Here is a 144,179-nt window from a genome sequence, read left to right as displayed (position 1 = left end):
GTTGCAAAGACAATGCCTCTACAGGGGAATATTCAAAACTCCCTTACATGTCATGGCGCCTGGGCGCATATCTATGGGACCACTTGGATCAATCCCTACACAGCATACACATGTAAGTTCCGTACAGGTATTTCCAGGATGAAACAGTTTGCACTTTGCCTTGTTAAGGTTCCTGAGACGACATTACTCAGCAATGAGGCAAGGAGGGTGGGATTTGAGCTGCAAAAATCTCTTGTGTTTTTACACTTACTCTACATGCCATCCTGAGAGACACACAGGTTCCTTTTTTGAATTACGAAGCTATTACTTTTGAATTTCACGTAGTCAGATATCCCAGGGTTTCCATTTGGCATTTACTAACCCACTTACAGGGATTCTTTCTGGAACTAGCAGAATTCAGCCCTGGCAGAGACCTGATAAAGTACTAGGCCTGGGTGAGAGTGAGGAAGAGAATCTCATTGCCATCCAGTCTTCCAGGGAGGGGAGATAAAATAAGTCTTACTCCCCCCCACGCTGGCCATTTGGGGACCAACGATCAGCTACTAAAAAGTTATGCCGTTCTAAAAATAGAACATTAAAAAAAACTGAGGTAGCCGGCATTAGAAATGTTAGATAAATTTGAAATTAATTTCAGCAACATAAATATATTTAAAAATAGATTTCTAACAACCAGGTCCTATTATTCCTATTACTGCTCAACATTCATAAGCTCATGAATATGTTCAGATCAGTGTACATGCTATTAAGTACTATCAACTTGGCTTCAGCTCATAGCAGCCCTCTGTAGAGCAGAATAACCACTACCCTCTCCAGGACAGTCCTCACCATTGTTCTCTCCATGCTCTCATTCTTGCATCCACTAGGCCAATCGACCTCGCTGTCTTCTTCTTTTACACGGACCTTCTAGTTTACCAACCACGATGCTCGTCTCCAGCCACTAGATCTTCCTAACAACATGCCCGAGGTATACACAAGACCTGCTTCTAAGGAGAATCCTGACTGACCTGGTTCCAAGACAAATTTGCTCACTCTTCTGGTGGTCCATGGTGTCTTTGTCTATATAGCCTTCTCAAATGTCTAGTTGGAACATTCACGTTATCAAGGTTTCTCTCATATGGGAACCTTTATTTCTTAGATTATAATGTTTTCAGAATTAATTTTTTCTTCAGGAAATATTCACAAGTAATTTTTACCTAAGAGTTTTCTATTATGCACATATTTAGCTTTTAATAAATATATCACAGAATTACAGAAGTTTAGAAATGTGTAGAATTTCAAAAATCACCTTCTATATTACCCTCCCTGCTTGTAAGTAAGACAGCATTTCAATTGTTTGGGGAGAATTATCTGTCTATTTAAGTTTCTCATGAGCAATGCACCTGATTCACTAACATTAAACGATCACATCAGATGATATTGGTAGATTTTATATCTGCACTGAAGAAATATCTAAACGTTCTGCTGCATCTGCACTTTCTTGGATTGCAGGAAGGAGTTTGAACTTGGGGTGTGCGTGGGAGCGGTGATCTTCATCTCGCTTTTTATTTAATCTTTTAGCGGGAACTTCCACTTTTCCACCTTCCTAAGCTTTAAGGAAAGGAGAACTTTCTGTTTCTTAAAAATAAAAAACAATGAAACAAAAACAAAGCAAAATGAAAAGCCGGGGACCCTCCGTTTGTTTTCACAAAAGGGCAATCTTGCTTTCTCACAAATTTCACAATCTGTACATAATTTTTAAAAATTCATCATCAGTGCCCTGAGTTCTACCCTCGTCCTCGCTGAGTCCCCAGGGCACCCGGAGGAAGGCAAGAGCAGCGCGCGGCGCTGATTGCACAGCTTCCATGGACGTGACAAGTTTTGGCTCATGGCTGATCTGCTGTGACAGAAGCAATGTGTGACTCATCAGGGGCTGCTTATGAGTCAGCCAGTGATAAGAAAACTGACTATCTCTAAGCGACTCCTCAAGTCTGACACTCACACTCACACGCATCTAAGTGCAAGCATGAACAATCCGGAGGAGGAATTCTGTTTCATCTGCGACTTCAGATTACTAGTGATTCAATTAGAAATCGACATCTCACATTTCTAAGAGGTCAACTTGCTCATTCCTAGGATGTAAGGTGACTTCTGAGAAGCACTGCTTTCACAGCTAGAGGGAGAGGGGATGCCTCGGACGGAGTGATACAAGGGAAGCCAAAGGTTTCCTTCAGCAACATGGGCTCATGAGACCCAGAAATGTCCTGGGTGGGTGCACGGGTGAGTGGAAAGACCTTTAGAGACAGATAATCCTGACTTTAACTTTTTATTCTTCCATTTAAAAGCCGATCAGAGAGCGGAGATAACAGAGTTTGAGGCACTAAGGATGAGGATAACATCATATATCAGCAAGAAATGCCTTGGGCATACATGTGCACTCAGTTGGGAATGCGGCATAGCTTCAGAGGGCAGCAGAAATGAGGACATGAGATAGTACTACGGGAAAATCCATTGGTAATGAGAATAATGAATAGGGAAAGGACAGAGAAATCTTTCTGCCATCATTCAAACTCAGATATGTATTTATAGTCATGTATTCCTTAAAGTCTGGGATGTGTAGGCCTCTATGTGACTGGGATATGGTTTGAATATCGTGACAATCTAGCAGTGCTTTTCCTTATAGCGTCTCAAACAAATTTCATCCCTCATCATCATCATAATCAGCAGCAGCAGCATGCTGAAAAGAATTCCGTCTTTCTGGTTGGTCCTTAAACCATGTCTTTGGCAATTTCTCCATATCCAATGTTGGTCCCTCTTACATTTTCATTAGTTTTATAGCTTTCAGTGAAGTTGATAGTTTGGATGATTTTTTTCTTTGTTTTTGAGGACCTTTGTGATTGTGACATGCCTAAATTGCTAAAACTTACTGGTTTTTCCACCTTTGTGTTGTTTAATAAACTTTTGCTTGACTTCCAGATTGGTACATCTCCTTTGCTTCTTGTTGCTCCTGTTACTAGCACAGGCTTGGACTTTGGGAACCACGATGAATTTTGCGGTAAAATTTTCAAAATAAAGTTAAATGGAGTTTATTTTAATGCTACAACACTAAAGGAGAGTACAATACATGAGATTGGATGTTGCTGCAAAACTAAGCATACAATATTATATGGTAAACATTTTAAGATAGAAATTGTAGTACAGAACATACATTTGTCAGTAACTTAGACATTTATTATACATGGGCTGCGATCTGCATGGTTGGCAGTTCGAAACCACCAGCAACCCCATGGGAGAAAGACCGATCTTTCTACTCCTGTATATAGTTACAGTTTAAGAAACCCAAGGGGGATCATTGTGAGTCAGCATTGACTCGATGTTTGTTTGGCTTGTTGTTTGGCTATCCTGACATGCGTGTTATAGGAGCGTAATCACTTTGTATATGAGAAACATGTGAGCTCCATCTTGCAGGTAGAAGCTGCTGTAGCTGCTGCATCCTATTATGAGACGCCCTGGCGGCATGAGTTACACGTTGGGATGCAATCGGCAAGGTCTGCAGTTCAGAATCACCAGGCACTCCATAGAGAAAGGTGGTCTTTCTACTCTTGTTCAAGAGTTCAGCACGTATAGACACTTACAGGAGTCCTTCTAGCCGCCCCTACAGGGTGGCTATGAGTGGGCATCTTCTCGATGGCAATAATTTTGTTTGTATTCTCTTCAGGGGATTTCTCATTTTTTTGTAAACTTGTGGGACCACATGGCTGAACAGATATTTTACTGTGTGTGTGTGTGTGTGTGTGTGTGTCCCTATTATGTCCTAGGCAATGTGTCAGCCATTAGGAATAAAAAGATGAGCAAGTTAAGGTTTTAGATGACCTCTTTTTAAAAAGTCACAATCTATTCCATTTGACATACTCAGGAAGCTACAATGGATATTTACTCTTGCTCAGAAAACTATGCTCTATATAACTGAGCATGTAAGATTGGTTATACAGCTGCCCTCTAAATGTTCCTAGAGAAACTAAAGCAAAACAGCTCAAAACAAAGCGCTCTATTATGGCCTGTCTACAGGCCAGTGTCATCAGAGTTGCCAGAGGATGGTCAGAGAGAGTGAGGCCCTGTCTCTTGATCTAGTACCTTTCCTTGTGACTTTGGAATAGCAGTCTAAAAAAGGAGCCTGGTGGTGCAGCAGTTAAAGTGCTCACCTGGTCTGACTTCTTACTTGGAAAAATGTGGCAGTTGGCTTCTGTAAAGATTACAGCCTAGAAAGCCTGGTAGGGCAGTTCAACTCTGCCTATAGATTTATGGTGGGTCCGAATCAAGTCAATAGTAGGCGTAGAAGGCAGAAGTTAGGCAGCACTGTGAGTGCTAACGAAAAAGATCTCTCTCCTTATTCTGAATTGTCCTCTGCCCTGGAAAAAGGATCCTGCTGGATTGAGGGGGGACAGGATAGCTGAGCCCCTCTGTAGAATTAGAGTAGCTGGATGAAGACAGGGATCTTGACAAAATGCTGCCTGTGGCAATTAGTTTGAAATTGCTGCCTGTGGTTCCCAGGTGGTGATGGGACCGGCGCTGGCTATTAGGAACTGCTCACTGCTGCTCTCTCTTCAGCGGCACGCACACCTTCCTTAGGTTTGCCTGCGGCTGGCTATGTGCCTCGGTGAGGGAGAGAGAGGAGCCTCCTGAGCAGTGGCATGAAGGTATACTCTCCTCCCAGGGAGTAAGATTGAGACCTTTTAGAGTACTTCTGGGGACTAATTAGAATACAGAATTTACAGCATGAATATTTACATACTGAGAACAAGTCATATGGACAGACATCTAAGGAGGTGTTTTTTTTTTCCCAAATGAAAGGGAATGGAGAAACAAAAATTCTTAAAATGCCATCACAGATATTATCCATTATCATTAAATATAGATAGACAGTATAGAATGCAATTAATGCTATTTTTGATTCCTGGCAGAACTGAAAACGGTGATTTGTCTGATTGCAACAGGACATCAGTGACTGGGACGGAGCCTCCTGAGGGAGGTGAAAGGAAAAACAGAAACTTGCCAACCCAACAAATGGAACCTTTAGTTGCTGACGGTTAATGCTCTTTGTCAGATTCCAGTGGGAACTTGCTATCTCTTCGGGCAGAGAAGAAAACCCAGGGCTTGCAGCTAGGATGTTTAAAGATGTAAGTGGCTGTGAATTGTAAGAGGCTTCAGGATGGGGCGATCCTTGGAAGATAGCCATTAATATTGAATTTCACTTTAGCACAAATAAATTCAAAAAAGCAAGTGAAATTTTATTTTAAATGCGTTATGAAAATGTCAAAGCATATCAAATTTCAAGTTGGTGATATTTATAGTCTATATAACTAAGTCACGTAAGACTGCTTATGCAACGACCCTGTAGATGCTCCTAGGGAAAATGAAACCGGACCGACCCAAACCAAACGCTCTCGAAGGGCCTCGTGATTGGTGTCAGTCACCCAGACTTCATTCCAACTCGAATATGCCACTTCTTCCGGTCTCAGAGAATCTTCTGTCCAAAAGTTTTTAAAACTTGATTTGTATCCTTCTTGAGATTTTCGCTTACACATTGCCTCTACACAACTTGTTTTTAAGTTCTTAGCCATTGTGATTGGATGATGAGTGGGTTCTGACTCATAGTGAAGAGAGCAGCATTGCTCTGTAGGGTTTTCCAGGCTGCCATCGTTACAGCAGCCGATGACTAAGTCTTTCTCCCTGGAACCAGTGTGGGGGTTTATACTGACAACCTTTCCGTTAGCAGCCTAGTGCTTAACTACCGGATCACTAAGTTCCTGCTGCCTGCTATACCAGAGAGCAAAATCCATGTGACAAGCTGCTGCAGTGTCTGCTTTCCTTGGGACTCTGTTTCCAATGTCCAGTAGGGTGAGTTGTTAGATTACCGTGTACCCGTTGCACCAAGTTAACTGGATGCCTGGAGACATGACGCATGCGTGCCAGAGTGCAAACAGATCCCACCGAGTTTTCATATGCTCATTTTTCAGAAGTAGATAATTATATCTTTCTTCTAAGATGCCTTTGGGTGAATTTCAGTTTTCAAACTTTTGGTTAGTGAGATAGTTTATTGGGCCAGCCTGAGGTGCTTGCTGAGGGCAAAGGTAATACAGAATGGGTAGTAGAAGAAGGTAGGTCTGCCTATCAATTACAACCACGTGATCAATTGCAACAGCAAGGTTTGTAATTGTGCTTATTGCATATCTTTCCTTTGTTCAGATATGATATATAAGATACAATTGGACTCAGTGTGCTTTTATTTATATGTATGATAGATGATTGATGATAAGTATAAGTGTGATTTCATCAATGTCCGGAAATTATATAAGTATATATGGCTAAAGAATTGTGTACAGGTGCCAGCTTGGCAAGGGGTGGATTGAGGCAGTTAGTTCATTACGCCAGCCTGGCCGATAAACACATGTGGGATTAATTGAAGGGTGGAGAGATAAATGATCATCAGACCAGTGTGCAACTGCCTTGCTTGTTCTGTGCCTCAATTTGCAAGCTACACTACCTGTGGGACACCTAACCTGTGGACTGTGTCGTTGTAATTTGAGGCCCCTTTAAGACCTGCCTCACTAGAGAATTGGAAGGTACATCTCTGGAGTTTGCGACTGACTCTTGGTGACCTGGCTGATCGTTGGTGACCGGCCTTGCTGTTTGCTGCCTGTGCCGGGATAGCCTAGCTCTCTCTACAGAGGACTACCTGGCGACCCTCAAGACTTGAAGGCCTGCCAGTGTCTCATAACTCTCTCACGGGAATGAGTTGCACTGAGTCATTTGTACCGCTTTATAATTTAACTGTTCATTTCTTGTATTATATATCTATCTATCTGTATAAAATTTAACTATCCATTTCTTGTGTTATATATATAAAGATAGATATATAATTATCAGCAATCTGGTTTTGTCTCTCTAGAGAACCCTGTCTAACACAGTTAGTCTTGAAGCTTGGAGCCATCTGCATCGCCCACAGTTGTTCGTGTTCAGATGTTGGCTCATAGTGACACCATGTAACAGAGTAGAAACTGCCCCTTAGGGTATTTTGGGTTTGGGGTTTCTTGCGGGGTGCGGGGAGGGCTGTTATCTTCCAAGAGGAGATTACCCGGTCTGTCTCCCATGAAGTCACTGGTTAGCTTCCAACAGCCTGCCTGTGGTTAACAAGGGAGCATGTATCCATATGTATCCATGTTTCCTCTGGGGGAGTTAGTCATATAGATGTTTAATCCATAATGATAATAAAAAAACAATCAGCCATTTCTCTTTAAATTTGCAAGAATAAGATTATCTTATTTATCCTGTGCTATTTTACTAGGAACACCAAGAATGCGTGGTTTTTGTGGTAAAAGAAGCAGAAATGTGTTTAACTTACTGCTTAGGAAGCTAGAAGTCTGAATTCAGGGTATCAACTCTAGGTCAAGTCTGTAAGCCTCGGAGGCAGGCCGTTTGTGTCTTCTGAGCTTCTGTTTAGGTTTCCACACCGTGACTTATTAACTAAGCAGAAGTGCTTATAAGCACGTGCCACCGGTTTTTCCTGGTTCTCCTCCCAATCTGCTTCGGCTATCCTTTTAGGCTTCCTTATGTATAAAGGGGTTTGGCCCTTACACGGTGTTGTGAGTAATGTAAGGGGAGGGCTGGAAGGGGCAGCCTCACATACAGTCAAATGCCTTTGCATAGCTCCTAAAATACAGAGAAGCCACTTCCTTGTCTTCCAAGATCCATGTGATATAAGCAGGGATATTCCTCATTCTGTGTCCTCTTCTGAATCTACCTTCAACTTTCGTCAGCTTATGGTCGGTTGCTATCATTTTTGAATTATCCTCAGCGACATTTCACTTGTATGTGATATTAATGATACTGCTTGACTGTGACTTCCAGCTACCACCCAACCCCCGGACCACTTCTATGCTGTCGCCACTTGTTGGAGCAGCATTCCGAGGTCCGGATTGTCTCAGCTATCCAGCGCTGCTGTCCCCAAAATTCCAGTTACAAGTGCTTTCCGTTTGTTTGTTTTTTAATCATTTTATTGGGGGCTTGTACAACTCATCACAATTCATACGCTACCAGTAGCTTTAACAAGTAGAGTTTCCCAGGGCTGTAAGCTGGAAGTCTAGCTGGAGTCTTCTGACTTTAGGAGAAGACGTTCTTTCTGTGTCAGCTCTGAAGGGAAGTTCTTGTCTCTTTGGAGCTTCTGCTCCTGAATGATCATCATTTCTCTCCTCCATCTATGCTTGTCTGCTTGTTGTTTCACTCGACTTTATATTTCAGAGAGATGGACACAAAACAAACCCTACGCTAATCTCCCTAACAAAAGAAAACTGTTCTTTCCAAAGAGATTGCTATGCATTTTTTTCCCATGGGACACAATTGAACTCATAATGATTGATGACATAGGATTTGAAATGTCCTCTGTAGATATATTAAAAACAGTTACAAGTCTTTGTAAAATTATAGAGACCAAACATTCTCTGTGTGCATAGCAATTCGTATGATGCCAGTGTGCTTTTTGAAATGTTTAAACAAGCCACTGTCGGTGAAACCCTGGGGATGGTTTTATGACTTGATTGAGAAAACAAAAACACAATGCTACTTTGGAGCCATAGATTCTGTTATAACAATTTGCTTTAAATCCAGACGATAACTATGTTTACTTGCTCCCTCTGACAACTCATTTTAGTTCACTGGAACACTGAGAACATATGTAGAAAACAGCCAACTCCCCACTTTGACTCAGGTAGTCATGCCTGACATTACATGATCAGAATACAAGGAAGAAGAGACAGGATTCTGGGCCTCATCATGCCGACAGTCTGAATATTCATTGGGATTTTTCTTTTAACATCATCATCTTCCCAAGTGTAGCTACCTGAAACGTAAAATTCTTCATAAATAACTGTGATAATTTCTCAGGAAATGTACTGAAACATTTCCCGTCGATCTCTTAGATGATTGTTTTCTTTAATGTGTACCTCCCCCACAGCGTTCCAGAACTAAATGTTGTGTAACATTTTAATTTAAAAGTCAGCATTTTGTGGAAAAAATAGACTTTTAGAATAATGAAGTACTTATTAGCTCCTTTTCTAACAACTTGGAAAGGTAGCTAAGTGCAGTGTGATGCTCTGCTTAGGGGACAAGGGCGAGTCTTTATCTCCTTCTTTGACTAGGCCTCTCCACATTGGTGCGAAGCATCCAGATTTCAAACGACAGAGCCAAGTAAATACCAAACCATTTTATTTTTTATAGAAATCTTCCTTTGGTTTGCTTCAGGTTATTTGTTGTTATTCAGGATAGCCGCAGCAACATCTGCACCAAGGCCACAATGTCTATGACGACAGCTCAGAGACGTAGTCTCCAAGTTGTCTCGTCATTCTCACCCTCCTTTACTGCATTATTTCTTCCTTCTGAGCACAAATGCACTTCCCCTATGTTTTCTATCTGAACTTTCGGGTTGCTATTGTTAGTTTGATCCCTTACCGATAGATAAACATTTCTAATCAGTTAAACTAAACTATTGTTTGGTTGGAAGAAGACTTCAGGGGGCATTTTTGGTGTAGGGTTTAAAAGTTATCATGCCATATCAATAGTCTAGAAGGTCTGTATCCCATAATAATTTCTTAATAAATAATATTCTGCACTTTATATCTCAAGACTGTGAATTGAACCTTTCAGCGCCAAAGCATAGAGTGGATTCAGTATGTGTTTAATTTCCTGTTTTGTAATTAAAATATAACATACTTAATATGGCTTTTTAATGATCATTTACTCTAGCTTTCATAGTTCAGCATGGTCTTCAGGAATTTCGAGAGTTGAGACATTTTTATTCTTTCACAATATGTCCATTTTTCATCTGTTTATAATGTTGTGCGTGCTTTTCACGATTTTCTCTTATAAATTCTATTTTCAATATGTTACCAATATATCTTTACGGTACTTTGTTTTACTTCATATTTGCAATATCTTGTCTGTGGTGAGTTTTAGATACCAAATAGCCAAGCACATTTCCACCTAATGCTTAAAAAATACAGAAAATCATGAATGCATATTTCTTGATGACCCTATAACACTAAGCATGTCATCACCATTTTTCATGGCTTTTTAATGCATGGTTATAAGTTGAGCAAGAACAAATATCAAAGGAAAGGAAAATCAAATAACTTGATAGCTAGAATGATCCCCTCCTAAGAAACAGTAAAAGAATAAAAACAAAACATTCTGGAAATACGCCATTATTGCCTCAGGAAAGAATCAGAAGAACAGAGCTAACAGTAAAAGTAGCAAGCTAGCAGGACACCTCTAATTAATTACTTATGGAATTTAGAATAATGTTGCAACAAACTACATTATTCTGAGGAACTACTAAGACAGTAGTAGCTGTTTATTCACATTGTATTGTGAATCACACTGTATTCACAGAATCACATCATTACAGTATTTCACTGATGTTGGAAGTTTAGCGGATGCTGTATAATACATAAAATGTTAGAAAAATAAATACAAACTTCTATTGTAGGTTTGATGGAAGATCAGTAATACAGGTTTTAAAGGAATTAAAGTTATTGGAAGAAGTACTGGTCTCATATAACACTGAATTCTTGATCTGTCTCGCTGATAACAGTGCCATTAACGCTATAGCAAGGATATTTTTTTAAAAAAGGAAAGACAAGATAATACAAAACAGGCCCCACATTTGAAAGAGTTGGGATGATATAAAAGAAAACCTTGCCATTATCTACACACATGCCATTGTTTTTCTTTGCTTTAAATTTGAAACTTTTTTATACAATTTCTAAATTGCATTTAGTCACGTTTCTTCTTTTCTAATTTGGGTCGTTTCTCAGTCTTAACTTTTAATTTATATATTCTCTATGCCTTTGATGCATACTGGTATTTTATTTTGTGAAATGTATTTCAATATGAGTGCTTTTTGTGTTTCAACTTACATTTCTTCTTGTTGCGTTTTTCTGGGCATGTATCATAACAGAAAATTCTAATCTTCCGACAACACAAAACGTTATAGGTTCATAATGTATTTCTCTACCCGAGTTCTGGAATCAGCTCTACTGAATTTTCTTAAGAGTATGAAACTTAAAAACCCAAATCTAAGTCATAGTTATGCTCTGAGGGGAGAAAAATAGGAAATATTCATTTATTTCTATATCTGTCGAAAAAGCAAGATGATTTTTTTTATTTATACATTTCATTAAAACTACTGGCTTTATTTTAGCTTTCTTGATCTTCTTATTTCTAAATAAGTCTTTTGACAATAAGCTACCTGGATTTCATTTGCCATAGTATATTTCTTTATTGGTTCATTCCTACGGTATACATAAAAATTTTTTTAAATTGCACATCAATAGCACTATAAAATTAAATTTACTAATTAGAATACAGTATATGTGTCCTTGGGTCTTATAGCATGTAGCAATACTGTCTTTCACAAATACTTGAGGTTTCTTATCCTATTCTCAATAATCTTAATAAAATTTAATAGAAAATATACGGCATTTTAAGAGTGAAAAACATTGTGATTGATAACTATTTTTATATAAAAGCAAAGTAAATGCATTTTCTCATTTGAGGACTGTAGCGGGACCTGGTAATTTTATTTCTTTTTCTATTGTAGTTTGAATTTAAAATTTTTAAGCTACATATTGTCATTACAAGAAAATTTCCGAAAAAAACAAAAAGCAAAAATACAACCACTCATGAGTACTCATTATAAACTTGCAGTGGAGAGTATTATCCTGTCATCTTGATTTATGTATTTTAAAAGAGAGGTTTTAAAGATTGATTTGGAGAGATATTAAAAGCAACAATGCAAATATATATGCATTTATTTTTAACATGTGCCTTTTGAACTGTGAAAGTAGTAAATGATTATGATAGAAAAGTGTTACAGAAAAACATTATAGAGGCCTGTAAAAATAATTTATTATGCCATCAGGCAGAGATAAATCACGGTGGAAATTCCAATATATTTCTTTCATTTTTGTATATGGATATATGAATAGCTAAGGATTATATATGTGGGAAATTTCACAATATTTTTACTTTTGGTTGCATGATAAGCATTTTATCTGTCACTAAATATTCTTCAAATCACGTTTTTCAGCGATTGACTAGTATCTCACAAAATTCCAGATTTTTTATAGTAATTCTTATGTTGGGAATTTTGGCAGGTCCTGGTTTATAAAAGCTCTTAAAAATAGGACTACCTTGAATGCCTTGTCTCTGCTATGAAATTTTATAAGCGGCATACACTTATAAAAACTGAGAGTGAACTGAGAGACACTGCCATTAAAGTGCACCAAACACAACGAGAAAGATTTGGAGAATGGCATAAATGGAGGACTGTGGAAAGGGGACGTTTTCATCAGCTGCTGAACTAATATCCAGGAGTGTTGTTGTTGACTGATTCTATGCTCATTACTCATTACTGCAAAGTTTCTGCAAAAACTCCTCCTATGGCGATTATTTAACGTTTCCTATGTAACAAGCTGACTCCATGCCAGTGAGTTTGATATACCAAAGGACTTCTGATTTTAACAACCAAAGACAACGACCATCTTTATGTTTTGCAACTCTTTTGACTGGAGCTTACCTGGACTGGGGCAGGACGGCCTCAGTGTTAGCTATGGTGCCCTGGCTGGATCTTTGTCTTGTGGGGGCTCATCCTCCGGGAGGCTACAGGGCATGTGTCCACATTCTGTGAGGAGGATTCCCTGCCACGAGAGAAGGCATGTGAATGGCAAACACTGTTGAAAGGTTTGTCTTCATAGTATTTACTAATGTCCTATTGGTCAAAGCAAGTGACATGTCTAAGCTCAGATCTTAGGTGTGTAAAATAGACTCTGCTTCCATAAGGGAAATAGGGAAATCTTATGACAAGAATAAAAGGAATTGCTAAAATTAGTGAGCCAGACAGAGAAAGATAAGGGCTGTCTTTGGAAAGAGGATACAGTCTAGGATAGTGTAGGCAGTCGCATGGGTAGCAAATTAGGAAAAAAGATTATTGAAAGAAAGAGGGGGAAAAAAGAAGGAAGAAGAAATGATTTTTCTTCATCTTAAAAATATTCCTTTTCACATTAATTATCTATCTGCCTCAGCTTCTTCCCATTTTGTTGGATTTCTATTTCTTTCTTATTTACTAATATATACCTTAAAAATAGACTTTCTTTTTCAACTTGATGTTTCCAATGCGTATTTTCATTGAGGAATATTATGTTCCTCACCTTATTTGTTTATCACTAATTCTCTGACAGTTGACTTTAAACAATTAAAAGAAAAAAATTAAACTTTTAAATAATTTGAGTGACTATAAGGTAAAATTACCTTGCTTTATTTAGGTGTTGATGATATAATTATTTCACCTCAGAAAATGCTGATTATAAATTAATTGGAATGTTCACTTTTCCTTGTTAAATATGAGTTACTGTCTTTTCACAAAATGTCTGAGGTGAGTTTCAATTTAAATTTTAAAGAAGTGTTGATGCTTTCCCAAAATAAACAATCACTACTTTTTCAAGATGTGAATCTGATAGGGGAATCAGAGATTGAATTTTCATATTAATTTTTTACTCTCATTCAATATCTTTTAATATTTTGTGCAAAAACTAAAACTCTTCACAACTGGGCCAATGGACATCATGAAAAACTACGACTACATTAAAGTTGCCAAGAATTTTATTCTCCTGAATCAACAGTCACTTCCCATGGAGACATCAGTCAAAAATCAAGCAACTTGTTGCATTTGGCAAATGTAGATAAAAGCTTCTATAACAATCTTAAAAAGCAAAGTTATTCAGAATATATCAAAAGATATGGTGCCGGGGTCTTAAAGGCTTGAAGGTAAACAAGTGGCCATCTAGCTCAGTAGCAACAAAGCCCACATAGAAGAAGCACACCAGCCTGTGTAACCAGGAGGTGTCGAAGGGATCAGGTATCGGGCATCATCAGAACAAAATATCATATCATTGAAATATATCATTGTGAGTGAGGGAGAGTGTGGAGTGGAGACCCAAAGCCCATCTGTAGGCAATTGGACATCCCCTTATGGAAGGGTCTGGGGGAGGAGATGAGCCAGTCAGGGTGCAGTGTAGCCACGATGAAACATACAACTTTCCTCTAGTTCCTAAATGCTTCCTCCTTCCCTCCCCACACTCTCATGATCCCAATTCTACCTTACAAATCTGGCTAGACCAGAGGATGTACACTGACACAGATAGGAACTGGAAACACAGGGAATCCAGGGTGGATGACCCCTTCCGGACCAGTGGTGTGAGTGGCTATACCTGGAGGGTGGTAGTAGGGTGGGTTGGAAAGGGGGAACCGATTACAACTATCTACATATAACCTCCTCCTTGGGGGACGGACAACAGAAAAGTGGGTGAAGGGAGACATAGGACAGTGCAAGAAATGACAAAATAATAATTTATAAATTATAAAAGGTTCATTAGGGAGGGGTAGCATGGAGGGAGGGGAAAAATGAGAAACTGATGCCAGAGGCTTGGATGGAGAGCAAATGTTTTGAGAATGATGAGGCAATGAATGTACAAATGTGCCTTACACAGTTGGTGTATGTGTGGATTGTGATAAGATTTGTATGAGCCCCTAACAAAATGATAAAAAGGCAAAGTTATTATTTCAATGATGAAGGCATTTTTGAACCAAGCCATCATTTTTCCCAGTTATGTCATATGCATGTGAAAACTTCACAATGAAAAAGGAAGACCAGAGAGGAGTTGATATGTTAAATTTCTACTGTGACAAAGAATTGAATTACCATGGACTAACAAACCTGTCTTTGAGTAAGTATACCCAGAATGCTCTGAGAGGTGAAGATTGGAAGACTTTTTATTTACTTCAGACCTATCATCAGGAGAAACAAATTGCTGGAAAAGGATGGCATGCTTGATAAAGCAGAACCCACTAAAAAACAAAACAAGCATTGCCATCTGGAGTCTATCCCAACTCATGACGATCTTATAAGGTTTTGAGTTTGTCATCGCTACCAGCGCTCACAGCCACATTTTGTAGATGGGACATCCATCGCTCAGAGTTGACGTGAACACAAGAGATAACAATGAGAGCAACAACGAGAAGGAACTCGTGTGTGTGTGTGTGTGTGTGTGTGCGTGCGTGCGTGCGTGAATAGACAAGAGAGGAACAAAATTGTCCTTGCTCCTGCTACCCTACTGTTTCCAGCTATCTTCGGTATGTGTAAATGCAAAACGATTCTAGGTGGGCCAAATTCCTTTGTGTTTAATGTCATACTTGGCCCTCAATGCACATAGATATAACACAGATAAATCACACCATGCATTAATGGTACTTTGATGTAAGGAGTCCTTACAGATACAATAATATTTCAAATGGTTTCTTTCACGGACTCCGTGGACATGTTACTTTAGGACACTGTGCTTTATGGAGAGTTTTCATGAATAAGGGTCAGAGTACATTTTAAAAATGCTAGAAGAGTGATTGTCAAAGGATAAGTGGGAAGGAGACCCCGTGCTAGACTTGGAATGATTTTTCTTATAATAGATTATCTTTTTCCTGTTAGAAAAATAAATGTATGTATATGTATATGCTTGTGTATGCACCAACATACTTATATATAAGGTGCGAAAAGCAAATTAGTTGAAACTACTTTGAATGTTGTCCTTCTATTTGTAACATTTAAACTTGTCAGATAAGATGTTTATTATATTATTAGTTTCATAATGGAGGAGAAAACAAAAAATTACGGACTTTTCCTTTACTCACCTTTCTTTTTAGTATGTGCTAGAATCTCAGAAAAAGCTGTGTTTCAACAGATCTGAAGTTTAGAAGAAGGATTTTCAGAATAAAATTAAAAGTCTCATGTTCCCTGAAAAAGTTACCTACTATATTTCTAGAGAATAAAGTTGAAGAAATTATGGAAAATAGAACCTACTTGATCTTACATAAGAAAACCCAAAATGGCATTGGGCTCACGTTCTTGTTGTTAGGTGCCTTCTTATCGGTTTCAAAGGAGAGTGACCCTCTTTTCAAGAGAATGAAAACACTGGCTCCCCCTCCGCCATGCTCACAATTGTTCCGATGCCCGAGTCCACTACTGCTGCCACTGTGTCAACACACCCTGTCAAGGGTTTTCTCTTTTTCACTGCCCCGCCACTCGACCAATCACGATGTCCTTCTCCAGGGACTCATCTTCCTTGTCAATGTGTCCAAAGTCTGTCAGATTGAGTCTTGCCTCCTTGCCTCTAAGGTACGCTCTCACCTCCCTTCTGCCAAGGCAGGCTGGTTTACTGCTTAGGAGTCCAAGGTACTTTCAATATTTTTCTCCAGCAAGTAAATGCATCTATTCTTGTTCAGTCTTCCTTAATCAACATCCAGATTTCACAGGTCTCTGATGCAATGGAGAATATCATGACTTGAGTCAGGCACACCTTAGTCCTCAAAGTAACATCTCTGGTCTTCAATATTCTAAAGACGTCTGTGTAGCAGACATAGCTACTGCAAGTGATTTTTAATATTTTGAATGCTGCTTCCATGAGCATTGACGATTTCCTCCATGTATCACGATGTTACCTATTGGTCCACTTGTGAGGTTTTTGGTCTTCCTAACATTGACTTCTAATCCATACTGAAGACTGCAATCCTGTATCTTCATCAACCATTTTCAGCAAGCAAGGTTGTATATCCTAAGCCTTCCCCAATCCTAATGCCACACTCTTCTTCACATAATCCAGTTTTTAAAAATAATTTCTTAGGATATAGATTGAAAAATCATGGTGAAAAGATATAGTCCTGACAAATACCTTTCTTGATTTTTAAAACATGCAGTATTCCCTTATTCTGGTTGAATAACTGTCTCCTGGTCCATGCACAAATTTCAAATGAGCAGAATGAAGTGTTCTGGAATTCCCATTCTTCTCAAGGTTATCTACAGTTTATCATGGTCCACACTGTCAAATTCCTTTGCATAGTCAATGAAACACAAATACACACCTTTGTAGTATTCTCTGCTTTGAGTCAAGAGTCATCTAATATCAGTAGTGATATCCCTCTTCTATGTCCTCCTCTGAATCTGGCCCGAACTTCTGGCAGCTGTTAATTTATTTCTGCAACTGTTGGATGATCTTCAGCAAAATTGTACTTGGGTATGGCATCAAAGGTTTTGTTCTTTGGACTGAGCATTTTGTTGGGGTGCCTTTCTTTGGAATGGAAACAAGCTTGAATCTCTTCCAGTCAGTTGGTCAAGTAGCTCTCATTCTAATTTCCTGGTATAGAGGAGTGAGTGCTTCTAGTGCTTCGTCAGCTTTCTGGAAATTTTCAATGGGATTTCTTCAATTCCTGGAGCCTTGTTCAGTTTGAATTCATTCCTTCAGGATCATTGGTTCTTGCTTGTAAAGCAGGTTGTTAATGTGTCTTCCTTCCATCTTGATGCTTCTTTATTCATATAATCAAGCTTCTGTGATGATTTGCTCAGCATACTGATTGAATAAATATGGCAAGAGGATGCAACCCTGATGTGCATTTTTTTTCTGATTTTAAGCCAGGCTTATGCCTATCCTCTGTTCACAAAGCTGGCTCGTGTTCCATGAACATGTTCTGCATGAGCACGGTTTAGTGTTTTGAGATTCCCTTTCTTCTCCCAGCTATCAGTAGATTGTTATGGGCCACAAAGCTGAAAATTTTAGCATAATCATTAAAACTCAAGTGAACATCTTTCTGGTATTCTCTGCTTTCAGTCAAAATCTATTTGACATCAGCAATGAGATCCCGTGTGACCCTTCTCAATTTTTCCTGAACCTCTGACAGTTCCCATCAATCCAGTGATACAATCATGCCAAAGGATGTTCTTCAGAAAAATGTTACTTGTATGTGATATTAATGATATTTTCTATAATTTTAGTGTTCTGCTTAGTTGCCTTTCTTTAGAATGAGTACTAATGTACATTTCTTCCAATCACTTGGCCAAGTAGCTGTTTTCCAAATTTCCTGGCTTAGATGAATGAGTACTTCCAGAGCTTCAACGGCTTGTTGAAAGATTGTCATTGGTATTCCATCAATTACTGGAACCTTGACTCTGGCTAATTCTTTCAGTGCAACTTGAATTTCTTCCTTCAGTACCATTTGTCCTTGTTCATCTGCTACCTCTTGAAGTGATGGAATGTTGACTAGTTCTTTTGGATTCATGTTTCTGTATATTCTTTACATCTTCTTTTGATGTTTCCTGCATCACAGAGTCCTTTCTGTTTAACATGTGCTGAGAGTGTTCTTTCTTTTTGGTTTTCCAACTCTAGGCCTTTGCAAATTTTCTTATATATTGTTCACTTTGTCTTCTCAAGCTGCCCTTTGAAATTTTCTGTCAAGCTCTTTGACTACATCATTTCTTCCATGTGCCTTAGCTACTCTACTATTAAGAGCAAGTTTCAAAGTTTTTTCCAAGGTGCATACTGACCTTCTCTTTCTTTCATGTCCTTTAATAACCCTTTGCTTAATTCATATATGATGTCCTTGATTTCATCCCATAGCTCATCCGTCAGGTCATTTGTGTTCAATACATCAAATCTCTTCTTGACATGTTCTCAAATTTGAAGTGGGTAGAGTCAAGGTCATATTTTGACTCTTGTGGGTTTGTTTCAATTCTGTTCAGCTACAACCTGACCTTCCCTATGAGAAAAATTATGGAAAATTTTCTATGATGACTAGATTTTTATATAAATCTTTGAACTAATGTTGTTCTTACAACACATTTTTAAAAGAAATTTAAAAGCAAAATATGAAACCTTTAAAAATGTTATACTATTAAATTGTTTAGCAGATAGAATGCTCAAACTTGCACCAGAAGAAGAGAGTAATCATCTTGTGGCACCTAACAAACACCAAGGATAAGCTTTAGATGTGCCACTGGGTAGATGCAGCATGGCATCTCATATGAAAATCAATACTATGAACCAATGTAGTAATTTCTTTCTATTTTTTTACATCTCTCTGTGTATGTTTAGCTACTTTATGCTACAGCAGCTTTATTCTGACATTAAAATTATTGATGAGCTTTTAAAAACTTTGATGAGTATTATCTTGAGATGTATGGAGTTTGATTAATTATGAAGTGACACCTACAACCTCTAGATTTTAGGTAAATTTTAATGTTGATTTTGAAATGTGATTCTCTTTTGCAGTTTTAATAAATACAGTAAGGTTTAAGGTTTAAATTTTTATGGCTTTTCAAAATAATTTGTTTTAGAAGGATAAGTGTAAAACTTTGTGGAGTTTAAAGATATCCCAAATACCCAACTTTTGCAAAAATTCTGTGTCACTTAGGACATCGACATAGAGGACATGTTGATGACTTCTGTGCGTGGTAGGCAGGTCTGGTCTAGTCTTGGCAGTTCTGCTGCTTGTCTCAATTAGGCCTATTAAAGGAACAGATCAAAACAGGAAGTTAGTTCTTGTTTTCGCATAGTTATCAAAAATTACAGCTCTTTTGCAGACCACGCCCCTCGGGAAATTAAGAGTGTTGACTTGAGTCAAGAATGAAGAGATAGCTCACCTTAATCCTGTCTCATTAACATTGCAGAGTTTACTCCCAAATGGGACTATAACCACAAGAATAAAGGCTAGGATTACAATACATCACAAAGTGATGGTCTATGTTTGGAAGATTAGTAAGTATACAGAAGGTTTAGTTATTTCCATTGGTATCTTTGTCTTTCAACACACACTGCAAGTTCCTCTGTCTTTTCTTTAATATACCATATTTACTTGAGTATAAACAAACCCGAATATCAGCCGAGGCACCTAATTTTACCACAAAAAGTGCATTAAAAATGTGTTGAAAAACTCGGCTTTTACACAAGTATATATGGTATGCTCATTACACTGTGGTATGTAGAATACTGGATTCAAAAAGACGTCCAACCTCTAATCTCTAGAACCTATTCCTTTACATGGCCAAGGGGAATTAAGATTGCATATGGGATTAATATTGATAATAATCTGATTTTACTATAGGAATATTACCCTGGATTATCTAGGTAGGCTCAAAAGTGAAAGTGGAAAGCAGAAGGCCAATCACAGTGATGGAATGTGATAAACATTCAACACACTTCTGCTGAATTTGACATTTAGGAATGTAGTAATTCACCAAGGAATGTGGGTAGCCTATAGAAGCTGGACCAGGCAAGGACACAGATTCTCCCTCAAACATGTGCAAAGGAACTTGGCTCAACTGTCCCCTTCATATTACCACAGACCCATGTCAGACTTTTGATGTACATAAGTATTAGATAATAACTATGTGTTGTTTTAAGTGAATAAGTTTATGGTAATTTGTTACAGCAATACTAGTGCTCTAATAATTACTCAAAAGGTATTTTTTTCTGATAAGGTAATGGTCTAGAACAGCGGTTCCCTCTTTAGGGGTCGGTTGAATGACCCTTTCACAGGGTAGCAAAATTACAGTTATGAAGTAGCAATGAAAATAATGTTATGGTTAGGGCATGACCACAACATGAGGAACTGTATTAAAGGGTCACGATATTAGGAAGGTTGAGGACCACTGGTCTAGAACCTAAGAACCTGAGAGGAATAGGTACTGGAACTTGGAATTGGGGGAAAATATGTGGAATAAAAATAAAATATTTGTTCTTCCTTTAGCTTCGTATTGTTTTCCAAATTTCTGAGTAAATTTTAGTAACATGTTTGATATAGAGTGACTTTTCTTAGGAGTTTGATAGACATGAAATCCAGTAATTGGTAGAAATGTCAGCTCATCATATAGGAGGATTCTGAAAAGCAGTCATTGAAGGCTGGAATGATAGGTGTAATGTTAAGTGATAAATGGGATTGAAAAGAAAGTATGGTATAAATGATCATCGCCTAAAAAATACTTGTAAGTTAATGAGGGAGGTAAAGTGAATTACCTTCATTGTGTTGTTTTGCCATTGAACGGGTTCTGCATGATTACAACCTCTTGTGTCACAGAACGTAACTGGTCTGCAGGGTTTTCTGGACTCTTATCCTAATGGAAGCAGCTTGCTCAGTCTTTTCTTCTATGATTCACTGTGTGGGTTCAAACTGACAAAGTTTAGGTTAGCAGTCAAGTGTAAATGATTTCTACCACTAAGGACATTACTATTATCATGCTATCACATTGTATTATATCATTTTCTGAACCTACACCATAGATCAGGTATCATGCAGATGATAGAATAATTATTTAATTTCCTTTGAAATTTATGAGATAATTGCTCCTATGATCATTCTCCTAGAGATGAGGAAAGTTGAGATATGGAGATACTGAGTCAGCTGCCATAGTCATGAAATGGGAAAGCTCATGTGTGAACTCGCAAGAGCATATTCTATTCACTGTTTTCATCTGAAAACATGCACAAATACGGATGCAAAGGGAAAATATAAATAATTAAGGTTTCATATAAACCCACTACCTTCAAGTTGTATTCCGCTTTGGAGGTATGTATAGACTCTGGTTTCTCATGCAGAGTGGCTTGTGGCTTTGAACCATCAACCGTAAACTGTTAGCCATCCAAAAATGACCAGAGAGTTCCACCAAGATTCCTAGAGTTTCATATAGGAATGTTTTTATATGGTTGCTTAGGTTATTGGATCACTTAAAAATAAGTTATTTTCTAATCTAATTGTGCACTTAGACAAACTCAAATATCAAAACACCGTGATCACCAATTTTCCCCTGTATTTCATTCTACTCTACAGGAGGGTGGGGAATAGCCAGCGGCAGTATGAGGCCATGAAATCACCAATACCAGCCACTATCACTCGCCTCACAGCACGGGAGCAGTCCCAGAAATCACATTGTTGTGCTAGGTGCCATAAAGCTGGCTCTGACCCAAGGCGAACCTAATCACAACAGAATGAAACACTACACTGCCTTGAGCCATCCTCATAATTGGACCCGAGTCCATTGATGTAGCCACTGAGTCTGTCCATCACATGGATGGCTCTCCTCTTTTCCATTACCCTTTCACCTTACCAAACATGGTGTTCTTCTCCAGGGACAGGTCTCTCCTGACAAAATATCCAAAGTATGTAAAAAGAAGTCTTGCCATAATTGTCTGCAAGGAGCACTCAGGCTTTAGTTCTTCCAAGCAGAGTGTTTTATTCTGCTAGCAGTCCATGAAACCTCAAACACTTTTCTCCAACACCACAATTCAAATGCACCAGCTCTCCTTCGGACTTCCTTATTCATTGCCCAACTTTCCCATGCATATGATGCAATGAAGAATGCCATGTCTTAGACCAGGCACACTTTAGTCCTCAAAGTAACATCCTTGTTCTATAATACTCTGAAGAGGTCTTTTGCAGCAGGTTTAACCAGTACAGTATGTCTTTTGATATCTTTAGTGCAGCTTCAAAGAGCATTGATTATAGATCCAATTAACACAAAATCCTTGACAACTTCAACCTTTTCTGAATTTATCATGATGTTACCTGTTGGTCCAGTTGTGAGTTTTGCCTTCCCTTTATTGACTTGTCATCCATACTGAGGCTACCATCCTTGATCTTCATCAGCACCTGTTTCAAACCCTACTCACTTTCAGCAAGCACTGTTGTGTCATCTGCCTACCACAGGTTGTTAATAAGACTTGCTCCAATCCTGATGCCACACTCTTCGGTGTGATCCAGGTTCTCTAATGATTTGCTCAGCACACAGACTGAACAAATACGGTGAGGGGATATAACCCTGACCCATACCTCTTCTGATTTAAAACCATGCAATATTCCCCTTTTCTGTTTGCACAACTGCTTCTTGACTTATGTATAAGTTCTAATGGAGCACAATGAAGCGTTCTGGAATTCCCATTCTTCTCAAGGTTATCCACAATTTATTATGGTCCATATAGTCTATTGTCTTTGCATAGTCCATGAAACACAAGTAAACACCTTTGTGGTATTCTCGGCTTGGAGCCAAGATCAATCTGAAATCACCAATGATATCCCTTGTTCCATGATGTCTTCTGAATCTGGCTTGAAATTCTGACAGTTTCCTGTCAATGTACTACTAGAGTCATTGTTGGATAATCTTCAGCAAAATTTTACTTGTGTTCAATATCAATGATATAGCTTGAGCATTTCATTGGGTCACTTTTCTTTGAAATGATCACAAATATAGATCTTTTCCAGTCAATTGGCAAAGCAACTGTCTTCCAAATTTTGTGACATAAATGAGTGAGTGCTTCCTGGCTCCTTCTTCTTGATGAAAAATTTCAATTGGAATGACATCAATTCCTGGAGCCTTGGCTTTGGCCAATGCATCAGTGCAGTATGAACTTCTTCCTTTACCACCATTGGTTCTTGCTCACATACTTCCTCCTGAAACTGTGAGCTGTTGACTAGTGCTTTTTAGTACCTTGACTCTGTGTATCTTTTCCATTTTGTCTTGATCCTTTCTGATCTAGTCCATATTTTGCCCGTAGACTCTTAACAAAATTCAACTGGAGGCTTGATGTTTTTTCTTGGTTGTTTCAAGAAAAGTCTGTAGGCAATCATACTAGTGATGAGGTAATTAAATGTTTCACCAAACATAGTAGTATAATCAATTTTTAAATCATTTTATTGGGGGCTCTTACAGTTCTTATCACAATCCATATATCCACCCATTGTGTCAAGCACATTTGTATATATGTTGCCATCATCATTTTCAAAACATTTTCTTTCTCCTTGAGCCCTTGGTATCAGCTCATTTCTCCCCCTTTCCCACCCTCACTCCCTTATGAACCTGGATAACTTATCTTTTTTTCCTTCAAGTTTTAACCAACTGCTGTCTCCCTTTACCCACATCTGTTTCCCCCTGGAGAGGAGTTATATGTAGAACATTGTAATCAGTTCCCCCCTTTTACCCGGACCTTCCCCTCCTGGTATCACTACTCTCATTAATGGTCCCGAGAGGTTTATCTGTCCTGGATTCCTGGTGTTTCCAGCTCTCATCTGTACCAGTGTACATGCTCTGGTCTAGTCGGATTTGTAAGGTAGAATTGGGGTCATGATAGTGGGGAGGAAGCATTAAAGAACTAGAGGAAAGTTCTATGTTTCATCAGTGCTACACTGCACCCTGGTTGGCTCATTATTTCCTTGTGACTCTTCTGTGAAGGGATGTCCAATTGTCTACAGATGGGTCTTTGAGTTTCCATTCCATGCTCCTCCTCATTCTCATTGATATGATTTTTTGTTATGGGTCTTTGATGCCTCATACCTGATCACATTGACACCTCATGAGCTCAAAGGCTGTGTGCTTCTGCCATATGGGATTTGTTGCTTCTCAGCTAGATGACCACTTGTTTATCTTCAAGCCCTTAAGACCCCGGACACTGTATCTTTCTTCACCACATCTGCTTATGCACCCATTTTGTCTTCAGCACTTGTGTCAGGAAAGTGGGTATCACAGAATGCTGGGTTATTAGAACAAAGTGTTCTTGCATTGAGGGAGTACTTGAGGACAGTCTCAACGCCCATCTGCTACCTTAATACTTATATAAATAAGTACATAGATCTATTTCTTTATATATACATATATTTTTTCCTCTATTCCCTTTGACTCTCCTCTTGGCCCACTATCATGTTTGGCCTTCATTCCAGTTTTGGCTACATTGCCCTTGATTAAACCCCACCAGACATCCTATGCCCTGTTTGTCATTGATTTTAGATAGGTTGTTGTTTCCTTGTCCTTGGGTTTGTTGGCACTACACTTCTTTCCCTCATCTACCCCTTGCCCTCTCCTCCCAAGTATTGGTCTCATTGTTTTGTCCTCCGGATTGTTTATTCTGCTTATCTTATCTAGATAGACATGCAGAGATAATAATAAGCCCTAAAACAAGACAAAGCAAAACAAAACAATAACAACAAAAAAAAAACCCCAAATGTATAAATAGCTCCAGGTCTGTTTGTTGACCTTTAAAAGTATTTTCCAGTCAAATCTGCTGGGGTGCCACACCCTGCCCCCAAAGTCTATTATTGTTATTCCTAGGGGACATCATTTCTTTGCTCCCCTTCGAGTTTGAGCCAGATCCGGCACAATTCCAGCACTATGTCCAGAGTTGTCTCCCATAGCACTATGACTCGATGAGGTACTTTGTGTCTGTGTCTCATGGTGGGATTGGCCCTATGGTCCTCTCTGTGCATTGGGTGTTCTGAGCAGTATTGTCCTCTGGGCTTGGTGGGCCAGGATGTGTTCCCCACTCTCTCCTTCCCTCTTCATTTGTTCCTGTGTGCTCTGCTCAGATATACCCTTCTCCCTGAGTTATAGCTTCAGAGCTCTCTTCTGAAGTATATTCTTTGTGGGGTGTGTAGGGGTGGAGTGGGGGGCGTGTCCACATAGTTGGAATTGGGCGCATCAGGTTGAAGTTGGTTCCCTCTCTCCCTCTCCTATGAAGATATAAATAATAACCCTCCCCTTGAGTGGGTTAGTGCCTTGTTCCCCCTATCTCCATGTCTTTTAAAAAATTTCTTTTTGGTTGGCTGCCATATGTATCCCTGCCATAGTACCTGGAACTCAACCCAGAAATGTATGTATATATGTTATGTATATAATGTATGTGTAGACATAGCTTTCCCCTGTGCCCATTTTACATTTTTAAGCTGACCTCAGTGGGCTCATGTTGACTTGTCCTTTTGTGCTTGCCTTACTTTGCTCAGCATGATTTCCTCCAGTTCTTCCATGTGGTGATGTGCTTCATGCACTCATCACTGCTTTTTAGGGATGGGTAATACTCCATTGTATGTATGTAACACAGTTTTTAATCCATTCGACCATTGATGGAAAATTGGGTTGTTTGTAACTCTTTGCGATTGTTAACTGTGCCGCGATGAACATTGGAGCACAGATGTCTGGTCGTGGTTTGTTTCTTGCTTCTTCTGGGTATATGCCCAGTAGGAGGATTGCTGGGTTGTATGATAGCTCAATTTCCATCTGTTTTAGATACTGTCAAATTGATTTTGACAATGGCTGTACATACACACAGGTCCACCAGTAGTGGACAAGAGTTCTATCTCACCACAGCCCCTACAACACTTGTTACTTTCTGATTTTTTTGAATTGGGTTATCTTTGAGGATGTTAGGGAGTATCTTATAGTTTTTTTAAATTTGCATTTCTCTTATGGCTAATGATCGGGTACATATTCTCGTATATTTATTGGCCATTTGTATTTCGGCCTTTGCAAAACTTCTGTTCATGTTCTTTGCCCACCTCCTCTGTGGGCAATTAGTTTTTCTCTTATTGTAAGCTAGGAGAGTGTTGTAGATTTTAGAATAAGGTTTTTGTGTGATTGCTAAAGATGTTTTCTCATTCTGTGGGATCTCTTATTACTCTCTTGGTGAATTTTTTTGATGTAAACAAGTGTTTTATCTTCAGTATATCCCACTTGTAAATTTGTGCCTCCTCTGTATTTTTGTCCTTCCCTATTTCTGATAGCCCATGTATTCCATGGGGTATTCCAATGTATTCCATGGAGTACATGGAGTGAGGTAGTTAAGGATCTTGTTTAATTTTTCTGCAGGTAGATATCCATTTTTCCCCCAACACCATTTGTTGAAGAGGGCATCCACTTCCCAATTGATATTTTGGGGCCCTTATCAAAGATCAGTTGTTTTTATACTGATGATTTTATTTCTGGGTTTTGGTTCTTTTCCATTTGTCTGAATATGTCATCCGTGTCTGTTCCCCATTTTCAGTGGGATTGTTTCATCTTTTTTCCATTGACTACCATAGTGTCTGTTGTTTTTTCATAGATATATTATATTGAGGAATTTTTCTTCCATTTCTATATTCTTGAGTATCTTAAACAGGAATTGGTGTTGGTTGAATTTTTTTCCACATCTATTGATATTATTTTGTGGTTCTTATAATTTTTCATGTCACTATGGTAAATAATACCAATGATCTTTCTTATGTTGAACCACCCTGCATCCCTGCTATGAATCCCACTTGATCATGGTGAATTATTTGTTTTATATACTTTGTTTTCCATTGGCTAATATTTTGTTAAAGAATTTACGATTGATGTTCAATAGGGACATTGGTCTGTAGTTCTCAATTCTTGTAGGATTCGTGCCGACTTCAGGTATCAGAGTTATATTGGCTTCAGAGAAATCGTTCAGGAGTTTGCCATCTTTTCCTTTGTTCTTGATGAGTTTGTGTAGGATTGGTGTTAGTTCTACCCTGAATGCTTAATACAATTCTCCTGTGAAACCATCTGGACTAGGGGATCTTTTTGTTGGTAATCCCTTGATAACCTTGTCTATTGCTAGGGTCTTTTGAGATTTTTTTACATCCATCTGGGATAGTATGGGACAAATATTTGTCCATGTCTTCCAAGTAGTTGAATTCATTGGAGTACAGGTAATTCCTACTACTGTATACTTATTCTTTTGATTTCATTAGGGTTCATTGTAATATCCCCTGTTTCATCCCTCATCCTTGCTATTTAACTTTGTCCCTTCCTTTCTTTGAGTAGGTTTGACAGTAATCTGTTTATCCTGTTAATCCTTTTAGCTGCATTTATTTTCCCCCATAGTTTTCTTGTTTACCCGCTCATGAATCTCAGCTCTGATTTTTATTGTTTCTTTTATTTTGCTATGAGTAGAATTGCCTTCTTGACTCTGCTGTAATTGCTGTAAGTTTTGTGTCAGCATATCAATCATAAATCTCTCTTCCTTTTTCATGTCTTCATGTATTGCTACCAAACTTCCTCTGATAACTACTTTTGCTGTATCCCAATGGTTTTGGTATGTTGTATTCTTATTCCACTTGGTTTCTAGCAACTTCTAATTTCATCTCTGATCTCAACCAATGCCCATTCCTTTTGCAATAGAGCTATTCATCCTCCAATTGTTTCCCCTTGTTTTCTTAATCATTTTTTAGTTGATTTCCAGCCTTATGTCATAGTGGTCAAAGAGAGAAGTGTGTATGATCTCTATGTGCTTGAATTTACACAGATTTGACTTGTGTCCCAGCATGTTGTCTATCTTGGAATATATGCCATGTGAGCTTGAAAACACTATAATTTTTTATTTATATTTGTGTGCAGAGCTCTGAAGTTATCTACCAGGTCAGGTCATCTAATCAAGTCATCTAATCTGTAGCCTCCTTGTTAAGCTTCTTTCCCTGTGATATAGCTTTCTCAGAGAGTGGTGTATTAAAGTCACCTACTACAATTGTTGAGCCTGTAATTTCTTTTTTCATCTTTTGGAGCATTTAATTCACAAATTTCACAGGTCTCTCTCTCTCATGCATGTATGTATTTATTATGCTCACTGGCTCTTGGTCTACTGTCTCTGGGGCATTATATAGTGCCCCTCCTTATCTCTTGTTATGGCTTGCACCTTGAGATCAATTTTGTCTGAATAGGATTGAACCCCTTCTTTTTTTTGAATTGCCATTTGCTTTTTATATTTTTCTGCAGCCTTTGATTCTTAACCTGTCTTTATGTGCAATCTTGAGATGTGTTTCCTGTAGGCAGCGACTGATAGGTTGTGTTTTCTAAGCCAGTCTGCCGGCCTCTGCCTTTTAATGCTTGAGTTCAGTCCATTAATATTCAGGGTTATTACATTCATCTGTGGACTTTGTAATATCATCTTGCACATTTTGTCTTGGATGTTTTCCTTCCTCCCTTTCTTTTCTGTGTGTTGTGCATGTGTGTGAGTGTGTGTGGTTCGTTTTTGCATTCTTTTCACCATTAAGCCAATGTTATTTTGGGGGCTGTTTTCTCTTTGTTGCCCTCTGTGTAGAGTTGTTCTATGTGATGGTCTCTTATTTGTGCTGGTCAGTGGTGTTCTTCTGCCCATACTGGATCTGCAAGGATCTTTTGTAGGGCTGGGTTTCTTTTAACATATTCTTTGAATTTTTCCTTGTCTGGGAAAACTCCTACTTCTCCATCTAGCTTGATAGATAATTTGGCTGGATAGAGTATTCTTGGTTTGTGTTACTTTCCTTCAATTTTTGGAGTATGTTACTACACTCTCTCATCTTTCGTGTCCGCTGATACGTCTGAGTATATTTTTATTTGGGTACATTTGTAGGTGACTGCTTTTTTCCCCTCTAGCTTCTCTTATGATTTTCTCCTTTTCCTCAAAGTTGGATAAAGTAACTATTATATGCCTTGGTGATTTCTGGGGAATTAGTCTAGCTAGTATTCTTTTGGCCCCCCAAATCATTGCCTGGTTTTCATTCATTAAGCTTGGTAAGTTTTCTTCTAAGAATTCCCTCACTATATTTGACGTTGACTTCTTCGTTGTGTCTTTTTCAGGTAGTTCAATTATTCTAATGTTGTTCCTCTTCATAGCACCAGTCACGGCTATTAGATTTTCTTTAGCTTTTCTGATTATTTGACTGCATTTCTTGTTTGTTGAAGTCTGCCCGTTTATCCTCTAGCTCACGTGTGTGATTCTCTGTTTTCTCAAGTCTGTTGGGCACGTTTGTGGACTTGCTACTAGCTTTTGTTATCTCATTCCTTAGGTCTTGTGTTTCCTTTTGGTGTGTGGCTTCTATCTCATCTATCATTTCATCCTTTTTCTGTATTGTTTCCTTTATATCCTGCATGACTCCAAGCATCATTCTGAAGATTTCTTTCTGTGGCATATCAATGTTTGTTTCTTCTATGTGCATTATTAGATTCAGAATTTCTTCCAACATTGCAATTTGTTTCTCCTGTTTTTCCTTAAGGTTGTTATGGCTGGTTGCTGTTTACATGTTGTTTTGCAGAAGCAGAGCACCATTTTCCAGCGTCAAAGAGCATTAGACTCTCTTTGGGATACTCACAGGAATGCTTCTTCTCACTTCCTGCAACTAACTGTACTGTGGGTGTAGGTGGTGGTGGTGGTGGTTGGGCTATCTCTTTTTCCCTCTGTCCTTTCATTCTTTCCTTAGCCAAACAGTACTCTGTTATTTGGCCAGCAAGTTGGATGGTCCTGTCAGAGGATGCTGATCAGGTGGTGGTGAGTCCATGAGGATGGCACTGTACTGGATCATCTCACAGGAAGCCATGATAATGTGACCTATGGTTTCTTGGAGCACCCCAGAGGGTGTGCGGGTGTGCCTGCAGAGGGTGAGTGGGTATGCCTACGTTAATGTAGAGCACCGTGGATGGTGGGCGGAATTGCCCTAGTCGGCAAGTTCACCACGGAGGTCAGGTGGAAGTTCCCGCAACTGCGTGGAGTGCTGGAGCGGGCTGGTGTAGCTTCCTTAGGCCATATGAAGCACTGTGGCAGGCGGGAGGAAGTACCCTCCGCTGCTTAGAGGGCCTTGGAAGGTAAGCACGAGGTCCCCCAGCTGTTAGAAATTTAGGTCCCCTAGCTGTTTGTGGTGTGTTTGAAGGCAGGTGGGATTTCCTCAGATACATGTAAAGCCACAGAGGGCGGTTGGGAGCTCCCCCAACTGGGTGGGTGGAGTTTCCCTAGGTGGAGGGGGACGGCCTGGTGGCCATAGTTAGTGTGTGTAAGGAAATAGAGGGGAGAAAGAAACCTAGAGGGGTTGTGGGGGAAGAAAATAGCCCACTGAGACTGTGATGGGAAAGAAAGAACAGAGAGAAACAAATGTAAAGAGAAAGCGGAATCCTGATTGCCTGACAATGGGGCTGAAGGGGTTTAAAACCGGCCCAAAGGCAGCAGGAAGCTGTGGTTGTGTTGAAGCAAAGCCCTTCAGCTGGCCAAAGCAGCCTGGAACAGGCAGAGACTGGCGGGGCTAAAACTCAGCACCAGCAGTCCTTCACCGTGGTAAGCCAAAGGCTCACAGCTTTTCAAAACCACGTGGATCTGTGTTCACCTATCTTTATACTGCTCTTCTTGTGACCTGGGAGAGTGGGGTTTCCCTCTCAGTGGCTCTCCTGCAGGGATTTCTGCAGAGTCCCTCTGGTGTATGTTACTCAGTAGCCATCTTGCCGGCACTCGGCAATCTGCATGATGTTATAAACATCCAAGTGTCTGTTGGTGGAAAAAAAGTATCCTCATCCCCACTCTAGAGAGCAGGTTTTAAAGGTCTGGTGGTTTTATCACTTAAAAAACAGTTTTTTCAAGAAAATTAAGAAAACCCAAGTGTTTACTTTTCTTTGTTAATCTTCTATGGTTAAACAGTATCTGTTATTAAGGACTCTAATACATATGGTTCTCTGGTTAATGTCTATATTTTTAAGTAGGCCACTTTGTAAAAATTTGGCGCTTAGAAAAGTACATTAACTTTTTAAGGCCTCCGTTTAATGCTTTGCTGGAGTCTCTCATTGGTCTGCTATGCATCCTGGAGTACTTTGCTGGCAAAGTGAAGTATGTCATCTGTTAATACTGCAGAGACTATGCTGACTTCTGTGGAAGTAAAATGGCTTATTAAAGAAGAAAAGCAAAAAGAACAACACTGAAAAGAATTTTCAAATGATGTTTAGTGTTACGAAATTCTTAAAAATTCAGTAAAACTTCATTAACTTGATATTGGTGTATTAAATTCAGTTCTAATTTGAAGAGTAATTCCCAAGTCACCTTAATCATATTATCTGCACAAAGACAGAACTTTGCTATTTGGTCCCAGAGCCTCTAGAATCATCTACTACCAACAGGCTCTTTTTAAAACTTTAAAAATGGTCAGTAATTATGCACAAGTTGTAAGGCACCAACACAAGCAGAAAGTAATAGGACTGAAGCACTGATTATTTTTTTTATCATTTTCTTTCTGTCCCTAAAAACAAAACAAAAAGCCCTCTTATTAAATCATAATGTGTCAATACCAAGTAGTTTACCTGCAATGAAAAATCTCATTACATGTATATTTGGTTTATTTAAAAATCAAATAATGTTAAATTTATATATCCTTAATTCAGAGATGTTTCTCCTTGTTCTTTGGTATTTTAAATCATGGGACTTTATATGGATTGCCTTTATTTTTTCTAGGGTAGAAACACTTCTAATATGTTTGTATGGCTGGAAAGCAAAAGGAGGTTTAATTTCGCAAAACCAAATGCTTCACCTTTTTCATAAACCAGAATCTGCCTCCTGACAGGCTTAGTTTGACAGCCATTGAGTGAGCCTAGGAACGCAGAGACTCAAACTGCAGTCTTCTCTATGTTCACCTTTTTCCTAATGAATGCTCCAAGTCTGACTTTATTTGGCAATGCTCTGCATTATTTGCTATGCCCTGGTCTTACTGTCTAGTAAGCATTGTTCAAACCCACCAGAACTCCATGGTAGAAAGACAAGGCTATCTACTTCTGTAAAGATTTACATCTTTGGAAACCCTATTGTGGTAGTTACATAATCTGGTGTCATTTTGAGGATTAAGAGTGTGGGGTTGGAGTCTAGCCTTTTAGTTAGGATATAGCCAATCAGGCTTCTTTGTGGTCATGGCTTCTCCTGAGGATTCTGGGGACTCCTGTTTTTCTTCCTTCATGGTGGGAGACTCTCTGCTCACTCCCTTGGAGACCCTACTGATAAGGCTCACTCCCTGTGAGACATTTATGAGAAGTCACATGAAGCTACCCTGATTGAAGGCAGAGCCTCGAAGCTGAGGGAAGTATGTGGAGACCCTGTCAATGCTGAGATACTTACAGTGCCACTGAACTCACAAAACTTCCCACCACTAGCATATGATCTTCCTTCATTTGGCACCATTGCATGTATTTTAGGAGTCTGAGGAGGATTTTATAGATTGGTATTGGACATATGATCTAATATTGGACTTATGGACTTGATCTGGACTGGACTGGGATGTTTTCTCAATACTCAATTTCTCTTGTATATAAAGCTCTGTCTTATATACATCTGAGTGTCTATGGATATGTTTCTCTGATCTACCCGGACTAACAAACCTATATAGTAAATCCCATTCAGCATCAACTCAATGTCAGTGAGTTTATTGCTGCAAATCAAATTCATGTCCTTACTGTCCAATGCCAGGGAACACCGTCTGATGATTCTAGCTTCCTATCCTTGAACTTTGGTAATGCTCATTTTAAAAAGTTATATTTGAATTCTTGGGGTTCAATCAAGGATCCTTCTGAGCTAGCCTCAAACCTACTTCTCTAGAATTACTTCTGTTACTTGGAGTGTGCCTATATGATCCAAGAAAACGGAGCAATAAGTCAGATTTTGCTTTTCTTTGGCTTATAGTATTAATTCAATGTAATGACCTTTCCTTCATAGGTTCACATGGATTAACCTCTAATATGTCTAGTATATATAATTAATAAGGGTGTTCAATGCTTGTGTCTTCCCTTGCTCTGTGAGAGACATGGGATTCCTAACCAATGCCCTTCATATGCAGCTGTCATATGCACCACTTGACTGTCAATGGAGGTTATGTCTTGCTATTCTGCTGACCATATTTTAGAACTACAAGACTTTGAGGGAGTAGGAAAAAGTTCTTGTGATCTACTCCAAACATCAGCCAGTGAAAACATGATGAATCATAATAGTTTTACCTCTTTGTGTGTGGAATTGTCATGAGTCAGGGCACAACTCTACTGCAGCTAACAACAACGATGTAAGCAGTAACTTCTGAGCTGCAGTACAAACCTGATGGTGAGGATATTGCTCTCAGTGACTGTGGGATAATGCATCTAGATGTATTTTATTCTCACATATAAATTCTATTACCCCTCATACCCCTGTCAATTAATGAAAGAACTGGAATTTCTTAGGCTTAACGACCATGAGTTAAGAAATAAAATACCAATATTCTGAAAAATCTATCTGGCTAATAAAATTTTGAGGTATGAGATAGAGTGGGTTAAACTCATGGACTCTGGAGCCAGAGTGCCAGGCTTCAAACTTTAACTTAGTAGCTATAATCTTGAAAGTATTATTAAAGCTCTCTAAACCACAATCTCTTTATTTGCCCTAGGCTGCGTTCTCTAGAGAACAAAACTAGGGAAGCTTATAGATCTCTACACGTAGGGAAATTTGTATCCAGGAAATGGCTCACACAGTAGTGGAAACAGGAAATCCCAGTTAGGCAGGTTCACGTCCTTAGGTCGGATATTTGGCTTCTCTTGACTCGCTCATGGAGTTTGGATTCTGTCATGAACCCAAGGTTTGCAGACAAACAACAGGGTGTTTGTTGGCTGCAATGCAGAGGCGACTGAACACAAGGTCAGCGGATCAGAGGACAGACCTCTGGTGATACTCAGAATGAGCAGGCAATATGGCAGGCTGTTGGCTGAAGGCTAAGGAACTGGAAGTCTAGGAGCCAGATTCAGGATCCAAACACAGCCTGAAGCAAGCTTTTCCATAGCAACCATTTATATCGATAGCAAAGCCATGGAAAAATTACTTTCAATTTATTACATCAAGGCTGTGATCTGAGTAAGGATGTTGTGTTCCACCCTAATTCTCTTATAGCTAACTAGCTGCTCATAGAAAATCCTGTTATAAGGAGCTCACAACATTACATTAGGTCACTTCATGGGGGTTAGTTCGGTCTTAGCTGTAAAGATTAAATCTTTGTAAACCCTACTGTGGTAGTTACATAATCTGGTATCATTTTGAGGATTAAAAATGTAGGGATAGAGTCTAGCCTGTTAATAAAATCATAGCCAATGAGGCCTCTGTGTAGGCTTGGCCTTCTCCTGAGAATTCTGGGAAATCCGATTTTTCCTCCCTGGAGGCAGGAGGAACTCTATCTCACTACTCTTACTCTCTGGGAGACTTTGGAGCTGACAAGCCACATGGAACTACCCTAGTGCCTTGAACCAGACAAGACACATGGATGCAACCAGACCTCTGAAACCGGAGAAGCCAAAGAGAGACCCCTGCCAGTGCTGTGATGCTTACAACGCCACTGGACCCGAAGATTTTCTACCCCCTGGCTTGTGGTCATCCTGCATTTGGCTTCATTGCATGTGTTTCGTGAGTCTGAAGAGGACTTTATAAATTGGTATCCGATGTATGGCCTAATATCAGACTATGGCCTTGGACTGTACTGGGTTGGGATGTTTTCTTAATGTATAGTTACCCTTTATATAAAACCCCTTTATGCACATATGAGATTCTAAGGATTTGTTTCTCTAGTCTACCCGAACTAACACAAACCTTACAATAGCTTAATGAGATAGATAACCTTATACTTTTAAGTTTTACAGATGAAGGAGTTGAAGTATAGAAAGATTAAGTAATATGCATACAAGGGGGTACCCCTAAAAACAGGATTCCCCCCCCAAACCTATGTATTTAAATTTATTTTTTAACAAAATAACCTTATCACATTAAAGGTACTCTCCATTATGCTTGATACATTGGTCAAATCTGCAATCCCATTCTTGGAAACATTTTTTCAAACTCATATGTTTGGTTGGCTGACAGCACCTCCTATGTTTTTTTATTCACCTCTTTTATATCATCAAATTGCTGTCCGTTCATGTTCCTCTACATTCATGGAAGCAAAAAGAAGTCGCACTGAGCAAGCTCAGGTAAATAATGTGTGCGTGGCAAAGAGGCATGGGGCTTTTTGCCCAAAACTGAAGCAGTGATATGACTGCGTGAGCAGCTGCATTGTCGTGGTGGCAAAATCAGTCCCCCATCTGCCACAAATCAGGCGTTTTTTGTCACACACTATTATGCTATCTTTTCAGAACCTCTAAATAGAAAGCTTGATGAACAATCTGACTGGTGGAATGAACTCCAAATGCACTATGAGGTGACATTTTCTACCCTTTGGGAAGTTGACAGATTCCCAAAATGAGGTACAACATTTCACCTCTTTTTGAAACGAGAAAACCACTCGTACACTTGAGTTTTTCTCATAGCGCTGTCCTTGTCAGCTGTGTTCAACATCACAACAGTTTCTGTGGCATTTTTCCTGAGCAGGAAACATTTCACAGCGGCTCATTGTTCTCCCAAATCAGCCATCACACAGAAAAGCAAGGTTAAAGCAAAACTGCTTTTACGAAAAAATTCACTGTGACCAGAAAAAAAAAACTCCCAAGGTGACACCACTAACTCTGAGTGAGCAGCTTGATGCTCTCCCAGAGGGAAACATGTATACTAGGAAAGCCCCGATCTTCACAGTAGCACAATTCTGTTTTTTGGGGTGCCCTTGTGATGTCATACAATCAGAAAGTAGAGGACCTAGAATTCATATTTGATCATCTGACTCCAGGCAACTGATTTTTCCCATGACTTTGACAGCTAAGTTGTGGATGCTATTGTTAGGTGCCATCTCATCAGTTCGGACCCTTAGCAACTAAATGAACAACAGATGATCTTTGCTCTTCAATACTCTAAGGAAGTGCAGCAGATTTACCTAATGCGACGCGTCTTTTGATCGCTTGACTGCTGCTTCCATGAACGTTGGTTGTGGATCCGAGAAAGACAAAATCCTTGATAACTTCAACCTTTTCCTTTTAACATGATGCAGGTTTGGTTGGGAGGAATTTGGCCTGCTTTATATTGCTTCATAACCCACACTGAAGGCTGCAGTGCATGAGCATCCTCATCAAGTTCTCACTTGGCACTTTCAGCAAGCTAGGCTGTGTCGTCACCATACCTCAGGTTGTTAATTAGCCTTCCTCCAGTCTGATGTCACCTTCCTCTTCAGGGAACTCAGCTTGCACGATTGTTTGTTCAGCACGCAGTTTGAACAAGTATGGTGAAATGATACAATCCTGACACATTACTTGATTTTAAGTCATGAAGTATTCCTTTGCTCTGTTTGTACAACTGCCCCACTGATCCATGTACAAATTCCACATAAGCACAATGAAGTGTTCTGGAATACCATTCTTTTCAAATGTATTCATTGTTTTTAGGATCCGCAAAGCCAGAATGCCTTCGCATAATCAAGAAAATACAAGTAAATTTCTTTCTGGTATTCTCTGCTTTGAGTCAATATCCATCAGTCATCAGTCATGATAACCCTTATTGCATTTCCTCTGATAAATCTGACCTGAACTTTTGGCTGCTCCCTGTCAATGTACTGCTGAAAACACTCTTGAAGGATCTGCAGCAAAATTTTAATTGCACCTGATATCAGTGATATTGTTTTTTATTTTAAGAATTCTGTTGAACCACCTTTCTTTGGAATGAGTACAAATATGGATCTTCTCCAGTCAATTGGCCAAGTGGCTATTTTCCAAATGTCCTGAAATAGACTGGTGTGTTGCATATGATTCTCTAGAGAAACAATACCAGGACACTTATTTTCTATCATCTATCTATCTATCTATCTATCTATCTATCTATCTATCTATCTATCTATCTATCTATCTATCTATACAGCATGAAGGAATATAACAGCTAATTAGTTTACACAGCAGTACAGAGACCTCAGTTCAACTCACTTCCATGGAACAGTTAAAATACTGAAAGTCCTTCAACTCATGAGGGCAGCTGGGTCCAACGTCAAGGAAGCAGACAGCTGAGTCTTCCCTAAGGCAATGCAGGCAGCCAAACAATAGTCAGCAGCTTAGTTGTTTATTGAAGCAGGCCCGGATGGGATATCAAACTCAAGCAATGTAAGACAACAGGATCCTCCAGCCTCAGGCTCAAGTGATGTATGCACCAGTAACATGGCGAAGCAAGTCTCAAAGGAACCTCAAGTTCTAGTGACAAGATCCATGGGTTGGCTGTCCCACAGGTACTTTAGCTCACAAGTTGTAGCAGAGAACCAACTAAAGCAGCTGCACGCTGGTCCAATCACCAGAGAGCAAGAGAGGAGGAGCAGGTTGATGAACCATTTATCTCTTTGCCTTCTAATCAAACTGTCTTATTAATCCCACATGTTCCTATTGGCCAGGTTGGTCCAGTAAACCTACCTATCACAACTAGTGAGTGTTTCCAGGGTTTAACATCTCAATGGGTATTCTGCTTATTTAAACATCTCAATGGATAGTCAATAAATTCCTGGTTTCAGTGCAGCCTGAACTTCTCTCTTCAACCACAATTGGTACTCTCTCACACACCACTGTCTATCATGTTGGAATATCAACTCTTTTTGGTTCACTGACCCGGTAAAATTTTTCTTTCTTTCTTTGATATGTCTTGCATCATTCAATATTTTTCCCATAGAATCTTTCAATATTGCAACCTTAGGCTTGAGTTTGTTTCTTGATTTCTTTCAGTTTCAGATATATTAAGCATGTTCTCCCCTTTTGGTTTTCTAGTCCTTGGTCTTTGCACATATCATTATAGTATGTGTCTTCTCAATCTTCCCTTTGAACTTTTTTATTCACCCTTTTCACTTTATCCTTTCGTCCATGTGCCTTAGCTACTCTATGATTAGGAGTAAGTTCCAGTCTATTCTGACATCCACTTTGATCTTTTCTTTCATTTTTGTCTTTTAATGACCATTTATATTCTTGAATGGTGTTCTTTATGTTTTTCTACAACCTATGAGGTCTTCTGTTATTTCTGTTCAGTATGTCAAATCTGCTCTTGGGATGTTCTTGAAATTCATGTGGGATATACTCAAGGTTGTATATCGTCTCTGGGGGACTTGTTTGAATTTCCCTCAGCTTTATCCTGAACTTACCTATGAGCAAGCGATGGTTTCTGCTACAGGTTTTATCTGCTAATGTTCCGTTGCTCTCTCCTCAGATATAACTCATTTTATTTCTGTCTATTCCCTCGGGAGAAGGCCACGTGCATAGTTGCCTTTTGTGTTGTCGAAAAAGGTATTCACTGTGAACAAGTTGTTGGTCTGGCACAATGCTCTCATGTGATCCGCAGCTTCAGTTCTATCACCAAGTCCATATTTTCCAAGTATTATTCCTTCCTCTTTGTTTCAAATGTTGGCGTTCCAATTGCCAGTAATTTTCAATGCATCATGATTACATGTTTGATCATTTGTGAATTCTTCAATTTCTTCACTAGCTTTTGTGATCAGTGCATCCGTTTGAATAGTAGTTGTATTGATTGAACTTCCTTGAAAGTGAAGAGATATAATCCAATCGCAGACAGCATTGTACTTCATTATTGATTTGGCAATATCCTGTTGACTATGAATGTCACACAATTCCTCTTGATTGCGTTAATCTCTGAATAGTAAATCCTATGATTTTTCTGATACTAAATAGCCAGACTAATGTCTAGGACATCAATCTTTATGTGTTCCATTTCAGTTTTGACCACTTCAATTTTCCTAGACTCATGCATCACACATTCAAAGTTCCAATTATTAGCAGATTTTTGCCTATATTTCTTCTTATGTAGAGTCATGCCCCCTCAGCAATTAAAGATCCTAAAGACTCCACTCCCACACGTGACCTGACTCATGTCACTATTGTTGACTCCACTCTGATAACTCAGCTCCTCTTCAGTTATGTACTGAGCATCCCTGGCCTCCATGGTCCTATCCTGCAGCACTAGCGCTGACAATGTTCTACTTCCTTTAAGCTCTGAGCATCTGAGAATGTTTCAAAGTTTATAGAAGGTTTTCAGATGTTCCTTTCTTCCAAGTGGGGAGCTCAGTCTTTCTTCCTTGCGTGTTTTCAGTCTGGAAGTTCCACTAAACCCTATTTATTTTAGGTCACCCTGTCGGTATTTGAAACACCAGCGGCTTCGTTTCCAGCATCACAGCAACACACAAGCCACCACAGTATGGCAAACTGACAGACAAGTGGTAAGTAATTAAGTTGAACTCCTATTAATAGCTAATATAGATTGTGACCTCTGTAGTTTGTGATCTTAGAAGTTTATCTCTGGAATGTTGCATTATAAGAAAAACATGCTTCAGGCAGAAAAGAATCTTTATTCATATTTGTTTCAATGAATGAGCATTCAGTGAATTTGTTAACACTAAGTATTATGAAATCTCATTGTTTTTATTTTCTGAAATTTCCAAATCTTGGGAATCTCTCCTCCTCCTTTGATCCTATTTTAGCACCCTCATTCCTCGCTACCTGTCCCTACTGTTCTGTTTCTTTGATCTTTTCTACTTTTCTTAGAGAGTGGAGGCCTGGGCAGAGACATTATTTCTTAGCTTGATGCTTTTTCTCTTGAGAATTTGTCTCCTTTGAGTCTTTTTCTTCCATCCAGCTACCTTCAAAACTATCAAATGGGAGAAGGAAGGCTGATGTGGACTATTACCCATTCATAGCCTCCATTTTGCCATTTTAAAATTATTAAAAAATGTTTTCAGTTTTGCCATTGTAACCTTACTGAATGTTTACTCTGAACCAAGTAGTATGAGAAGGGGTTTAGATCCATTATGTTATTTTCTCTTTCATCTTAGTGTTCAATTCATCTAAAATTACTATGTTATAAACAGATGAGAAAGCTGATGTTTAAAGAGATAATATTACTTTCTAATGGCACAGAACTTGTTAAAGGTACAGTTGGGGCTCACACTTCAGAGCTTGAGATCTTCATCCCTGTGAACTGATTTTGATTATTAATAAATTTCTATCATCACTGTATGGAACATTCCTGAGCAATTTGCCCCTCTTAGATATGGAGAGAAATCTATACAAATTTATTTTAAAGGTTGTTATTATGATTTGTGTAAATGATTTTTCAGATACGAAACAGTATAGAAATAATAAAAATGAACATATTTAAATTGTAAAATGACTATATTGTTAAGCAATTCCTACCCATGAATAAAATGTTTTTCTTAGAATCCCTGGGCTGGATGCAGGTGCTGAGCATAAACGGGACTGAGGAAAAGAATGCCATGTTCCAAGTGTAAGTCGGAAAGCCAAATATTGCACTCATGCTGTCTCTGGGAAAAGTACATACTGTTATATTCCGGCACATCCGAATTTTCCAGGGATGTGCTTGGCGTCTTGGAGTAAAGCCAGTGTGATTTCCGTGCCATCAAAATCTTGCTTCTTTATAGGTCTTTTATTGCTGGGCTTACGTAAGTCAGAGCTTCCTGGCCCAGAATTGTGAGACTTTCTATTTTCCCCACTACATTTACCGCTTTTGGAATCTAATAGATAGGGCCATCATTTATTTGTTCCTTAATAGCTATCGGCCTGACTATAAAAAAGGGTATGAAAGACAGAACAAATAAAGGAAAATTGATCATATCCATCCAGATCATCCATGATTTATTTTACTTGTATTCATTTATATTAAAGTCCAATTCCCAAATTTTAGTTCATTCTTTTTGCCTGGATAAGGAAACAGTTACTACTTTTTTATGGTCATATTTGGGCAGTAAAAAGATACAAAGGCCCATATGTGATCTTCTCTGGATACCCTATTTCCATGAGGCAGAAGTCAAACATGCCTCCATTCTTTACCTAATTTGTCAACAACCATTCCTTCCATGACACTCTACATCTATACTGTGTTTGATAACTTGTTGCTATGGCCACACAGAATGCATAGACAATATCCACAATTAAGCAGTATATTAAGGAAGTCAGTAGGTCACAACAAGACAAGATCAGAACACAGGATGCAGTCTTTTGTCCATAGTAACATCTCTCCTCTGTCAGAAACCAAGTCTCTCTCTAGTCCTCAGCCTCTCAGCCATGTGGTCCCATGACCTCTGGCTCCATGTGGGTGGAAGCCCACCAATTGCTCTGCCACACAGTTTTATAATCTCTTCCCTGCCCCTTCATTCTGTCTCACAGCCTCCAGTGCCTCTTGTCTCAGCCTCCACAGAGTTCTAGAATATTCTGCACTCATTGCTCTTCTTTCAATGGTACTGGGATTCTCTCTCTGCTTCTGCTTTGGATGGATCATACTTATAGCCAAGGCTGGCAATTAAAACTGTCTAATTCCCTTTATTAATAGTATACCTGTACTATTTGCAAAATCTCATTTAATTATTTGGTGGAAGTGATGCACATATGGTTATAAGAAATACATGAAGAAATTTCCCTCCAGCACAAACTCGAATTGTATATCTAAACTTAAAAATCATAATATTATGAATGCCAATGTCAATACACTTGACTGATCCTTAATGTAATTTGAACCTTTAAATGTGTCAACTTGATTTTTGAGGGACCAAGCTCTGGAGAAGGACATCCTCTCTAGGGCCCTCACAGACAAGTTGCACTGGGACACCTGTCTGCCAAGATGACATGTGAGAAGCATTACCAATCAAACAGGAAGCTTGCCTACAGGTTAGTGTACAGTTTTTCTTTTATTGGGACCACTTAAATGGGATATAGTACTCTTGTGATTGGCCACAGCTATGGAAACTCTATGATTCCGTATCTCAAGCATGGGAAAGACGGCATTCACCTTAAGTTTTACTGGTAGCATAAGCTATCTAGTCAAACTATATGTGGCCAAGGCCTTTGCGTGCGCACACACACATCAAGCACACATGAAAACATTTTCAGGCAGAATATTCCAAAGACTCAGAGATTCTTTCCCAAAACCAGGCCAAAGACCATTCCTGAAGATGCCTCTTTTTGCAGTATACAAGGTTTCAGCATCCAAAGCAATCCGAATTAACCCTATCCTGTACAAATTTATAGCTACAGAAATAATGAATCAGTGAGCAATTTTAGTACAATTATATTTAAAGATATTTCTTAAAATATAGGACTTATGTCCATGAGAGCTCTACCTGTACAAAGAACTAGTGTGTTGCTGTTAGGTGTCATTGAGTCAATTCTGATTCATAGATACCCTATGTACAACAGAATGAAACTCCTCCTGGTGCTGCTTCATTCTCACAATTTTGATTATGTTTGAGCCAGTTGTCGCAGCCACTGTGTTAGTCCATCTAATTGAGGGTTTTCTCTTCTTACTGCCCTTTTACTCTACCGAGCATGATGTCCTCTTCCAGGGATTGGTCTCTTCTGATAACATGTCTAATGTATTTGAGAATGTCTTGCCACCCTTACTTCTAAGGAGCATTCTGGCTGTATTTCTTCCAAGGCAGATTTGTTTGTTCTTTGGGCAGACCATGGTACTTCCAGTGTTCTTCAGATCCATAATTTAAATGCGTCAACTGAAGACCTTTGATTAATGGAGAATGTAGACATTGATCCTGAGTTCTAGGAAGAAACTCACGTAAGTCAGTATGCTGTAATAAAAATAGGAGACTATTAAAGGTACTTAAAAATTTGTGGTTTTCAACTTATGGGAATACCTGTTTCCTTGGAGGGAACAAAGCAATAAATAGAGTCCCAATAATTTCAATGAGGAATGCAGTCTTTTTATTAATAGGAAGTACTGATTTTTAAGTCCAACTGCCAGTAGTTTAGACAGGTTTCTCATCCAGCTACCATTAGCTAATGTACGGGTATGGGAAAAGATGACCCTTTGTTTGATTTATTTCTAGGTCTTTCAGACTTCAGTTTTGGAGCAGGCAAGTATCCCGTGGAGACAATGGACCCAATGGCTCATATTGGAGTCAGCCTCTCATGAGAAACATATATTTCAGGCTAGATGTCACCATTTGCTAGTAGCTCACGCTGGTACTAATTAGCTCCAATGTAAAAGTAATTGTAGGCATGTTTAATTTTATGAATACTTTGGAGGTTCTATTCTCCCAAGAAAATGACTTGTTCTGTGAAAACTCAATGATGATAGACCTAACACCCACCGTTATAAGTCCCGAGAGCTATATTTGTAGGTACTTCTAAAATAGCTAAATTGCTGAAGTTATTTGAAGAAACAGTAGACCTTGAAAAGACACATATACACTATGACTGGTTTTAATTAAATCATAGCTGGAAAAGGAAATGTGTTATGGAGTTTTGACAAAGAGCAGAGTAGTTGAATTCTTGGATAGTACTATTCCACTTTCTTATAGGAAATAATGGTAGGTATGGAACTGCCACAATTGCTGCATTTCCCTGGGTGAAACTTCCATACGAAAAGACTAAGACTTGAACCTCAGAAACCCTACATTCAATGCTTGAGGTTCAAGAGCAAGATTGTTAAGTTTTAGTTTCTGCTAAGGAAATAAAGATATATAATTAGAATGTACGCATAGCATTCCTTTAGGACTCTATTTTCTAACAGACCAATTTAATAGTTGCCCCATATTTCTTATTAGCTCTCTTTATTTTAGCAGTTGTTTTTCTTATCAAACTTGACAATTTTTTGATAGATGACTGACAAGTTGATTGACAGTTTGGCATTGCTAGATAAACTAATTCATTTTTGGCATGAATTCAATGTCCAGTGGCTCAGAGGGCCACAGAGTGAATATGTCATAAATTTGTTATTGTTTCCAAGAAATACAGGTAGTTGTTTCAGTTATAATAATGCCATTAGGAAGAACTGGTGGGAAGATGTGGTAAATGGTAACGGAGGTGCCGTAGCTGGCCTCCTCTGGCTTCCCTGTTGCCACGACGCAGGGGTCAGTCATGCCTCCATGCGTTACCAGTCTGACAGACACCGTTCCTTCCACACCACTCTGGACCTATGCTGGGTTCGACAATTCATTGCAATGGCGACACGGAACTCATAAGATGCTACTCGCTATTAAGGGGTTTATTAGGAAATTCAACAGGTCACTACAAGTCAGGAGCAGTAGACAGTCATTTTCTCCTCAGGCAGCAACTGATTCTTGCAGCTTCTCAGTCCCTCCCAAGACTCTCAGCCCCTTGCTTTTTTGACCTTTACCTCCACGGGCCAGGAAGCCAGTCCACCTGTCACTCTGTTCCACAGTCCCAGGCCTGATAGGATAACATACCCCATAATCTCTGTGCTGCCCCTCTGAGTCTCTATACCACAGTCTCTGATGTATTTGGTCTCAGTGGCCTCTGCCACGTCAGATAGAAATAGAGATGTGTGCTTTTCTGAGTTCATTGGAGTTTCTCTCTGGTATTGCTTCAAAGATGGCTCATTCTTTTACCCAATGAAGTGGTAATGTAAACTGTAAATCCTGTTACATACACCCTATTTGCATAGGCCCACCCAATTATTTGTGGCACTTATGGATGCTTGAGTGGAAGAGTTATATGTAGAAATTTCACTTCACTATTGAAGGGTCTTGTGATAACCGTTCTTGACTTTTATTTAAACATATTTTCTAAGACTAGTGTCAAGGCAAACACTTGCCCCTTAAACTGGTGCCACAGAAGTAATTTTCAGGGGAAAGGATCCTCCCAAATCAGATTTTTGAACAATCTTGACTTTCAAAAGTTAACAGACAAAGATCTGTAAACACAAAGTTCTTTTTAAAATATGAATGTTGCACACAAGCTAACTTGCATTCTTTAAAAAACCGCCTTCTCATTGGAGAAGGTAGATTGATAAAATGTCATCACTTTATGATTTCATTTATTAAAGTGTAAGTCAATCACATGACATAAGAATTTGCTAAAGCATTGTTGTTGTTGTTGTAAGATGCCATTGAGTTGGCTCCGACTCATAGTGGTCCTGTGCACAACCGAACTAAACACTGCATGGTCCTGCCCCATCCCCACAATTGTTCCTATGCGGGAACCCATTGATGCAAAGACTGTGTCAGTCCACCTCGCTGAGGGCCTTCCTCTTTTTCACTGCCCCCCACTTTACCCAACACGATGTCCTCTTCTACGAACTGGTTTCTCCTGACAATAGCTCCAAAGCATATACGATGAATTTTGGTAATTCTTGCTTCTAAGAAGCACCCTGGCCTTACTTCTTCAGTTACAGATGGGTTTATCCTTTTAGCAGCTGTGTTAGCTTGGGTAGACTAGAGAAACAAATCCATGGACAGACATATATGTATAAGAAAGAGATTTATATATAAGAGCAATTGAACATTGAGAAAATATCCCAGCCCAGGCCAGATCAAGTCCATAAGTCCGATATCAGCCCATATGTCTGACACCAATCTATAAAGTCCTCTTCAGACTTACAAAACACATGCAATAACACCAAATGTAGAAGATCACAGGTCAGTGGGTAGAAAGTCTTTGGATCCAGTGCCATTGGAAACATCTCAGCGCTGGCAGGGGTCTCTGCATCAGGCTGGGTCTTGTCAGCAGAGAGTCTCCAAGGAGGAAATAACTGAAATTCCCAGAATTCTTAGGGGAAGGCTACACCCACACAGAAGCCTCATTGGCTCTGACTTGATTGACAGGCTAGACTCCACCCCTACATGCTTAATCCTTAAATTGACAATTATATAACTGCCACAGCGATCCATATTTAATTTTCAATGCTCTAGTACCACAATTCAAATGTATCAACTCTTCTACAATCTTTATTCAGCGTTCAGCTTTCCCATGTGTAGGATGCAATGGAAAATTACCATGACTTGGGTCAGGTGCACCTTAGTTCTCAAAGTAACATCCTTGCTCTTCAATACTTAAAGAGGTCTTGTGCAGCAGATTTCACTCAGGTGGTGCATCTTTCGATGTGCTGGCTGCTGCTTCCAGGTGCATTGATTGTGGTTCCAAGTAGGACACCATTCCTGACGTCAACCTTTGTTCCATTTCTCATGATGTCACCGGTTGGGCTAGTTGTGAGGATTTTTGTCTTCCTTACATTGACCTGTAATCCATACTGAAGGCTCCAACCTCGATTTGGCTAATGTTTTCCGTGCAACTTGAAATTCTCTCTTCAGCACCATTGGCTCTTCTCAGATGCTCCCTGCTGAAATCGTGGCATGTCCACAAGTTCATTTTGGCACAGTGACTCTGCGTATTCTTTCCATCTACTCTCGATGCTTCCTGTATCATTCAATATTTTGCTCTATATATTTTGACTTTTTTATAATCATTCCCTTGGGATAAATACATTTTAAAGAAAAAAGGCCAGATAGTATATTTGGCATGCATTCTATCAAAATGTTACTTCCCCATAATTTTAATGCACATGGGTATGATGTCTTCATCTCAAATCACCCAGAAAGAATGAGCAAAAAAAAAAAAGGAAACTGAACTATTCTTAAAGAATTTTAATATATTTTATGTGTGCATGTGAGTGTCAGGGAGAGGCCCTGGTTCTGTTATACTTCTCCAGAGCAGATTGAAGAGTATTCTGTTGAAAATAATTAACTGAATAATGGGTTTAATGATACATATTAAAATCTTGAAATACACATGATTTGCCTCTGCTACCTACCTTAGCTTCACACATAGATTGCCAATTAAAGATAACAACAGTACACTTGTTATTATTTTTGTCATTTGAAATACAAATTATGTATGCTGTTGGTAGAAGTAATAAAAGCAGAATGAGCCTATAAATAAAGCATATTACAATGGAATAGTATTGATAGGGGAAGATGCAGTCAGATGCTAAACTTCTGAATAAAATGCCTTTTTAGTTGCAGAAACTTTGTTAGATATCCAGAGAACTGGGACAGGCTGATTCGAATTATATCTTAAATATAGACTTGTGTTTAATTTATATGTATTTAGAATGCAAAAGAATAAGTATAACAAGAGAGCACAAGGAGGGACCAGCGATATGCCAATTAGTTTCTTGTAGCTTTTACCACAAAATATGTGTGATTCTATTCAGCTCCGCTTTAGGTGAGTTAACTATAGATGGAGTTACTATTATTATTAATTCTAGAGCTGCTCAGTTAGCTCGGTATATTATGTTATACTTCAAAATATAAGAGAAGACAAATGAACCATTGAGAATTTATTCTCTTTCAACTTTGGGGAGATCCAAAATAGAATACACCTGCAGGGGAATGCAACTGAATTTCATTAAGTAATCACCTGCCAATATTTGAATTTTGAGAGCATGATATTAAATGTCTTGTTAATTTAACTATGCTCAAAACACCAAGTTCTGAAGTTCTGTAGAAATAACCCTAAAATAACCATGAAATAATTCAAACCTAGCATCAGAGACACATTGAAATATATAAGAAAAACAGCACGTGAATCCATGTAGCCTGTTTATATGCTCCAGAGATTTAGATAAAGAAAAACAAACATAACCTTTTCAGCTGTTTCTTACAAGGGGAAAAGAAATGAAACATTTGATTATAATTATTTTAATGAGCTGTGATTCAAAATGATGAAGTTGTAATGATTTGGGTAAAAAATATTCTGTTAATGAGCTTTTATTTCTATCAAAATTTACAAGATAGAAAACTCTCTAAGGATAAAGTTTAGTGACAAAGCAATGTTTACTTTCTGAAAATTAAAATCTCTACTATTTATTTACCTTTCCCCCACAAACATACTTATTAATTATTGGTATTATCATAGAAAATGTATCTTTTAAAATTATACAAACAAACTATACAATAGCACTGGAATATTTTTATATAGCCTGTTTTTGTAAATGAACTTTAGCGAGAGATAAAATTTTTTGCTTGATTTTTGGGTATCCCTTAGAGTCTTTACAATTTGCATCCGACGTTGTAATTACAGGGCTAGCACCACCACATACATTTAACATAGGGTACTGGGAATGGATTCCAGTTCTGGATGTCCACCATCACTTTCTTGCTAATCAATTTTCTAAAATGAACATCATCTCAAAAAGAAGTTAGATAGAAGGTGCATAGATGTCCACCAATAATGACAAGTTTTTAACCACAAAATAAAATAAAGTATTCATATTCAATCATCTTATTACAATTTTCAAGAGTAAAGCTGGCCTACTTAATTTATCTTCATCTTAGAATTCTAAGCAATAGTCAATGAGAATCAGCGAAGAAGTATATAAATGTGAAACATTAATAAGAAGGATTCTGTTTAGGTGATATCAGGGCATAGGACGATTGGTAAGAACTGCCCTTGAGCGTCATTAATTTGCTTAGGTATCACACCAAGTGCAGACTCCAAAGAGAAGTTCATTGTTATCAGTGGAGAAGTGTAGTTTTAATTTGAACTTCTACTTAGTGGAATTTAACCTCCGAGTTTCAGTTAGCTAATGGTAATGTTTATTTCTCTCTTTCTGCCTCAATACTTCTTCGTTTAGTTTCTTTTTCTCTTCTAAGTTGCGCTGATTTGAGACTGGCAAGCACAGTGGTTAAGCATTTGGCTGCTAACTGAGAGGTCGGCGGTTCAAACCCACCAGCTGCTCCGCAGAATGCTGAAACAATCTGCTTCTATAAAGACTACAGACCGAGGAACGCTGCGAGGCCGTCGTCCTCTTCCCCCTAGGCTTCCAATGAAATGACTCGATGGCGCACAACTCCGGGCCTGACCTGAGGGGCCTTCCGTAGACACCGAGGGAGACTTCTTCCAAAGTTACTACCGTATGTGGTGAAAACGCTAGCAAACATGGGGGAATTTGCATTGTTTGAAAACTTGTTTGTATAGGCACTTTGGTCCATATCCTCCCAATTCTGAAAGGGACTGATTTATAAAGAACAAAATGATTTGGAATAATGGTAGTGATAGCAATAATAATAAATTCCCTGCCTCTGAGTCAGTGCCTACTCCCGGTGACCCATCAAACAGGGCAGAACTGCCCCGTGAGTTAACGAGCGGACAAGCCTGGCTTCCCCTCCGAGAGCTGGTGCTTTCAGCCGCTCAATGCACACCCACCGGGCACCGCCAGGTCCCTGCAGTCGCAGCAGTTCATGAGGGCGTGTTCTTGGTGCTCTGTCTTGTCTGAGCATTTTGCAAACATTGTCTAATTTAATCCTCCCAAGAATTTTATGAAGTAAGTATTGTTTTAATTCTCATTTTACTCCTGCACTGTGACACGGAATAATTAACTTGCTTAATGTACACAGTCCATTCTAAATAGCAGTGTATTAGAAGGGAAACACTAATTTGGGTGTTATAAAAAATGGTGTTCATTCTATAATACCATTTTTTGGGTAGTGGAAAATATATGAAAAAAGTTACATTTCCAGGATGTGTTTTAAAAATATTGATTAGAACCCATGAGCCTGTAGCTCTGCTGTGTCCCTGCCACTGGTGGGTGCCATCTGGTCGCTTCTGACATGTAGTCCTGGCTGACGCAGAGCGCAGCGCTGTCAGGGGAAGTACCGCCCATAGCCGTCGCCACCGCGTCACTCCATCGTGTGGAGGGGCTTCCTCTGACCCCCTACTTGATTGACCAAGTGCAATGTTCTTCTCGAGGGATTGGGCCCGATTGACAACATGACCGAACTGCACCAGGTAATGTCTCTCCATCCATGTTTCTAAGAATGAATTTAAGTTTATCTGTATTGTTACTTTGTAAGACATAGGATTTAAAAATATAGAAAGGTGTTGGTAAAATGGTTAAATTCAAATAAAAATATGTCAACAGAAGTTTACTCTTTTGGTTAGCACGTTAAAACAAGTTTAAAATCATCATTGTTTTTATATTTATTCACTGCCCTTTAACTCCATCTGTGGTGCTAGATTTCAGTGTAACCTTGGTGACAAGGCATGTCTGCAGATTTACAGTAAGGGCTCTTGAGACTCGGTACCTATGTCCAATTTCAATTTAACTAAGACCCTTGGGATTTGGACACCAGGAGAAAAGACATTTGCTTTAATTCAAGTGAAAGTAAAATTGTACTTGAGAACTCATAAATGTGTATAGTACGACTTTCTGAAGTTTTAAGTAGAGAAGGGATATTTTCAGAGAAAGCATATTACTGTATTTATCTTTTGTTAAAAGAAAGCAAACTTATTTTAAATTTGGACATTTTATTTAGGTAATTATTTTCAATGTCCTTTTTATTTACACGTAGGTCTTCAGAAGGAAAATGGAACTGTCTTAATTAGAACATTATAGGTTAATTCAGCTAACTGGGTTACTTCCCAGGTAAGCATATTGTTTGATCATAATATCTTTGTCAATGATATTGAAACTGAAATGTATCCATTTCTTATTTTCCCCCGAGGATTTGTGGTTCAGTAACAGAGCTTTTTGTGTGAGCCATACAGTCAAAGTTTTGAGCATTTTCTTCTGGTATTTAATAAACAATATACTTTAATTCTGATTAAAGGGGCTTGCTTTTGTTTTCCCCTGGCTTTTTCTGAGTTTTCATTGTGCGCTGAACCCATCAGAAACATAAATGGGAATTTGTTGGTCACATTTCAGAGATTAGGATAGTTCATGATTCAGAATTAGATTCTTCCTTCTTTTATTCATATATGTAAATACTCACAGAGTTTGATTTTTGGCTGTTTCATTCCCCTTTTTATATACTTTCCTTGGATCAACAATGGCTTGTGACTTGGACTTTCACTTCTTCATGGATGGCCCTCCCTATCACAGAACTTCTATTTATACATTGGTTAGGTTCCCAAACAAGGCTGTTTCAAAGTGGCACTTAAACTGAGTATCTGCTAACAGTCTCTGATGGCACCAGGCCGAGCTGATTGTATTTGTTTCACTCTCTGGCTCATAGCTTTGCTTGTGTCAGAAGAGAAACTTCTGGGTTATTTTACTCCAGATTCAGGTTTTGTTTTGTTTTTAATGTCAACTACTTTATCGCACTTAGTCCTTTGGTGGACTATTTTCATTATGCTGAATATTTAAAACATTCAGATATATTTCTCCACAAATAAGCTGTGACTTTCTTCTTTTCCATGACACCACCGAAGTGCTAAGACCTCAGAGTCTTACAACATCTGTATTTCTCCCATCACATTCATTTTCCATGTATGGCTTGTATAAAACACAATCCAAACCAAACTCACTGTAGTAGAGTAGGCGCCAACTCAGAGTGACCTCATAGGACATGGTAGAAGGATCCCTGTGTGTTCCCAACATCCTTGTAGAATTGAAAGCCCTTTCTTTCTCCCTTGGAGTGGCTAGTGGTTTCAAACTACTGATCTCAGGGTTTGCAGCCCAATGCATGCACACTACACCACCAGGGTGCCTTTAGTTAATAGAAATCCTATTTAATATTCTTCTAAATGCTCTCTGGGCCCTGTGCATTCTTCTCATTACTGGTATGAATAACCTAGGTCCCCAGACTATAGAAGAAAGGGTTCTGCTCTCAGTCTTCTGTAAATTCAGCCTCATTCACATAGTGCCTCCAAATTCATTTCCCCAGAGAGTGATTTTACATGGCCGTTCTCTGCTCTGAAGGCCACTTTGACCCACAGTTTATGGTATATAAATATATACTTGAATATGCCATCAACTTACTGAAATTATCTGGTTCTACACCAATCACTAAATGTTATTGTCTACCTCTCTAAAGTGAATCATTAATCCCATCAAATTAGGTGCTTTCTGCACAGGGCCAGCTATCTCCCCCTCACTCTGCTTTTCTTCATTCTGACATTGGCTCTGAATTGCCAGTGTTTCCCTGTTTCCTCAGATACATCTCAGTCATATTTCAAGATATAAGTTAAATCCCACTGCCACTTCAGATTCTTCTTTTATAACTTCTTACCACATTGGCCCTCCTCATTAAAATGTTATTTATTATAAAAATGCAATCTTAGAAACACAATGTTCAGAGCTTCAGATATGTTTTATCACCTCATGCAGCATCAGTTTCTGACCTTCAGCCACATCTACAACTTTTGCCCTGGGTAGCCTGTTAAAGTTTCAGGCAACTATGGTAATGTTGGCATATTTTTCCTACTATAACTTTTAAGATGCATTTTTATGTGTTTAATACCTTTGAATCATAATGTTAAAGCAACACTTCAATGACTGTTTAGCCTTCTCACCTGTAAATGTGTTTCACCATTCCATTATAATGATATATCTTTAAGATATTTATTTTTTACTATTATAAATTATGTTGAAGACAGTGTTTTTAGGCATAACTCTTTGTCCTCTTAGAGATTATTATTTTTTAAATATTAAATTCCTAGGAATGAAGTTACTGGGTCAAAGGATTGGTTCAAAGGTATAAACAATAGTATAGGTTAAAAAGTAATTTTATTAACTTGCTTCCAATGCAGGTCTCACTAATTTATAATATCAAGGTAAGAACCTGTAAGAAGACCTGTCTTTATTGAAACTAAACAGCTGGTTTTCTAATAAAATTTAAACTTTTATAAGCTGTAAAACTTTTAGTAAGTTTTAATCTCTCCAAGCCTCAGGTTTCTCTGCAGAATCTAGATATCGAGAGTACCCACCTCATATATAAATGTACAGAAAGTTATGGAGTTAATATACAGAAAATTATTAGCATATTTTCCAATGCAGCATTCATAGTCAACACATAGTAGTTATTAGGATTATAGTTGCCTAAGTGAGCCTTTCTATTTGTTTACTCTGGACTTCATACATTTGCTTGGTAGAAACAATCTCCCAAATGGTTTGCTTAAAGTTGAGGATTTTCATGGATTAAAAAATCATGAAATGCAAATGTTCTAATGGATTAAAACAGACCCAAACCAGATGCTTAGAGTGAAATCTGACTCATGGTGACATAATAGAGCTGTCCTCCATAGGGTTTCTGCATTAGCCTTAGTTGACTAGAGAAGCAAGCTCAAGGAAACATTCATATGTATGTAAGAAAGAGCTTTATATAAAGAGTAATTCCATATTAGGAAAAAATCCCAGCCCAGTCCAGACCAAGTCCATAAATCCCATATTAGCTTACATGTCCAGTACCTGTCATAAATGACTCTTCTGACTCATGCAACCCAAGCAATGATGCTGAAGGCAGGAAGGTCACAGACCAGTGGGAGAAAGTCTTGTGGATCCAGTGGCCGTGGAAACACCTCAGTGCTGACATGGGTCTCCACATGGGTCCTCCAGCTCCAGGCCTTGACACTATGGCCCCTGTCACAAATTCTCAACAACTCTGGGCCCCTTGGGCTAGGCCATGAACTTCAGACCAGTTAACCCACTCTCATCTTCTCCGCTAGTCCCTATGTATCAGGTCCACAGGTGTCAGTGGCCAGACTCAACCCAGACCTCTATTGCTGCTTTCTCCCACTTCCATTCAACAAATGTATCCAGGTGGTCACCTTGCAAGCATTTCAGCCTGAACACGGGTTCCCTTTAACATAGTGGTTCTCAACCTTCCTGATGCCACGATTCTTTCATACAGTGCCTCATGTTGTAGTAAACCCCAACCATGAAATTATTCTCATTGCTACTTCATGACTGTAATTTGGCTACTATTATGAATCAAAATGCAAATATCTGATATGAAGGGTGTATTTTCATTGAACATAATTAAAACAGTGATTAATCACAAAACAATATGTAATTATATGTTGTGAAATATTTATTTCTAATTATAAATAAATGAAATTTTTTCTTGAAGCATGGTGTAGCATGGGTAACAGTCTAAATATAACAACAGTAAACTACATTGCTGCATTTTGTGACATATAGGTAAAAAGCCAATGTCAGTGTGAAGGTTGAGATAGCTTCTTTCTCACCAGATCGGAAATTCTCTGGGTAGTCTTTGCAAGAGCACAACAAAGATCATTTTCCACAAGTCTACTTCTGGATTTCGACTTGATAACCAACAAGCTGGTAATCCTGTTTCACAAAGATATGTTGTTGGAAATGGAAGAAGAAGGCTCAACATGTCTCAGACAGAACAGGATATGACTACAAACACTTGAACCAGAATTTTGTAACTGGCATTGTAGAGAAATCAGTTCTTGCTGCATCGTTGTTAATAAGTTCAATGAGGCCCTCTTATGCTGTCTCAGGAACATCTTCAACTTTGACTGTGAATGGGCTTCTGGCAAGTGTAAATAGGGTCTCAGATTTGGAAAGTTCGATGAAATTTCATCTGCAAGCATGTGCATGTGTTCTTTCACAGAAAATATTATCGCAATCCGTTTGTCTGGTTCAATGTCATGTTCCTCAAAGAAAGCAGATAAAGTAGGCAACATGTAAATTCTATTTTCAACTTTTTTTTTTGGTCAAAGCTGATGTTTCATTTGGAATGATCAGATCTTTTCAGACAAACTGAGGCATGCTGCATTTGGTCCTTGCAGTGATAAATTTAACTCATTCCAGATGGCAAAGATGTCAACCAAATGCAGTTCACTTTTATTGCTGAAAAGTGCTTCAAACTGCAGTACGTTTTGAGTTCATCATGAAGCTCAAAAACACGTTTTAAACTTTTCCTCTCAACAACCATCTCACTTCAGTATGAAAGAGCAGAGCATTATTTGCGCATCCGACTCGTTGCACAGTTATGAAAACAGTTGACTGTTTAAAAGTGTTCACCTTTACAAAATTGACAGAACTTATGACACTTTTCATTACTTCTTGTAGCTCTTTTGGCCGTGTCTTCATTGTTAATATTTGCTGATGAATCATATAGTGAGTTCTGATGACTTTTAGTGACTCATTGAGTACCAAACGTTGAAATCCAGATCAACATCCTAGCATAGCTGGAGCACTATCTGTGGAAACACCACAGCCTTTTCCCAAGAGATCTTATGCTCTTTCAAAAGTGAACCAACTGTGTCAAATACATCACATGTACTAGTTGTTGTTTCAAGAGGTTTGCAAAAAAGAAACTCATCTATAAAATCACCATCATTAATGTATCTCATGTAAACCAGTAACTGTGAATAGTTTTCAATGTCTGTAGATTCATCAAGCTGGATGATAAAATTGGAAGTGTACCAGATTTAATTTCCTGGATTACCTGATTAAGATATCAGCAGACATGTCATCTATTTTTCTGCAGACAGTGTTGTTCGATAAGGAAATTGCAGTCAATTTTGTAACAAATTTGTCTCCAATCATAACTCGAACAATGTCTTTGGCCGTTGGCAACAGTAAATCCTCAGCAATGGTGTGAGGTTTCATAGCTCTGGCGATTCTGAGTGCCCCCAAACACGAAGCTTCAATGGCTGTTACATTTTGTTTGTGGTACTTGCCACCAGTGTCAAGTCTGCCTTTCTTGAGTCCATCAGCTTTGCTTTTAAAATAGGTGGTATCCTTGCTGGCAAAGCTCAGATGCTTGCTATCAAAATGGCATTTTAGTTTGTTCAGCTTCATAGATTTGGCTGATAGCTTCATAACAAATAACACATTGTGGCTTCTCGATTCCTGCTGTCATAATTGAGGTAAAACCATACTGTGAAAACTCCTCACTATATTTTCTTTTCTTAACATTCTACTCTACAAAGCCATTATTATGGGATGGTTTGCTAATGAAAATAATATATAGCAATAGCTTTAATGATACAAAATATGATACATGGCATATTTCAGTCAATACAGTTCATTAAAGTTTCCTATGATATACCGTTCTCTGTGTTGTTTTCTTTTTACATACCTGTTACTATCACAAGGGTGGAATATTCACATCAACCACAGCTGAATATAAAAAGACTGACTAGCATCCAGATTAAATTCCCATGATACAGATATTTTTTTTCTTATAGTAGTTGATGATTTTACAGTACATGATTTCACATTTACCCAGCAATTATAATTCATGAAGTGCCGTTTTGCCTCCAATACTGCTGCTTTCAACACAGTAGCTGCTTTTAACAGAGTAGCTGCTTTCAACATAACAGCTGCTCTCTACACAGTATCTTCTCTCTACACATATGTGACTGGTCTGCACAAGTACATTATGGCACCAACCCTGTCACATGCACCTGTATCTATACAGGGTGTATGTGATGGGGTTAGCGTGATGATGTCATCATGCTGGGTACTCATATGTGGGCATAGGTGCATGTGGGCAGATCCTCCAGGAGACGGATAGAGGAGTCCTAAGACCATTGGGTGTGTGTTTTCTGATTATCTTAGGCGACCCCTGTGATAGGGTTGTTTGACCCCCCAAGGGGTCACTACGCACAGGTTGAGAACCACTGCTTTAACAGTTCTGTCATAGAGAGGAGAATTTCTTCATGGTCCCAGATATTTTCCAGCCCCAAGCACAAACCACTAGTTCAAAATTTAAAAATTCAGAGAGTTCCCTTCCCCCCCGTCAATCTGTCAACAGCTGCCTAGGCATGTCTCTTCACTCTCTAATGTCCTGAGCACACAAGACACCAGGTGGGGCTTATCTTTCCAGAGCCTCCTTTGGAGGCATGTCCTAAATCCATTTAAAGATTCAAATTTTAATGGCTGAAGGCAAGGCTTTTAAACTCTCTATTTTCATACTTCCCAATAATCATTTATATCAATCATTATATCAAAAATAATAACCAGAAGAAATCAGTATAAACAAAGTAGAATCAGATGATAGACTCAATTCTTAAAGCTATCAAGTTCAATCCTTATTTCTTTTATCTTAATCCTTATCTAAAGTGTTCTATTGATGCAAAATATGGGTTTAGGCCTCTGACTGCATCAAGCCTGGGCCAGGCTTTCTGTCAGCCATTTTGATATATGTCAGCTATTTTGATATTCTGTCAGCCATTTTCATTAAGCGGCATGGTCTCTGAGAAATTCAAATGGCGATTTCTACCCCTGAGCTCGAAATATACATGAATCACTTAATTTTTGTCCTTTCAGACAGGATTAACCAAAGACACTTTCTAGGAATCCAAACTTTAAATTCTCACATTCTTTCCAGAAAACAACCCAGTATACTACATGGCCACACCTGACCTCTGGCTAGCTAAAGATGAAAACCTACCACGAGGCAGAGGTCGAACAAACATCTACGCTCCATCTTCATGGTTTGTTTCTGTAGCAGCCCACTCTTGGTACCATAATGCGTTAGTCTGAGTTGACTAGAGACACAAATCCAGGGAGACGCTTGTATGTGTAAAAGAAAGAGCATTATAGAAAGAGTAATTCTATATAAAGAAAACATCCCAACCTAGTCCAGATCAAGTCCACAAGTCCCATATTAGTCCATATGTCCGATACCAGTCCATAAATTCCTCTTCAGACTGACATAATACATGCAATGGTACCTAAAACAGGAAAATCACAGGATAGCTGGTAGAAAGTCTTATGGATCCAGTGGTAGTGGAAGTATCTCAGTACTGGTGTGAATCTCCATGTCGCTCCTCCAGCTTCAGGGCTCTGGCTCCATCAGTTTGGCTCCATGTAGCTTATCAACAGAAATGCATAACTGAGAGAGTGTGCCTAGCTTCCAGTGAGCTATTTGTCCCCTTCATACCTCCAAAAGAGGTCATCAAGCTGCGACCTGACAGAAAGGCTAGATTCTATCCCTTTGTAAATTGACAGATTATGAAATTGCCATAGGTTCTAATGACTTTTTAAATGACTTCCACTGAAGTGCTTCTGAGAGGACTCAAACCTCAACTTTTTAGTTAGTGTCATTTCCAGTATCCAGGGACTCTGAGAAGAAATAGACTCCTTTCAAGTACAGCAGGTTTAATTGCTATATCTATAGTGTTGCCTAATTTACGTTCCTTCTTTCCCTTGAGAAATCCCCAGCTCTAACGGCACCATCAGGCCTCCAGTTGTGAACTAGCTCTTTGCAGAAGGATACACCTGTCCTGTGGAACTTCTGGGAGAGAACTTATGCAGTGGACCTAGGTTTTGTGAATCCCAGGTCTTATGCAATTTTAGGAGTATGGTTATGGGAAAGTAGTACAAATTAACATTTATTAGCAACCTTGCCAGGGCCTTGGTGGATGGAGTTCATTTAAGTGAGAAGCCTTAAAATCACCTTTTTGGTAAATTAGCTCCTATTTTTCAGTTTGTCTCTCACACTGAGTAAGTTAATTTTACACTAAACTGTTCAATCAATATCCATTGATGTGAATAGTTGGAGAATTTTCACAGGCATGTCAATATTGTGTATAGATACAAGTGTTAACCACAGTTTACAGTGAGCCCCAAATAGCAGTGGTGCAGAAATAAAGATCTGTTAAGTATAAAGGAAAAAATCCATCTGGTTGTCTTCAGACACTTATTCAAGTTCCTTAATGTGGAAAGGACAAAGGGAAGATACCAAGCTCTCACAAAGCCTACCTGAGACTTCCGTCCTGCGAGCCTCACAACTTGAGGTAGTTGTCCACTAGGTGCTCTTTCTCTGTAAAGTGTTTCATAGTGGCCATTGAGAAACTGACTGTCCTAGATTTGGTAGAATTAAATCTGATCATTGAGTATAATTATGACTGTCCACCTTGGTGGCACCTTTAAGAGCTGGACTGCTGACAACATGGTCTGAGCTTCAAACCCCTCAGCCAATGAGAGGGGAAAGGTGATGCTTTCCTGCTCTCATAAAGAGTTCCATCCTAATGTCAGGGGCTCTTGTGGCACTCTCAGGTAAGTAGTGGTCTATTAATCACTCCTTTGGCAGACATTTACTTCACTGGAAAATGATGAGGCTCATCTTTTCCTATAAAGTTTTATACCCATTTCCAGGAAGGCTCAGCCAAAAGGACGGGGTGGGAACGTGGACATCGTTATAAAATCCAAAAACGTGAAGTCCAGTTTTAAATGTTCATCGCCAATGAATACGAACAACCACAAGAGTTAGGTGAGGTGAGTCTTTTGTACTGTTGTTGTTGTTTGGTGCCCTCAAGTCGATTTCCACTCAGAATGACACTAGGTGCAATAGAACCAAATACTACCTGATGCTCTTTTGATGTTTCAGACCATCGGTGCAGTCACTGTGTCAATCCATCTCATTGATGACCCTCTTTTTTTGCTGTGCCTCTAATGTATCAAGCATGATGTTCTTCAAGGGCTGGTGGCTCCTGACAACATGTCCACAGTACATGAAATCAAGTCCTTCCATCTTTGCCTCTAAGGAGAATTCTGGTTGCATATCTTTCAAGACAAACTTGTTCGTTCTTTTAGCAATGTTAGTTTCAATCTTCTTCAACAACACCATAGTTCAAATGCATTTATTCGTCTTCTGTCTTCTTTATTCAGTGTCCAAGTTTCACATGCATCTGAAGCAAATGAAAATACCATGGTTAGGTCAGGCACACTTTAGTCTTCCAAGTGACATCCTTGCTTTTGCTGTCCAATACTCCAAAGAGGTCTTGGGCAGCTTATTTACAAACGAGGCAATGCATCATTTGATCTCTTAGATGCTGCTTCCATGAGCACTGATTGTGGATCCAAGCAAGACAAAATCCTGGAAAATTTCAACCTTTTCTCTATTTATGATGATGTCACCTATTCGTCCAGTTGTGAGGATTTGGGTCTTCTTTACATTGAATTGTAATCTGTGCCGAAGGCTGTAATCTTTGATCTTCATCAGCAAGTGTTTCAGTTCCGCATCACTTTCAGCAAGTTCAGCTTGTGTATCATCTGCATTTCTCAGGTTGACACCAAGTCTTCCTCCACACCTGATACCACATTCCCCTTTGTATAAACAGCTTCTGTGATGATTTGTTCAGCATACAGATTGTAAGCATGGTGAGAAAACGTAACCCTGACACACGGCATTGCTGATTTAAACCATGCAGTATTCTCGTGTTCTACTTACACGACTGCCTTTTGATGCATTCCAGAGCACAAGGAAATGTGCTGGAATTCCATTCTGCCCAAAGTTATCCATGGTTTGTAAGGTTCACACAGTCGAATGCTTTTGCATAGCCAATTAAAACCAAGTATACATCTTTTCTTGTATTCTCTGCTTTCAGCTGAGATATTCATTTGATGTCAGCAATGACATACCTTGTTCCACATTCTCTTCTGAATCTGGCCGGAACCTCTGGAAGTTTCCTCTGTTCTGTTGCAATGTTGTTGGATGAACCTCATTAAAATTTTACTTGCATGTGGTAACAATGATATATTCTATAACTTGGATATTCTGTTGAGTCACCTTTCCTTGGAATAGGTACTAAAATTCCTTTTTTCCTTTAGTGCTTTCAGTTTTATATCTGTTGGGTGTTTTCTTCTTTTTCGGTTTTCTAACTCTAGATCTTTGCGCCTTTCATTGTGATATTTGGCTGTGTCTTTCGAACTGCCTTTTGAGATGTTCTGTTCAGCTCTTCCCTTTCATCACACTCCATTTGCCTTAGCTATTCTATAATTTACAACAAATTTCAGAGTTTCTTCTGACAGCCACTTTGAGCTTTTCTTTGGTTCCTCTCTGGTTAGTAACATTTGCTTTCTTCATGTATAGCTTTTTTTTTATGTCATCCCGCAGCTCACTGTGTTTTCTGTCATTAGTATTTAATGCATCAACTCTCTTGTTGAGATGTTCTTGACGTTTGGATGGGATATACTCAAAAGTCATATTTTGGCTTTCATGGACTCGTTTTCATTTTCTTAAGGTTCCTCCTGAGCTTAATTTTGAAGAGTTGATGCTCTGTTCCACAGTCAGCTCCTGGCTTTGTTTTACCTGCTAATATTGAGCTTCTCCATGTCTCTTCCCATAGATGTAATCAATTTGATTTCTGTCTATTTCATCTGGGGAAATCCATGTGTATGGTTGCCTTTCGTGTTGTTGAAAACTGGTGCTTGCTTTGAACAAGCTGTTGGCCTTGCGAGGTTCTATCAAGTGCTCTCCAGCTTTGCTTCTATCACCAACTCTGTATTTTTAAACTACTGTTCCTTCTTCTTTGTCTCCAACGTTTTCATTTTAATTGCCAATCATTATCAATGCATTTTAATTGCATGTTGGGTGAGTTTCCAACTGAAGATGTTAGTAGACTTCTTCCATTTCTTCAGTAGCTTTAGTAGCTGTTGCATCCCTTTGAATAATAATTGTATTCTTTGGGCTTCTCTGTGTATAGATAAATATTATCCTACTATGTAGAGAATTATACTTCAAGATAGATCATTAGATGACCTTTCTGAAGATGAATGGCATGCCATTCGTCTGGATTGTGTCAGTCCTGGCATAGAACACCATGTGATTTTAGGATTCAAAATGGCCTATGCCACTCCATTTCAGTTCATCACCCCCTAGATTATTGATCTTTATGTGTTCCATTTAATTTTTGACAACTTTACATTTCCTAGATTTATATTTCACACATTTCAAGTTCCAATGATTAATGGACATTTACAGTTGTTAACTCTCAGTTCAAATCTTGAAGATAACAAAGGCGCCATCCCCACAGGACCCCGTTCATCTGGGTCACCTCTGAGGACTCCACCCTGAGAATACAGCTCCTCCCCAGCTACACATTCTGCATCCTCCGATTAGATGAGCCCCACACAGGAACCATCTCCAACAATGTTATTTCCACTCTATGACTTCAGGAACTGATAATGTTTCAATGCTATTCAGAGGGGTTTTCGGTTGCAAATTTCTCTCAAATGGACAGCCTGTTCCTTCTCCATAGTCCCTCCAGACTAAGAACAGATTATGTACTGCTATATGCTAAATGACAATATTAAAACGATGAAAATGGAAGAGAGTTTCTTTCTGCTTTAGACTTCTGCTCTTGTCTAAACTTCAAAATGTACTTTCTTTGGAAACCAAGGTTTTGGTAAGCTGCTTCTAGGGTAACAGTAGCTTTACTTTCTGCCCTCCGATAATGTCCATCTCTTGTTTCCGCCTCAATAGAAAGAACTTTAGATTAGTGTACGTACCTACATCTTCCATAAATAAAGAAGCTCATTTTCATTTGAACACATTATTGACGCCTATTTAAGAGCTTGGCTTCATACTTCCTTTACAATAAAGCACAAAATGTTCCCTGCACGATAGTTCTACTTCAGAATGGATAGATTCTCACACACTTACATTCCGAAAGGTACAGGAGCCGATCTGCTCTGAGCGACAGGTTGCCATGGTTACATTCTTCTGTGACTCAGATGGGGATAGGGGCCAATTATCAAGTTTTGTTTGGTTGATTTTAAGTAGTTTGTTACCTGGATACTTAACAAATAAGAAAACTAGAAGAGGGAGGGGGAAGACTTGTTTTCTTCTTCCCTAGAAAGGAAATCACCATCGTGGAAAAATCCCACAAAACCAGAAACAAAACAAAATGCAATAAACCTCTCAAATCCCAAGCAACATGGTCAATTATTTAGTTCCGATAAAGAGTTTCTAAACTGTTGACATAAGAGGCTAGCACAATGCCTGTGAGCTGAGATAGCTTTCCCGTTGTGAATGGAATGTTTTCCTTAGCTCTGCTGAGCCGATAACCAGCATTCAACAATTTCCCTCCCCGTTCTCAAATTTGTCAGGTGCTTTTCATAACTCTGTGTTGTGTATTTTAATACTAACTCATTTTGTCATTTTTGCTTCTAAGCCTCCCATCTCCATCCTGTGGTGGAAGTGAGAGAGTTAATTAATGACATTCCAGAGGCAATTGCTGGAGCAACTCTTGGAAAACCCTTCTTAATTAACAAAATGATAAATCCTCTACTACGGCAGTGCCAGTGAAGCTCATCTGTGTCATTCAAATCCATGATTTTAAAGCATGCCTGAATGGTGTGTGTGTGTGTGTGTGTGTGTGTGTGTGTGTGTTGGGCACTTTAGTCTGGATCTTTTATCAAAGTTTCCACAGCAAGCAGGAGAAATTAATAGTGAAATGATAAAGAAGAACTGGACAAAATTAAAATGCTATTCTGTCATTGTAATAGTTCATATGGGCAATGACAGGAGAGCATTTTAATTTTGTCAAGTGTGTCTGCTACTCATTTATTCCATCTCCTGCTTGTTATCGAAGTTTCAGATTAAATGTAAAGATATGAGTGTATTGTCATAATAAATTTATAAGTGGGTATTTAAAGAGCAAAGATTTGAATGACACAAATGAACCTCAGTGTAGAGGGAAGTGGCGAGGATTTGCAGAAAGATGCCACAGAAGTCAGAAATGACTGCTGGAATCTCCTTAATTAAAAAACAAAAACAAACTTGAGCTGCATGAACCACCAAAGAAGGTAACTAATATGAAATTAGGCTTCCTTTACATTATTTATACCATTTTAAAATAATCTAATAAAAGCTTTAGAAAACCTGATTAAACTGTATTTTTCAAATGTAAGGCACATACTTAGACAATGGAAAACTAAGCTATTAAATTTAGGTGGAGAGAAGGGGGGTGGATTTCATACAAAGTTAAAGCAATACGCTGCTTGAAAAGCTGGGTTTCTTCATGCCTATAAGATGCAATTTATAATTTGAAATTATATATTGGTAAACGAACACAAATCCTTTTGCCATAACTATAGAGATAATAGCACTTTGCAAGAATCCCTTGTTCTACTCTCCACAAGGGGCTCATTTGTTGGGCTATCACACGAAGTTCATGTCTCCTGACGCACACTCATGCATTTTTCCGAACATTGGTATTCCTAACAGGAGGCAAAGGAATGCAAGGAGTCAGTCATCCGGTTCCTGTTACATGCTGTATGGTGAGGAGCCTGGCGCAGGACTGAGAGGGAGCAATGGAGAATTAGAACAAGGACATGGGGATACCTTACTTGACACGGTGCTGGGAAGACCTGACGTTTCTAATGAAACTCAAACAGCAGATAACCCTGACGGCAATCTGAAAAAGAAGAATCAGGTGGTCATGCCAGCAGATCTGAAAGGAGATGAGTGAGCTTTTCTGAAATGTCTGAAGCACTGTGCAAAAGCATGTCCTTCAATTGTGACCACCGCTTCTATTTTTTCCTCTTCTCACGCCTGCTGCCTCCTGGCTAATACAAGGATTCACTTTTGCTTATCTGCTTTAACACAGAGGAACCCTCGTGAGGAGGAAGTTATAAGGACAGTAGTAAAGAGGAGGGAAAGAAGCGATGCTTATAAAAATAGCAATAAAAGTTTCAGAATAAAAGCACCAGAAGGACCTTGTTTATGCTTTCTTACTTTTAAAAATAGTGGTATTTGCTTTGAGCTTAAAATCCAGGGAGAGGAAATGGGAAAGTTCTTTCCAGAACCTCGCATCTAGAGTTTTGTTTGCAGTTGAACATAAATAGCAAATTTTAGGAGCCCAGCCAGTTCAATACTTTCAAAATTACTTACAAGACTAATAAAGCTTATGGGTTTCATAGTCCAAAGCACTATATTGGGTGATGGAAGAGGTGAAGAATGTGAAAAATAACAAACACATCAATTTTTGTTACATAGATTGCATGTGCTAGAACGCCTATGAATTTTTTGAATAATCAAATTTGATTGCATCATAATGCTTGTGTTTTTGTTTTGTTTTGTAACTTGACCTTTGCTGGGTACAGTAATAGCCTGGGCGGTACAAATACTCACGTGCTCTTCTGTCAATATAAAGACTGACGGATCAAACCCACCCAGACACCAGGAAAGAAAAACCTGGGATCTGCTACTGAAAACTCACAATCTTGAAGACCTTTTTTGATGAAATTCTGCTCTGCACAATAGGAGATCTCTATTAATCAAAATCCATCTGAGGCAAGCGAGTTTGTTTGGAATTTTTCGGCTGCATACGGCAGCACTGTGAAATAGTGGTCGCAGTGTTGTCTCACAGCAGTGCAGTCAGGACTTGTCTCGCCTCAGAGGAAATACGCGAGAATCATGATCTATCCAAAACCGATCCCCACGAGGTGGAGGGCAGACACACCTCTACTGCTCAACCTTTTCACTATGTTGACAGCACACTCTCTCCCTAGCTGGGTTTGATAATACCTTGCAATGACCTCAACAAACTCGGACTATCCTTCCAGTGAAGTGGTTTATTGAAGCAGAAGCAGAGGACAACCTGGGCTTGGGTCCAGGAAGCAGGCAGGGAAAGTCTACAGGTTCCCTAGAAGGGAGAGCACATATCACGGACTCATCGTCATGGAAGGAAAGGCCCATTTCTTTGCTATGCCCCGGATCTCTCAGGAGCACCAGTCTCTTCTCAGCCCTTTCAGGACAGCCCTGCTCTGAAACCCCTATGGACAGACCTCTCTGGCTTTGGGCTCTTTGCTCTCAGCTCTGCCACTGGCATGTCACTGCCAGCTCTTCCCCCTTGAGGTTCAAAGTTACAGCCATTGAGCCATGTGACAGTTCTTTTTGGAGAAGCCCCATCTCCTTTCTCTCTTCTTTCTTCCTTCTCTCTGCTTCCTTTCTGGAAAACCTCCGTGGAGTTGCCTTCCGAGGTGCACAGCTCTGGATCAATTTTAAGACACGCTCCTCCCACGAGGGCCAGGACCTGACTAATTCTCTCGGTTGGTCACAGACAATTCATTTGCAAAGTAAGTTATCTTAACTTCATTTGTTTCGTTTGTAGTTATTTCGTTTGCAGAGTCTATGGGCCAATCGGTGTAATGTACATACCAATCACAGGGCAGACAGCAACCAGGACCAGATAGAAAGCCCACAACCATCACCTGTTTAAAACTGGCCCAGGACACGTCACAGGACCCGGGCACAAATGATAAGCACTTTTGGAAAGAAAAGAAGATAACTCCGAGCGGAGGGTGGAAAATCTCTGGAGGTGCTTCTTCACAGAATCAAGACCAAAGAGTCACAAAAAGAAGGGACTTACTTCATCATACATGCAAATTGAGGGAAACAATCACTTTAAAGTATAACAAGACTCCTACATAAATGATACATTAAAGTAGATTTCCAAAATATGGATTTTTGTAGGGTCACAATTTATAAATTGCAACTGAAATGTGCAGTGTAGTAAACTAATTTTTCTCATGAGTGGTGGGCCAGGAAGGGAGGTGGGTAGAAAACTTCCCCATTAATGGTCTAGATCAGTGGTTCTCAACCTTCCTAATGCCATGACTCCTTATGTTGTGACAACATGACAACTCATGTTGTGGTGACCCCCCCCCACCATAATTTTTTTTTTTTGCTTCTACATAACTGTAATTTTGCTGCTGTTAGGAATTGGGCAACCCCTGTGAAAGGGTTGTTCGACCCCCAAATGGGTCGCAACCTACAGGTTGAGAACCGCTGTTCTAGATGTTGTGATGAACCTGGTGGTGAGGTAGGTCGCTCCCTGGGCTCTTAAGCAACAGGTCAGCCATTTAAATGTTGAAGCTGAGGCTTTCTGCTCCCATGACGATTTACACCTACAGAAATCCGCAGGGGTAATTCTAGTCTGTCTTTAGGGCTGCTAGGAGTCGGAATAGCAGATTTCCTTTTCTGCTCAAAGGTAGAGGCTGAGTGGTTAGCGGAAGAGGGATGGCTAAACTAGATCCACTTGGCCTCTGGGACTAGCATGAGGCAATCATTACTTCTGTCCATGATCCCGGTTCTTTCAATGTGAACACAAAGCCTCTCTTTGTTGTTGTTAGGTGCCATGGAGTTGGCCATGACCATCGAGCCCTTGTACACGACAGAAGGAAACACAGCGCAGTCCTGTGCCTGAGCCCATGGCTGCAGCTCCGGTGTCAATCCATCTCTTTAAGGATCTTCCTCTTTTGTACTGCCCTTCACTTTACCAACCATGCTGTCCTTCTCCAGGGCCTATCTCTTCTGACAACATGTTCAAAGTGTGTAAGACAAGTCTTGCCATCTCTGTGTTTCGGGAACACTCCCGCCTTACTTCGTCCAACCTGGATTGGGGTGTTCTTTTAGCAGGGCACAGCATTGTCAATATTCTTCTCAGCACTCTATTTACTACAGTGTCCTTATCACACCTCTTTTTTTTTCTCTCCCTAGTCTCCTCTGTACACCCAAGAATCCCTGTTTGTACTCTGGATTGGTATTGAAGTACAAGCCACAGATTGGTGGTTCAAGCCCACTCGTCACGCTGTGAGAGAAAGATGCCCCTGTCAAGGTGAGCGGTCTCTGAAACCCCTGAGGGGATTACTGTGAGTTAAAGGAGACTTGATGGCAGTAGGGGTCAGACCTCTGAGACCCTTTAGGCAGCCACACAGAAGCTTCTTCCTGAAAAGGGGCCTCGGGTTACTGCTGCAGGTGCACATGCCAACCATGTTCTAGCTCCAGGGCTGCATGTGCCCTTCCCAAGGGCAAGGCGAGTCTAGAGACTCACGATTTCTCTGAGGCTTTGCTACAATGATCTCAAATTTTCCTAGACATATTCCATTTCTATAGATCATTCTACTGTATGTGGGGCTACTATGCACAGGAACCAACCTCATGGTCCCTCATAACCACAATGTAGGTCGCCTCCTGTCTCACGGTGCTTGACTTTGTGCTCTCCCAGGACTCCAGCGTGAGCCTGACTGCATGAGGAGACCCAGAGGGGAAAACATCCTGCTTTCTAGTGCTCAGGGGGGAGAACTGACTACTTTTCCATTTTCACTTCTTCCTCTTTCCACTGGCTCACAATGCCTTCTCCGGATTATAATGTCTTCAGTAGCGGCATGAGCTCATTTCTCCAGCATCTCTCTGACTTCATTTCCTATGATTTTTCTTCTTACTCATTAACCATGTGCAAGGTACATGGACTATCTTATTGTTCCTGTGTTACTCCTCAGGGAGTAGTAGCTATATTCTGGTGGTTGTTAGGTCCAGTCTAACTCGTCCATCAGAAAGAAACACGTCCTTTGCCATCCTCACCATTGTTCCGAAAGTGTGAGTCCATTGTTGCCGCCAGTCTGTCAGTCCACCTCACTGAGGGCCTCTTGCACTGCCTCTGCACCGCCGATCACGATGTCCTTAGCCACATCCCTAGGCTTTCCGACAACGTGTCCAAAGAATGTGAGAGGAAATCTTGCCATCCTTGACTAAGGAGTGTTCTGGTGGAACATCTCCCAAGACATATCTGTTTGCTCTTTTGGCCCATGGAATCTTTAATATTCTTCACCAACACCGTTGTTCAAATGCATTTTTAAAAATTTCATCTTGCAGTTGCTGTGTTCTTATTGGCGCTTCATTTTATATATTGGGGGTATTTTCCCCTTATTTGTTACACAGGATCGATTATCTTTTCCAAGATTGTGTCTTAAAATTAACTAGAATTATAGAATCTCTTGTAATAGTAAAGTTTTACATTTTAATAGCCCGTTTAAACCTTTCCTTTTTATGTTTGTTCTTATATATATATATATATTTCTATTTATTAAGGCCATAAAAATATTTTCACTATTTTTCCTACAAGCTTTATCATTTTATCCTCTGTATAAATTCTTAAAATGCCTGGGATTAGTTTTATGTATGGAATTATTAATTTTATGTATATATGGAATGATTAAATGATCATATTCTACTTAATTTGTCTATCATTGAGGATTAAGAAATTGTTTTGATACAGATAGAAAAATGATGCAGCACTTTTTACTAAATAATTTGTCATTTCCCCACCAAAATAGAAATATTTGGTTTTGTATTAAGTTACCAGGTATGGGTAAGTATATTTCTAAGCACTTTATTATGTCTAGTAAGCCCCATCTTCTTCCTTTCTTTCTTGCTTTTGATTTTCAAAATTATAATAGCTAGTTTGTTTCTTTACTTTTGGATACAAATTTTTAAATCTATTGTTTCAAGTTTTATGTATAGTCTTTAGTTTGGCCTTTTAATTAAATTGAAGTAAACTTATTAATTACATGGGGAGATAATTTGCCAAATCAGGAACATGCTGTCTCACCCTATCCATAACATTTTAAATGTAAAGTTACTTGTATTTTTAAAATTGTTTATTTGTATATAGAAATATTTATTCTTTTTATTTAACAGTATTTTATTCAGAAAACCTGTCAGATTAATTCAAATAGTTTGTACCTGATAATGAGTTTTCAATTTTGTGGTCAATCAGTTTTCCATCTATAATTAATGGCATGTTAGACCTCATTAAAATAATTTTTATCTTGTTGTTTTGTGTGAAATTTCCAGTATGCTCTATAAGTGGTAACAGACTCTTGTTCCTGATTTTTAAAAGGTACCACTTATACATTTTCCTTTAATTCTAATGCTTGATGTAAGTTTTTGATTTAAACAAACAACCTTTGTCATCTAAAGAAACTTTTCTTATATTTTCAGTTTTCAAAAATTTTAAAAATTATAAATGCATGTGAATGTTTCTTGAATGCTCTTTCTACGCTAAACAAAATGATTATAGCATGATTTTCTTCTATGGTAGATTATAAATATTATTTATTCTGATACGGATCTATTCTAATGATGCTGGAATACATAATAATTGTTTAGAATAGTTTTCAAATTCCAAAACTGCTAGCTAATGTACTTAGGTTTTTCCACCTACAGTCTTAATAAGTAAGATCGCTCTACATTTTCTTTTTCGGGGTCTAGTTTTGGAATCATACTAGTGCTAACATCATGAAATGAGTTCAGTGGCCTTTTTTTTAAAGTCCTTTAAACAGATTTCATAATATAGGAAAGTATCACCTTACTGAAGGTTTCATAAACTCATTTGTAAAATTTACTCTGGTTCATACTTTTTTTTCATGGAAACTGATTTGGTTAATGATTTAATTCTTTTACAAGTGTGAATTTTTATGTTTTCTCCTAATTATTTAATCCATTTTGATAATGTGTGTTTTTCTAGAAAAGTGAACAAATACTTCTTTGTTATTTAAAACAGATAACAATTTGGTTATACTATTTCGATATAAAAATTTATTCTTTATATTTGTTATATTTTAATTTTTAATGCTACTCATTTATCTTTCTTCCTCTCTTGATCAACTTTATGAGGTTATTTTTTTACAAGCTGGTTTTGGTTGATAAACTCGGCAAGTCTTTAATTTTTATAAATGAATTGCCACTTCTTCTCATGAAGTTTAATTGACAGTTTTAGAAAACAAACCTTCCATTCTACCCTATTCCTTTTATTTTGCTGTGAACTTGAGTCAAGATTTTCCTGGGCAGTCTCCTAGCACATATACCAAAGAATCAGCGCCAAAATCATGTATCAAATGCGGAATCCCTTGTCCTTGTTGCAAAGTTATTTATTTCATCAAATTAAAGTTGAATTACTTTCACTGAAAGGAATTCTGCTGGCCTAGGGGTTGCACATCGCACTACTAACTACAAGGTCAACAGTTAAAACCACTTCTGACTCTAGGCGACAGATGACTTTTTTGGCCCTTATCACGATGCAGCGCATCGGTAACTGGTATGGGTGGTTCTATTCTGTACTATAGGGTTGGTTTGAGTCAGAATGGCCACCATGGCAGTGAGTTTGGTTTTTGAACTTTCATTGAAAGTTAATTTCCACGTAAAAATACATTTATGGTTTATACTTCGGGGTTTGGGGTACAAACTATGGTTTTGTAGCAGAAATATAATTACTTAATCAACCCAACACCTCACCCACAGCACCACCAGGCCTCCTTATATCCGTGTCGATGCATCTTTGTTTTTATCTGTATAAATATGTAGTTCCCACACTTCAGGCTTTCTTTTCAACCAATTTTCTGTGCATTTTAATACTTATATATATGCATTTATATAAAACCTGGAGGCTTTTTCCACTTAAGGAGTTACAATGGTGCCTTTTAAATTTTCCCAATAGAATTTCACAGAATAAAAAGATTCTTTTATAGATGAAAAAATCTCCCCTTCTTTCATTTTTATCTGTACTATAAATGTCTATTTAGTTCCCATGGAAATGCAAACTCAAGATTAGAATATCTGTGTGCAAGTGTTTGTATTCTTATATGGGAAAAGCATCGAGTAAAACCCCCAATCATGCAAGACTGATCAAGTGAACTTGGCACAAAGGGTTTTTATTCTACTCTTTTGAACAATCTCAGAGGACTAGGAATGTTGGAGGTGATGAAGGGGGAAAAGATGTTCCCACCCAAATATGTTTTTTATTTGAATTATTTTAACACATTTTCTCAATTTTCAATTCTATGATAAATTATTATTTATTTTCCTGAAGCCCTCAAACACATAAGGCAGAAAAAGGTATAACCAAGCCGATCCCTGGCTTAGTTCTCTAAACAGACCCACGTCAAGTCATGTATCTCATTCAGATACCATACTACTTGTATCAGGGTGGTGGCCTAGTCTTAAGGGACTCACTGTGATTATTCTACACTCTTATTTCATGAGCAAAAGTCAAAAAGTAGTACAACACAATCCTAGAAATATTTATTAAACAAAAACTCAAAATGGGAAGCTGTTGCTTTTCTACATATCTTCTGTGCAGGCCTCTCTTCTTCTGAAGGAAGTGTTTCCATCTCCTTCACCTTTATAGCTGCTTTTTATAGTCTTCAGTGGCTAATTCCTCAAGAGTGGTCATACGGCTTTTTCTTCCTCAGTAAAGGCTCTTAATCTAGAAGCTCCCCTGAAACCCGTGTTAAAGACTTGTCTGTTTTTGAAATATTTGCAAGACATCCTCCAGCAGCATAGTAACACAACCCCCCACATTACAACAAGCCAACAGACAAATCTTGAAGCACAAGGAAGTCTCTTTGAAGACTAAGGTGCACCCGATCCAAGCAATGGTATGTTCACTGCTTCTTAGGCATAGGGAAGTTGGACAATGAATAAGGAAGACTGCAGAAGAATTATGATACAAAGAATATTGAGACTACCATGGAATGACATAAGGATAAACAAACCTGTCTTGGAAGATGTTCAACCAGAAAGCTTTTTAGAAACCAAGATTGTGAGACTTCATCTCATGTACGTTGGAGATGTGATCACAAGAAACCAGTTCCTGGGAAAGGATATCTTGTTTGTTTGATAGATTAGATGTCAGTGACAAAGAGGAGCCTATCAAAGAGCTGGAGTGACACAATGGCTGCACCACAGTGGCTCAACAAGGATCACAATTCTGGTGAGGATGGCACAGTAGCTGATGAGTTGGAAGTAGTGTGGTGGAACCTGACTCCAGCAACAGCCCTTCCCTGAAGAATTCTCTGGACTTCGATTTATACCACAACAAAGCAGCAGTTCTAGCATTCTTAAACAACTCAATTTGTGTAGCTTTGAAACATACTCTGAGTTTGGGGTACATAAAGAAGTCTTCAGTGGCAAGATCATGTCTGTAGAGAGCATGGCATAGTGATTTTCAATGACATTTTCATAAGTCAGCCATATTCCTACCTTAGAATGAGCAGGTGCATTGTTGTGATGGAAACATGAAAATTCTCAGCCAAGCTTTCTTGGATTTTTTTCTCACCAATGCAGTTTTCCAAAATTTCTTTCTAGGTAGCTTCTATGAGCATCCTGTGTATTTTTGAGATAAACTATCAATATTCTACTTTCGAATCTAAAAGAAAACCATCATTAACCTTTCTTCCTTTGATTTAATGTTCTTCATTAACCTCTCTTCCTTTGATTTAATGGATCGCGTAGATCTCTTTAGAAGCTACTGTTTTGATAGGCTCATTCCTCCCTTTTGATCCTTAAAGGAACCCTAGTGAAACGAAGACAGCTATCACTCATAGTAGATATATGTGTTAATGTGTTTTATTGGGAATAAATCAGTGTATAGATGAAAAGAGTACTATTAGCAACTGCTTGAAATTGCTTTGTATTTATAATATTTCTTTACTGTGGTTTTAGTGAAATTTTACAGAGCAACCAACTTTCTGGTCAAAATTCATACACATTTTAAGACATGATTTGCATTTCATTTTTCATAACAGCATTCTTTTCTCTTTCTCCTTTGGATTCCTCTGTCCAATTGTCCTACTTTTCTGCCTTTTCCTGCCTCCTGCACTTTGATTTGGGCCATGTGCTGTTTTGGATCTAGGGTCAATTATTCTGGGATGTACCTGACTCATTACCGTTGTTGGGTGGTTTCTGTTCATTTCTGAGTCATACAATCCTGTGCATGACAGAACAAACTACTACCCTGCCTTGCACTGCTCCCAGAATTGTTATATTTGAGCCCATTGGTGCAGCCATGTGTCAATCCATCTCATCGGACACCTTTCTATTTTTCACCGACCCTTCCTTTACTTTAACAAGAATGATGCACCTTCCAAGGAGTAGTCTCTCCTAACAACATGCTGGAAGTAGTAGGGGAAACGTTTCTCCATCCTCACCTCTAGGGAGCATTCTGGCTATACTTCCTTCAAGACAGATTTGTCTGCTTTTCTTAGAGTTCAGGGTACTTTTGATATTCTTCACCAGCACCATGATTCAAACGCATCAGTTCTTTTGTGATCTTCCTTATTTATTTATTTTTCGTCCAGCTTTCACACAAATATGAGGCTTTGAAAAGAGTTTGGCTCGCATCAGGTATAAACCTCTGATCTCTTTGTGTTTTTCAAGTGACATCCTTGCTCTTTAGCATTTTTACAGAGGTTTTGTGCAGCAGATTTGCCCAATGCAATGAGTCATTTGACTACTTGACTGCTGCTTCTCTGAGCATTGTTTGGAGATCCGAGTAAAATGAAACCCTTGTCAATTGGAATCTGTTCTTAGTTACCAGGATGTTGTCGATTGGTCCAGGTGTGGTAATTTGGGATTTTCGCAGTGCCTCGAGGCCTGGTGGCGCTGTTGGTTGAGCACTGGTCTGCTAACTCCCTCTCTACGACTCACCATCACTGGTCACTCTCCTAGGAGAGCCTCAGAATGAGGAGGCTGTCAGGTTCCGCAAAGACAGCTTCCAAAGCCTCAGAAACCTTGCGTTATTGGGTTGCTATGAGTCAGAATTGACTCAATGGCATTGGATTTAGTGTTCCGAAATGCATTGAGTTGCAATCTATAAAGAAAGCGATAGTCTTTCATCTAAATCAGCAAGTGATTCAAGTGTTTACTTTCAGCAAGCAAGGTGGTGTCTTCTGTGTAGTGAAACTTTTTAGGAAAAAAAATCTCTCCAATCCTGAAGCCATGTTCTTCTTTCTATCATTTATCTTCTTGGATTATTTGCTCAGCATGCAGATTAAGTATGGTGAAAGGTGACAGCCCTCACAACGTTTTCATGATTTTAAACCCTGCAGTATTCTTCTCTTCTGTTTTTACTACCTCTTGGTCCATGTGCGGGTCCCACAGGAACACAAGTAAGAGTATGCAATCCTCATTCTTCCCAGTGCTACCAATGATGGGAATGATCCACAGTCGAATATCTGTACATAGTCCATAAAGCACAAATGCATCCCGTTCTGGTATTCCTGCTTTCAGCCAAGATCCAGCTGATGTCAGCAATGATATGCTTTGGGCTCTGCCCTCCTCTAAGTCTGGCTTAAATTTCTGCCAGGTTTGTCATGCACCATTGCAGCCGTCTCACTTATATGAGATAGTGAGGGGATTTCTGATAATTGCTGTACTGTGTTTGGTCATCTTTCTTTGGACTGGTCAAATAGATAGGTCTCTTCCAATCAGGCGGCCAGGTCTCTGTTTCCAAATTTCCTGACATACACTAGTGAGGGCTTCTAGCACTTCATCACCTTGTTGAAATATTTCAACTGATATTTCATCTATTTCAGGAACCTCGTTCTTGGCTAACACCTTTAATGTAATTTGGATTTATTCCTTTAATACCACGGGTTCTGAAACAGATGCTACTACCTTTTGAAATGACATTAAAGTAGAGTCAAAGATCAGTTTATTCTATGAAGTAAAACATTCTGCTATGCTGACAGCAATGTCTTTGATACAGATTAAGATGGAATCTAATATCATGCTTTTGATCTATAAAATATCGTTTTGGTTCTATTCATCAACATTCTGAGCTGTAAGGTGGATTAAAGGTCTAATAAGATAGTATTTCCAAGATTAATGTACTTGTTTCTTATTAACTACCCTGGAATCAACCCCCCAACTCATGGTGACAAATACAATTGCTCTGATCCATAGGGATTTTGTTTTGCTTTTTTCACTCACTACTTATTGAAAGTAAACATTCGGCTTTTCTTCTGTTTGTCTTAATCTGAACACTCAACTGAAACGTGTCCAGTGTCACGGGCGCATGCGAATCTCCACCGAAGAAGAGTGGGGCTGCTTAGAAGATGCCTTTGCCGGGAAGCAGACCTGCATCAACTTGGAAGACGAGACCTTTCACCACGGAACCTCTGCACGTCTCACTTATCCTTACGCCCTTCTTTTATGAGTCTGGGGGTGGTTCCTTGAAAATTTCAAATTCCAAAAGGATGCTTCCTATAGTGAGCACCACTATTTTAAGACCAGAGTATTTTAGGCTGTGGTGGTGGTTGAGTGGCCATCATGTAATGTCTGACTCATGAGGGCCTAGGCACACCAGAGAGAGCCTGGCTCCATCCCACACCATCCTCTCAAGGGTTGTATGGTTGAGTCCATGGCTGCAGCCACTCTGTGAGTCCATCCTGTTGAGGCTCTTCCTCTTTTGTGCTACCTCTCCGTTTTTCCCAGCATGAGGCTCTTGTCTAGGGACTGGTTTCTCCGTCCATGTACTTTCAATACTGTCCCAGCACCACCATTCGGATGCATGGAGTCTTTCTTTGTCTTCTTTATTTTGTGTCCAACATTCACATCCAGCCTATTGAAAACACCATGGGTTGGGTCAAGCACTCCTTTATCCACCAAAGCAACACCTTTGCATTTAAAACATTAACGAGCTCTTGTGTGGCATAGTTATTTACAATGCAATGCATCATTTGATCTCTGGGCTACTGCTTCCATGAGCATTGATTGTGGAACAAAGCAAGACAAAAATCCTTAACAACTTCAAACTTCTCTCTGTTTCTCATGATGTTGCCCACTGATCCAGTTGTGAGGATTTTGGTCTGCCTTATATTGAGTTGTAATCTATCCTGAAGGCTGCAATCTTTGATTTTCATCAAGTGCTTCAAATCCTCCTTACTTTCAGCAATCAAATGTGTGTCATGTGCATATTGAGGTGTTGTTACTAAGCTTTCATCCAATCCTGTTACATATTCTTTGTCATATAATTCAACTCCTCTGATAATTCACTCAACATGCAGATTGAACAAGAAAGGTAAAAGGATAATTTCTTATAGAATTAAAAAAATCTGAGAATAGTAATCGAACCCAAGTATTTTTTCTAAAATACTTTATTTATTGTTTCCCTAATTCATATCAACCAACATTGGCTTTCCTACCTCCAATACCAGAAGATTGAACTAGTTTGACAGCAACTCATTCCACAGATGGCTAACTTCCACAGACTGGTTCTCTTTAGAGTGAGCAGCTCTTATTTTCTGTTTATTCAAGTTTTAAAATTTACCCTGATTATTATCTCTTAATTGTTACAAGACCAACCCAGATGTTTAAAATCATACATGCACTGTATTTTTGCAGAGAAAGTGAGGGAAAAATTAACTTCTTGCTTCTTGCTTTTAGTTAAGTTGAGCTTAAAATCTCATATTTTGAGCATCATTGCATACTTCTCCCTAACTGAGAGCAGCGATATATGAGGATCAATCAGACAAAACTTAAAATGCATTGCTTACTCAGAGATAAGCATTCCCAGAAGTCATGTGCCAAAGGGTGATGAAGCCGTGATCCCATGGCACATGGTCAAAGGATCATGGATCATGGCAGACATGAATACCTACACTCAGTTGCATGGCCCCAACAAGAGTCAAGCCCACTGAATTTAAGTTGAGGCTGGTAAAGACTGGAAAAACATAAGCAACACTGTTTTTCTTACCTTTTAAGATCTATCAAAGTCAATTCTTCCATGTTTCTCAACATGCTTTCGCTGCCTCTCCAGAACTTCCCCTTCCCCTTTGGTGTTTCTATAGTGTCCGCTGGTGCCCAGGACAGCACTGCAGCACAATTGCACCTCCTGCTCAACGTGTTGCCAGCCTCTACCTGTTAGACCTTGATCATGAGAGTACCCTGATGGAAAACACCATGTCTTATTTCCCTTTCTAGAAGCACCAGTCTAGAAACTAACTCTAAGGAAGTGCTTCCTTTGTTGAAGGAGGGGAGACATAAAGTAAACCTTTCTCATGGCAAGACATCTCATTCCTCCCTCTCTCAGCAGCAAAGTTTATTCCGAGCAAAATTCACCATTGTTGGTTCCAACATTGCAGGTCATTCTGCCTCTGTTGAAATCTTGACCCTCAGAGGCCAAATCATAAGCAGATAAATGTAGAACAGGGTCACTTAGTAGAAGATCATCGAGGCAAGGAGATGGGCTTAATTCCTGGTTATTTGATGACTATATTTTGTCATTAACAATGACAAAAAAAGTGAAAGGATGAGTCAACACTTGACCGATCACCATTACCACTAAAGCAATTTGATTTCCCCCCCAGTGAATACCCTGTCATTGATCTAATTTTCACTAAATGTTAAACAAGTTTCTGGGACACAAATATATTGAGCTGACACACTGGATTAAGAGAGATGTTGTTCTACATCCCATTTTGCAATTTTCATTTAATGGATCTAAATTCTTTGAAGTCGCAGACTTTAAATTTGACTGGCATAGATTTTAAATTATGGCTCTGGATCCTTGTACAGGAGGGGTCTTCTGAACATCAACTGTGTCTTAGGATGCACCACGTTGGTACAAGACTCACAGGAGCACAGAGTTAGGGAGAGGTGGATGATGAATAATGCGCACAGTGTGTGGAGTTTAAATACTCAAAAGAACAGACTGTGTATGGTATTGTAAAATGTTTTGTAGCTTCATTTCTGCTTTTGAAATGTTACAGTTCTTGCTTATTGTCACAGCATGATCCTCAGCACAGTTGGGTGGTGCTTTTTTAAAGTAATGCAAATGCATGCATGTCAGAAATACCTTCAAATATTGGGGACTGCATCTTTAAAGAGTGCAGTTGGCATTAAACAGCCTTTTGCTGCTAATGAATTTCTCAAGTTACAAGAATAATGGCCTTTTTAATCTTAGCTAGAGTAATTAAACAGACATTTGTTATTAATGATGTTGTTAATGGCATAAGATATTGAATTCTCACTGTAGATATTATATTGCTTGCATGATTACCATATTTTGAATAGCAGACATATGAGTGGATGATAGGTTTAAAAGTACAACATCTCTTCAGGAGCACTCTACTGTACTAATTCTACAAAATATAAGGGAAAGACCTTACTTGATGGACTCCAGAAAATTAAGAGAGGCAAAATGAATTCTTAGGGATGAAGAGTTTCTTTTAAGGTATTTATTTTAATTTATTATTAATTGGGAGTTAGTACATATCATATTATTCCATAGTTCAATCACTTCAAGCAGTATTGTACAATTGCTACCACAATCAGTTTCCAAACATTCTTTTTCTTCCTGGGGATGAGAGCTCTTGACTGATATTTTAAACCACCACCAATTGAGATGGTGTTTTACTGAGAGATTTTCTTAGCTCAAAATATGCTGACAAATAGAAAGGCAATCCTATTAATTGAATTCTTAATGGATTCTTCAATTCTGCTCAGAAGTTCTCCACATCTTATTAAAAGGGCATTCTAATTAGTTCAACCATTCTTTCATTCAGCAAATATTTATTGTCAATTATGGTTAGTCATAACTGTATACACTTAGGCTATAGCTGTAAAAATAGAATATAAACATATGGAAAAAACAAAAAAAGCATACAAGAAGGTCCAAATCCATACCTAATAACAAGTAGTAGGTTAATGAATTAGTAAAGATACCTAAAATCAATCAGGCCATAGCATAACTCAGTGATTCCATTTGTGAACACATAACCCATTTGCCCCACTCAGAGCAGAGAAGAGGCCTGGTATCTTTGCTTGATGTAAAGAAAGCCTTTTTCTTTGCCCCTCCCACCCCACGCCAATGTAAGTGAAGTAGCATCTAGGGCCTCCTGTGACTCCTATAACTGAATGAAACTAAGCTTGGAATGAATGAAAGGCTAAGGACAACTGTGGAGGATTTTATTACCTGCTCTAAAAGTGCCCAAACAGATTAAGTAGCTTTATTGATATTAAACCCTTTTAATTTAAATGCATGGTTATATTTTTTGTTTATTGTTACCATGTGCATTTGGGATAGTGAGGGAAAGTAAAAGATGTCCTGAGAGTATAGGAATCAGGATAAAGGGAATCTACTTAGTAGTCATATTGAAGGACCTATAAGATTGCCAATGTGTACCAGAAAGAGCAATGGGATTACATTTTCAGGTGCTTGGTTAAGGACACAGACGCTTAACACTTGATAAGTCAGGTTTCATTAGCTTAAGGGTTTAAAATTCTGTAACCTGGTAATATAATGTATTATGCAATGGGCTGCTAACTACCACCTCAGCAATTTGAAACCACCAGTCATAATTCAGGAGAAAGATGAGGTTTTTCTACTCTTGTAAAGATATACAGCTTCCTAAACCCAAGGGGTAATTCTACTCTGCCCTATAGGGTAGCTATGAATTGGCATAGACTACATGGCAGCAAGGTTTGAAGGACCCTGAAGGAAAGAGGGACCAATGTCAAGTATAGTTCTTTGAAACCTGGAGACAGTGATTGTCTACTCTGATTAAAGTAAAATACCTGAATTGTTATGGGAGATGATGGTGAAAGGGAATTGGAATTGGAATGCTACAATACATAAACTATATGAACTTAGATGTTCCACTAGGGGCAGACTCAAGGAAACGCCATTCAACAAGGCCATCAGGGATTCACTATTGAGAAAGATATTGGCATCCCTGTGAACTTTAGTGGTGACTATTCTCTGCATAGGAAGCCTGGTGCAGTCCTGGGCTATGGTTGAGCTGCTTATCAGAAAGGCAGCTACTCAACTCCAGCAGTCACTCCATGGGAGAAAGATGAAACTTTTTGCTCCCAGAACCCATATGGTCAATTCTACTCCGAAGGGCAGGATTGACAGCACAAGTGGTCATCATAGAACTGGGATCTTCACAAGTCCATGGGAGTGTTGGGGCTCCGAAACCTTGGAATCAAGGTGTCAGGACTTAACCACTGAAAAATGAGTAGTTTTGAAATAACTGTTATTTTAAGAATTAACAGGGTAAGAAGGACTGCTACAGAGGCTCAATCCAAAAATAAGATGTATGGTTAACAGTTAATAGCACAAGGCATTGCTAGGTCAGAATAGACAGGTATCGAAAGTGATACCTGATGTATTTTATAAAAAGATTATAAGAATGAGTAGGTGACAGTGTGTTAGTCTGGGGAGACTAGAGAAACAGAGCCATAGAAATGCATATGTATATAAGAAAGAGTTTTATATAAAGGGCAATTTTACATTAAGAAATTGTACATTAAGCATTCCAACCCAATCTAGTCCAAGACCATAAGTCCGATATTAGCCCATATGTCTGCTACCAGTCTATAAAGTCCTCTTCAGACTCAAGAAACACATGTAATGATGCCAAATGCCGGATGATCACAGGCCAGTGGGTAGAAAGTCTTTGGATCCCTTGGTGTCAGCATCTTAGCACTGACAGGGGTCTCCACGTGACTTCTCTGGTTCCCAGGGCACAGGGTCTATCAGTGTAGTAGAGTGTCTCTTTGGAAGTGAGCATTATCAGTAGAGAGTCTTCAAGGAAGTGAGCAGTGAGAGAAAGTGTCTCCCAGCTACAAGGAGGAAAATACAGGAGTTCCAGGGGAAAGCCATACCCACACTGAGACCTCATTGGCTATGACCTGATTGACAGACTTGACTCCACCCCTTCACTCTTAATCCTCTCAAGACTCAAATTGACACCAGATTATGTAATTACCACACAGAGAGTGGTGTCCCAGAAGGAAGTTACAACTTCTTGCCAAGTTTCAAGACTTGAGTTTATTTTCAGACATAGAACCTGCGTTAGTTGGGATTTGTGTCAACTTGGCTAGGCCAGGATTTTCAGTGGTTTGACAGTTGAGGCCTAGTTATCCCCGATGATGTGATTTTAATATAATTAACTCTATGATGGAATCTTCTGTGAACAGCCAAGCAGTTTTAAACAGATTTGGGTGGAGTGCAACCCCTTATTCAAATTAGAATGCTGATGGAATTGAAAGGCGGTTTCTTGGGGATGTGGCCTACTCCCTGTTTGTAAATAGACACTATAGGAAAACCTTGCTTGCTTTTTACGTGGTATAAGTACTGCATGTGCTTGTCGACCTCCATTGTTTTGGATTTGAGCTCATGGTCTGCCGTATTGCTGAGTGTTCTGGGAGCCAACCGTGGCGTGCAATCTGACATGCCATCTGACCTGATGAACTATCATCTGTCTGTGCAGCTTGTGGTGTTCTTGCCAATTTCAGCTTCATCAGCCTCTGAAAGTACATGCCAGGAGATGTTTCTGACTTAATATCTAACCCACAGACTTGAAACCAGATTGGATTTACCCACTTCTACAATTCTGTGAACCTTTTTCTGATATAATTTTTTCTAAATTTATACATATATGTTCCACTGGTTTTGTTTTACTAGAGAATCCAGCCTAAAACAGCACACATTAATTGATGAGGGAGTTGTGTGCCTCAGTGAAAGGCATCTGGCAAAAAATTGTCAAGTATACACTGTAATGATTCTCCTGGTCTTTCCCCAAAAGGCTCTCTGACAATTTACTGGGATGATCGTAGACTAGGGAGGGATATACTAGTCATTTTAAGGGCAATTGATTTGATTTTGATGTCTAGTGATTAGCAGGTCCTTGTTAGAATACTGGTATATATGAGCCAAGGAGCCAGTGGAGTCCTGGCCAAAGTCTAGTTTAGAGTAGCTCCACCAGGTTTTAAAATAAAATTGTCATATCCCTGATGCCAACATTTAAAATTGAGATAGACATGTTCAGTATTTGGAATAATCCCATTGGACTCTTTGAACTGTGGATGGAATTAAAGCAATCAGACTGGAGAAAACAAGTAGAAATTTTTGGGATTGTCCCTTCCTTCAGCAAGAGAGTGAATTCAAAGTAATACCATTTCTCAGGGGGACAGCTAAAATTTGAGTCATTTCTATTGATATTAAGGATGCAGGTGTGGTGGTCTCTAGCAAACCTCTATTTAATTCATGTGTTCATTTGGCTAGACTAGAGAAACAAATCCAGGGAGACTCATAGGTGTATAAGAAAGAACTTTATATTCAAGAGCAATTGAATATTAAGAAAACATCCCAGCCCAGTCCAGATCAAGTCCATAAGTCTGATATTAGCCCATATGTTTGATACCAATCCATAAGGTCGTATTTAGATTCAACGAAACACATGAAATGACACCGGATATAGGAATATCATGGGTCAATGGGTGGGAAGTCTTGTGGATTCAGTGGCAGTAGAAGCAGGTCTCTGATTGCCATCAGTATAGCACCATGTGGCTTGTAGTCCGAAATGTCTCACAGGGAGTGAGCCTGCGTCCTGCCTCTAAATGAAGTCAGCAAGCTGCAACCTGATTAACAGGTTAACTCCACATCTTCACTCATAAGTCTCAAATTGACAACAGATTATGGAACTACCACAATTTACCAGTGTAGACTCTACAGAAACCAAATAGATCTTAGAGAATTTCTGTAGGGTGCTGGAAACTTCATTATGCAACCACCCTGATTGCAGCTGTTATACTAGATATGGTACTTTAGCTGAAGGAGATAAGATCAATACATTCATCGGCATATTATATAAGGCCTTTAAATAGAAAATGTGTTATTTTATAATGCAGTCAGAAAAGATGATAAGAAATAGTTTGTATTCACATAGATGAACAATAATATACATTTACATTTTTTTGCCACAAGAACACGTGAACTCTCCTATATGGTGTCATAAAATAGTTGGAATACATGGACCATCTGGACATACCACAGAGCATCACATGACATGTTGCTTTAATGATGTCCTGCTGGTGGGGAGGAAGGAACAAGAAGTGGCTTGCATGTCGGAAGTCTTAGTAAGAGGTCTGCTTCAGAGGATGAGAGAGAGCGATGAAGACGAATGAGTAGTTACTTCTGTAGTTTCTGAAGGTCAAATGGTCAGGACATACTGAAATATTTCATCAAAAATAAAAGACAAATGGCTGCATTATCTTGCGTCTCCCATCACAAAGGCACTTGACAAGCTGCTTGTCTTCTGGAGGTAATGCAGTCCATACCAAGAAACATCTTGCAGCTGATATAATGGAAGCTCTGAGGGGACCTAGAGCAAGAAAAACTCTGCAGTGCAAAAGACTCCGCGGTAGATTCAGAATATGCAAGTACCCTTGGGTACATTAGATTCTATGATGTTGAAGAGAAAAGATGAAGTGTGAAGCGTATGGGAAGCCTGGTGAGAGAATGATACCATGCCCTGAGAACGCACAGCTAGGCAGTTCTATCTGTAGCGGGAAACCATATGCCGGCTGTGAAATTGTTCATGACACGTTACTGGACTTTGTTAGAGATTCATAGGAACCTGTTCTGTCAGATAATTTGGGTGTAACCAGCAGCTGTCCATCATAGGGAATTGTGCAATTGTACACTTGGGATTGATCCTGAGCAGATCAGAGAGAACAAGGAAGCTACATGAACATTAACTCTAAGGCCTGAATTTTCATCACAACAATTGCATTAGCATCCTTACTCAATTCATGCCTTTGGCTCTATGAGGATATTCTTCATGATCACTCAAGAGGGCGGTGGGGAACTCTAAAGCTTGGCTTATTTATTTACTGCTTCCACAGTAAAAACCAACAACAGTAACAAGACACACATCACATAAACAAATAGGTTGCAATCAAGAACAAAAAAATATTTTGTCACAGATTTGTAGAGCATAAATACACATCGGGATCACCTCTAGGGGGTGATCAGTAGTAACAGGGGTTTCATGGTGTTCTTTGGCATTTGTTGGCTTATAGGATAGATAAATCTTCACACAATCTCTTACCCCAGTATGATTTTTTTGCAAATTCTTTTAAAAAATCATTTTATTAGGGGCTCATACAACTCTTTTTACAATCCATACATACATCATTTGTGTCCAGCACATTCGTACATATGTTGCCATCATCATTCTCAAAACACCTGCTTTCTACTTGAGCTCTTGGTGTCAGCTCCTCATTTTCCCCTCCCTCCACGCTCCCCGTCCCCCTGCCCCTTGATAATTTATAAAAAGTTATTATTTTATAATATGTTACACCATCTGACTTCTTCCTCACCCAGTTCTCCAGGGAGGAGGTTACATGTAGACCTTGTCATCTGTTTCCCCTTTCTCTCTCACCCTCCCTCCACCCTCCCGATATTGCCACTCTCACCACTGTTCCTGAGGGGCTCATCTGTCCTGGATTCCCCATATTTCCAGGTCCTTTCCATGCCAGTGTACATCTCCCGGTCCAGCCGGTTATGTTAGGTAGAACTGGGATCATGATAGTGGGGGGGAGGAAGCATTCAAGAACTAGAGGAAAATTGTATGTTCCATCATTGCTACACTCACTGCACTCTGATAGGTTCGTCACCTCCCCACAGCCCTTCTGCAAAGGGATGTCCAATTTCCCCCAGATTGGCCCTGAGTCCCCACTGTGTACTCCCCCTCATTCACAATGCTTTGATTTTTTTTTGTCTTTGATGTCTGATATCTGATCCCTTCAATGCCTTGTCATCTCACAGGCTGGTGTGCATTTTCCATGTGGGCTTTATTGTTTTTAAGTTAGATGACCCCTTGTTTATCTTCCAGCCTATGGGACCCCAAATTCTATATATTTTGACAACAGGGCACCATCATCTTTCTTCACTACACTTGCCCATGCACCTGCTGTGTCTTCAGCATTCACGTTGGGGTAGGCTAGTGTGCTTCTTCCTTGTGGGCTATATTGTTTCTTAGTTAGATGGCCACCTAATGGTCTTCAAGCCTTTAAGGCCCCTGATGCTATATCATTTGATAGCCGGGCACCATCGGCTTTGTTCGCAACTTTTGCTTATGCACCCACTTTGTTCTCAGTGATCTAGTCAGGAAAGCCAGTGTGCTTCGTCCATGTGGGTTTTGTTGTCTCTCAACTAGATGGCTGCTTGTTTATCTTCAGGTCATTAAGACTTCAGGTGCTATATCTTTTGGTAGCTGGGCACCATCAGCTTTCTTCACCACATTTGCCTGTGCACCCATTGTCATCAGCAATCGTGCCAGGCAGGTGAGTGTCTCAGAACGCCAAATTGTTAGAACAAAGTGTTCTTGTGTTGAGGGAGTACTTGAGCAGGGGCCCACTGTCCATCTGTTTCCTTAATACTAAACCTATAAATATATGTACATAGATCTATTACCCCCTCGTAAGACAACTCAGAAGTTTCTTTAGTTTAGGACTCATTCTGCTCATGAACATAACACAAGAACCCCCTATTTCCAAACAGATCATATCTATAGGTAGGGACTGAAATTGCAACTTATTTTCAGGGGCCATAAAATTCAACCCAAGCAGATGAGTTTGTTTAACTATGTGGGTCAAGACGAAAATACATGCGGTTGCATTCCAAATTTCATTTGAAGAGTAGTGAGAGAACTTTTTCAAATCAGAATTTTTACATTTTGTGGAATGATACATATCTCAAGGTGAAAATATATACAGTTTTGAGTAACTCAAATGATGTGGCTGGCTGCTGGGAAGCCTGAATGTTTCACTGCATGAAGGTCTGAAATAGAAGCACATGACTGGACATATGGAAGTGGGTACAGATTGTGAAGATCTTTGTGTTGCTTATGAATACCCACCAGAAAGCATCGAAAGTGGGAGAAGTTGGCAAAAATGACTCAGCTGGTAGACATTAGCTTACCTATGTCACCAGCTACACTAGAACTTGGAAAAGTGGAACATCTCTGCCTATGACTAGAGAGAACAGCAGCTGAGGCAGAGGGTTTATATGAACCCAGTAGAATGGATTCCTCCTTGCCCAGACTGATCAAGTTATTGCCAATGCTGAATCGATATTCCTCAAAGAAATCCACCAGCCCCTTGGTAACTGGTTGAGTAAATCAGGTCTCTTGTTTTCTTATCTGGCCAAGGGTTTGTTCTCACTGAAATAGATAGGTATTATGAGTAGACAATTTCTTTCTTGACTTCCAAGAGACTTTGTGATCCACAGTGAATGCTACCAGTGAACATATTTCCATGTTCAGGAGGTTCTGTAATAGGATCATCAATTACTTTTAACAGAACGTCTAATCCATGGGTATCATTAAAGACCCCAATGGGTCTTGACTGGATAACTAAAGGTCTAGCTCAGAGACAATACTCTGGAAGAATATTCCAGGATGCTGTATACTCACTGACTCAAAACCCTTTTTACATTTGGTCTAATAGTGGATTTGTGGATGTGGGACCCAAGGGTAGGCTATATATGTGGCTCCATGGTCCAAGAGTGAAGACAAATTTCTAAAATTGATTGTGGTGATGATTGTACAACTGTTATCAATATATTTAAACCCCTGAGTTGTATGGTACATGAATTATCAATCAATAATACAGTTTTAAAGAAGTGGCTTCATTGCTTAATAATCATATGACATTAGGTATAGTTATAGGTTTTTTGGATGATGAGACACAACACAAACACTGAATAAAGTCTTACACTGGTGCTTTGAGTTGGAACCCACTTGTTGGTCCCTAACAACAACGGCAATATTATACTGGTTAGCAAAAATGAACAAGAGTTGGCTAGTGACTATTTAGGGAAGATTCCTGCGCTTCAGAGGCTGAGAAATCTGTTGTTATTTAAAAGTCTAACCTAGAGAACCTTGCCAGGCTGGGTCACACGTATTTTTGTGCCTCAGCACAGGGCAACAGCAAGCTGAAATTAAAGAAGACCGTGGCTGCTCAGCAAGGATGGTGAGGTGCCCCAGGCTTCCTACAATAGACATTTTGATAATTTTGTAGGTACAAGGTCATAGGTTCCATGACTCAGAATTGACTGAGTCACAACTAATAACATTAGGACCTATGTAAATATATGACTGTATAATAGTAGAGATAATAGGTCTATGTACATATATTTAAATGTTAAGTATTAAGGTAGCAGATGGACATTGGGCTTCTATCCAAGCAGAAGCTGCAACACAAGGACAATTTGTTTTAATAACCTGGCATTCTGTGAATCATGTGAACCTGACATGATCACTGAAGACAAAAGGGGTTCATAAGCAAATGTGGTGAAACCTAATGGTGCCTGGATATTGCAAGATATAGCAACTGGGGTCTTAAAGGCTTGAAGTTAGACAAGAGGCTATCTATCAGGGAAGCAACAAAGCCCGCATGGAAGAAGCACACCAACTGGTGTGATCACGAGGTGTAGAAGACCCCAAACAATCATATCAATGAGAATGTTGGTCGGGGGTAGTGGAAACCCAAAGCCCATCTGTAGACAATTGGACATCCTCTCACAGAAGGGTCACAAGGAAGGGACAAGTTAGCCAGGGTGCAGTATAGCACTGATGAAATACACAATATTCCTCTAGTTCTTTAATACTTCCTCCACCCCACTATCATGGCCCCAGTTTTACCTTAAAAATCCAGCTAGCTGGGAGCATTTACACTGGTACAGATAAGAACTCTTGACACACACAATCCAGGACAGATAACTCCCTTAGGAAAGTAATGGGAGTAGTGATACCATGAGGGTAGGAGAAAGATGATGGGAGAAGGGGGAGGAAGGGGTATTAACTGCCCAAGCCCCCTCCAGGGAGATGAACAGCAAACACATGGTGAAGGGAGACAGCGGATGGTGTAGGATATGAAAATACTAATAATTTTTCTTTATCAAAGTTTCACAAACGTGGGATGTTGGGGCAGGGAGGGAAAAAAGAGAACCTGATACCATGGGCTCAAGTAGAAAGAAATGTTTTGAAAATGATGATGGGAAAATGTATAAAGTGCTTGATAAAGTTGGATGTATGGATTGTTATAGAAATTGTAAGAGGCCCAGTAAAATGATTTATTAAACAAAACAAACAAAAATTTGGACATAAAGGCTTTTCATATTTGTTTGGTCACTGGTCCTGGGTGATTAATACAGGTGCATAATGACCTTGGAGTGTGAGAAATATAAAAGAGAAGTGGTTAAAATGCGGACTTAAGTAGATTCTTAAGAAGAGGAACTGACTAGTCTGTGGGTTAAGACAATTCAAGAAAACGCTGTATTACACCCACTTTTTATCATTCTCAGTCACACACTAGGGAATTTTACATTTCTTGTTTCTATAATACTGGGCCATATGAGGTTGATAAGATCCAGGTTATTAAATGGAACATACCTTTCCCATGGACATAGCAAAGCCCCCATGAAATATCATGGATGGCTGTTACCCAAGCACTTTGAATTCCCTGTGTACCAGAAGGGATTGACTTAGCCAACAGGGGGCAGCACAGAGAGCAGTTGGTCAATCATGCAGGAAGAGGGACATGCTTGTGGAACCCCATTGCTCTACTTGGGTATTTTTTGATGAATTATGCCCATGAATGGACCTGTGGAACAACTCAAATCTAAGAAGAACATGATCACCAGGGGCTCCGAAGCACATTCATGAGAGTTTGGGACTACACCAAGAGGTAACAAAGTCAAGAGTTGGCATAGCTGAAGACAGGGGGCATTTATAATAGATGGTGAAGGGAAAAGACAAAGAGTAAGAGCTGTAGCCTAAAGACACACTTCAGTGATGGGAAATATTTTCTTCCCTAACCTCCCTCTTCTAAGTTTCCTCTGGAGAAGCCCATTGGAGTCCTGGGAGAGATACTGCTTGGAAATGCAGGAGTGCACACATAGAGAAGAAGATGTGGCCTGTACCATTCATGGGTGTGTATAGTTCAGGTCTCTCTCCATAAAAGAATTTTTTGAATAGCTGCCAGGAGTGTAATTAGCTAATAGTCTCCTTTAGCAATACCTTTGGGGTTTCTTTCACATATGAGCCAAGACCCCACCATCCAGGCATGGCGGGGACTCGCTCAATCTCTTCAACCTTGCTGCCAATGAGTCGATCCCAATTCATAGTTCACAGCAGCCCGATAGGACAGGGTAGAATCTCACCAGTGAGTTTCTGGGACTATAACTCTTTATGGGTGTAGAAAACCCAGTCTTTCTCCCAAACAGTGGCTGGTGGTTTAGAACTCCTGACCTTATTATTACTAGCCCAACTCATTACTAGCCCCCTCATTGCACCATCAGGGTCTGGCTATTTCTGACCAACTAGAATTTTTCTACACATCACCATTGTGTTTGGGCTTCCCAGTGTCCTGGCTAGAGCTTTCTCAAGTCGCATGTAAAACTACCCACGCTGTTGAAGTTTTTTATTAATAACCCCCCCACCTTATCTTTCTTCATTTTGAGTGTTCAACTGTATCACAACTTGAACGCGTGCCCTGCTCCACCTGCTCCTTTTCTTCTGCATCTCTCACAGGCATTGCTCCCAAAGAATCTCTCACACAGGTAGGTCTTGGCTTCTCTTCTTGGAAGACCCCACTGATTTAGGGAGAGCGCAGAAAAACATATCTCACTTTCCCATTTTTATTCTCCTGCTTTTCTGTGTGATTAGAGATATAACCCTTAGCAGCTTGATCATTCACTTTTAGAAACATTCGTCTCTTCTCTTGTGATAGCCTAAAAGTCTCTTCCACGCGTTAATTTTTTGCAGTGAGAATTACGCGCTCATAGTTAGCTGTGAGGAAGACGAAGTGATGGTGTTGACTTTATCTTCCTTCTTTTGGCCCTGTGCCATGTCTCAGGAATGTCTGTTTCCTCAGAAAGGCACATCAGAAAACTGTGGTTTTAATAGCTCTGCTTGTAGGTGAGCATGGCTCAATTTCTTCAGCAAACACCTTCAGTAATCTGCACTCTTCCCGCTCAAAGTACAACCCAGAGCAGGCATCAAATATATATACACTGCCGACTAACTAACTGGGCTACGCTACATGAGGCAGGACAGCCTTCAGTAGGAAATTCCCTTCAACACATCAAGAAAGGACTCTGGTCTGCTTTTTAGCATTCTATACTTTCGTTCATGTTACAAAGATGAATTAAGTCCTAGAGTGATTCGGCATTCTCAATGAAGAGATTTCTTTCAAACCAGAGTTCAGTGGGAAGTTATTTTTCCATGGAAAGGAAACACTTCCCTCATCAGGCTCACGGGCAGACTTGTGATGACATGTGATAATGTGTATTTCCTTTGGCTCTTGAATCTTCATTTCTCTTGAGAAAAATATTTTCTGATCAAAGCTTTTAAAAAATCCCAGAAGCTCTAGAGGATAGACAGGCCGCTGACTGAGGGCTCTGAGTGCCCGGCTTCAAGCTCTTGCTCAGTGGCTTCCAGCCGACACCTTCTAAGCAGCACTGATTCAGACTCTATTTTCTCATCAGGAAACGAAGCCATCTTAGTTTCAGGGTCATTTGAACCACAAGGTTAACCTGATTCCTTTTTCATTTTCCAAAATATCACAAATGGTGGTGGTTGTTTGTTTTGTATTTTTTTTCTAAAAAGGGGGAAAAAAAATCTGGCTTCAGTTGTTCATTTCCTCTGTTCTGTCAAGATTAGCCTAGTAGTTCTGAGTAATTCTGGCTCATTTTCTCCAGGGACTGCGCCTGAAATAATCCAGTGTTTATTTTTATACAAATTCTCACAGTACTGCAACATTTCAGTGACTTCTTGGGATGTTTCTAGTTTTTCACAGGCCAAGAGGCCATTCTCAGAGGTAGCTCCTTCATGTAAACCTAAAAATGGCATTTTCCCACATTATAGTTTATCAGGAAGTTTAAAAGTTCAATAGCTCTCCTCTCTTTTCTTTCTCGTCACAAGGAAAGGAAAAAATAAGGGGCAGTTCCAGCATTCCAACTCCTTCCAGCATGGTCATTCCATTTTAGTATTTTGGAACCTGGGAAAAAGGCAGGGAGATTGTAGTGTATTTTGGCTGAGAGCTCGCCAGACTGGGAAACAGGACTCTTTGTCATTCCCTGTGTCAGGCTCCGTGTGACCCTGACCTCTTCCCAGCATTTCTGACCCCACCTCTAAGTTAGGGAAAATAATGCTTGTCATGTACCCTCTCAATAGTCTCCCAAAGTCATGAGATCCTGTGCTACAAAAAATGGGAATTGGGTTTGGAAAACAGACCCGTATTCTCCACGACTTATGTTTCAAACTATCTTTCTGTTCCCATAAAAGGCTTACATAATCTTGGAAACCATAGATAAGGTCGATATGCTTTAGAATATACCCCGTAGCAATGGGTTTGGGACTCATTCTGAGAGGTTTATGAGTGGTACAATCTGTGTACACACTCAGCGACTAGCCAAAAGTTTGGGAGTTCAAGCTTACCCAGAGCACTTCGGAAGATTTAAATGGTTGGAGAGCTGTGTCTGAAAAACCAGTTGCTGTAACCGAATAGAACAGAGCGATGCTTATTCAGTGGGAGTCCTGGGAGGGTAGCAGTTATGCAGTGGACTGCTAGCCACAAGGTCTGCAGTTCGAAACCACTAACATCTCCAACAGAGACCAGGCTTTCTATTCCCACAAAGAGGTACTCTTGGAAACCCACAGGGACAATTCGACTGCCCTACAAAGTCACTGTGAGTTAGAGTCATCTCTCCGCATCAGGTGTTAGTTTCTTTTTTAATGTTTACTTGTTCTCATGAGCCCTTGCTTTCAGTGCACATGGTGGCCCCACTATCTTCTCTATGTCATATGCAGTTTCCCCACCCTACACTTTTCTTGAAAGTCTGCTTTTCTTTGCCCATTTTTGCTCACCTCAGCTCAGTTGTCAAGTTAAGTCTCTCTTTACCATCCCCTCAAACAATATTTTTTGCTGTTGTTTGGCACTTCACTTAATACATGTTACTTGCTACTAGAGTACAGCATTTCTATTTTATCTATGTAATTAATCTTGCAACTTCTATCTCTTCTAATACAGAGCGAGTGCATTCCAAACCAACCTCGAGGTCATGGAGTCAATCCCCAGGGACCCTCTATGGCAAGGGAGGAAGGCGACGAAGCTTCACAGGAGAGAAGCTAGTGGAACGGAAGAGAAACACAATGCTCTTGTGCTAGTTTTCTTGGATTTAATAACATTATGACTTTTAATGGATACGCGCGCGCACACACACATTGCTGAAGTTGTGCACCGACATGCGATTATGGCATGCAGAAAGTGGACAGCAGAAAAAGCTACTCCAGTAAGAAATTTGATCCTCGAAGGCAAAAATCTCTTAGCTCTGTCAGATCCAGAACTATATTTAAGGTTATTGTTTCCTAACAAGTCTGGTCTATTTCAGTATATTGTTCTCCGTACAAGGTCTCCTTGTAGCCATGCATTATAATAGACTCTTGCCAGCATTCTCAAAACTTTCAGGGATGGTTTCTTGATTACTTGTTTCCTGCCCCAGGGATGCTTGCTGTTAGGTTTGTCATTAAACAAAGCAGCCTCCCTGGCATTGTATTCTGGAAAACAATTTGCACCTTTGTAAACTGATTAATGGAATGTGCTTGTTTTGATAATTGATCCTTGACTTGTATTTTAAAGGACAGCAAACATTTTGGGGACGTCTATATTTGCTACAAATGATCTTCCTGGAATTTAAAAAATAATTTAGAAACTTTATTTTAAAAAGAGTAGCAAGAAACAAATTGGTATTAAAGACTCTATTTTGGATTAATTTTTAGGCTGGGCAGATCACCGAACCATAGCTGGGTTTATCTTTTCCCCTAGTCTTTCTCAATCATTCCCATCCCTCGAACCCAAGGTGAGTGTGGGAAGTGGTGGCCCAGAGGCTCTGACCAATCTGCAGGAAAGCAGACAGAGGAAAACGTTAAGCCTGCAGTGTTAATACTTGTGAACTAGTCCGTATGAAGACCCACATATGAATCCTGTTGATTAACTGGGTTAAAACAGTGCTCCATATTAGCGAGTGCTCTTCATTTCATGCTCAAGTCAATAATTCTATCAGTCACGCAGCCTTTGGCAAGTGAGGGGGAACGTTTCTGACAATCCATCTACTGTATTCACAGATAATTTGCAGTGGTTCCTGTTTTCTGGTTTTGTATTATAGTTTCCCCCCTTCCTTTTATTTATTTATCTATCTATCTATTTATTTATTTAAATAAGCCAGCTTAAGGGAAATTCAAACAAATAGCAACAGATGTTAGAGATTCAAATAAAATGGGAAGCTGAACCTTAGCCAGAGGATTGACAGTAACTGACACACTTCCCTAAGCAGAGCATTGACGTGTCTCCTAGTTTGGTGGTCTCAGGAAGTCTAGATTACAGTTGCTATTGGTGAACCTGTTGCCATTGGGTCAACTCTGACTGAGAGTGAGCCAATGGAGAACTGCCTCATAAGGTTTCCAAAGCGGCCATCTTTCTGAAACCATTGGTCCATGTGTAGCCTGCTGAGCAGAGCTATCCATGGGCCAGAGGCACAGAGCTTCTGCTTAGTCGCTGAGCACTTGTGTCACTAGGGTTCCTTTTTACCGACAGAAACTACTTTAAATGTATGAGTACAGTACAGCTTAAAAATGGGAGGAAATTTTTTAAAGTCATTGAGAGTTAATAATGCGCCATCATCCCTTATATTAAATATTATTGCCCTTTGTGCTCTGAAGTACCTTTAAGATTGGAATCTTATTTAAACAGCAGTCAGGGGAAAAGTGACTAACATAGTTGCCAGCAGACTGAAAATGACAGATGTTAGACCCTACACAAAATCTATCTTCAATATTTTTTGAGGTAGTAAAAAAAAAGCACGTTTTCCTTTTGTGTAGTTTACTGTTTTCATAAAAGCTGGAAAGTACATGATTCTGGCATCTTGAACTCTTAAAATTCCCCAGGGATATGGGCAGAAATGGATTTTGATAGAAACAAATTCCCATTTTAAACTCTTTATAATCATTTTTCTTATTTAGGTAGTAGCCCTCTGGACATCGCTGGGGAAATGAGTAAGAAATAGTAATGTCTTTAACTAGTTAAGGAAACACTGAGATAAACAAAGGAATTGCTTAAAGATACATTTTTCTCAGGGCATAATATGTCTTATTAGAATGCTTTTAATATTCTATATCCTGATTTTCCTGGAAGGAAATATTGTTCCACAAAATTCCAATGAAACATGTTAAAAATAATGTCTGTGACAAAAATGTTAATTTACTATATAAATAATTAAGTTTAGAATGATTCCAATTTTTATTTTTTCAAAAAGGTTTTTCTCTTTAGAAAAAAAAAAGGTCTTTCTCTTTAGACCTAGAGAATGTGAGGCACTTGCTCAGAGTCACAGAGCTAATGGGGCCAGGGCAGGTTTGAAGCGGGGCTACTCTATTCCTGTTCCCTGTTCCGTGTACTGAGCAAACCATCATCGCTTATTTTCCTTCATTGCAAGCGGGAAGCCTTGTTGAAATCCTGCAAACAAGACATGCAAAAACATTAATTTTATAAAACGTCAGTGCCATGCAAGGAATTGTAGGCCAAGGGTCTAGAATTAGTTTGTGATCCAATCCTGATCTTTTATTTAGTAAAGTGCAAGGGGAAATATTTATTCTACAGAGATTACAATATTGTGGATGGACCAGAAGGTGCATGATAGAATTGCTGTTATTTTGGGGAATTCCCAAACATGGTTGTCTTTATGTCAAATTATAAAATAGATAAAACTTTCCTTTTGAATATCCAATTTTTTTTCTTCCATCCTTATAGTATTCTTTCATTCAGAATCGATTATCCTATTATTTCCACTTCATCATACCATTTTAAAATCTGTAAAATATCATTTTTTTCTGATTTCTTACAAGTTTAAATGAATACAATACATTTCTTTAGAACATTTTTTTTACATTCATGATATAGAATAAAGGCCATGTCTCCCATTAAAGAATTAAACTCAGGTACTAATTCTCAGGTCAGCAAAGTTTCGATGACACAATGGATAAGTACTTACGCTGCTAAACTGAAGTTAGCCGATGGCTCGGGAGGTCCCAGGCCTGACAATCTGTGCTTATAAAGATCATAGCCTAGAAAATCCCATAGGGCAGCAGTACTTTGTCACATTGGGTCACTATATGTCAAAACTGACTTGGCAGTCCCTATCAACAACATTTATTTCTACCTTTATTTCGCTGTGGTTAATGAAAATGCTTTGTAGGAGGACTTCAATCATTGAATGGATGGAGATGTGGTTTATGGCCTAATGTAGGACCTACCCTGAAGAATGACCCAGAAAGCTCAAGAAAGATGTGCATTCTTTTGTTGCAAGGTGAAGTATTCTCTCTCTAGCCTTTAGATCTGATTGGTTTAAAGTATTTTTAAAATCCTCTAGTGATTTGAATGTACCCAGAGGGGCCCCCCCCCCCAAAGAAAAGCTTGATGGTCTCCTGAAAAAATCAGCTGTGAAAAGCCTCCAGCACGTGGGTCTACACTGGCAAATATAGATGTGATCGTTAGAGTTCATGTCAACTTGCCCTTGTGCAAAGGTGGAGTCTAACTTGTCAATCAGGTCACAGCCTAATGATGTCTCCAGAGAGGTGTGGCCTTTTCATAAGCGAGACACTAGGGATCTCCCTTCTCTGTCTTGTCCACTGTCTTCATCCTGGATGGGATTCTGTGTCTCATTCAGTGGTGACCCTGTGTGGGCTCTTGACCCCAAGAACTGCCGGGGTCCTGCTATGTTTCCATGGCCTTGAATCCATGTGACTGCTCCTACCAGCCTGTGATCTCCCTGTATCCCCACTTCACCCTTCTATGTCATTGGCCTGCGGCTACATAAGAATGAAGAGGGGTCTAGCTAGCAGCTGATTTATGGACTTGAGTAGGATTGGGTTGGGATACTTTCTTGATATAGGATTACTTCTTAATATAAACCTCTTTATTATACATATATGAATGTTACTCAGTTTGTCTCTTTAGACAACCAGACCTAACACAATGGGGTTACGATGACTCAAAATGTACTCACTGATATCTGAGATCATTTCCTTATTGATCTTCTATCTAGATGTTATATGCATTATTGGAAGAGATGCATTGATGTATCCAACAGTTATGCTAGAATCATCTATTTCTCCTTTGAATTCTGTCAGTATTTTCTTTATATAATTTTAGGCCCTGTGGTTAGGTCAAGCATGTTTATAACTGCTGTATCTTCTTGATGAAATAACCCTCTTTTCACAATATAATGCCCTTTGTCTTCTCAGTCTCTTTTTTGGATTTATTATAACCACATTCATTTCCTTTTATTTTACTTAATATTTGAATGGCATATATACATATATATATTCATTGTTTCTTATCGACTATATATCTATATATTTCATATAAATACCAAATAAAATAAAGCTATTATGACTATAATATCAAGAATGAAGAAACTTTAAGTAAAAATATTATAAAAAATAAAGGACATTATATTGGGAAATGATATATATATATAAATGATATATATATAAATGATATATATATAAAATGATATATATATATATAAATATGTTAAAGATGAAATTATATAATTTCATCTTTAACATATTTATATCTTTGGGTAGGAAGTGAGTCTCTTGAATACAGCTTATAGTTAGAGCATATAAAAACCTATTAAATTTAAAGTAATAACCTAACAATTTACATTGCCATTTTAAAATTTGTTCTCGCTCTTGGTCTTGTCTTGCTTGTGCGGTCTGATCGTCTTCGTGGGAGGGGAGAGATCCTTGCGTGACCTGGGGCAGTCTCTGCCAGGCCACATGGTCAAAGGAATCCTAATGGGTGCCGCGTAAAACCTGATGCTTCTTTGAACTTTCATTAAATTCACTTGGATCACACACACAAAAAAATTTGTTCTCTGCATGCCTTATACCAGTGAGATAGTTAAGATTTATTGTGCAAACCTGGCAGATAAACACATGTGAGATCAATTGAAGGGCGGAGAGATAAATGGCAAAGTGAGCCTTGCATTTTAGTTCTCGGGTCTCTTGCTTTCTGATGGGCAGCAAGGATGCAGCTGCCTTAGCCAGGTCCCTGCTTCAGCTGGCAAGGCTCATTTCCTGCAAGACATCCCTGAGGAGAATCCACATGGACCTACCCTGATGTAGTATTGGGTGCTGGAGCAGCTGTGTGGAGACCCCTGCCAGAGCTGAGATGCTTACACGTTCATTGATTCAGCTTTCCTCCTGCAGTGAGCATCATTGTGTGTGCTTTGTGAGATTGAGGAGGACTTTGTAGATTGGTGTCAGACATATAGGCTAATGTTAGACTTATGGGTTTGGGCAGCACTGGGTTGGGATGCTATCTTAATGTACCCTTACCCTTTATACAAAACCCTCTCTTATACATGTGAGTTTCTGGGGATTTGTTTCCCTAGTTTCTCTAATGTACCCATCTAACACAATCAGTTATGTCCCTCATGTCCTGGATTAATAATTTCTTTTGTACTTATTTGATTTTTTTAGGGACCTATATTTTAAAAATCAATCTGTGTATTTCAAAAACAATTTGTGTATTTATAGTTTCCATGGGAATTGCTTTAAGCTTTCCAAATTTATAACACTCTAATTTGAATTCGTACACATTTACTTTTAATAGTAAATAAAAGTTCTACTCATTCATAACTCTGTTTCTACTTATATTGTCATTGTCAAAGATAACATCTATGTGCATTATGTGAGCAGGAATATCAATTCATATTTATTTTGAAGCATCGAACTTTTATATCCTATAGAGTAAATCAATGGAGAAAGAAACAAAAATACAGTAACATTGGTTTTCATGTTTGCTCACAAGTTATCTTTGGCGATGATAATTACTTTTTCATATGCCATCGAGGTAATTTCTAGTATTTTCCTTTTAGCCTCAAAAACTTTTGTTAGTATTTCTTTTACAAGTTCAGCAGTGCTATATTTCCTCAGCTTTCATGTCTCTGAGGACGTCTTAACTATCTTTAACTCTGAAGCAGTTGGAACAGGTTTGTTCATACAGTATGCTTGCTTGAGAATTTTTTCTCTCTCAGTACTTAAAATGTCATCCCCTGTCTTCTGGTCTGCATGGTTCCTGATGAGAATTAAATGTTAATCTGATTGAAATCCCTTCGGCATAAGTTATTTTTTTCTGCATGCTTAGCTTCTGACAGTTTGATTATAATGTTTCTTAACTGTGGGTCTCTTTCAGATTTTCATATTTGCAGTTCATGGATGTTTGGATTCTTTCATCAAATTTGGGAACTTTTCTGTTATTATTCTTTTAACTATTCTTTCATCTCCTTTCTCTCATTCTTCTTCGTGGAACTGCCTCAATACATATTGCTTATGATGGTGAACCACAGATTTCTTTGCAGGTTCACTTTATTTTCATTTTGGAAATTTTAATTTCTTCTGTCTTCAGGTTTGCTGACTTATTCTTCTGATTGCTCAAATTCTTTCTCGAGGACTTTTCATTTTTTTTTATATTGAACTTCCCAGCTTTAGAATTGCTGTTTTGTTCATTTTATAACTTATTCATTGATTTAATTGTTCATTTTATAACTTATTTATGGATATTCTAATTTTGTTTATTCATAATATTCCTGATTTACTTTGTTTCATGTTTCTCTTGAGCTTTTCAAGCCTATTGGTTAGGATAGTTGTTTTAAAGCTTCTGCTTAATAATTAAATATCTTGAATTTCTTAGGCATACTTTTGTGACTTAATATTTTTCTTTGGAATGAACCATCCTCTCTATTGTATTTCTGATTTTTGCTGTTGTTGTCATTGAAACCTGGGCATTTGAACATCATAATGCAATTGAATTCTCACCCCTATTTCACAGTTACTGTTTCTTGGGTTGTTGGTGCTCTACTAGTCCATTAAGCTTTCCAAGCGCTTTATACAAATATGTGTGGTCAATGAAGCCCCTATTCCTTTAAACTATTCACTTACTAGTTCTACAGAGTTTTCCTAGCATGCCAGGTATTGAAAATCAGCACCTAGAAGACCTGAGTTATACTCTATTAATATGACCTTTCTAGTCACAATCCTTTATGTGATATATAATAATCCTGGATTTCAATTCAGCCACTTCAAAATGTCTGTGGCCCCAATATGGAAGGTATTGTCTGCTAACAAAGAGGAATTGGACAAAACTGAGTTCTGACCTTAGTGAAAGGTGTGTATGAGATCACACTCTTTACGGTTATTTTAGTTACTATTGGTTACAAGTTATGTAAGAGATGATATACTGCAGCTGAGAAGAGGAAAAAGAAAACTTTCTGGAGTGGCCTGGGGTAAAACCTGGCTGATTACGAATAGTCGAGGCCAAAACCTACTGGAAACATCTGGTTAGAAGCTCCAGGTCATATATACATCAATAAAACACAGTCTAGGGCTGGTCAAAAGTTTATTACATTTCAGTGACATTTGTCTGTACCATCTCACTTCCACCAAAAGACCTTTCCCTGCATGCGCCTGGTAGGGATGTGGGAGAAGATGCTGACAGGATATGCCTGTGAGGAGTTGTGAATAGGATTCCTTGCAATGTCATCATGCTGGGTACAAAATGAGTCCACTGAAAAGCAGAGACTCTGAGCTCATCCTCGGCAACAGCCAAGAATGGAGCGAGTGCCCTGGCCCAGGCACCTAGCTGACCCCTGTCTGACCTTTGGACTATGGACTGAACTGCATCCACTGCCCTGGAGACATTTCTTCAAACTTTTCCTGAGTTCTGTGGACACTGCAGTGATCCACAGAACCCAGAGATGGGAGGACATCGACTCAAGGGATACGTGAGGGCAAAATGGAACAGAATGCCATCGTCAAGTGTCGGACTTTTTTCAATATCCAACTTCTTGGGACTTGTGTTCTTGCTAGCTGCCATCCAGTCAGGTCAGACCCACTGTGACCCTGTAAACAACAGGAGGACCACAGCTGGCTCCTGCAGCATCCTCACCCTTGGTCCCGTGTCTGAACTCATTGGGGCAGTTACTGTGTCAATCCATCTAGTTGAGAGCCTTTCCATTTTTGCTTCCCCTGCACTTTACCAAGCATGGTGCATGATGACCTTCTCAAGGGACGGGTCTCTCCTGACAATATGTTCAAAGTGTCTTTCCATCCTTGTCTCCAAGGTGCATGCTGGCATTACTTCTTCCAAAAGATATCAGTTTGTCCTTTTTAGCAGTCCATGGTACGTTTAGGGTTCTTCACCAGCACCGCAATTCAAATGCATTGTTTCTTCCTCAGTCTTCCATAGTCAACATCCAAATTTTACATGTATCTAAGGCAATTAAAAATATCATGGCTTGGATCAGTGGCACTTAGTCCTCAAAATAACATCCTTCCTTTTCAAGACTCTAAAGAGATCCTATAGAGAAGATTTAGCTAACGCAATATGTCTTTTGATCTCTTGACCGCTGCTTCTATGAGTATTGATTACGATCCAAGCATGACAAGATCCTTGACAACTTCAACCTTTTCTCCCTTTATCATGATGTTATCTATTGGACCAGTAGTAAGGATTTTGGTCACCTTTATATTGCTTTGTAATGTATATTGAAGGCTGTAATCCTTGAGTTTAGTTTAAAAGTGCTTCAAGTCCTCCTCAGTTTCAGCAAGCTAGCTTGTGTCATCTTCGTATGGCAGGTTGTTAATAAAACTTTTCTCCAATCCTGGTGTCACATTCTTGTTCATACAATCAGCTTGTCTGATGATTTGCTCAATGTACAGATTGAGTAGAATGGTGAGAGGATACACCTCTCACAAGCACCTTTCCTGATTCTAAACCACACAGCGTTCCTTTGTTCTGTTTGCACAAATGCCTCTTGAGCCATGTACAAGTTCTGCATAAGCCCAGTGAAGTGGTTTGGGTTTCCAATTCTTCTCAATGGTATCCATAGTTTATGATATGCACTAGTCAAATGCCAAGGTCTTTGACTAGTTTGAAAAATTTTTTTTTGAAAAAAATAAGTACCACAAGATGCGGGAAATAAAAAAATACTCAAGTAGAATAAAAGGGCAACAGTAATTATTACCACCACCACCATCACCATGACCACCACCATCACCATGACCACCACCATCACCATGACCACCACCACCACCACCATCACCATGACCACCACCACCACCATGACCACCACCACCATCACCATGACCACCACCACCACCATGACCACCACCACCATCACCATGACCACCACCACCACCATGACCACCACCATCATCACCATGACCACCACCACCACCACCACCACCACCACCACCACCACCACCACCACCACCACCACCACCAGCACCACCATCTCTCTCTTAGTAGATTGACTGGTCTGAGGCTCTTCTTCTAACTTAGGTAGGTTTACACTAAACCAGAAGAACATTTTGAGGTGAAAATTTAGGGTTTTGCATTTTTTTTCTTCTTCTGAAATGTATCTTGCTTCAGGTATTCCTGTGGATTTTGAGATTCCTCTGAAGGAATAATGATTTGGGATGTCCAAATTTAGCACAAACTCTCTCCTTCAGTTTTCCTCAAAACTTTAATGATTTCTATTGTGTCTTCCAATCCGACTTTTCCTCACCGCCCCAGGCTACTCTTGGATCCCTGGTGGTGTAGTGATTACTTGTTGTGCTGTGATCTGAGAGGTTAGCAGCTGCTCCTCGGGTGAAAGATGGGGCTTTCTACTCCTGTAAAGACTTACGATGTCAGATGCTAACAGGGGCAGTGCTACCCTGTCTAACAGGATTGTTGTGAGTCGGCATTGACTTGATAATGAATTTCTTGTGGATACTCTAGGATGGTAATATCCTTACAGTATTTTTTTAAATGCCCTGTGTTTTTCCATCCTTAGTAAATATAAAGATAGATGAAACAGATAAATGCCTTACATCAGTCCTTTGATAGCCAAGAGACAGACTAGCACAGCTGTCCACGATCCTTTGAGAATAAGATCTGCTCCATTCTATGATGGTTAAATTTTGTGTCAACTCAATGTAGCTGACTGAAGGTTGGCGGGGAGACCACCTAATAAATCAGGTCACCGACTGATGACACCTTGCTGAGAGTATGGCCTTTTTGATAAGAGAGACCATAGTTGAACTGAGCTCTCTCTTGATTCTTAGCCTACTATTATATCTCGATGCTGTGTCTGGTTCATCAATCTCCTGTTATATCCCTGTGTTGGTCTGGGTAGACAAGAGAAACAAATCCATGGACACACATATATGTATAAGACAGAGATTTATAAACAAGAGCAATTGAACATTGACAAAACATCCCAGCCCAGTCCAGAGCAAGTCCATAAGTCTGATATTAGTCCATATGTCTATAAAGTCCTCTTCAGACTCACGAAATACATGCAATGAAGCCAAATGTAGAAGATAACAGGCCAGTGGGTAGCATTTTGAAAGCATGACTAGTCAGGGGCGTAAATTTTAATATGCACTTATATATATTTAAATTAATCATTTTATTGCGAGGAGGCGCTTACAAATCTTATAACAATCTATCATTTGATAGGATTAAGTATACTTGTACATACGTTGCCATCCACATTTCCAAAACAATATCTTTCAATTTGAACCCATGGTATCAGCTCCTCTTTTTTTCTCCTCCCTCCCCTTCCTTCCTCCCCTCCGACCTTCATGAATCCTTGATCAATTATGTATTATTATTGTTATTTCATGTCTTACAATATCCCCCCCCAACGCATACACACACTGCCCCCGCCATTCTCCTACCCTCATGGTATCACTACTCCCACTATGGTTCCTGAGAGTATATCTGTCCTGAGTTTCATGGGTGGAGAGCTCTTATCTGTACAAATGTGTGCACTGCGGTCTATCTGGTTTTGTAAGGTAGAACTGAATCATGGTAGTGGAGGGGAGGAAGCATTCAGGAACTAGAGGAATTATGTGTGTTTCACCGGTGCTATACTGCACCCTGGTTGAATTGTCCCTTCCTTGTAACCCTTCTGTGGGGGGATATCCAAATGACTACAGATGGGCAATGGGTCTCCTCTCCAAATCCCCTCTTTCACATCTACATAATTGCTAGTTTTGGATCTTTTGATACCTGATGCCTGCTCCTATGACACCTCATACTCACACCAGCTAGCCTGCTTCTTTCATGTGGGTTTACTTGCTTCCCTGCTTGATGCCTGCTTGTTTAACATCAAGCCTTTGAGGCCTCAGGGGTGTAAACTTAATGATATTGGCTTTTAAAATTAACCTGTGCACCTCAAAAGACTTCACCAAGAGGGTGACAAGACAACCCACAGACTGGGAGATTTTTAGTAATGACACATCAGACAAAGGGCTCATTACTAAAATCTACAACACCATCATGACCTGCAAAATGAGGAAAACAGTTAACCCCCTAAGGAAGTGGGCAAAAGAACTGAAAAGAACTTTCACTAGAGAGGAGACCCATATGGCCAATAAGCATATGAGAAAGTGCTCGAAGTCCCTTGCCATAAGAGAAATGCAAATCAAAACAACTATGAGATACCACCTAACACCCCTGAGGCTAGCCCAGATCAGTAAATCAGAGAGCAACAAGTGTTGGAGGGGCTGTGGTGAAGTAGGAACCCTCCTCCATTGCTGGTGGTCGTGCAGATTTGTACAGCCACTGTGGAAAGCAATCTAGCTATACTTAAAGAAAATGAAAATTGATCTACCTTATGACCCAGCCATCCACTACTGGGCATATACCCGGTGGAAGCGGCAACTAAAACACAACCAGTCATATGCGCTCCAAAGTTTATTGCGGCACAATTCACAATAGCAAAGACTTGGAAGCAGCCTAAGTTTCCATCGATAGACGAGTGGATTAGTAAACTTTGGCACATACACACAATGGAGTACTATGCAGCACTGAAAAGCACGGATGAGCACATGAAACACGTTATTTCATGGGAAGAGCTGGAAGGAATTATGTTAAGCGAGGTAAGCCAGACCCAAAGGGACAGGTACAACATGAGTCCCCTGAGGTAAGTACAATCAACATGACAGAAAGAGAAGAATAAACATCATCCCACAATAAACGGGGGGAAGCATAGATAGTTGGAGGGAGGGCAGAACACACTTAGGGAGGTACATGAGAGCCCAGCATAAAGAAGGAGAAGTGGGGCAGGGAGAGAGAGAACCGGGAGGGGGAGAATCCGAGTGGATGGTATGGGGGGGAACAGTGTACTAACCCACCCAGGGGAGAGTATTGGTTGCGTCCCCACAGAACTGGAACACGCATACAGACCCCACCATGACACACCAAACAAGGGGGGCAACGTAAAGTACGGAGAACTACACAAAGAGGCTGGACCATAAGCTGACCCAAACCAGAATTAGCCTGACCCCCACATTCGAAGGGAATACCACAGAAAATGAAAATAGATAGTCTGGAATGAGAAAGGAACTGACCCACCACACCACATCCAGAAGGAAGCTGAAACAAAGGAAGGAGAAAGGATGTAGTGGAGTACACCTGGGCCCACCAAGCCCACAGGACGATAGCCCAGCGCGAAGGGCCCTTCGTACAGAGAGGACCACACAGCTGGCCACAGTGCAAGATGCAACATCCTGCACCAACCCATGGCCCGAAATGGGACAGCACCTGAGACACAGTGGGGGATGTGATAAGAGTTGTATGAGCCCCAATAAAAAGATTTATTAATAAAAAATTAATTTATATTTCATAGCAAGTGTGTACTGATAAAGACAATGACTGAATACAGTTTGGAGACACTCCTTTGATTCATTGCAATGCACTAATGGTTTTACCCACTATTTCTTTTGTGCCTTTAGTGAAAAATGTCAATAGATCAAAATAAGCAAATCATTTCTTAACATTATTGAGAAGTTAATTTTGATTCTGAAAGTACCATGGGGATTCCCTGGATTCTGTGGAACATCTTTTAACCATTGCAAGAAAAGTGGGTGGGGCCTGTATTAAATAAAGCTAATCTATACCTATTAACTGCTGTGATTATGAATAACAAAAATAAATTCTAAAGAAGATAACAGACAAAACAAAGTTTTACTTTTCTGGGCCTCAGTTAACTTATTTATAAAATGAGGGTGATTGACCCTTTAGTGTTAAATTCTGTTATTTTCAAATGCTCTTTTGATTACATTGATACATAAGCATTTTATGCTTGGATGGAGAAATTCTATGACCTGAAAAACAGGAATCTGCCCAGTGATAAAGCTATAATTTGTATTAAGACGAGAACTGGAAATTCTAAATTTAATGATTTTATCACTGGCATATCACTGAGGAATAGGAATGGCATTGCTGTGACATTTTCTCCTAAAATTTGCATTCATTTACAAACTCTCTTACACTTCTGTATTATTTTTGCTTTTGTATAAGAATCACAGGCCTGCTAACAGTAATTGTAATTCATATATATTGAACAATATAATAGGAGTTGTGCTAACCCCTTCATGGTCATTATTTTACTTAACATTCTGAAAATATTCAATTCCACAAGGGTCTCCTCAAAACTAATGGAAGTGAAGTACTGTTAATGGGAGGAAAATATGCCTTATTTTTGGGAAACTGTGAAAGGCAGATTTTTTATATACACACCATTAACATGCAGGAAATGGCATTAGGTTGCCGGACTGTTCTTTTTCTTCTGTGACTTAAATGTTTTGAAATAAATACACAAATAAATGTGTGTAACATGCACCAACACACAGATGCACGGCATCCAAATAAGCTGTCATCCGATAGTCTCCATATGTGGGAGAAAGTAGTTCATGTCACTAGAACTTGAGATGTTGTTCACTAAGAGGACCACGGCCGATAATCCAGACGCTATTTCACAAAACGAGTACACTGCGCTGTCGATGTATGCTGTTTATTGCTGGGGAACTGTCTTTTCCCAGTCCCTGAGGAAATGGACATCTGTATTTGATTTCATCAACTTCTGTTTGTTCATAACCCGCGGAAAAGCAAAGAAAGTAACGCATCTATGGGCACAAATGGCTTTCCGACTTCAGTTCCCAGAACACAAAGCAGGGACTCTGGGAACCAACTCATGAGTTTCTACATATTTTCACAGACTGTGTCATTTAACGTGCATTTTCCTTTGAATCCACATTTATCTTTAAATTGGTAAGTGTATGTTTTGGTGGTTAAATTCTATTATTTTAAAGGAAGCTCAGAATCTGCGACATGATCCTGGATTAAATTATGTCATCAACTATGTTAAGCTCTGTTCTCCTGTTTTTAACCTGAATTCTAAATAAAGAATTAAGATGAGCATATTAATTATAGTGGGATGTCAGGCCTCAAAGAAGATGTGATTAGATGGAGTAAATCTGGAGTAGACACTTACATTAAGTTTTACCTTTCTACCTATAAGGGATCACTAATGTGCTGTGGGAAGAAAAGAAACCCTTCAGGGGGAACATTTCAGAATGTAGTTTTGTGCTGATGCTAAATTTTAATAACTAAGGCTTCTTTGCATGTTTTTAAAGGCCTGACAATAATGGCTCAGTAATTACAGAACTAATGTTATCAATTCCAACAGATATCACATTTATTAAACAGAAAATGCTATGTTGCTGTTCATCAGTAAAAATGTGTGTAATTGAAATATGAAAATGAAGTCTGTTGAAGTATGTGATTCATCATGAATTCTGCAAGCCCCACACTAACTCTCCTTTTCCTAATTAAACTGTCAAATTGAAATCTTATAATTAATACAACCACATCCCTTACACTAGGTTTTCCCACCCGCATGTAAAGCTCATTCAGCAGAAACTTTGCAAGAGCCTTCTCTGAGAAGAGTGCAATTCTTTGCTCTTGTGATCTCTTTAGCAGAAATCCGGCCCCTTCTATAGAATACTATGTGGCGTGCGATTTCTGTTCTTTGTAAGATTAGGAGTGGAGTGGGCTGATGGGCTTGCCAGGGGAGCTTCTGGTTCCTCCTTTGAGCTTTTCCTTGGCAAGGCAGTGGAGAGGAAGCTTGGAGCCAAAATATGGCCTTCTGCATTCCTTCTATTATCGTCTGTTTCTACAACAAGAACTGGAAGTCTTTTCTTTTTTTGTTAAAATGGAAAGACTGAGATGGATTCTTTCCTAAGTTAAAAATGTAAAGATGTAGCTTTATGTCTCTGTTCTGTAGCACTTAATGGGAGGAAGGTACAAGTAGGCATTCATTTTATATTCAGGGTACAGTCTGTATCCTATAGAAGCTCACTCCTATCCAGAGTTTATATACTGAATTCTGCTTTGGTGTGGAAGTGTCTTACAAATTTATTCTTGACAGAGAACTTATTTGTGCCTACCTCTAACCTGGGTGGTGAAAAGAGTATATATATTACGCTATCTCTGATCTACTAATAATGACTACATAGGCTATTGTATAAAAAATAAACATAGGTTTGACATAGAATATTTGTATATGTGTATTTACAATTGCTGCAAATATATCTCTGAATGTGGTTAAGCTTAAAGGTAAAGGGACAAACATTTCTTTAACACAACCAGACACCTTCCTTGAAAGAAGGAGTCTTTAGACCTGAGACTGAGAACCTCAGGGGACATAAAGGTCAATTGGCATAGAGACCATATCTTTTGGTGTAGCTCGTGTCTTAAAAACTTCTGAGTGAAAAAAAAAAAAACAAAAAAAAAAACTTCTGAGTGGCCATCTAAGGTACCACTAATAGTCCCTCTCTGTCTTTAGAAAAGAAGAATTATAAAAATGGAAAGATATATGGAAGCAATTAATCCATTACACAAATAAAACGCACACACTGCCACCATCTTGAGATCAGAAGGACTAGATGGTGCCTGGCTTCCACGGCAAAATGCTCTGAAAAGAACAATGTGAGAAGGTCCTGGATTGAGCGGCAGGAAAAGATGTAAGAGAACTCAAAATCTTAAAAGATGCCTGGCGTCTTGAACTGGTAGATATTGCTGTGAACTCTAAGATGACGGCCCTTAGTTACCATTCAGTTCTGGACCTGAACTCATCCCATGTTAGACTAATCAGCCAGTTAAGATGAAAAGGGCAGTGTTTACCCAAAGACCAAGTTCAGATGGGTTCTGGAAGAAGGAGGAAAAGAAACAAGGAATGCAAGGAAGAGCCAGAGTGAGTGAGGTCCATTGAAGGGATTGCAGTAGATTAATGGAAACAAAATGTATATGAACTTTGGTAGGTAAAGCCAATGATCTACTCAATAAACACTTACTTCATTCACAATTTTAAGAAATTGCAAGTATCCCCGGGTCTTCTTAGAAAAACCATTCTACAATCAATTAGTAATGTCTGATATGGTGACAACAATTGTTGATTGGCTTAGGTGCCACCATATTGGCTCCATTTTAAAGAAATTACATCTATATATCTCTATATATTATCTCCATTTTAAAGAATATATAAATATATACATACATACATAATAGGATGAAATATTGCCCATGCTATCCTCACAGTGCTTTCTATGTTTGGGCCCATAATTTTACAACCACTCTGTCCACTATCAGTGAGATAGGTATATTTAGAAGAATTGTGAATTTTTCTCTGTGGATCTTCTGGACAAAATAATGCAGCAATAGGTTAGCAATGCCTGATATGACCAAATAATTGGTAGTAGCACCCAGATTTTTCTTAATTCTATTTCATCATTCTATTTCTTGTTGGAAATTATAGATATCTAGTCTCAAATGCATTTCCCTGGGTAATCTGCTGCATGTGATATCTTTTGTGTTGAAAAGCAAAGCTAATACTTAGAGGACTAAGGTGCACCTGACCTAAGCCAGGCTATTGTTGATTGTCTCCTATGCATGTGAAAGTTGGACATTAAATAAGAAAACTGCAGAAGAATCGAATGTGAAGAAGCATTTGAATTATGCTTCTGATGAGGAATATTGACAGTACTATGGAATGCCAAAAGAGCAAACACATCTCAAGTACACTAAAACACTCCTCAGAGGAAAGCATGGCAACATTCCATTTCACGTGTTTGTACAGGTTTTCAGGAGAGACCAGTCCCTGGAGAAGGACATCATGCTTGAGACAGTGGTGGGCCAGCAAAAGAGATAGACCCTGGACATGATGGATTGACCGAGTGACTGCAATAATGAGCTGAACCATGGTACCGATTGTGAGGATGGGACAGGACCTGGAAGTGCTTCTTTGTGTTGTCCATGGACTCTCCACAGGTTGGGACTGATGCAGAGGCAGCAGCCAACAGCAACTAACATGTCCCTTAGCAGGTGGTATATTTGTAATCTTTGACATTTTACTTCTCTTTTATCTTTGGTCAAATTTAAGCTTATCCTAAAATTTCCTGAGAAACAGGAAGCAAGTTGTCTACTGAGTTTCTGATTTAATTTTCATAAGTTTCTGATCATAAGGACTAATCATTCTTGCTCTCAAATCTACCAAAACATCTTTCTGCTACCTTTTTTGATTTTAAGCTACAGATGTTGACCTCTACATATAAGCTCATAGCCTTGAATTCATTGGAATTCAAGTCTAATTGCATTTAAATGATATCTTTCCCTTAAATTTGTTCAATTATTATGCAACATTACACTAAATTTACCATATTACACAAACAGTATGCTGTCTTAGTCAGACAGGGTGGGGGAGTTTCTGAAATATGAAGAAACGCATATGATTTTTGTTAAACATCTATATAAAAGAAGGAAGGGAAATGTATGTGTTAAGATGGGTTCTGTACAGAATCTAACTAGATCAAATTATATTAAGAAAATGGCTCACACAACTGAAGTGGGGAAGGTCAGTCTGGCTCAAGTTTGTGGGTCAAATGGTAAGCTGAAGGCTTCTCTTGACCCTCCGAGCTGTGGTAGCTGATGAATGAGGATGCAGGAAGAATCACCCAGCAGCTGAAGGAGAAAGAAGGAAGAACGCTGGCTAGTGGATGCAGAGGCCAATGGTACTAAGGTTGGCAGGTCAGAGGGCAGACTACTTAGAACTTTCAGGGGCAGGAGGCAATGCGGCAGGCAGTTCTTATGTCCAAAGAACCAGAAATCAAAGAGCCAGATGCAGGAGCCAGAACCAACAAGATTCCATATGACCCCCTGCAACTTCTATTTATGTAGGAAGTAGACCGTACTCCCTAGGAAGCAGCAGTAGGATTGTGAGGTGGGAAAGTAGGCTACTTTTCACCCTAATCTTCTTATAACTGGTGGGCTGGTTGCAGCAGACCCCATTGTCAAGTTGATTAGATTGTGTTAGGTACCAACCTGGGGATTACTAGACCTTTACTGCCAAAAATAGAATCCTGGCCAAGTCAAATTGACACAAATTTAAGTATCACAGTGTACAAATCCATTATGTAAAGATAATGTATTAGCCTTTGATGCATAACTGTTCATTGTTTTATACATGTTAATAAGCATTTTAAATTGTTTTCAAAAATGAGCCATTAATGTACATATTACACAATTGCTTCCTTTTCACTTAATATTTTGTGAGCACAGTTAAAAATGAAATTAACATTTTTCCAACATCATATTAATGGCCTTGTGTTGGTGTACTACAATTAACTAATTCACTGTGTTGGGATTTGTATCTTTTCTTCAATATTATACACAGTGCTGCAATGAATAACTTTTTAGCTAAAACTTTGAGCAAATTTATGATCATGTTCTTAGAAATCTCCTTAGAAAAATTGTTAACACAAACATTATGTCATTATGCACTCATAAAATTATTGTTATTGTACCCTGCTGTATTAACCTCAAAAATCCCCAAATGTGGAGGCATGTATGTCTTTACACAAGAATGACACTTTTCTTTTAATAATCATTTTATTGGGGCCTCTCAAAAGTCTTGTTACAATCCATACATCAATTTTATCTGACATATTACTTCATATATTCCATTGTTCTTTTCTTGACATTTGCTTTCCATTGAGTCCTTGGGATCAGCTCCTTTTTTTCCCACTCCTTCCTTGCTGCACCCTACCCCTCATGGCCCCTGGATAGATTGTCGATGTCTGACATAGCCTTCCTTTGAATATAATTACAACGGGTATCTCAAAGGAAGCACAGGCAGGGGATGCTGAAGCCAGGGCTGGATACTATGGGCATTTCTCCAGTTCACACACTTGGAGCTGTTCTGTTTCCCAGAATGGCAGTCTGTCCAATAGTTAAATGGATTGACTTAAAAATACTTGCTGGCTGGTAGCCAAAGCTGGGTAATGTTAGAAGGGAAGAAACCCCCAAAAAACAGACAATGGAGGAAAACAAGAAGAGTTGGTTTCTCATGGGAACCAAGAAGCTGTAAATGTTCTCTTTTAAAAAAATATTTATTTTAATCGTTTTATTAGGGCTCATACAACTCTTATCACAATCCATACATACATCAATTGTGTAAAGCACATTTGTACATTCATTGCCCTCGTCATTCTCAAAATATTTGTCCTCCACTTAAGACCCTGGCATCAGGTCCTCATTATTCCCCCCTCCCTCCATGCACCCCCTCTCTCATGAACCCTTGATAATTTATAGATTATTATTTTGTCATATCTTGTCCTGTCCGACATCTCACTTCACCCATTTTTCTGTTGTCCGTCTCCCAGGGAGGAGGTCACATGTAGATCCTTGTAATTGGTTCCCCCTTTATAACCCACCCTCCCTCTCCCGTCCCAGTATTGCCACTCACACCACTGGTCCTTCAGGGATCATCCACCCTGGATTCCCTGTGTTTCCAGTTCATATATGTACCAATGTACGTCCTCTGGTTTAGCCATATTTGTAAGGTAGAATTGGGATCATGATAGTGGGGGGCGGGGGAGGAAGCATTTAGGAACTGGAGGAAAGTTGTATGTTTCATCGTTGCTGCATGGCACCTTAACTGACTCATCTCATCCCCAAGACCCATCTGTAAGGGGATGTCCAGTGACCTACAAATGGGCTTTGAGTCTCCACTTTGCAGTCCCCCCTCTCATTCCCTGTGATAAGATTTTTTGTTCTGATGATGCCTGATACCTGATCCCTTCAACACCTCATGATCACAGAGGCTGGTGTCCTTCTCCCATGTGGGTTTTGTTGCTTCTGAGCTAGATGGCTGTTTGTTTATCTTCAAGTCTTTAAGACCCCAGATGCTATATGTTTGTAAATGTTCTCTTATAAATGAAAGTGCTACCTGTGTGTAATGAATTATTTCCTTTTTCTAGTCTATTCAACTATTTTAGAAAAGTGGTTCATAATACAGCCATTGAATAGAGAGAGAGAGAGAGAGAGAGAGAGAGAGAGAGAGAGAGAGAGAGAGAGAGAGAGAGAGAGAGAGTGTGCTGGGGGCTTGGCTTTGCCATTGACTGTCTCTAACAACTTGAACAAATTATTTTATCTTTCTGACTTTCAGTTTTCTTACCAGTTGTGAACCTTATAGCGGGTTATTCATGTAAGGGCTTTAGAGAGCATTGGGGAATAAAGAACTTTCAGGAATTGTTAATCAGTATTATTATTTGCTAGGGATGTAGAAAACAGTCAACTTCACTAGAGTCTGACTATCCAGGAGTGCTATCAGTGTTTCTAAGGTTGACTCACCATTTATCTTCTCACCTGCTTTTCTCAGGGAGGCGCTGGATTGCTGAATAGACCAAGTAAACGCAGAGGAAGAAGCCAGAGATTTCAACTATGGCAGGATTATGATGCACTGCATTTCAATTCGAGAGGTGACCTGCTTAGTTGCATACTAGGTACAGCCTCTTGTTTGGCTATAGGAGATTAGAAAAAGGTAAAGTATGTACTTATGTGCTGTGGTTGCTGGTAGGTGGCCTTAAGTCAGACTCTAGGTACAGCCGAAGGAAACCCTGAAAGAACGAGACACTGTCTAGTCCTGTGCCACCCTCATCATTGCTATACTGAGCCTGGTTTTATAGCCACTGTGTCCATCTCTCTCAGAGGGTCTTCTTTTTTACCCGGACCCTCACTTTATCATGCATGGTGTCTTTCTCTAGGCACTAATCTCTCCTGTTAACGTGTTCAAAGCACATGAGATGAATGAAGTCTCCCCATATATGTAATTAAATACTGTCAAGTTAGTTCTGACCCATAGTGATCTAATGTACAAGAGAATAAAACACAGCCCGAACCTGAGATCTCCTGATGGCTGCTTCGTTTGGACCCATGTGGCAGCCGAGGTGTCACTCCATCTCGTTGGAGGTCTTACTCGTTCTTGTTTGGCTTTCTCTTTTAACAAGTGTGGCACAATGGATTTGCTTGATATGGCTTTTCTATCCATAGTCTTTGTAAGTCCCATCTAAGGACTCAGTGGGAGTATTCAAATAAGGTACCTGGAACTCTACCATCGCAACTGGTAGATTTTGCCATTCCAGTGCACAGAAAGCAAGCCATCGTAGAAGCAGGAACAAGTGGATCTCAGGACAAATAAGAAAAGGAATCAGGAATGAAGTTTACATTTTGCCTCAGTTCTTTCAGCTTGAGAAATTCTGGTTGAGTTTCTTCCTATTTCTTTCCAACAGTAGGTGTTTATACATGTCATTATAATTTTTTATTTCTTCTTATCCAGCTGCCTTCTGAAATTTTCTGTTCATCTCTTTTATACATCATTTCTTCCATTTGCTTTATCTATTTAATATCCAAGAGTAAATTTCAGATTTTCTTCTGACATTCACTTTGGTCTTTTCATTATTTCCTGTGTTTTAAGTCACTTTTTGCTTTCTTTGGCTATGATTTTCTTGATGCCATCCTGCAACTCATCTGGTCTTCAGAGATTCTTGTTTAATAGGCCAAATATGTTATTGAGATGGTCTCTAAATTTAGGTGAAATATACTTAAGATTGTACTTGACTTTTGTGGACTCTTTCAATGTTTCTCCAGCTTTAACCTGAACATTCTTATAAACAATTATTGTTGTGTTCTACAGTCTACCCTTCATTTGTTTTGGCTAATGATATAGAACTTTTCCATGGTCTCGTCCCACAAATTTCGTCAATTTGATGGCTGTATATTCTATTTGGTGTGGTCTAATTATGTTGTTGAGAAATAGGTATTTATAATTAAGAATTCCCAAATGGTTGCCATTTATAGTGCTACAAAAAGGCATTTGCAACACAGCAGTCATTGATTTTGCCAAAATCTAAATGATACTTCAGCATTGTTTCTTTCACCAAGGTCACATATCCTATTTTCTTCCTTTTTTATCTCCAACTTCCACATACCACTCACCTGTAAAAATCAATGCATTGGATGTTTGATCAATTTTAGACTGAAGAAGTTGGTATAGTTCTTGATTTCCTCATCATTTGCTTTAGAATTTGGTGCACAGATTTGAATAATTGCTGCGTTAACTGGGCTTCCTTGAATTGTATGAATATCATCCTATCATGTACAGCATTGCACTTTTAGATCATTTTGGACAATGAATGTGATGTCACCCTGCCCAAATTTCTTATTCTCAGCATAACAACCAAAATGGCCCATACCATTCCATCTCAGCTCACTAATGCCCATGATGTGATTCCTTAGTTGTTACATTTCATTTGCGATGACGTCTCACAAGAAAGTAGGCACGAATGGTGAGACTTCTTGGGGCATGTTATCAGGAGAGACTAGACCGTGGAGGAAGATATCATGTTGGATAAAGCAGAGAGGCGGCAAAAAAGAGGAAGGCCCTCAATGAGATGGATGACACAGTGGCTGCAACAAGGAGCTCCAACATACGGAAGGCTGTGAGGATGACACAGGACCGGAGGATGTGGCTTTCTGCAGTGCATAGGATGGTTAGGAGCCAGAATGGACTTGATGGCACCTAGCAACAACCACAACCCTTTGAATTTAGAGAATGTCTGGTTTAAAACGGCCAATAGGCTTCTACTAGTGCTGTCAGTGTTGGTCTGCTTATCTCAAGGTAGACAGTTCAAGCCCAAGAGCTGCTCTATAACAAGTAGATGAGGCTATTGGCTCCCATAATGATTCACAGCCTTGGAAAGCCTATGTAGGATATCAATGAGTCAGACTCAACTTTGGTTTTAGTTAATGTCGATTATATTGACCTTTATGCATTCCGTTTCATCTGTGACAGCTTCCAGTTTCTTAGATGCTGATAATAATAGCTGTCTGCAGACACTTCTTCTGCTTTACAGTTGAGTCCCATCAGCAGATGAAGGTCTCCATCAGTTTTCTCCATCCACTGCATTCTGGGCTACATGAAGACGCAGCAGTTTCATAGTTTTATTTTCAGTGCTCTCCGACTTGAGGGGCCCATCTTCCATTAGGACAGCAGACAACATTCCACTACCGCTTGTAAGGTCTTCAGTGGTGAATCTTTCAGAAGTGGACTGCCTCTTCCTTTTTCCTAGTCTGTTCTTAGTCTGGAAGCTCTGCTGAAACTTTTCCACCATGGATGCTTCTGCTGGTATTTACAGAACCTGGAGCCTAGCTTTCGGAATCAAAGCAACACACAAGCCACTACAGTAAGATAAGTGGACAGAAGAGTGGTGTAGACATGAATATTAATTTGAATTATGTATATGGATTTAAATAATTAAATAAACGTACTAACATCATATTTATAAATAGTCTTTAGTTAAGTAGGCCCTTCTGTGTACCACATAGATGCACACCTCTCACTTATGTTACTGTTACAGTATTCAGAATCGATACTTGAAACTTCTTTTTGTCAGAACTTTATCCCCAGACAGCCCACAATCCACAGCCCATTTGATTGTGCTCATAAGAGTCTTGAGTTCATCCTAATTATCTCCATATTTAATTTAAATTGTTTCCTTTTCTTTCCACTTTATAGACAGATGAAAGTTTGACCTTTTCATAATAAAAATGTCTTCATATGTTTGAATACAATAATTAACAAATCTCTTAGGTTTACATTCTATAGGCTAAAAACCTCAATACCTCTAACCTTTTCCCCCAGTTTATTTTTTAAAGAATTAGCTTAAAATGCTTTCAGGCATTTTTCTTCTTCTTTACTTGAACTTTCCCCTCTTGAACTTGGCATTTCAGTTTAAAATGGTGAGTTATTTTTTCCTCTAGGCTACAGCATAATGTAATTACAACAATGCTTATCAACCCTTTGATGATTATAGACACCTGTATAAGTTTAAAGACACATCTTTAACATAAATAGCTGTTAATTCATTTTACACACTTTTATCGTTAACTATGAGCTAGATACAAGTATCAATGTAAAGAAGATGCAAATGCTCCCAATTGCACCAATAGACAACATCACGATAAACAGAGATATGATTGACGTTAGCGATGATTTTTATTTTGCTTGGACTCAGTCAATGTTCAAGGAGATCAAATGACAAGCATTAGTGTTAGCGAAAGTGTTGCTACCGTGTTGAAGAACAACAGTATCACTGTGAACATTAAGATGTATGTGAAAGTGGGAAAATGAATGAGGAAGACCCCAGAATTGATGTGTCTGAATTATGGTGTTGATGAAGAATATTGAAAGTACTACGGATTTCCAGAGGAACAGACAAATCCGTCTTGGAAAAAGCACAACCAGAGTGCTCCTTAGACTTGAAGATATGACACTCTGTATCATGTTCTTTGATTCCGTGTTCCGAAGAGACCAGTCCCTGCTGAAGGACATCATGCTGTGTAAAGCGGAGGGTCAGTGAAAAGAGGAAGATCCTAGACAAGATGGATTTAACAGAGACTGTAACGACGGGGCTCAAACACAGCAATTGTGAGAATAGCAAAAGAAACCGCAAGTGTTTGCTTCTGTTGTGTATGGGGTCACTGTGAGTTGGAATCAACCGGACACCGCCACCAACAATATGCACAAGGTTATGTGGCGGGGGATGGGAGGGGGTGGGGTGGGGAGTGGGGGGGTAGGGAAACACCCCCTAAGACATAAATGGTCCATGTCCACGTGCTATCTGCATTCTCATGGGAGAAAACGCCCCACAATAAACAGAAACGTTGATTTTCGGTAACAATAAACCCAAACCCACTGCCATTCATTGTATTCTGACTCGTAGTAAAGCTAGGGCTTTCAGACTGCATCTGCTTACCGGACATTGCCTCAGCCATCGCCCATGGTGCAGTTGGTGGGGTTTAGGAGCTGACTTCATTTTTAGCGGACCAGCACCTTATCGATAGTACCATTAGGCTGCTTTCAAATAATAGTAAGTGATCTGAAAACATAAAGAAAGACCAAATGAGTAAAAGTAGATGAAGGGAGATCAGAAGTTACTCTAATACTGGTTTTGAGTTATGATATGCCTTTCTATGAAGAGCTGACTTATGGCGAAGAGCTAGCAATACAAAGATGGCGGGAAGCGATTAAGGCAGGAAAGAGAGCAAGCGGGGCGGAGGGTGCCAGCCAACGAAGTAGGCAGGAAGACTCCCGAGAAGGTGAGGTGGAGAATGGCACCCACTGAGATCTGAGCAGGGACTAGTGTGGATCGCACAGCGTTTACACGGTGATGGCACCGAGTCTGGGTTTTCCTCCCAGGGTGATGGGAAGCCACTGCATGAACTGGAGCCAGACAGCGTCGTGATGTAATCCCTAATAGACTCCTTCTTGTTCCTGTGGAAATGGACTATCAGAGAAAGGAGCGAGGGTGGGTACACCTGTTAACAACCTGATTTCCTAAATATTCATATCTTTTAAACTCAGTAAGTCCTTATTTCCCCACCATCGCCAAACTAAGAACTCACAAGAAGCTCACTTTGGAATGCTGCAGGGTGGAATTCTGAAGGAAAGGGAGGCAAGCATCCGCCTGTGTTTCTGTTGGTCAGCCAGAGAAGAGCTGCAGGACGCAGGGGAACATGAGCCTCAGGAGGGAGAGTCGGGATGCTCACAGCGCTGGTCTTCTCTCAGTTCCCAGCGAGGATGGAGAACTACCGCATGTCTGGAAGCTGAAGTAAAGGAGCTGGAGGACACGATGCAACCCTCAGGGAGCCTCAGAATGTCTAGAAGGAAGAAGACATAGGCTTTAGTTTTATAGAAATATATAAATAACTGTTCGCATGTCTTTCTCTACCCTTTAATTATATTAATATTAAAATGGTTTCTTTAGAACTTGTGAGTATAATTTATCAGTTACTGCCATTTTGAGCTTGTTCAGGAAAGCACTTGTTCTGGAGAGCCAACCACAGGAAAAATGTAATCCCCAGCCCTCAGAACCAGCGCTCTGCCCCTTTGTGCTATTTTAGTGATTGTAATATTTATATGAATAATAGAAAATTCCTTGTTTTAGAGACCTTACCACTTTTATTGGTTAGTCTGCAGATATATAACTGCATATCTAATGATAACTGCTTTTAAGCAATGTGCTGACAGTTATGAGTGCCATGGTGGGGGGGTGAGTAGGGGGTGGGAGGAACCTTCAAACTAAAAAAGAAATCATGGAGAATGAGAGCGCTCATAATTCTTGGGACGCGAAAGTTGTTCTCTTTACTGATCCAAGGCCAAAAATCTTCATAGACTTTTGTACCTTTAACACATTTTAAGATTAAATCAGTATTAGGGACTCATTTCTCGAAACAATGCACATGTAAATAAGCTCAATTTCGTTAGTACACAATTGAAACGAGTTAAAAAAATTGTGAACCTATCCATAACTTGTTTAGGGGTCAGGAATACCAAAACTGAAAGTTAAAAGATAAAGGGAAGTATATTTAGAATTCAGAGAGGTAAACAAAAGGGTGGTTGACTTCCAAAATATGCGGATGACATAGTTTACAATTTAATCAAATTGTTATTGGTTTGCAGGTAAGGCTCACTTTTTTTTTTTAAAGTGGTAGCAGGATCTTACATTTACAGAAAGGCAAAGGCAATAAACCTTGAATCTCCACCCAAATCTTATGTTCTTTAATTATTTATATTTAGCATTGCATCTTGAGAAGACAAAAATGATGACTTAAATGGTTTCTAGTTAGTGTAATGCTTAGTATTTTTAGAATATTAAATTACATAATCTTCACTGAAAATGTGAATGCCTACTATTGCTATACATTAGAAAATATACATTCTGCCTGGGTGGCAGAAACATTGACATGCCCTGTGACTAAGCAGGAAGTTGGCGGTTTGAATCCATCCTATGTGCCTTGGAAGACAGTTTAGTGATTAGATTTGGAAAGGTCACAGCCTTGAAAATTCCACACAGCATTTCTACCCTGACCATGGTTTCCCACATGTTGGAATCAACAATGACGAAAGCACTCAAGTTCAATAAGCTACTCCTGGAGAGCCTAGAAATATCCTCACTGTATATAATATTTATCTTCTTTGGTTAAGAAGAGACTTTCTACTTATATAAGATTACAGTCTCAGAAACCAACAGGGGCAGTTCTATTCTGCCTTTTAAGGGTCACTTTGAATTGGCTTTTATTTGATGGCACTGAATTTGAGGCTATGGTAAAATACATTCTCAGTTTAAAGCATTAATCTACACGTGTGCGTTTGGATTTTTAGTATTTTTAAGAAGTAAAAAATAACTATATGGTGTACACTCTATAGAGAAATCTGATAAAGAACCTAGTGGGGTTGGTGAGCTTCAGTGAATTTAAAAAGCTTACAGTTCTAGTTCTAGCAAAATGTGGTTAATATTCCCCTCTTTCTAGTTGAACCTGACTCATCTGCTGCTTGGTATTTACCGAGACTTGAGGAGGTTCTTTGTTGTCTTTTTTTAACCTTTTGAACAAATTGGCTCTGTGTGCAATCATGATCTAAAATGGAACCCTCAAGCTGTGCTTTGAGGGGGAAAAATAATTACAGCAGAACAAAAGCGATTCCCCTTTCATCCTTCCCAAGCAAAGCAGATGAAGAGAGTCAGCGAGTGAAAACGTACTTGACCCCTGAGGGACAGGCTTATTGGTGGCAAAATAATCCAGTCCCAAGATGTTAATCTTGCCTTTAGTACTCAATTATCCCATAAATGTGGAGTCTATGGGTGCAACACATGGATAAATGCTGGTCTACTGAGTGAAAGTTCAAACTTGCCCAGAGGCAACTTGAAAGCAAACCTTATCAATCTGTACCTGAAAAGTAAACCCCTTGGAAACCATATGAAGTGCAATTCTGATCTACACACTTGGGATTATCCTGTGCCAGAACTGATCTGAGGGAAACGACTAACAGCAGCATCAAGAACATCGTATCTGAAGACAGCAAAGGGTCATTCAGAAGACAGGAAAGAAGGAAAGGACCAAAGTGGATGTCAGAAAAGACCCCGAACTTGCTTTTAACCATAGAGTAGCTAAGACCAATGGAAGCAATGATGAAGTCAATGAGCTGAGGAGAAAATTTCAAAGGGCAGCTCGAGAAGACTAAGTAACATGTTATAATGAAATGTGCAAAGTCCTAGAGTTAGAAAAGCAAAAGAGGTAGTAGAATGCGCTAAACATATCTTGCACTGAAACAACTAAAGGAAATAATTCCAGACTTGAGGTGTGCTGTTAAAAGACTCTATGAGAAAAATATTGAATGATACAGGAAACATCAGAAGAACATGGAAAGGTACACAAAGCCATTGTACCAAAAATAACTAGCTGACATTCAACCATTTCAAGAGGTCACATAGTAAGAACCAATGGTACTGAAGGACGACTTCCAAGCTGCAGTGAAAGCATTACCCAGAAAACAAGGTTCCGGAATTGGTGGAACATAAAGTGAAATGGATCAACAAACTGAAGAAGTCCTGGAAGCACTCCCTCAACTATGCGAAGAATTTCAAAGTGGGAAGAGAGCTACCTGGCCCACTGACTAGAAGAGATCCATATTGGTGCCCCTACCAAAGATGGTGACCTAACAGAATGCACAAATGATAGAACAATATCATGGATATCACATGCAAGTAAAGTTTTGCTGAAGATCATCCAACAACAGTTGTGGTGGTTACTTAGGTTTCAAAACATAATTTGGAAAAAGGAATGTCATTGCTTATATGAGATGGATATTGGCTGAAAGTAGAGAATATTTGTGCTATGTGATGGTGGTCTGCTGTGTGGATTACAACTGACTGTGGATAACCTTGAGAAGAATGGGAATTCCAGCACACTTCTTCGTGCTCCTGTGGCACCAGTACACGGATCCAGAGGCAGTTGTACAAAGGGAACCAGCAAATACTGCATGGTTTAAAATCAGGAATGGTGTGTATTGGGGATGTAGCCTCTCACTATACTTCTTCCATCTGTATGCTAAGAAAATCTGGAATATATGAATGAGTGTGACATCAGAATTGAATTGGAGGAATATTTATTAACAACCTGCAATATGCAGATGCCACAATCTTGATTGTTGAAAGTGATTTGAAACTGTGAAAGATCAAGGATTACAACCTTCTGAATGGATTTCAACTGAATGTAAAAAAACCAAAAATCGTCACAACTTGCCAATAGGTAACATTATGACAAAGGAAGAAACAAAGAAAATTGCCACTGATTTAATTTTTCTTGGATTCACGATCAATGCTGTCAAGAGACAGCAGCAGCAGTCAAGAGCTCCAACAATTAACTGTTTTCCAAACACCTGATGGACAAGACCACTTATGAATGTTCAATCCAAAGATGTTACCTTGAAGACAAAGGTGCTCCTGTCACAAGCCACAGTCTTTTCAATGACCTCTTGTGTGTGTGTAAATTGAACATCGAATAAAGACGACCAAAGAGAAATTGATGCGGTTGACCTATTGTATTGGTGAAGAATATTGAAAATACTACGGAGTGCTGAAAGAACTAGCAGACCTCTCTTGGAAGAAGTGCAACCTCACCCTCCCGACACAACTGCTGAAGCCAAAGCGGGTGAACAAGTAAATGTGGTGAAGAAAGCTGATGGTGCCCGGCTATCAAAAGAGCTAGTGTCTGGGGTCTTAAAGGCTTGAAGGTGAAGAAGCGGCCATCTAGCTCAGAAGCAATAAAGCCCACATGGAAGAAGCACACCAGCCTGTGCGATCACGAGGTGCCAAAGGGACCAAGTATAAGGCATCATGCAAAAAAATATACATATATGTGTGTATATATACATATATGTGTATATATATATGCATGTATGTGTATATTTGTGTGTGTATGTATATATGTATATGTATGTGTGTATATATATACCATATATATATATACATACATACATACCATAGTGAATGAAGGGGGAAGTGCAGAGTGGAGAACCAAGACCCATTTGTCAGCCACTGGAGATCCCCTCATAGAGGGGTTTAGGAGAGGAGACGGGTCAGTCAGGGTGTGATGTAGTACCGATGAAGAACACAGCTTTCCCCCAGATCCTGGATGCTTCCTCCCCCCAACTACCATTATCCGAATTCTACCTTGCAGGACTGGATAGGGCAGAGGTTGTACACTGATGCATATGGGAGCTGGAGGCACAGGGAATCCAGGGTGGATGATATCTTCAGGACAAGGGGTGTGAGGGGCGATGCTGGGAGAGTGGAGGGTGAGTGGGTTGGAAAGGGGGAACTGATTACAAGGATCCACATGTGACCTCCTCCCTGGGAGATGGACGGCAGAGAAGGGGGGGGGAGACTCCAGATAGGGCAAGATATGACAAAACAACAATCTATAAATTATCAAGGGCTCATGAGGGAGTGGGGAGCGGGGAGGGAGGGGACAAAAAAAAGAGGACCTGATGCAAAGGGCTTAAGTGGAGAGCAAATGCTTTGAAAAAGATTAGGGCAAAGAATGTATGGATATGCTTTATACAATTGATGTATGTATATGTATGGATTGTGATAAGAGTTGTATGAGCCCCAAATAAAATGTAAAAAAAAAAAAGAAGAAGAAGTGCAGCCTCATGCACTTTGGAAATATCATCATGAGAGACCACACCCTGGAGAAGGACAGCAAGCTTGAGCAAGGGGAGGGGCTGTGCCAAAGAGGAAGACCTGTAACAAGCTGGACTGACACCGTGGTTGCAACAATGGGCTCAGGCCCAGGACCAGATATGAGCAAGGCGCAGGGCAGCTTTGTTATGCTGTACACCGGTCACTCCGAGATGGAACTGACTCTTTGGCACTTGAAAATAATACAAACAACATAGTACATATGATATGAAGGAACCAGCCTCAGTGTCCTCTCATGATAACTTATTATGAGTCCATGGATGGACCAAACATTTAAATGCTCCACTGCTAGCCCCGCAAATTGGTACTTTCAACCCTCTCAGGAGTTCCTTAGAAGTCAGGTCTGGAAACCAGCTCCTCAGAGGCCACACTCTTGAAGATTCTGCAGACTACAGTTCCACTATGCACATGTGGGGGCACCAAAGTTGGAAGAATAATAACAAGACAGGAAATAAATATTTTCTCTGTTTCAGTCTTTAGTGGAAAAAGTGTGAACATCCTGAACAATGGAAGCCTTCCTGGTTGAGGAGGGTTATGGTTCCCTGTTACTTTGAAACCAAGGTTTTGCCAGACTTTTCCGGTTCTATGGTGCGGACAGAGCAAGTTTTGCTGACCTAACCCTCCTGAACATATTGCCACAATTATATGGGATGAAATGGCAGTGGAATAGCATACTGAGTTTGCTTGGCTGAGGGGCAATATTCAACTTCCAGAGAACTGTGATTTCCCCGAGGGCCAACAAAGCGGAGGAAGTAAGTGTCTGAGGGGTAAAAGCAGAGGCGGGAGGGTTTTATTCCGCACCCTCTCGGCCGGTGATCATCATTGTGATGGCATTCATACTGTTCACAGGATGCTACTATCATTTTGGAGTTTGGCTAGGCTCTTCTTTTACTATTCAGTGAAGAGTAATTGACTGACATTTTATTCTTGCATACCTTTAATACAAACTCTTCAGTGATTCATGGTCAAAATGAATATATATTCCCCAGCAAATTTCTTGACTAAGCACATTTCTAAGCACATTCTTCCTGAAGGCAAGATGGCAGATTTGAACTTTGGACCTTGTAGTTAGCAATCCAAAGCTTAGTCAATAGTGCTACTAGGGCCCCTTATACATTCCATATGTTTCATAAAATGTTAGTAACTCCTCCAAGATACCATTTAAATTATGTCCCATTGGTAGGTGATTATGTCCGAGGTTGCTGGTGTACACCCCCCCCTCTCTAATCTCGGTAGAGTGGCTCATGAGCCAGGTGTGCAGTGCACAAACCCTGCCAAGGCCAATTGTTGGCACCACAATCTTATTACAGAGTGCCATGAGATCGTTGCTGCACCTCGATCTGCCTGAGTGATCCTTCCACGTAAGGAAGAGTTTCAGAGTAGGAATAATATTTGGAGGAAGCGGTTCTGCTCGTTTTCACAGTCGGATTCCTGGATTCAGAAACCACAATGCCGAGGCCCTAGAAAGAGTTGGAAATGAACTTTTGAGCATTTATTTCCTGCAATATTTAACCATGTGGAATGCTTTCATGTTATACAATCACACAGCTCTCCTCTGTCTCTCTCTCTCTCTGTCTCTCTCTTTCACACACACTCTCTCTCACACATACCATCTTGCTCTTTTGTCTATGAAAAAAGTAAATCTTTTTTCTTTAAGATTAACTACCCAGTCAGGTGTTCATTATTTGAAATCAATGTCTGTAACTGCTTGAAAATCTCTTGTTTCACAGGAAAATATTCTCACATTAGGAGTTACAATTTTTAAAAATACAATTCTTTAGAAATTAGGGTGGCAGAAGAATTGGAACAATCCTATCCAAAATCTATTTCATTAGGAGGAAAGATTCTAAGGAAATGATCGCCACTTTCTCTTCAAAACTTTTTTCATTCTGATAAGAAAACAAACTTTCACTTTCTTCCCAAGAAGCTTTCACACAATTAGAAGTTTCTGAAATAATCCTTGTTTCTTCTTCTTCTTCTTCTTCTTCTTCTTCTTCTTCTTCTTCTTCTTCTTCTTCTTCTTCTTCTTCTTCTTCTTCTTCTTCTTCTTCTTCTTCCTCTTCTTCTTCTTCTTCCTCCTCCTCCTCCTCCTCCTCCTTCTTTCATTTTTTCTCATTCAGACCACCCTATGAGGTGTACACTTTTGCAGGAAATGAAAATGAAAGGGAGGAAACCAAAAGGCCCTGATTTCTCTCCTCGGCACATTCTCTTTTTACGTGAACGCTGGTCGAAGAGCGGATGTCCGTGTTTGGACCATTCCTTCTCAGCTGTGATGGCTCCGTGCAGTAAGGACCCGCTCCCGAGCATGCTCTCGGTGTAGCTGCTCAGACGGGAAGAAGGAGGAGGTGCAGCTCTGCTGGCTCCGCTGCAGGACAGTGGCCCGCAGCCCCCTCACACTGGAGAAGGATCCTGTGGGACTTCATAATAAGAGATTCTCAGGGGCACCAGGATGCCAAAGATCTAGGACACCATGCTCTCATGAAAAGAATAATTTGGATACCTTACTGTAGCGATTTTCAACCTGTGAGTCGTGACCCCTTGGGGGGGGGGTGTCAAATTACCCTTTCACAGGGTTGTCTGAGTCACAACAGTAGCAAAATTACAGTTATGGAGTAGCAATGAAAATAATTTTCTGGTTGGGGGGTCACCACAACATGAGGAACTGTATTAAAGGGTCGCAGCATTAGGAAGGTTGAGAACCACTGTCTTACTGGTTCTCCCTCTCCCTGCACAGCCCCCTCTCTCTTTTCTGCCTATACACACATTCCGTTTTTTGTTTTGTTTTTCTTTCTTTCACATTTCTTGTGAAATAGAGCCCTTTCTGCAGGGGGTAAGAAATGTGTGAAAGTTAGCATTCTGTGAACAGCAATACTGACTTATACTGAAGAACACTAAGAAATAATTCCAAAAGGGTTTTCAAACTACCTCACCCAAGTCTTTGCATTTCTAAATCCCTGTTTATCCTCCAAGGAGTCCTGCTGGTGTCATGGTTACAAGTGGAGCTGCTAACTGCAGGGTCAGCAGTTTGAAACCACCAGCCGCTTCATAGGAGAAAGATGGGTCTTTCTCCAAGGGTGGTTCTACTCTGTCCTATAAGATCACTATCATGGGCAGTGAGATTTGTTGTTGTGTTTTATTGTTTGGGGTGTGTATGTGTTATTTGGGTTTATTTATTTCCCAAACTAAACCCTCTGGAGCTCACCGCCTTTTCTACTTGTCTCCATTGAAAAAAAATTGCATTTCACATTTTGTTATCACAGTGGTCTGATGAGCAGAGTCGAAGGAACAAGTTCAAAGGTCAGTATAAGTCACAGATAGTTGTTTTATAACGTGGCAGTGCAAGGGGTTGAAACTAATGTTTAGGGTAAAGTTGTGGAGACATCAGATTTCATAATTCTACTTTTTTAATCTACTAAAATGACTGAGAGATGGCTGTACCTTACGATGGGGGGTTAAAGTAGTTCAAGAGAAATTGGAATTGATAATGAGATTACTCCACACACATTTTGAAACCCCCTGCATTATCATTTTGAGGAAATTTCTGAAGAAGAATTTTGTCTTTTGCTTCTGATGTTGGTTTTATTTCACCCTACCCATCTCTCCTGGGTGGCATCTACAGAATTACATTTTAAATACAAGCTGAATAATGCCGTCAGGCAAGTTGAGCTTTTGGGATGATGTGTCCTCTTCCCATACTTCCACATCCCACCTTGACCTTATCGATTCTATAACTCATGGGCCATGTTTAGCTTAATAATAAATCAATCTCAATCTATACACATACATAGACTTCATTCGGCCAGGATTCCCTTTACCGGACACATAATTGGAAAATTAATTTTTTCAGGAACCTTAAACCAACCTATTGCCATTGAGTCAATTCTGCTCAGAGCAGTGCCCGATCCAGAGTTTTTGATACTCTCAGTCTTTATAGGAGTAGCCAGCCTTATTTGTCTTTCCCTTGAAGAAGATGGTGGCTTCCAACCTCCAACAAGTCACTCAGCAGCCCGATGCCTAACCCATGGCATCACCACCTTTTAAAAAGGACTTATTACCTCATATATTTGATACTTTATTGTAGGGAATTTCATTTAGTGGAACCATTATGTCAGATAAATGCTGGGAATTTTTGTCTAAATTAATACTGACTCTTCAGAAACTGATAGGATGACAGTCTTAAGCACATTAAGCTCATGTCTGAATTCACCCAGGTGTAATTTTAAGTTACCTCACATACATAACATTTTCATTTTTTGTTTGTCTTTCTTATTTTTTATCATTTTATTAGGGGCTCATACAACTCTTATAACAATTCACACATACATCAATTGTTTAAAGCACATTTGTACATTCATTGCCCTCATCATTCTCAAAACATTTGCTCTCCACCTAAGCCCCTGGCATCAGCTCCTCGTTTTTCCCTTCCCCCAAGCCCCCCTCCCTCATGAACCCTTGATAATTTATAAATTATTATTTTGTCATATCTTGCACTGTCTGATGTCTCCCTTCACCCACGTTTCTGTTGTCCGTGCGCCAGGGAGGAGGTTCTATGTAGATCCTTGTAATTGGTTCCCCCTTTCCACCCATCCTCCCTCCACCCTCCTGGTATTGCCACTCGCACCACTGGTCCTGAAGGGATCATCCTCCGTGGATTCCCTGTGTTTCCAGTTGCTATCTGTACCAATGTACATCCTCTGGTCTAGCCAGATTTGTAAGGTAGAATTGGGATCATTATAGTGGGGGAGGAGGAGGAGGAAGCATTTAGGTACTAGAGGAAAGTTGTATGTCTCATTGTTACTATATTGCACCCTGGCAGGCTCTTCTCCTCCCTGAGGGGATGTCCAGTGGCCTACATGTGGGCTTTCGGTCTCCACTTCGCAGTCCCCCACCTCATTCACTATGATAAGAGTTTTTGTTCTGATGATGCCTGATACTTGATCCCTTTGACACCTCATGATCAAACAGGCTGGTGTACTTTTTCCATGTGGGCTTTGATGCTTCTGAGCTAGATGGCTGCTTGTTTACCTTCAAGTCGTTAAGACCCCAGATGCTATATTTTTTTATAGCCAGGCACCATCAGTTTTCTTCGCCACATTTGCAAGAACTCTTAATTCCCAATTCCAATGTCTCATTCATATACCTTCCTTGGTTGTCTCCATCTCAGAAAATGACACTGCTATTTGCCTCTTTTCTTCCCCCACACTTTTTTTTTCTTCAGGTATACAAAAACATCAACACATTCCTATGAGTAGTTCTATGCTCTATCCTAGCCTGTCATTATGAGTCAGCCTTGACTGGAGAACAGTGAATTTTCTATAGATAATCCATATTAAAAATATCTACATCATATATTTCAGTTTCAGCTGTTTCTCTTCATCTCTCTCCTGGAAACTTCCTAACCAATATTCCTCATAGGCCGTTCTTACTCCTCTTGTATTTAGCTTCCTTTAAAGACAGACATGTCTGACTAATCATCCTCTGAAGATCTCCCATGCTTCTTAAGGGAACGCTGACCCCCTTCCTCTGACTTGACCAGCCCTATGTCACCTCATCCTTGTCTGTTTTCCTATCTCATGCTTTTTCCACATACCATGGTGGTTTCGGTTTCGGCATCATTGGCTCCTCTCACTGGAATGTTCCATCCCGCACTTTTATGTGGCTGGTTCCTTCTTTCATCATTTGAAAGACTTGCATTAAAGAGTTATCCTATTGCCACCTCTGAAGAACCATTCAAAGAGCTCTCATCCTTGGCCCAGTGTCAGCCTCTAACAACTGCTTTTGTTTCATTCCTTCCACAGTGTTGTGTTTTCATGATCTCTCTATGTCCCCCATTATGTATATTTTGTAAAGACAGAGACATTATGGGTCTTTTCATCATTATGTGTCCAGTGTCAAGAATAGTGTTTGACAGAAAACAGATAGTCTAAATATATTTGTTCATCAATGTTGCTTGAATGAAAATATTCTCAATGTTTGACGATGACAATGGAACTCACACAGACATTTATTTTCTTCTCATTTTGAAAAATAAAATAAAAAACAACCATTAAACCAAATCAAAGATAACACTTACTAAATTGATCATATAACAATTTCTTTTTGTGTAAGTAGAGCAATGTCCCTATGTTCAAATAAAATAGAAAATAAAAGATAGAAAATAACTTATGGGATTTTGAGGGGGCAGGGAACCCTCATCAGCTGCCCCAGGACAAAAAGATGAGACTTTCTGCTCCTGTGAACATTTCCAGCTCCGGAAACCCACCGAGGCAGTTCCATTCTGCCACAGATGCTGAGTCTGAATCTACTAGGTGGCAGAAGATTTTTAAGTTCATATATAAGTTCATTTAGCTTTACATTTTCATGAGGCAAGCCAACACACACCAAAATAAGTCTGTGAGACCCCAAAGTTCATTAAACATACTAATAAAGCAACTATTGATCAAATGCTTTTAGTAACAAATGCATCAAATCTGTGATCTCATTTAATTTTCACATCAATTAAGTTGCATATTATGAATTCCAACTTTCAGATGAGAAAAATGAGGCTCAGTGATGTTAGGAAACTTATCCCAGGAGCCACTGCACCTAAGTAGTAGAGACTGGGGAAAACTTAAAGCCTCATCTTTCCCTAATATCCAAGTGTGAGCTCCCCCCCACCCCCATCACTCTTCCATGCCCCTTTCTCCTGCTCATTATTGCACTGGGAGAAGCTTGCTGATAGCACAGTGTCTCAGTAGGACTTTAAAAAACAGTTTCACTGTGTGCTTAAGTTTGCACTCAAGATGCAATGACTAACTTTGGCAGTAGGTCAAAATGTGCTCCTACCTCATTCCTCAGCTGTGGTTAGTTCGTCCTATCTTGGAAGCTGGAATTTTGATCAAACTAGATGATAGAAAAGCATATATCCTTCAATAATTTGGTCAGAATAATAAATGTCCAGAGCCAAGAATGGGACATTTTAGAGGAAGCAACACAAATTTTGTACTAAATCAACTTAAGAAGGCAGGCTGAGGCCAAAGACTCACAGCTGTCATTTGGCTGTGGGAAAGAGTTCAGAGGTCCCTTCTACTGTTCATTCCCATGAACTTGAGGTTCTCAGAGGGGCACTCCAGGAGGTGATGCTCCATTTTCTGTGGTAATGTGACCCAGAACATGACAGATTGCTAGTAGTTAATCAACAGGTTATGATAAAAGTCAAAAGCTGATTTATTTCTTTTGCCTGAGATTGGTTTTTCTGTAAACACACACACACAGTTTAAAGTGATCGAACAACATCCCGTATAAACTATTAAGCATTGGCATTACCAATGACTATTTGTTTTCTAGAAAGTCCATTTAAATGATCGAACATGATTGAATCTTTAAGTTCAAATAGAAGTAACCGCTACCTATAAACGCAACTTTTCATTTGTTTGGTGTAAAATCTATGTTAAGACTTGAAAACCAAATTTAATTTAGGAGAAATGTCTTTTGTCACATAAAGTAATGAGTTGATCCAAGTACGGGTGGTAAAAATGACCATGTGAACCCTGTCATGTGTAGGGACCTTGGTTGGCTTTAAGTCTCTTTTTGAACTTTTACGTTTCTGAGGCATCTGAGTACTTTAGGAAGTCCCATGATTGTCAATTTGTGACAACATCTCTGTGTTGGAGAAATTTGTTGATGGTGAAAGGGATAAGGATAATAATGAAATATAACAACAGCTAACATTTCTCGAGCCTTATGATATATTTGGTAATGTTTGAGTGCTTGACACCTATCAATTTTTTAAAACGCCTACCAAAAACCTTGTAAGATAGGAACTGTATTAGCATTGTTTCATAGATGCATAGACAAAGGACTGAAGAGGCTATGTGACTGACAGGGTTGACTTCAGGTCAAACAGCAAATTTTTACACTCGAGTCCGAATTCAGTTTCAAGCTGCTCAAGCTGCATAAGTTACTTTTCACAAAGCAAACACCAAGATCTAGTCCTGCCACTAGACACAGTGGCCGTAGACTTTTGTGATGACAAAGTTCTTTAGTAATAATTTTGATAATGGACATGGGTTTTTCTATTATTTCATTGGGAAAAGAATACGTCGTATAGCACAGTAAGTGGAAGAAGATGGTTAGGACAATTTTACCACTAGATGCCCTGAATCACTGGTATCCTCTGCGATGACAAAAGTTTCCAGCAAACAGACAAAACTAAGTACATATCCTCCTTATTGTCAGTAAGCAATTTTGGTCTTCATGCAGTATATAAATTATACAGACATAGCCTTTATTGACACCCTGTTTTGTGACACATTTTGTCATTTGATTTTTAAAACAACAATGCATCCACGGGAACTAAAAGTTACTTGAGGGAGGAAGAAAAGAAAAGGATGCGCAGTTCCTGAGGACTGTAGTGGAATTATTTTGACTATTACCTTCCTGTCAGCAGCAAATTCTTTTGTACCATTTCAGAACTAGAGTCCCAGAAAAGGTTGAATTTTTAATGCTACTCCAATAGAAGGACACGTAATAGAAGAGATTAGAGAGCAGTTTCTAGCAATAGTTGGGAAATCTAATACAGTGTCAAATGAAAACAAACTTCTTGGTCTTTAAATTAGAACAATAGTGAGAGAATCAGAAACAGCTGTGGCACTGGAGGAAGAAGAAAAACATTCAGCTGTAGAAGGAGGGTTGATGCTGAACTATTAAAAATTGTCATTGGGTTTTATTACATGCTAGCTAATTAATGATAATGAATCTTATTTTTCCCCCTGTGTACATACTGAACATTTTTTCAAGATGAATAAGCAGACGACTTTGTGTGCATATCTATGCTAACTTTGGCATCTGAAATGGTTCCTCTTTCACTACGGAAAACCTAGGATAGGAGAGGATATCTTTTCTTTATATCAGTAGCTGGGTTAATTTGGAGGCTCTTTCTTATCATCATTATTTAATCCCTCCACCATACAAAATTTTTCATTTCCCCCAGCATCATCAATGTTTGTATTAGCTCTCAACTTTGTGAGATCAAAACTTCAAAGTTAACGAGCTTTTCTAGTGCATGACTTGATATTTCTCTTTTTTATGAGTTAAAATAAAATTTGACTATATTGTTTTTACCATACCTGAATGCGGTGACCGTTTTTGTCTGTCTTTGCAGAGCTAAGAAGCAACTTTCTATGTTTATTTGTATTTTTATATTTGTCTCTCATTAAAAACACTCTTGGAACAGCAAATAGTCAATTGGTATTTTGGGACAGTGTTCATTGGAAATGTCATGGGGCTGTTTTCCCTGAATTTCTGTATGCACATTGTACATAAGATTTGGGATACATGTGGCTTTCCAATGTCAAAAAACCACTCATGGAGGTGTGGATGCTGTGGCTGCAGTTTTGGAATCTAGGTGAGAAGCTAGACACCCCAAAGTCATCAATTCTCGAGTTTTTCTCTGGCAGCTGGGTCGTACACATGTTTATGGTAGGGATGACATGGCGACATTTATTAAGAAACAGAAAGCCTTCATTTACTTAGACTTCTACGGCAAAACCACAATGATACCTCAGAAGGAGACAGTCCCTCGCCCTCACCGCAGCTGCTCTTTTATTCACCACAACCCTTTAAGAAAAAGAGGTGCAATTGTCCCTGTTTACCTATCTTTTGAAAAACATGAAAGAACTTTCCAGAAATAGACAAACCAAAAAGCTCGTCTACAAAACACCTCAGAAACACGATGGAGACACTTGGTGAGCCAGGTTAAACCAGAGCTATATTTGGGACTGAGACTGATACCTTTGCATAGAAGAGGTAACGTTTCAGTGTTTTGAGGTTAGCACATAATTAAGGGTTAAAAGAAAGAAGCAGTCACCACATTTAGGCAGAGGTTAGAGAAAAATAGTCCAGGCAGTAATTGTCAAGGGGGCCTTCTTTTCCATTTTTCATAGGAAATTTAAAACATCAAATGGACTGACAACACTTTGATGCTCCCTGGCCCATGGGCTTCTAAAGTGGAACGCTTCTAAATCTTTGCAAGCCATCTCTTTCACTCAGTTTTGTCAGCTGGACTCTGATATGCCTTAATTTAAATTTTTCCAAGTTTTGAATCCATGAGGATAAATCTCTGAGAGCTTTATAATTGATGAGTATTTTGACATCGAGAACGTGATGAATTATTGACAAATATGGCACATGAAAGGAAGGAACGTGGACACAGGTAAATTATTTCTATGATATGATTTGCACTAGGGAATACAGTGGGAAATAAGGCTATTGCCAAGAAAAATAATCTAATCATGAGAAACGCATCAGTAGAGAAATGTGATGGTGGTTTGAGTAGTAATTAATAAGATATGCTCTTGTAGTTGTTAGGTGCCTTCTGGTAACTTCCTACCCTCAGCGGCCCTACGCACACCGCCCAGGCCCAGGCCCGCACCCTCCTCAGGCCTGTTCCCTTGCCGAAGCCCGTAGTTGCGGCCTTGGTGTCAATCCACATTGACTCCTGGGTCTTCAAGGGGCACAGCCCACTCCAAAGGCCGTACCAGAGGGATGTGATGTGGAAACTCCACTAGGTGGACTAGACTCCACCTCAAACAAACTTGTAACCTGAGGACTTAAGACTGAAATTACACGGCGCGTGAAGAAGCAGAGACAGCTCTACCAAGAGGACTGAAGTGTCGGGTGGACTGACATATTTTTGTGTGAATATATTTTGTTCCTTCTCACTGCTAGCTTAAAAAAGGTCGTCTCTGGTATTAATAACAACTTACTGTGTTCAAAGGTCTCCTCCTCTTCCCTGCAGGAGGAAACAGAATAGCTGTGGGTTTCTTTTTCAATCATTTTATTGGGGGCTTGTGCCCCCAATCCATATATACATCTCTTGGGTCCAGCACATTTGTACATATGTTGTTGCCTTCATCATTTCAAAACATTTTCTTTCTATATCAGCCCTTGGTATCAGCTCATTTTTCCACTCCTTCCCTCATGATCACTTGATAATTTATAAATTATTTTATTGATTTTTATGTCTTAAACCAACCACTGTCTCCTTTCACTCTCTTTCCTTTTGTCCACTCCCCTGGGCCAGGGTGATACTTGAATCTGGTGATTGGTTCCCTGTTTCTTCCTGACCTTCCTCTTCCTCTCCTAGGATCACTACTCTCATTCTTGGCCATTCGGGGTTTATCTGTCCTGGATTCCCTGTGTTGCCAGCTCTTGTCTGTACCAGTGTACATACTCTGATCTAGCTGGATTTGTAAGGCAGAATTGGGGTCATGACAGGGGTGGGGGAGACATTAAAGAACTAGAGGAGAGTTGTGTGTTTCATTGGTGCTATATTGCATTCTGATGGGGTCATCTCTTCCTTGCGGCCTTCTGTAAGGGGATGAGGCAGACTAGCATTCACTTACTACTTCAATGTCCTCTTGCTGTATTAAGATATGTATTATTCTGGCAGACCTGTGATTGACATTGTCAGTGAATATTAATGTAAATTTTTCCTGACTACTAATTCCCATTGTTTCTGCAAATAGTGTCCAGTCACATAAGGATTTAATCTGTACAAGTGAATAATTTAGGTGTAGTGATAAGTAGTTAGCCTACAATTTTTCAATCATCCTCTCTCAACATTAAAAAATTAATACCATTGGTTAATCAATGACATCATAAACAGCAAATCAAATTTTCCCAGGGAGATGATCGATAGGATTCTCCAGCATAAATTAACAAGAATGTCTCTAAGGAGAACCAGAGGCAGGAAAACACAAACAAACAAACATAGATTCAGAAATAGATTTTGGGCTCGCACTTAATCCTAGGTCCAAACTAAGAACAATTAGTTCTTATGACAGGGTTCTGCTCAATACTCACTGTCATGAGGGAAAGACAGGAAATATGTGTGCTATAGCAAGTGTGGTAAGGCAACTAGATGGTACTGGGCTATAAAATAGAATAGTGTCTGGGATCTTAAAGGCTTGTTTCCAAACAAGCAGCTATCTAAGTGAGACATCAACAAAACCTACATGAAAAAAGCACACTGACAACCATAATCCAAGGATTGGAAGCTATATAATCCAAATCTGAATTTGGAGGGAATAGTATCAGAGCTTTAACATCTGAGATTCTGGTGTGCATAAGGCTATGAATGACAGGAGAAGTCCAAGATACATTTGCAAGATCTGCACATGGAATAAACCTCTAGTGGTTTCTCTCTAACCATAATTGAGAAATGGGAATCACCCATTGAACGGAGTAGTGGAAAGACAGCTATAGTAGACTAAAAATGATATATCTGACTTTAACTGTTAAAATCTAGTCATTGGATCTCCCTTCTGATACACTTTGAACTAGATCTGGTTTTTAATATTTTCTACGTATTTTATAAATATATATATATTTGACTTTTCTCTATTATAGCTTGTCATTGTGGGTAGCCTTATTGACTCTTTATTATGTGTTTTTCTATGTTTTTCAGTATATGAAACCAGGATAGGTGAAACTATAGAGACAATAACTAGGGCTCCTGGGGTTGAACCGGGGGCAAGGGGAAACGGGAAGCTGGTATCAAAGAGTTCAAGAAGAAAGAGAATGTTTTGAAACTGATTTTAGTAGCAATTATAAAACAAGACTAGATATGATTGAACTATGGAATTGTATTATATCTGGATTATTCCCAAATAAAATGGTTTGGGGAAAAGAAGAAAGGATTAGAGAGGCAGAGTTTTCATTTTAGCTACCTCACTCAAGAAGTGACACGTCCATTTTCATCTATTAGCCTATGGCCGAGCATAGTCACATTGCTTAAATCTAACTGCATGGAAAACTGAAGCATATAGCTGGGCATATCTAGTCAGAGTCCAGCAAGAAAATCAACAAGAGAGGCAGTGAGAGGGAGAGAAAGAGAGAGGGGTGGGGGGGGGGGGCTGGATGGTGAGTTTGGTTGGAGGAGAATATTTGTACAAATAGAGTATATACACATAAGTATGTATGTAGATAGCTAGGTAGATAATGAATGAGCAGTGACGGAGAAGGGGAGGGAGAGAAAGATTTCTTATATAGAATTGGTTTTATGCAAGTGGTGGGCTTTCTGGGAAAACGTAACATTCATAGAGCTCACGCTACTGCACTGAAAGCTCATAGCTAGTCCTGAACTTGCCAGCATAGGCTGGGGCTTTTCTCACAAAGGAATTTATTTTTTTCTTTCAAGGACGCATCATCCCTGCTTGTAATATCCTTCAGCCGATTGAATCCGCCAGGCTACAGTTCCTTATTTAATGTCAACTGGTTCTGGATTTTTAATTAAACTTGCAAGTTCCCTTCACAGGCACACTTAGCTTAAGTTTGATTGAGTAACTGTAGTTAACCAAGTTTCTGTAGCATGAAAATGTCTAAGCTGTAACAACATTCTGGGGACCACACTAAAGAATAAATAAGGTCTAAGGGAGCTCCTAGTTGGTTAAAAAGGTTAATGTCCTTCTCTAGTAATGCAAATATCGGAGCCGTGAATCCATCCAGAAATTCCTCGAAAGAAAGGTCTAGGCAATCTACTTCTGAGACTTGTGAGACTTGTTCATTGGAGATTTTATCAAGCACAGTCCTGTGGACACACAAGGCATGTCCATGAATTAAAATTGACTGGCTAGTGCCTGGTTTTAATGGTCTCTGCCACAATGCGAGATCATTGTATTAGGTCTCAAGGGGCCTTTCGTGCTGATGTGTGACAAGGAATAGAACCATCATTTGATTAGATAACTATGCCCATTCCATCATTTAGCCAGAATTTATACATTATTGAAGATATTTAACAGAGTACATTTTATTTCAATTCATCGACACCTGCCAGAACCCAGGGCACACCTAATCACACTAATGTGTCCCAACAAAGGTTGTTTTAATGCTTTACTTAGTCTGGATGTTGCCTGGATCTCTGAGTTCGGTCTCATGTCCCCTCCACCTATTTTGCTACTGTTCTCATCTCCTAAACATTTCAGGCGTATTTGTCAAATTTTTCTATTAGTCATTTCACCTGGGCTGCAGTCCTTCTGAAAGTGCTACAGATTGTAGACTTCCCTCGAAGTTAGATACTACCCTTAGACTTCCTTGCTGTCCTTATACCTCTTAGAAATGTCTTTACACTCCTCTGTTTCCTTCTCATGAGCAACCCACCAAGACACATCATCTTTTCACAATAGCAGTGAGCAAGCTCAGTCTGTTTCAAATTAGAACCAGCCAGTTGGTCCTTCTCATTGCCCAAGTCACAGCTGCCATAGCTGTTGTCAGCATCACCGGGTCTCGGCATTTCAGGGACTTTCTTGTGCAGGGCAAATAATGTTTGTGAAGAGCTGACCAGACACTAAAGTGGATGGAGCCATACGAGTCTTCCATCTGCTGTCCACATTTGTTCGTCGTATGCATTTTTCATCTTACCTGAGCAGAAAAAGAGACCTGCTTCCATCAGACTGTGTTCTACCAGGTGAGGAGCCAAAAGCAAGCCCTTTCTAGCCAAGTTGTGCTGAAGCTTGTCTCAGTGGAAAGTTGCTCTTTGCCAGTCAGGCAATAAGTCAGAACTAAAAGCTATAAGAGACAGACAAAGCAATGCAGAATTAATGAACTCCTTTATGCCAAGGTACTGAAATAATATTTGGGCAGTAAACACTTTAGTTTTAAGGTCAAAGTTATTCTGTCTTGGGGCTGCTATTAGATTGGCAAGTGATTTATCAGTCAGAGACCAGGCTCTTTCAAGTGGTCTGAAATTGCAGTGCTTGTGCTCACTAAGCCAAAAGGAAGACTCTTCCTCTATTATCTGCTGGGTCAAGATCGCACCTATTGTAACATACCTGAATGCAAAATTTCAATGGAGAATATAATTAGTGCATGGTCTACTGAGTAAGCAATATGAATTTTTGAAATTGTCTAAGCACCTCTTTACATGCCAACACTGGTGATAATTACCAAATGTCTATATCTAGAAAATCAGGCAATTCTGAAATATCAATTTGTGCTATTATTTATGATACACATGTGCTAGTTTTCCCTAAATATAGACTTTTGGTTATTATCACTGGGACTGTTTGTTACAATTCCAAAGTAGATTCCCACGAAATAGAAATATAATTTATTTGGTAAAAATGTAAATGCTAAAAAATCCTCATTATCTTTTTTTTTGCAGAGTACAGTTCTCAGCTTCCTATTCATATTTCATGTAATAATTTTGGATTAGCCATCTGGTTTGTTGAGGGTTGAAAATCTGTTTAACACCAACGCAGAATTTTTGTTAAAAAAATAAAACAAGTCACACAGAAATCACAAATGTTTTTCCAGGTAGTTCACAATGCTACTGATGCAAAGGCCTTAGGAGATGGCCTGGAAACAGGCACTTCTGCCCTCCGCCCCTTTCCTCTGACACTTGTGCTATTCAGATCCACTTGCCGCATGCTTTCTGAGACCCGTTTTCCAGCGACCTGTCACTTATGAATAACCATAGTTTAATAGGTCCGGTATTTCTGTTGGTCCCACCTACATTTTGCTGGTACCATGATTTGGACTCCATTCTGGTCCAGATGGTTAGCTCCGTGGATTAGATAGAGCATTTTCTCAATAGCATTACGTTGGTGTCTGTGAAACAAAATTGCCTCTTCTCCACCTGTGTCTTCATATAGATGCTGAACTTCTGTTAATCAACTTGAATAAATGTAGTTGGTCAAATCAGGGAGACTATGAAGCAGAGTGTGCATTCACGAATAGATCCCATCATCTGTGTAAAAGTTTAACCTGTGCATTCCAGAAAAAGGGATTTTCCTTTTGTGGCAGGTGATCATACACCTGGGCATCTGCGACTCAATCCCAAATCAATAAACTACAGTGGGGCAAAAAAAATATGTAAGCAATTGAACCTTGCTGAATTATGTTTTAGGTCATTCATAACCCCTAACATGTAGACTATTTGCATAAATCATGGCATCCATCTGAGTTTCCGCAGAGTGGATGTGAGTTTACATATCTGTGCTATTGAACTCTGAAGGCTAAGTGTCAGTGTATCCCAAATTGTTATTTTAAAATATTCTTTGAAGGAAAAAGTCAGGCCCATTCAAAATAGGTATGGAATTCTGGGAAAACACCTTTGAAACACCACCTGGAAAGACTGCCGCTATGAAAAGGGAATCATAGTAGACTCCGTGAAGAATTGCCTAGGGGACCCTGCTCCTAGCAGACCCGGGCCCTGAACTGCCCTGTGAGAGACACAGCAAGCATGCTTCCAGCTGCCAGAGGAACACGGGGAAGGAGTAGTAGGTTGGCTTTTCCTAAGATTTTGAATTAATGTCTCTTTTCATTTTGATAAGGGAAAGAATGGTCGACTTTGCTGCAAGATCTCCCATTTAATCACCTACCCCCGGAAGACTACAGAGTGAGGAACTGTCTCTTCCTTTCCAGTTAGAGTCTAAGGACGTCCGTTTTTAAATGATGTACAGAACCCGGGTGCCTTTGGGGTTATGCGTTGAGCTTCCAAACATAAGATTAGCTCTGAAATACAGAGCTTTCCACTCCTGCAAAGAATTAGCTGCAGAAACCGATAGAGCAGTCTTCCCCTACCTGGTAAGCTTACTGCGAGCCGGCATCCACTGGAAGGCAGGGTCATTTGCTCGGATGTTAAAGATGTGTGTATGACATTCAAGGTATTTAGAATCTAGACTAATGGATCTCTATGGCTTCTGAAGTCTCCTTATATTTTTAACATGGGAAGAAGGAAACATCATTCACACTTTAGTTACAAGGCAATCTTTACAGGGCTCTCAGTAACAACTCGTTTTCAATGTTGTTGACTTTAATTTGGCCAATGTGGAGAAAAGAAGAAAGAACATAAATGAGTTAAAAGGCTAATAAAAAGGATCTATGTGCAGACCAAGCATTCCTGCCCAAGTTACACACAGGTAGTGAGGTGTTGCAGACAACACGGACTGTTTGTTGACCACCCTGAGCAATCAGCACGAAACTAGCCTCTCACTGCAGGTAAAGGCACACCAAGTCTTACAGACATAACAAAAGTCACACGGTCCTATGTAAAAGAAAAATAGCATGGAATAGCCATGCTAAGATTAGAAGGGACTCGTTTAATCAAACACCTATAGAATGTTTTTTGTTCCAAATCCCTTTGCATCAGAGAAAATAGTGTTCGTGTCTTCATTGTTTTTATTGGGAATAATTCCTATGGCTGATTGGTTAGGGATATAACAACAGTTCTCTATTACATTTGGCAAAGGGTTCGAAGTGGATTTCCCCCTTTATTCTTGCCTAGTATTTATTCAAGGAAATTATTCTAGCTAGCATAAACCAAAACAACGGACTTACTAACACTGAGTGGATGCCAACTCCTAGAGACCCTACAGGGCAAGGGGGATGTGCCCCTGTATATCCCTGAGACTGGCAGTCTTTACTGGAGGAGAGCACCCCCTCTTCTACTGCAGAGTGTGGCTGGCTTCCAGCTGCTTACCAATGGCGTGCATAGCACCCCTGTACCACCAGGGATCCTCCCTAAATAGCACAGGGTTCTGCATTTGCTTCTGGACGATGATTGCAATCTCTGAGCTCAATGACGGAGGAAATTGCAAGATAGGGAGGTGGAAATGCCCAAGAAGGGAAACAGAAGCATGAAGAATCTCAGACTAGATCATTGGGATTCAGAGCAGTGTAATATAATGATGATGGGCCCAATATTTTCGAAAGTTAAGGCTGGTCTCAAAACTTATTGCATAATTCAAGTTATTCAGTGAGTCTGTTTTTTTGATATCTTCTTGCTTTTTATGCCAATTTTCTCCTTTTTTCTTTGCTATTCTTAAAACAAAATTGCAGAGTTTTGCATGCAGTAGATATGGTACACTGTGCTTCATAATGATGTAAAAAGCAATTCAACAGTATCCATTTCAGGTTTTAAGCTTGGCTCACTCTGTTACCAAGATTGGGGTGCTTAATTTTGTGTTGCTCTTCTAGTCTGTTTCTAGATCGTGTCAGTTTTCTATCTGTAAGATTTCTACTGGATTGGTTCTCTGGGAGTTATGAAGTTTGAGACACTCTTGCAAGAGGCTTTGCCTACTGTACTTAAGTAGATTCTGACCCAGCGAGGGAAGAGTAGACCTGTTTCCTAAGGTGTCTGAAGCTGGGAATCTTTATGGGAGCAGAAAGACTCATTTCTCTCCTGAGGAGCGACTGGTGGGTTCAAACTGGTGACTTGGAGACTAGCAGGCCAACAAGTGACCCACACTGCTACCAGGACTCCTTCCAAAGAGACCTTACCTACAGGTTTCATCAGGTTAAGTACAGGAAGTCAGCTGTTCAGAAACCAACAAGGTAAAATCCTTAGAAGTATCTATGTCGAAATATTTTTTAAAAACTCTAATATCTATAATCCTTCATCTCAAAGCTGTTATATACTGCCCTTTCTTGAGAGCTATCTTTTTGAGTCTGATGTTAGAACCAACGTCTCAAAGCATCAGAGACCCTGCTCTATCCTCTAGTTGGAAGCTTTAGGGTTTGTTTTAATAGCATGCCTATTGTAAATCTGCACCAGCTCCTGCAGGCGATGGCTAATTCAAAACACTAATAGGACTGGGAGTTTCATTTGGGGTGATTATATCATTAAGCCACAATTGTCTACCTTCACACACTCCTGTGCTTAGAATTGCTATCGACAATAATAAAAATCATAATACCTTTCTCACAAAACACACAAGGTTCTTTCATGTGATCTCAGTACATCTTCTCTAGGGAATAGCATCCTCTGTGTTTCTCCACAAGAAAACCCTGAGATAAAATAAAAAAGAAGTCCCCAGAAGTCAGAGCTTTTAATTCGTGGACAGATCTAAGTGCTCACTCTGAAGTGACTAAAGGGAAACGAGATGAAAACATCCTATTATAGTTTGCAACTACATTTCTATATTACTGGTAGACTTCCCTTCTGAAAATGACCACTCCCTTCCCTTAAATCCATTTGTGTTTTAAAACTGAAAACTTCAGTGACCTACTGGAAGCAATAATGAAGCCTAACTTCTCACTGCCATCAAGTCAATGCTGACTCACAGGGACCTGCTGTGGGTTTCTGAGACTAAGGATCACAGCCCAAAGCTTAACCACAACACCACCGGGCTCCACTTGGTCAACACCCATGTATTGCTTGAACTAGCTATTCATGTCCTTTCATCTTATCTTCTCCTCTTCATTCTCGAGATAGCACTCTAGCCCCCCCAGATTGCAATGATCAATTTCCCCAAGTGATAATACTCCGTAAAGGAGGCGCCAAGGGGTGGTCAAGCTCAGACAGACTCATCAGAATGCTCTATATCCCCTATTGCATCTTTACATCGAGTGCCATTAGTGCCTAGAATTAGTAACCTCGAGAGGCAACCTGCACTAGATGGGGATTCTGCTCCCAAGGTACTGCATGATTATGTTGTGAGATATTTGCAGAGAGGTTTATTTTGGGCTGGGTGAAATTAGCATCTTTGTTTACAAGAATACCATCTCACTGATCAAGTTAAAGTACATGCCTAATAACCAGCATTTCTTAGGCTTTTATGTTGCCCTTAATTAGACTCTTCAAAGTTAATTAGGGGAACAAATGGTACTTTTTGTTCTTTTAAGCCCCTTTTAACAGCTTTCTCACACATAAAATGTTCCCACATTTGTAGGTAGCTTGGCTTCTGCTTTAAACCCACTGGTTACATGCTCATTGGTTAGCTCCTCCTTCATTCACAGACAGAAAAGAACTCCATTTCCTTGGACTCATTTGGAACTCCTGTCCCAGAGTTCACCCATTAATATGATTGACTTTCTGACACAAAATACTTCATTAATGCTTTGTTGTCCCTGTTGGGGACTAGGCTATCGCTTAAGGCTTTGGACCTGGCCAAAGTCACTGCGCAGAACACTGGCTGGCGTGCACGGGGAGAATTCGGCAGCCTTTCCACACGCACCTCCCTGGGTGTGGGGTAGTGGTGATATGGGAGCCTACAGTGCTTTCATTTGAATTTAAATAAAAGCAAGTGGTCTCATTTTGGTACCTATTGTATTGGGGGCATGGTTTTCTTTAGTTTTGCTCCAACAGGCTTACTTCATACAGAAAGCTATATGAAGAAATCCTCAGCTGATCCCAAGGATGTTGTTGTTGTTTTTTTTTTTCTAGTCATGATGTCTGTCTGCTTTGTGCCACTAATGGTACTAGAGGACGATGACAAGTGAACCGGGGAAATGAGAAATCGTCTTTGCATTAGAGCAGGCGCCTGTCGCTCTTCTGGCAACCCTGCCGAGAGCTGCACATCAAAGCCACCACACTGTGTTAATAGCGTCACTTACCCCACAGCCTTGACACTGTCCCGTATGCAGTTACTATGCAGGGGGTGTGCTCGTGAGGGTGAGAGGGGAGTTGACAATGTGCTAGAAGAAACCGTAGGAGATAAACTGAATGTGATTTATCACCTCTAATCCGTGCAATGGAAAACATTTAAGAAGAGCAAATAATTGAGGTCTTTCAGAAATATGGTCTTATGGGGGGAGGGAGACCCTGGAATTAATTAGAAACCTGAAAATGGAGGACTGAAATAATTTTTTTAAGTCACCGGGAAATCCTTTAGATGCCTGCATAATTGAAAGAAAGAAAATATGCCTTCAAACGATCTTAAAATGATTGTTTTGATTATAAGCCTGAAAGGATGTGAATAAAAAAAAGAGGCTTCATTTTTGTTTTTGTAAATGGCAATCCCAATCACAGGTATCTACATAACTCCAGTTGGTGAAACAAAAGTATTTCTATTAAACTGAAAGCAATCAATGGTAATGTATCTAAATTCCACTTATTGCTATCTTCCTTGTTGGGCTGATATGGTTTGGGTTGTATTTGATATTTTACTTATCTGTTTTTCAGTGGTTGTTGTTTGCATGTGTAGTAATCACTGGATGGTACCAGACTCACAGGATGAGAGGTGGAAATCGCACAGAGCCGTACAGGTGAGGTCGCCATCACCTGTCCAGGGCGCAGGAGGCAGAGCAGTGCCTCACCCATCTACGTGAGCAGGCTGCAGAGAGCTCGCGGAGCCCTGGGCTGAGCATTCAGCCTTTTTTCTAGGTCAGTCTATTCACTTGTTCATGCAGGGCCTGGGCTGCCTGGAAGCACTTCTGAAGTCCCGAGACACTTTCCAAAGGACTTGAGGGAACAGAGGGGGAAATTAAGTGGCCACGTTGAAATTGGCCTTTACAGTTTAAGCAGGCACAGAGTTGGTAGGAGAGCTTTCCCCACAAGGTTGCTGCAACACAGGATAATAAAAAATACAAAACCAAAATAAAATAAGTCTAGCGGAAAGGAAA

This window comes from Tenrec ecaudatus, chromosome 2, assembly GCF_050624435.1.
Source record: "Tenrec ecaudatus isolate mTenEca1 chromosome 2, mTenEca1.hap1, whole genome shotgun sequence".
Lineage (NCBI taxonomy): Eukaryota > Metazoa > Chordata > Mammalia > Afrosoricida > Tenrecidae > Tenrec > Tenrec ecaudatus.
Note: the sequence above shows the minus strand (reverse complement) of the source record.